General features: G+C 41.7%; 1 protein-coding gene across 3 annotated transcripts; it reads right to left on the bottom strand.

Annotated features, from left to right (window-relative positions):
* Positions 1-51,032: 51,032 nt before the first annotated feature.
* On the bottom strand, positions 51,033-124,386 carry PLOD2 (procollagen-lysine,2-oxoglutarate 5-dioxygenase 2). Of its 3 annotated transcripts, none has more exons than XR_010590630.1 (20): positions 123,655-124,386; positions 100,264-100,355; positions 98,152-98,288; positions 90,364-90,527; positions 87,178-87,290; positions 84,760-84,823; positions 83,623-83,720; positions 81,100-81,201; positions 76,290-76,415; positions 74,293-74,414; positions 64,796-64,900; positions 62,748-62,873; positions 61,346-61,487; positions 60,064-60,126; positions 57,960-58,073; positions 56,706-56,771; positions 53,991-54,095; positions 53,590-53,810; positions 53,082-53,207; positions 51,033-52,275 (listed from the first exon to the last, which is right to left on the bottom strand). XR_010590630.1 is itself a non-coding variant. In XM_005303281.5 (20 exons), the coding sequence occupies exons 1-20, from the start codon at positions 123,767-123,769 to the stop codon at positions 52,120-52,122; spliced, it is 2,283 nt and encodes a 760-aa protein (XP_005303338.2). In that variant the 5' UTR covers positions 123,770-124,386; the 3' UTR covers positions 51,033-52,119. The 3 variants fall into 3 exon arrangements, 2 of the variants coding, with proteins under 2 accessions (XP_005303338.2, XP_005303339.2); XM_005303281.5 differs by having other exon boundaries at positions 53,590-53,736; XM_005303282.5 differs by lacking the exon at positions 60,064-60,126 and having other exon boundaries at positions 53,590-53,736.
* Positions 124,387-144,179: the final 19,793 nt, after the last annotated feature.

Raw genomic sequence — 144,179 nt, 5'->3', positions numbered from 1 at the left:
CCCAGCCTGACTTTCAGATCCCTGGGAGAGCTTATGGGTCTGATCCTTAAAAAACAAGATGCTCCAGGTTTGGAAAATGGGCATATTTTATAAGGAAATCACTGATAGGCAAACACAGACTCTCCACAATGCCATTTTTACAGGGTCACTTTCCAAAGTATAGCCACATTTTAATTAAGTATCCATCTTTTCCTAGCCTCAAAGGAATTTCAGCCAGTCGAGGTCTTATAGCAAAATCATGTATGTATATACAAAAATAAAGAAAAGAATCAAGACATGACTGTGGCACAACTTTTTTTTAAAAATGTCATTTGTTTTAGATAGTTCTATATAAGCATTTACCGAGTGCTTTAACATTACATTTTCCTACCTGATGTAAGAATATGAGAGAGTGTGAAGAGGATCAAGAGTTCAGTAAGATAATTGCATAAATTGTGTCAGTACATACTTGAGGAGGAGAAAAGGCAATGGGCACTTATGAATGTTTAATGATTTTACTCCAGGAGCTGCAAAGTCTTAATCAAAGTGCAATGCATACTTAGCGTGATCAAATAATGCATGAAGATGCAAATATTCTTTCTGAATACTAATTTGGTGTTATGTCTGGACTTTATAAGTAATCAAAAGTTTAAACATGTCAGAAGACAAGAGCATATAAAAGATAAGATTCAGTTAAACATTTTAGATTTCAATTGTTAAACATGGATGTTATCCTAAATCCTGATATTAAAGTGTCTACATACTTTCACCAAATATCCTGAGTCTGCCTGAAGAATCTCATTTGGGAAGTGTACGTTCAGAAAGGTTATATAAATACATTCTACACACAGTCTAAAGTAAAGCATTTTCACACTGCATAAACATAGCCTGCTAGTATGCACATCAAATATGTTTAGGTTTGAGGGAGTCAGAATCTTGAACCCTAATTATCGGTCCTTTATGTCAATGATAAAAGCTGCCATGGTTATCCCACATGAGGACAATGCCAATCCTGAAGATACATTCATAGTGAAAGGCTTTTATTTTATTTATATAATGTGACAGACCCAGACCAGTGGGGTACAGGAGTCTGGTAGAGGGCAAATATACTGGTCACTGGATGAGTAGTTTTCTGTTCCCTGAGTGACCAGAGCAGGGGCTGCACTAGAGTAATCAGGAACGTGCTAGAACCAGTTAAGGCAGGCAGCTAATTAGAACACCTGGAGCCAATTAAGAAGAAGCTGCTAGAATCAATTAAGGCAACTTAATCAGGGCACCTGGGTTTTCAAAGGAGCTCACTTCAGTTTGTGGTGGGAGTGTGAGGAGCTGGGAGCAAGAGGTGTGAGTGAGAGTGTGCTGTGCTGCTGGAGGACTGAGGAGCACAAGTGTTATCAGACACCAGGAGGAAGGTCCTGTGGTGAGAATAAGGAAGGTGTTTGGAGGAGGCCATGGGGAAGTAGCCCAGGGAGTTGTAGCTGTCATGCAGCTGTTACAGGAGGCACTATAGACAGCTGCAGTCCACAGGGCCCTGGGCTGGAACCCGGAGTAGAGGGTGGGCCTGGGTTCCCCCCAAACCTCCCAATTGACCTGGACTGTGGGTTCTTCCAGAGGGGAAGGTCTCTGAGCTGTTCCCTGACCCACATGGTGAATCTCTGAGGCAAGAAAATCTGCCAATAAGAGCAGGACCCACCAAGATAGAGGAGGAACTTTGTTACAATAGATACATCCACACATGCACATACATCCATAAATATATATGTATGGACACAAATAATATAAACATAGATAGTATACATATACACACAAACATATGTAAGCTCATATATATTGATCACAATTCAAAAGCTAATTTGTGACAGCACATCTAGAGTTGGAATATCTATGTCAAGCTTCATAATTTGATGTTCAGCAATTTCTGTATGGCAGTTATTAACAAAAAACATACAGCTAATCCAATTGGTTGCAATTTACATAAGCCTTGCTTTGTTTATATAGAATATAGCCTTTAATGTTAAGGGGACCCAATGTATGGTATAGTAGCCTATATTTGACCATTGAAGGTGCTTAATGCTTTATTGTTGAAGGTACTTTATGAATTAGCCTCATTTGCATATCCATAGGAGGAAGATCAGGAAGTGAGAAATTGGCTATATCCCCAAATGAGTCTTAGGATTCTCCCCTGTTTTAATGAGATGCATATGTAACAGGGTAACAGTTTAAGCGCCCATCTTAGAAATGTGAGGCTCCTCTTTGAGTCATTCCAATCTCAGGTGCTAGAAGTGTGCATGAAGATGAAGATTAATTACCGCTGATTTATACTGGCAAGTGGATCTTGTTAGCTCCAGCTAGGATATAAGAGAGCTTGGAGCATTTTTCTGGGACATAAGAGAGAAGATATATACTGCTGTGTTAGTATGACATTCCGGGGTGCAATCCAGACTTCTGAGGGGCTCTGTCAGTCCTTCCCTATAACCTTGGTTGCCTCACAGTGCTTTGCTGTTGTAGCGTCCAACTTGTGTCGATCACAAACAGACTGCCAACATGCAGGTCACACACTGAGTGTCTGTGTATAGCTACATCACTAGTCAAGCAGCTCTGACCCCAGCTCTAACCTCAGAACACCAGTAACACTCTGGCTTCCACCAGCCTTGATTACCACATGCAGGGTAACCCCAACATACTCCCAGTCCCAGATTGTCTCCCAAAAACATGCATTCTTCACTGTCCAGCCCTCTCCTGGACAGTGCAGATATATTGGGACTGTTGCTCCTCTAAGGGGTCAATATATAACAATTTGCTACTTTAAATGGAACTGCCCACAGGGTTCACAACACTGGATTAGTTTTGATTAAAGAATAAGACAAGTGTATTTACCTACAAAGAGATTTTAAATGTTTACAAGAAATGAGGCATTAAAGTCAGAAATGGTTACAAGAGAAATAAAGATAAAACACTTTCTAAATGTACCAAACCAGACTTAGTTCAAAGTGAAGTCCCTTACCACATGTTTCCAGTAACATTGTTGACCAAAGTCTCAGGCCAGGATCTGTTCCCAAAGTCCAACAGCTGTTTCTCTTGTTGTCTTAGGTGAAATGAGAAGTGGGTAGGGAGACAGAACATGGAGTGGTTTTGGCCCTCATTTTTATAGTTCAGTCATTCTTTGAAAAGCATTTTCCTGAGCCTGACCCCTAGTTAAAGTTCTTTGCATCTGACAGCAAGGAAACATGAACACTGGTGGCAGAAGGAAGCTTCGTGCTGTTTCTTTTCACCAGTATATGCTGAAACGCAGATTTTCTTTGTCGTCTTTCTTCCACCTCTTCCTGTCTGAGGATTCTGTTTACAGATTATATGCAAATTGAGATAAACATACATCTCATTGTTTAGGACTGGGCTACTTGACCAGTTCTAATCAGGACTGGGAGTTTGAACATGTGGTGTTATCATAATCATCATCATACAAGAGGGAATTTCATAACTTGACACATAATCTTGCTCCATACCTTTCAGCAGGATATTATTGACTAGTGAGTTATTAGTCTTCAAATGATACCTCACATGATATATATATTGTACAAAAATTACAACAGTGTGTAGGGTGTGAATACAGGGGTGCATTCAGTCACAACTGACTTTGTAGTGATTCTTATATTGTAAATTTTAACCAATGGCAAGTACACCTCTGGCCCAGATTAGGGCTTTTTATATTATTGTGTTTAAATCCAAATAAAGAATGAAATAATTTTATTTTTTGATATGTGAGGTTACAGGATCAAAATTTTGACTCACTCCCAGCTACACTGCTCAAGCTCCAGTAACATCCCGGTGTGATTGGTACAGTTTTGTACTCTTTTTTTTTTTTTTTTTTTTTTTTTTTTTTATTGTAACTACATCAACGGATATTTTATACACACAAAATGGCTAAAACCAGAAACATGGATCATTATGAAATCTCAGCTAATGAGGACATCACAGGCCCAGGTAGGCACTCAGGGGTAAATAGTCACTACAATTCAGTGCCTGCCAATGAAAAATCCAGAGAGGTAACTAATTCCAAACTGAACAGCTCATCATGTCAAAAGAGGACTTTTAAATACAAGGTGGTTCTTTGATGGTTGAAGAGCACACTCAAATGCTCTTCCCAAAACACAAATCCTTAACGAACCCGTACCAGAATCATTCTACGGGAGCACAGTAGGGAGACACCAAAATACATATTTTTAAGAAAGTAATTGTGGGGGATGCACCTACTTAAGTTGCCTGATGGAAAAAATACCTCTGAATGATGTACACCCTCCATAAAATCTCATTCCATATCTCAATCATTATGTAAAAGACATATGGGAGGGGAAACTTATTATTTCTCCATGGTAAAATAAATAATGAAGTGAGATCATCTATGCAATTATTTTTAATAGAGCAGGACTGTGCTGGTCATTTTTAGTTGTTGATGAGGGTTGGGGAGGAAGCAAGATAAATCACTTAACCCTCTCCCCCCCCCCCCCCCACTATAATGCTCTCTGCTCCCATGGTTTTATTATGGTGAGTCTATCCAAAGCCTATTCTCTGCTAATGACATACAGTATAAATCTATAGGAGACATGGGGGCGGAGGAAGAGGAAACCCACCACTATCATCATTTAATGTACCCAAGACCAACAAAACACAGGGTGAGAGAATTATTAATTCATAAACTTCAGGAAATTAATGTTCCTCCTTTTTTTACTTTACTGCAATATTATGTGTTTACTATTAAAAATAATTTGCCCTTCACTCCAAGTAAGGGAATTATTGCCAGTTTCCTGGCACAATTACTGCAATTAATGTGCAATAGTTTTTACTATCTGGTTCTATTGAAAATGATCCTGTCCTACATGTTATTAGGCACTACAGGATTTTAATTTTTTTTCAAGCTTTGTGTGTAGAACTGGTGGTAATTGTACCAGAAAGATTGCCACTTATTACCCATTTTGTAAGGCCCTTTAAAAAGGTCTCTGAAAGCATTTCATTGTTACAATTGTAAGACTACAGTATTATTATAACAGTCAAAACCCTATGCTTTGAGCATTCTTAAAAAAATTCACTAAAAATATTTTTTAAAAAGTTCTTCCTCCAATCTAGGGCTGGCTTTGAGCCAAAAGTGGTGAAATGGAATTGGTGAACACAGGTTCTCAAATGTTTCAGTAAAGCTCATACATTAATAGAGAGGAAAGTCAGTCATACAAACTATCGAATAACATCCCTGAGGCAGCTACAGCAAACACTGACATGGAAAAGTAATAATGGGAAAGAATTTAACAAATCTTTAGCTCTGTTTTAATGCAGTTTAGCAGCTGGAAACAAAGAGCCAGCAGCCTGGTCTCCATAGGCCATCAGAAAGTACTTGAACTTCTGCCTGAGAAACATTTGCTAAGTGGGAAATGGCTGTTCTTTGTGTGAATAAGCAGATTCACATGCAAACAAGGGTTTTTATTCATGAACATGAGTATGTGCCATTTGATAGTTGTTACTTTCCAGTTTTAAAAGTCTCAACCATCTGTTCAGAAGCAAGAATGATACCATGTAACCAGTCACTAGCTCTGAATAGTCTAAGTCAGCCCTGGGCTGAAAGTTATCCATCCAAATTATTCAGCATATACTTACAAATACCGATCACATTAGCAGAAATCAAGACTGATTTACAAATAGAAGGGGGAGGGGTAAAGAAAGGGCTAAATTCAGGGGGGCAAAATACTCCTCGTGAAAAATTTGACCTACTCTAAACTCTACAGACCTGACTGGGGTTTGAACCAGCAACCTAGAAACAAAAACTTCTGTATATTATAACATTACAAAGCCCCTGAAGCATCCACTCCTCAGGAACACTGGCTAAGAGTTAGCAGTGATCTGGGTTTTGTGTATGTGGTGTTTACTGATACAGTTTCATCAAAAAATCATTAAACTATGACAATTATCAAAATTGACAGCAAATTCTGAAAAAAAAATCACATAAGGCTGGTTACTGAACTACCCTCTCTCTCCTGGATGTCACGGTGCCCAAACAAGGTTAAGCATCATTTCCAGTGCATTGTGCCAAAGTTGGTATTGCTGCTGCCTGTATTAGTTTGCACTGCTGTGGAAATCAGGCAGGTCTATCAGTTTAGGCAATAGTCTTTTAAATAGCAAAAATCTTGCACAACTTTCCTCTAATATCAGAAGTTTTATCATTTAAAGAATTCTTAAGAATAAAGGGTCCAATCTAACTCAAAGTCACAGAAATCCTATTGACTTCAGTAGGTACAGGATCATGTTTAAAGTAAGAGCAACTAGCGCTTAGCACTTTTCTTCAGTAGATTTAAAAGTGCTTTACACAGGAGGTCAATTAGTATCATTATCTTCATTTTATAAATGGGGAAACTGAAGCACAGAATGGTGAAGTGACTTGCCCAAGGTCACCCAGCAGGCCAGTGGGAGTCCCAGTCCAGTTCTCTGTCCACACCCTCTGTCTCCATAGCATTATCAGATAATGGTAGTGCTGTGCTCAGTTATTTAGGATAGATACCCAGCATCTATCTCATGCTCCTTAAGCCATTGGAAGGTGGGAGTTGTCTGCCCAGCAGGGTATAACAGAAGTGGCTCAAATGGATATATAGAGATCCCTTAGAGACAACTTTAGAGTGCTACTGGGTTCCAACATTAGTCCCCAGTGTCCTGACTCAGAGGTTGGCAGCTAAGGTAGATGCTGAACAGAGAATAACTTTGGGGATTAGTCTTTAAAAAAATCTGAAGAGACTGGGATAACCCTCAGAATATTAGGAAATTAACCCACTTACTTTTTCCTCTGCAGAAGATTGAAAACTAGTTAATATGATGTGGATGTCTCCAACCAACCAGGTAAGATATATTGCTATTCATGCTGCTGCTTCCCTATTAGGAGACAATACCTTGTCCTTGCAATCACTGTTTCTTGATGTATTGGCTCCTTAACCCTGATACTCTCAGAAATGAGGGAATTTGTTGGTGCTGAAATGGTGTCAGAAGTGATTCCTCTAGAAATGAAGAAATATATTTCTGCTCAATAAGTGGGGAATAGCCATGAGGAGCTTTTATTATCTGTTCATCTCTACTAAAGCTTTTTGCTTCTGTCACTACACAAATGTTCAATTGTTTATATCTTGAAATGGGAATCAATTATTAACAGATCTAGTCGAGAATGAAAAGAGCTTTTTTCATGACAAATTGCCCCATAAGTTGTGTCCCATAGTCCACTGGGCTACTACTTTGTACTTCAGAGGACAAGGAGAAGGACAGATAATACATCTATTTCAATGCAATTTTGTTGCCTGTTTATGGAAAGCTGTATTTATTCTCTGGGACCAAACTTACTTTACCATCTTTTTAAGACAGAGAACATAATGAAAACATCTGTCTTTGGTCTCTGCTAAGCCTGTAATACTGAATATCAGCAGGATCATTATTCTTCATCCATTCATCAATCATATGGCTGTTCCCTGCATATACATCTGCTCCTCAAACAACTTATTTATGTCACTTACAATGGACAGTACTACTTTTAATCAAATATAGGTCTCATTCTACAGTGGATTTATTTACACAATTTCCATATCCTTTCATTAAGTAATTTTAATGTATGCCATGATCCCTCTTTATAATGCTCTTCATCGGGATGCTTTTAGTTTTTGGTTCCTCAGCTCCATTAAAACCCTGAAAACATTTTTTCTCTTTCCAACATGAAATCTCAAATGTTTGACTCCCTAGAAAAGTGGGACACACATTGGGTTATATCTTCAGTGATTTCAGTGCTTAATTGCAATAGCTGGGGCTCTGACCATTATTTTCTTTTCTTTTTTAAGTGATATTATAAAGAGCTGGCTATTGGAACTGTGTCCTATGCTGTGCCATGAATAAATTTAGAACTACTCAGCTCTGTATAAGATTCATTAACCATATGCTGCCAAAAACAAATGGAGATCGCCTTTTAGCTTAAGTGCTAGGGCTTGTTGTTTTTCAAGTCAATGGATCCGAATTTTAACCTCACAGCCACCATGAAGTTTTTAGTGTTCAGCCTAGTGGTAAGTCAAGTGTGAAGGGCCTTCTCAGAAACTGCAGTTTCACAAAATGTTGATTCATATAGAGTTAATTGTACAAGATACATGGTGCTGCACCCTTGCCTATATCACAGCTGGCACTGGTATTGCTTCCTAGTAGAATGCTAGAAAATATCCTTAATATGATGATCTAGCACATAGTGATGTCCTAACTGAGCTTTTTGAAGTTTATATATACCAACTTCCCCTTATTAGAAAAGCTTTATTAAAATAATAACATAAAATGCTTCCCCCCCCCCCCCACTAGACCATCCTTTCTGCTTTGAACATTAGACATAGGCCCCTTGTAATTCTCCAATTCTGGAACCATGGAATTTGTCATAGAATCCACTCCTTGCTCCAGAAATGCAATCCAAAATCTAAACTTCCATAAATACACACATACATAAAATAAAAATAATTTTAAAAAGAAGCTGTTCTAGCCTTTATGGTTGTGGAGAAAAGCTAACACGAACCAGGTGTAAGCTGAGGAAGTGTTAACTACATGAGTCTATGGAGAACCCGGAGAAAATAGCTCTGAGTGGGGCATAAAGTGTCCTGTTAATCTCCATTGGGTACAAATACTTAAACATAATGCTAACAATGTAGGAACTTTGAGGCCTATGTAACTGGCTACCTGGGAATTCCCCTGGCATAGCTTCCCTGGCTTAGGGGACATGTCAAAGGTGACGCTTAAAGAAAGAGGGCATGCTGGAATGCTGCTGTACTCTTGTAGTCCTGGGTGCATGCATGGCTACTTTCTCTTAGTATGTGATGAGAGTTCATTATAAGTTTTATTTAAACTCTTCATATTCTTGAATATATCCTAACAGGATCTCCAACTACGAGTGTCATTCAAGTCTGAAATCAGCCTATTTATTCATCCCCTTACACACAGGCATGTTCTTTAATTAACCACTACAGAGCTTTGATGCCGCCTAACATTTAGGTTATTTATGTATATGAATCTGCGTAGAATAGTTTGTATTTCTCTTTCCAAAGAGAGAACCAGAATTACTTCCTGACATTTAACTTTGACTCATTCTTCACAACACACATTTCTCATTGGCTACAGATGACAAAGGCAATTTAGAACAATTTACAGATTAACCACAAACACAACCAAACATGAAAGTCAGTCTGCATCCAGACTGACATATTATAGACTACAGATATTTAATAATGTTTAAATTGGATAACTTGTTTCAATTCATTAATTTTTCAATTAATAAATTGTACACCTACTTTAGCAAAGCATATTAGCTTTTAACTGTAGCTCAATGTTGCCCTCCTGTGGGCTGAAAAATGGCAAGGCTGTTGTGTTTATTTAAGGCATTCTAAATAGTACATTCAAACCTCAGATTTACACCTCAAGAACGGAGGTTATTCGTAGCTTTGAAATGTTTGTAATTCTGAACAAACATTATGGTTTTTCTTTCAAAAGTTTACAACTGAACACTGATTTAATACAGATTTGAAACTTTATTACGCAGAAGAAAAATGCTGCTTTTAACTATCTTAATGAAACAAGCACAGAAAGTTTCTTTACCTTGTCAAAAAAAATTTTTTTTTAATTTTTCGCTTTTTTTGTTTTTGGTAGCTTACGTTTAGCACAGTAAGTACTGTATTGGCATTTTTTTTTTCTTTCCTCTCTTCTGCTGCCTGATAGCGTACTTCTGGTTCCAAATGAGGTGTGTGGTTGACCTAGTCAGTTTGTAACTCTGAGGTTCTACTGTAATGTAAACCAGAGAGGTAAACTATCCCTTTCTGTGTAATGGTCACTGTCGATGGTTTCAGTCACTGTAATTCTAATCTTTACCTCATATTAGTTCTTAGTGATTAGACAAATTTTCACTTTTAATTTGATGAAGTCCTTCTGAATATGTTGGAATGGGATTGTCTGGGAAAGGCTCTTTGTTATGTTTATATATAATAACAGTTCCTGTAGCACATTCACAAGTTAAATCAATGAGCTGGGTTGGGTGAATTTGGGGGCAATTTTAATTATGAACCCTGGAAAGAGCTAAATACAGTGATATTTAGTAAAACTTGTAAGCATGTGTGACAGGCCCAGTCTAGTCACTGGCATGCTGGGGATTAATTCCAATCATGCTTCCTTGTTCCCCTCACCCGCTCCCCCTAGTACTTGTGCCCAGTAGTAGGTAAAGAGGCAGGACTTGAGAATACAAGTCAACCAGCTTTCCTAGCAGAATGGCTGCTTTGGAGACAAAGTAGATGACACTTTTGGAATTACGAAGACTCCACAGCCAATCTCTACGCAGCTGAGGCAATAGTCAGAAAACAAGAAGAGGGCATCCAGTCTGGGCTAAATAGGAGCACTTTGTGCTTCTTTGTTGTATATATTGCACACTGAGGAGGAGGAGGAGGAGGATACCAAAAGACTTTTCTCTTGTTATTCAAGATGCTTAATCCCTCTGTAATTGCTAGGGAGGCAGCTCTAGGCCTGGCCATGTTTTGCAGTAGCAGAGATCAGGAGCTGGAGGAACAACTGACTCACACTAGATGCAGCCAAGACCCACAGGATGTTAGTGAAAGGAGGAAATGCAGCAAAAAAAGCCAGGGCACTAAACTACCCTCCTATTTGTCAAAGTGGAACAAAGGCTCAGGGTTCTACTGGGCTCATCAGTACCCAGAATGCCCATGTAGACCACTGCCTTCATCCACTTGCAGCTTTCATCCTGTCCTCTCACATGTGGATCTGGCCACAATGAGCCACATACTTGTCATTGTCAGACTTGATTGCTGTGACTCTCTGTATCTGCAGATGTAGGTGGAGATGACAGAGGCTCCTGCATGTCTAGAATATGGCAGTCCATCTCTCCAGTGGAACTGAGCATGAGTACATCTTTCCAGTGCACAATGCTCCCCGTCTGCAGTTCAAACTTAGCTTTTTCGAATGTGGAAAAGGTAAAACGTAGAATATGCTGTGAAGCTCAATCTGCAAATGTAAGTTACCTGGGCAATGATTGCTCACCATAATGATGAAAAATGCATAGATAGATAGGGAGAGAATGGAAGCTCATCTTCTTTGTCTTTCTGACAATAGAAGTACCCAAATAAATCACTGAGCAAGGTGGTATTATTATATTATAAAATATCTTAGATAGAAAGAATACAGTGAGCACAGGGTCAAGAGGAAACTGTGCATGACAGCAGATGCAGCTAGCTGGGATCACAGAGTAAGTACAGTTGATACAGGAAGGTATTGGTTCAGAAAAAAAATCACTTAGCTTTCTTGCATCCTGGTGGAGGATGCAACCTAGTAGCCTCTCCAGATGGATGGGTGAGTAAGTCAGTAAGAGAACAGGTTTCCACTCTAATTATATTTCACTGCAAATAAGATTCAGAAAACTGCAAACACCAGGCTCTGAATGTGAATATTCGTGACATTCTGTGGAAGTCTACAACACATATATAACAACCAACCCACCCACCTGTTATAAACAAGTACAGTTACATGTTTTGTTCCGGTATGTAGCCCAATCTATAGATTATGTATTAATCATGTAGGTATTTAGGAATTTTCAGTTATCACTCTGAGGTTTGACAGGTTCTTGTCCCAAGATCAGGTCCAGTATTATTAAAATTACTGTTTAGTTGGGAATCCTGCTGCACACAGCTGCAACACTCATACTTAAGGAACCCTTCTATATTAACAATACTTTAATATATTTAGCAAAGCCACAAACACTCTAGTTTAACTCAAAGTAGATAAGGTAATACAGACCGTACATCTGAACATCCATATACTCACACCATCCATTGCAAAACAACCTGAAATGTTAGCCATTATCTTCCTCATCACCATCATCTTCCGCATCATCGCTACCGGCCATCATTCTGGCATCTCCCAAGGACTACATCTCTCTCTCTCTCCCCTCCTACACACAGGCTGGGATACTACTTTTATAATATGTTACACTGATGCCACTATGTTTAATGCATATTCAGTAGAGGTTTCTCCCCTCTTCCTTATTTGTATTTCCTCACCCTACTAATGTTGGGTTACCCTTCTCCTATAGGTTAGTATATTAATTATCTCAATTTATCTCATATGTCAATTCATTGCCATGGCACTCTTGTGGTCAGACATCTTCAGATGTTTTATCCTAAAATGTCCAAAAGCTGGTGTTAGCTCATGTTCCTGTGGTTGGCTAGTGTCGTTATAGACAAACTATTCCCAGTTCCCCAAAACTTAGGGGTGAACATTAGACTCTCTGTGCCATAGATAGCCTTATGCTAACTGCTGAAGCCAATGTCTTACAGGATACTACTGATGAATAAAATAAATGCTAAAGCTAGCTCTATGGGCTACAGGTGGTGTGGTCCGTACGTAGAAACGCCAAGAAGAACATGAGTTAAATTTTTAGGCACTGCTTAGAGATGGGACTAAAGCAAAACAGACCTGAAGAGACCTGAACTTTAGGGAAGTTCATATCTGAATCTAGAAATGAACTTTGGGCCTGACCAATGATGAGCCAAAAAAAACTCCACGTCCAAACCACCTCAAATTTGGGGAAGCTGAGATCTGACATTTGTGGCTTGGGCCCATGTCTAGTTACTATAGAGTCAAAGGCTTTTCTCTGTGGAAAATGGAGTGCTAATAACCAAGGGAAGATCCAAGTACAAACAAGGACTTATGGAGAGAGGTCCAGAAAAAACATCTGGAAGCAGTAGTGAGATGTGGTCAGACATTTTAGTGCCAAAGAGGAAACAATAGTAATGTCAAGGGAGTTCCCCCCCCCCCCCACCCCACCTCTAAATGCAAAGAACATCAGCAGAGGAACTGTGTAGAATGAAAGGTTAGTAATGGAAAGAAAGTGAATGCATGGATAGGGAACATCTGCTTTAAGAAGCCATTTGAAAAGCAATTATGCAATAGCAGGGGAAAAGACAGCAGTTTAGTTTGTAGTAGGTCACGGTCAGGCTGCCCATTAAATGGTAATCATCATATGTATACAGCTGCCTAACTATCCCATAAGAGGACTCTTCATTTCTTAGCAAGTAGCAACTAAATTTTATAAGCCACCCGCTACTCTTAATTGATAAACAGTATTTCACTTGTGGAGCTCTGAAAACTTGAGCATCACAATGAATATGTTAATGAAGCTTCAGGATAACGTAAGAATTTCAAAATTATGAAAGCCATTTGAAGTCAACAGAGATCCATGTTTTACACTAATAGGAAAAATGACACAATCATATTTAAATGAGTTCCAGAGACACCTAAGTTGATTTCTAAAGACAGGAACTGAAAGGTTTGAGGGAAATGGTGAAGCTAAGGCAAGTTTTTAAAGTGACATCCTATACTAGATAGCCCTTGACAGTTCCTAAAAATACAGGTATTGTTTCACTGTATGACATGATCACTAACCAGTCCTTAGTGCAGAGAGCTAAATTCCAGTCTTGTGCAATTTCCTTAATTTCAGCTGAATTGGAGCTGTTTACATCAGCTCTGAATTTAGCTACGAGTCTCCTTCTTGATATGCAATCCAAAATGCTACCAAAATAGGGAGTAAAGAGGTCTGTTGATTCTGCACAGTATACTTTTTAACCTTAGGATTTATCTGAATTTGCTGTACATTTAAATGCAGGTACAGCATATACAGAGAATAGAAAGTAGATTTCCCGGTCCTGAGAAACAAGGACAGAAGTGTAGTGGAGATGCTTCATCTGTTCCAAGATCTAGGGGGAGAAGATTGGGAGGAAAAGGGAGACTCACAGGATTCTCCTCCTCTTAGTTTTTTGCTTCCCTGTTTGTGCACCACAAACCTATGAAGAAAGCCTGATGGCTCACTGTTTCTCCTCTAGATTTAACATTCCAGGCCAGTATCATGTGTTCTATGTCAACAGGGATAATGTTCTTGTCACATTCTGGGGTGCAGCCCAAACCACTGAGGGGTTGTGTCACCACCTGTCCCGTAACCCTGGGTGCCTCACAATGCTTTGCTGCTGTAGCTCCCAACCTGGGCCACTCACAATTAGCCTAAATCTGTGTCTGTAGCTGCAGCCCTGACCCCAGCAGCTTGCCAGAGATATATCAGTCACACTCAGGCTTCTATCAGCCTTGGTTACTACACATATTCAACATACACTCTGTCCTGGATTTCCCCAAAAACCTGTTCTGCCATATCCAGCCCTCTCCTGGACAGTTCAGATCTGTAAAGAGTCAATATTCAACAGCTTAGTTACTAAACATTTCAGTTTAAACACAGCACTGGATTCAAAAATAAAACAAGTTTATTAACAAAACAAGATAGTGTTTTAAGTAAATTCAAGTATAAGAGATAAAGTTAGAAATGGTTGTAAGAAAAAAAAAATGAGAACACACATCTAGAAATCTAAAATTTAATCTAGTAAGTTTTGGTTCAAGGCTTTGTTTCAGATGGCCTTTCTCACCCCCGTCTTCCAGTAAGATAATGACTGACCCTTTCCTTGGTCAGGATCTCTCCCAGAGGCCCAAAGGCTCTGGTGCCATTTTCTTTTTAGATGAAAGAGAGAATTTGGCATCCTCTGTCCCTTTCTTTTATAGCCAGTGAACCTTTGAAGCGGAGTCTTCTGAAGTTACCCTTCAAAGTAAAGTTTAGTCAAGCAGTAAGGAAGGCATTATAGAGTCCAGTGGTGAAGGAAGTTCCATGCTCTTTCTTCCCCCACTGGTGTTTGCTAAAATGGAAATTGTTCTGTTTCCTGCTATCTACTCCCCCTGCTGTTTGGAGGATCTGTTTATTACTTATATGTATATTGAGGTAAACACACATTCCTTTGTTTAGGATAGGCCTGTTTAGCAACTTTTGCCTAAGCAGGGCTGTGTGGTTTTGAACAGGTACTATCATCATCATATAGGGTTCAGAGTAGCAGCCGTGTTAGTCTGTATCCGCAAAAAGAACAGGAGTACTTGTGGCACCTTAGAGACTAACAAATTTATTTGAGCATAAGCTTTCGTGGGCTACAGCCCACTTCTTCGGATGGGGAATTCATAACTTTACATATAATGTTGCTACATTTAACCAAGATATTATTGACCAGCAAGTTATTAGTTTTCAGATGATACTTCACAAGGCATATTTTGTATGAACATTATTGCAGTAGTGTGTAGGGTGTGAATACAAGGGTGCTTTCGGTACTAGTTCTGTACATGCCTTTAATCTGAGGTTCCTTTACAAGGCCTACAAATACAGAACACAGGAGCCAAGTCCACTCAGTCCCCTCGCACAGAAGTTAAAGACTCAATAGAAACCCATTGTCCACACGCGCACACACACACACAAAGTATAGCTAGTACTGCCACTGAAAGTGCCTTTCACTGTCTGTCAAGATGCTTAATGGCACAGAGCACATTTTCTGCCCTTTTGTGACCCTGCTGGAAGTCAATTTGCTAGTTCTGAAGCTTTGCAACATCAGCTCAGCTCCTCAGTTAAAAAGCCATATTTGAAGTGCCTATATCCAAATTACAATTAAAAGAGCATTTAAAATGTGTACATTGATTTATATTTAAGTGCATCCTTCCTTGGTTGATAGATATTTTGCATATGCACATGCATTGGAATTCTGAGCAAAGATGTACTGCAGGGACTTAACTACAAGGCTGGAACTGATGAGTAAGCAGCTGTTTCATTAGCGGATGTACAGCTCTTGATTTAGAGGTTTCATTCACTTGGAGCCGAGGAACATCTATTGTGCCTGACGCTATAAATGTGGGCAATTACTAAAAACTGAAACATGACATTTTCATTGTTGCCTTCTAGTCTTGTCATTCAGCACCAATGGAGTTGAAAGAATGATACGAGACACTGATGCTCTAACAGTGGTGCAGTAGACATTCCCATTCCCTTTCTTTCCTCTTCAGTGAAATAACTAGGTAGTGTCAGGGGTTAGCAGAACATGAAAACAAAATGGGTCACATCTTATTTTGGCTCTACAAGCTCTCTTCCCCCTCCCCCGCCCCAACCTTGATGAAATCCTGACCAATGCAAAACTGGATTATACCCTCTGTGATGAGTCAGACCAGAAGGATATAAGAGAGTGGTCCTATTGAGTACTGGGAAATGGGCGGGCGGAAGCCTGCCCACAACTAAAGGCCCCTTCCCCAGCCTGGGGAGGAGCTACTGAGCCCAGACCTCAACTAAAGCCGTTGGACAACAAAGGAAAAAAATGGCACAGGTGTGGGGGTCAAAGGGCCATAACTAGGGAACTGGAAGGGGACACCGAGCAGAGAACCCTGGACAGCGCCCACTGCTCCTCAAAAGCATCCAAGGAGAAATCGGATGCTGCCCAAAGGAACTCTGCCCGGATGCGTGAATGGATGAAGGAACGAAAACAGGCCCCACAATCACAGCCCCCCCACCCTCTGCCAACCTCTTCTCCCTGGTGTTATAAATGGCCACTTTGGCCATGGCTAGGAGGAGGTTGATGAGATGGTCCCGCGACTTCATGGGGCCACGGATGGGGTGAGCATATAGAAAAAGGTGCGGGGAAAAGTGCAGCCAGAACCTCAACAAGAGGTTCTGGAGGAGACGGAAGAGGGGCCGCAACCTGGCGCACTGTAGATAGACATGTGCCAGGGTCTCCCTCACACCGCAAAAAGGGCAAGTATCGGGAAGAGGGGTGAACCGCGCCAGGTACACGCCCATGCTCACGGCTCCATGAAGGAGCCGCCAACTAATGACCCCAGCGGGCCGTGGAACCAGGATGGAATATAGGCTGGCCCAACGGGGTCCTCCACCCTCTGCAGCTGGTAAAAGGTCCCGCCCCTTAGTATCGGGGCAGGATGTGAGGGTGGGGAAATGAAGAGTGTGGAGCACGAGCATGTAGAGATGGTCCTGTGGCGCGGTTCAGAAGCGAACCGGCTGCAAATCGTGCAGCAGGCTCAGGGTACAGAGGGATGGGGTCTTGAAGGCTCACGGGGCAGGGGCCCAATGAAGAGATCCGTGCACCTACTGAGGTTCCCCCTGGTTGTAGTTCAGGAGGTCTCCGATCCTGGTAGCTTCTGCCAGTACCAACCTCTGGTGCACTGAAGGGGGACTCTGCCACCTGCACACAAAGATCATAGAATCATAGAATATCAGGGTTGGAACGGACCTCAGGAGGTCATCTAGTCCAACCCCCCCCGCTCAAAGCAGGACCAATTCCCAACTAAATCATCCCAGCCAGGGTTTTGTCAAGCCTGACCTTAAAAAACTCTAAGGAAGGAGATTCCACCACCTCCCTAGGTAACCCATTCCAGTGCTTCACCACCCTCCTAGTGAAAAAGTTTTTCCTAATATCCAACCTAAACCTCCCCCATTGCAACTTGAGACCATTACTCACTGTTCTGTCAGATGGGGATGGTGTAGCAAGGGCTCCGCGAGGAGATCTGCCTCCCCCAGTGGCCGCCACAGATCTGGTCACCGAAACCAGCTTCCAGGTCCGGAGGAGGTCCTGGTAGAAGACTGGCAGCTCGGAGAGGTCTCGTGGAAGACCTCTCGGGTGGAAATAAAAGAGCTGCCGATCGTATCGGAGCCCTTGGAGGCGGTGGAGGAAGGCATGCGCCAACATACTCCACGCTGAGTTACTTGCACCATAAAGGAGTCTCTTCAGGGCCCGGAGGTGAAAGACATGGACCTGCATATGCAAGCAGGTCAGGCCCTGTCCTCCCTCCTCCAGAGGAAGATGCAAAACCCCCGCAGAGACTCAGTACAGTCCAGGCCAAAAGAACTCCAGAACTAACTTCTGGAGCCGGGCCAGGAACCCCGGGGCCGGGCACAGGGTGTTGAGCTGGTGCCAGAGCATGGACAGGACTAGCTGATTAAGCACCAGTGCCCTCCCCCGAAGGGAGAAGCACCGGAGCAGTCCTGCCCACCTCCACAGCCGCTCAACCACCCTTCCCTCCAAATCATGCCAGTTCTCCAGTGGAGAAGGATGCACGGCAGAAAGATAAATGCCAAGATAGAGCAGTGGACCTGCACCCCACCCAATGGCCTGAAGTGCGGGTGGGAGGGAGGTCACCTGACACCCAGCCCCGACCATCAGGCCAGAGCTCTTGACCCAGTTGACCTGGGCAGAGGAGGCCACAGAGAACACAGCTTGGCAGGCCTCCACTCGCACTAGGTCGCCCGGGTCCTGGACCACGAGGAGTATGTTGTAGGCATATGCCAACAGGACCAACCGCAGCTCCAGCTCCCAAAGCGCCAACCCCATCAACCTCCAGCGGAGGAGACAGAGGAAGGGCTCAATCACTAGACACACCCTGCGCCCGAAGCTGACCGGTATGGTCAGGGTCCAGTTGAGCCTGACCAGACATGTCGCGGAGGCATACAGCACCTGGAGAAAACCCGCAAACTGGGGCCCGAAGCTGAATACCAGCAGAGTGCCCAGAAGGTACCCATGGTCCACTCTGTCGAACGCATTCTCCTGATCCAGGGACAGAAGGGCAAAAGACAGACCGTCCCTACACCCATGCTCCAAGAGATCCTGGACCGAGTACAGATTATCGAAGATGGTCCGACCCGGGACAGTGTAGGTCTGGTTGAGGTGGACCATGTCCACCAGCACGGACTCCAGCCGCAGCGAAATGGCCTTCGCTATGACCTTATAGTCCGTTCTGAAGAGCGAGACGGGATGCCAATTCCGAAGGTCGCGGGGGTCCCCCTTCTTTGGAAGCAAGGCGAGCACTGCTCGCCTGCACGACAGGAGGAGGACCCTGCTCTCCAAGGACTCAGCCCAGACGGTGACAAGGTCCAGGCTGAGGATGTCCCAGAACACATGGTAGAACTCCACAGTCAGCCCGTCCAGGCCCGTGGATTTGTTTGTGGGCATGCAGCGGAGGGCTTCCAAGAGCTTAGACAGAGTGAGAGGCAGCTCTACCCAGTCCCGATTGCCCATGCTGACCATCAGGAGTCCGGCCCAGAGCACTCTGCAAGTGTCAGGATCGGTAGGATCCATGGAGAAAAGGCTCGCATAGAAGGCCCTGGCCCTCCCAGGCATCTCCTCCGGATCGTGAGGGGGGTGCTGTCCTCTGCCAGAAGACAAGTGATGTGCTTCTTAGCCCCCCTCTTTTTCTCCAGGGCATAGAAGAAGCGGGAGCTCCCCGGACCCGATGGTCTACGAGGGCCCAGAGCTCCTCCTGCTTCTCCTGACACACTCCATAGAGGGATGGATCCTCAGGGCTGGTGGCCAGACACCTATCCAGCTCTAAGACCTTCCGTTCCAACTGCTCTATAGCCACATCCTTCCACTGGCTGGCGCCCTGAGTGTAGTCATGACAGAAGAGCCGGGTGCGCACCTTCCCCACATCCCACTACCGCCACACCGAGGGAAAGGCTCGCTGCTGCCCACACCAGGCCAGCCAAAACTCCCGGAAGGACGCAACAAAGCCCACATCCTCCAGCAAGCTGTTATTAAAATGCCAATAGGCCGCCCCGGCCGCTCCGTGCTGAGAGAGGCTGTCATGGTCACCAGAAGGTGATCCGAGAATGGGGCCAGCCAGACCCTGGAGGAGTGGACCCGTGAAAGGTCACAGCGTGACAAGTAAATGCAATCCAACCAGTAATGGCGTGACCGATGGGCCTCCACTCGGACAAAGGTGAACGCTGAGACGTCGTCCGGATGGTGGTTGCACCAGACATCCACCAGGGAGTGATGGTTGACAATCTCCTGGAGGATGACCGCAGCAGCCGGACACCGCTCAGCCCCTGAGCGGTCCCGTTCATTGAGAGTGGTGTTAAAGTGTCACAGGCCCAAGGACTCCCTCCGTCAGGCGGTCCCAGGGGGAGGCAAATCAGCATTGTATGTTGCTAACACGGTTGAAAGCATTGCAAGGCATTTGGGGGGGGGAGGGTCAAGATGTAAATGTAAAATGGAAGATTCCTTTGCAGGTTGCAAGAGGCCAAAAGGAGGTGGAAGGAAGAGCAGAGAACGGGTTAACTCAACACTTCAGCTAGCTCCGTCTGAAGATAAAATGCCAGCCCCGGTCCAAGGTCAAGAAAAAGTCTGCAGCTGCTCAGGCATAAAAAAAGAAGAACTAAGTGGAGCAGGGCTGCAAAAATAGCAGTAAAAACAGTAAGAGCGAATGAAACGGTAAAGGCCAACGGGGGGAAAACAAAGTCTCTGGAGCCAGTGTGTTTTGGGAAGCCAAGGAGGCCACAGCGAGACGGTTTGGACTGGTACAAAGAGCACCAGGAACAGAAGGCCCTGAATGAAACCACCCCCAAAGGAACCCAGGACTTAAAACCCTCCCAAAAGCCAAAGCAAGCCAGAGATCACAGCGGACCCTGAACGACCCATGCACGGGACAAGAACTCCCGTCCACCCCTCCCCCATCTTCTTCTTACATTATACCCAGGCTTGGCCAGCCTTGTGTCATGCGTGTGTGAGTATGAAAGTGGGTTAGGGCTGGGGTACTAACACTTTCTTGCTTCCTTTGAGTGACATGGGAGCAGTCCCAAACCCAGCACTGCTGTTATTTTATTTTATTTTATTAATAAAGCTTTAAAATTTAGTCACTTGGTGTGCTCCTCCATCTCCTCCCCTAAAGAGCCTGTGGCCTCAGCCTGATCACCTGACACCCTGGGCAGATTGGTAAAATAAATCTGTCACAAAAGTCCATCCCCAGGACCAAGCACTCGCAAGGGTCCAAGGAGCCGAGGAAGGCGAATGCTTGCTGAAAAAATTGCAGCCGCTCCAGGCCCAATGTCGGGGCATAGACATTGATGAGGTTGACCACCAGCCCCTCCATGCGGACCCAGAGGTGCAGTGGATGGCCCAGCACAGCCTCGGTGTAGCGGGGTGGTTACCCCACTCCTGCCCTGAAGAGCTTAAAACAGCCCTGGGGGAAGGTTGTGGCTGGGAGCTGCTAAACTGGGCTGATTGGGAAGCAGCTGCAGCTGGGCCACACCCCAATCAGGCCTCAGCTGGCCCTATATAAAAAGGCTGTGAGCCAGAGGCCAAAGAGTCTCTTTCTGTGTTCAGAGAGAGAAGGGCCTGGCTGCAGGGAGCTAGAGACGGGGTACCTGAGTGGAGCAGGGCTAGGGAAAGGCAGAGGAGCTGGGGAGCTCCAGCCTGGAAAGCCCCAGGCTGTGGCCTAGCATAAGGCCAACAGGTACTGGGGGTTGCAGAGGGCAGCAAGTCCAAATCCTCCTTGCCAGTGATGAGTAGGCTAATACTGCAGTCTGCCCCAGGCATGGGGCTAGATGATGACTGGCAGTAGCCTGATACTGAGGCAATGTAGGGATAGTGGGTGGGGGTTCCCCAGGGAGGGGAGACCCTAGTACTGAGAGGTGTACTGCCAGGGGGTAGCACCCCAGATAAAAGGGCACTGGGGTCCTGGGAGGGATGTGGAGCCAGAGGACAGGCAGATCACCAGCCTGCAGGAGGCGCTCCAACAGCTGGATGAGCTAATTCCCTGGATGACCAGCAGGAGGCGTCACAGGGGTGAGTCCGCTCCTCTACGCTCGGCAACCCCCAGCACCTCAGGCCGTAGACCGGGGAGAACAAGGTAGACATTCCAGCCGTATGAGCTGTGAGGTGGCTGAAATAAACCCTGTCCCCCTACTCCAGCCACCAACTGGCTTTGACGGCTCGATCTGTATGGGTCTCCTGCGGGAAGACCATGGAGTACCCCCAACCCCTGAAGGTAGTAGAGCACCTGGCATCTGCGGAGACCCACCCTACAGCCCCGGGTGTTTAGTGCGGCGAAGGTGGTGGGTGCCAAAGGGAGGGCTGGGGGGGATTCTCGACGGCAGGGATGCTCGCGGCCACCATTGGGTCCCGCAGCAATCCGTGACCAGTCATGGAAGCAGCGGGTCCGCTGGTAGGCCAAAGCGCCCAACCTCCCGGTCCCTCTACCCTCCACCAAAATGGCCCTCACGGCCCGGATGATTTCATGAAAGTCCCCCCAGAGCTGGAGAGCCAGCTGCACCTTGTTCCAGGACCCACAGGCATCCTGGAGAAACTCTCACAGCTTGTCTTGCAGCCTATCGGGGGGCAGGGTTGCTGGCACCTGGTCTTCCTCCGGCGGGGCCTCTGTTGAAGCCCTGTGGCCTACCGAGATGGGCAGGCAGGGAGTGGACCCCTGGCATAGTCCCCAATGTGCCAGCACGATGCAGCCCGCCTCAGACCCCGGCTCAGTGGGGGGTGGTAGAAGGAAAATAGCAGAGCTGAAGGGTTTGGGACAGGGGAACACAAAAGCCGCTCCCTATGGGGTCATCCTCCGGGAAGGGGAAGGAGACGACCCCAGAGGCGGTAATAGCAGCATGGGAGGTGGAGGCAAGGGGAATGGGGTCGGCAGCAGGGCAGGGGTCAGGGAGAGGTGCGGAAGAGGGATTGTGGGCCCCAGCAGCTGAGCTACTGGGGGGGTGGCACCTCTCAGCTGGGCTCAGGGGTCTGTGGAGTGGAAATGGGGCCCTTGGTGATGCCGGGCTCCATGGTGGGTGTTTCAGCCACGGCATCTTCAGATGGCCAGGCAGCTGGGAAGGAGGTGGGCCACCCCGTATCAGCGAAGGATACCCCTGGTAACTCTGGTCCCGGCCGCGTGGCACTGGCTGTCGCCTCAATTCGCTCGGTGGCTGGTAGCGGGGTGCCATCCACGGCCGGGTTGGTGGAAGAGTCCAGAGGGTAGGGAAGGGAACATGGGGAAAGAGGGGCCGGGATGAGGTCGCCCAGATCGAGGCCCACCGGCAGAGAGTCCCCCTCCCCCTGGGTTACTGGGATCAGACCCAAGCCCTCGATCTCCTCAAAAATGGAGGGAAGATCACCACTCACCACCCCGGGGACCTCTTTGCCGGTGCCCGAAGTGACACTCGCCTCAGGGCTCACAGGGGCCTCAAGTGGCAAGGGGGCAGGAGGGGCTCTATCGGAGGCCCCCTCAAGGACGGACTCTGGAGGAGGGGTGGTGCTATCCTCCATTGCTGCCACGTCATCCCCAGCTGGCTCTGGCGGATGGAATTCCCCTGGGGGCAAGGCAGAAGGCTCGGGGTCAGTGGCCCCCTTCCTAGTCTTTCGAGGGGTCTGTGCATCAGGGTGGCTAGAAGGGAGTGGGTAGGGCAGGCAGCAAAGGGAAAGGGGGCAAACAGCTGCAAGGACAAGGCAGAGGGTGAAGCGTGGGAAAGGGAGTCCACCAGCCAAATGCAGCAGGGGAGGGAGAGCAAATCCAAGGGAGGCCACTCCACCAAGTGGAGAACCACCACTATGGCCATGGGGCCCCATCACCCTGGCCAATGCCCACACGAAGGTCTTCATGTGGGGTGAGGTGGGCAATGGACGTCATGCTTCCTGGTCAAGGTGGGGAAGGGGCCCCGGCCGCCAGAGATAGTAGCAGAGGCGGTGGTTGGGAGAGATGACATAGCAGCAGGTGGGGGAGCCGCCACCACCTGGGCGTATGCCCTTGGGGGTGGGAGAGGGACCCCCACAGAGCTGGGGAAGGGAGCAGCGGGGCGGGATGCCGCGGCTGGTGGCAGGGATGCAGCAGAGGGGGCAGCCCCTACCATGGAGGGTTTTGCCATTTTATGGGGGTTCAGTCACCAACACAAAATGGAATTCTGGCTCCCCTAGCTGCACTAGGGGAGGGTGGCTAGAATAACATGGGGGATGCAGTGAGACAGGGGTCAACTAAAACAGGAGGGGCACAAGCGCAAGGGCACAAGGAGCAAGGGGCTAATCAGGGCAGGGGGACCTCGGTGGGGCGGGGGAGAGAGGACAGGGAAACCAAGGGGCTAACTGCAGGGGCTGGGGTGGGGCAAACAAACAAGCAAAACTGCAGAGGGAAAAGGGCGGGGCAGGCAAACAAACTAAAGCCTGAAGCTGCTGAGAGGCTCGGGCAGAAGGGGGAGCAAAGGGCTGGAAGGGGGAGGTAGTAAAGGGGAAAGCTGAGGGACTGCTGCAGGGAAGTGGGGGGTGTCAGTCCAAGTGGGGGGCACATGTGCCCACGTGCACTTGCAAAGAGTCTTTGTTTGGGCTGGCTGCTGCTCTAGGCCCAAATGGTAGTAAAAGGGCGTCGCAAGTGAGGCAAGCAACTGAGTCCCAGAGGCAGGAGCTGAGGCAGATGGTAAGTGGCCAGTGGTGGTGGTAGGAGGGGGGGACACACAGATGGACCAGGGGGCAGGCTCCACGCCACACCCCCAGTGTCCCCACAAACAGTCAAGACCCCCACCACAAGAGCACAGTTGGAAAGTTACTCAGTCTAAGAGGCCCCCTCCATGGTGGTCTGCAGAGGTTCTACCCCGTGTTCCCCCCGGCAATAAACAATCCTCTTCTTCTCCACCGCGAGGCTCCAGTAGCTCCCAGGCAGCAAGCACACCAGCAGTGGCTCCAGCAGGCAGTCCAGTGGCCAGGCAAGAACGACCCTTTTCAGGTGGTGGTGGTGATGATGGTGTCCACAGCAGCAGCAATTGCTGGGGCAGGGGTCCCTCACTCCCCTCTTCTGGGGAGCAGGCCAGCACCCACCCCCCCAAGGGGCTGCAGCAGGAGCAAGGGTCGGGGGGGGGGGGTCTTCCACCAGCCAGGATCAATCTCTTTTTTGAAAATGTACCAGGGTTTTAGATGGATTATTCCCGGTATCTTTCAGGACATGATATACCTGCTTGGCTTCTCCCTCCATCCGGAGTGGGAACACCACACACACACCAAAAAACAAATCCTTCCCGCCCCCCCGATTTGAAAGCATCTTCTTTTCTCATTGGTCCTTCTGGTCAGGTGCCAACTAGGTTATTTGAACTGCTTAACCCTTTACAGGTAAGGCAATCCAGTACAGCTGCCAAGCATACATAAAATTTGCTACCTTTTCCCCTATATTCGTGACAAGTGCCCTAACCTCCAGGCTGTTGGCTCTTCTGGGGTGGGTTTTTGCTCTCTTCCCACCCCCCCCCCCCACATCCCCTTTTCAGGGGTGCATGGGTCTCTCACATTTTGCACAAAAACATTTGAAAGGTCTCAGTTTCATCTTAATGAAGAACAGGAAAATTTTGGAAGTCTGAAAATTTTGCAGAATGGGAAAACCTTCCCAGCTCTATTTGATTACAATGACTGCACATTATAAAACAAACAGAGCATAATGTTGGTGTAAGACAAGTGTAGAAAATTGTGGTATTTGTGCAATAGAGTGGTGATATGCCACACACAAAAGCAGCCCGCAGACCTTGTTAGCTCTCTCCAGTGCCTGGTTGCCCTCTTAGAGGAACTTTTCTCCCAGCATGCCTTCTGGGAGCTCACTCTTTATATTTGCCTGAGCCAAACAGATACAGCCCTATTGTAATAAGTTTGTAAATTGTTGCTGCATCTTTCATGCTTGTGTAAGTGGGGGAATGGTCCCGCTATTGTGGGGAACTTTCCTGGCTTCTGCACTACCCCGGTGAAGTGGGCTAGCGAAAGGATCCGAGTCCTCGCTCCCACTTCCTTTACCCAGAGGCCTCCCTGCCCTTGAGAACTCCCCTTCCACTCTCCTGTCTGGCAGTGTCCTCGTAAACCCCGACAAGGCTGGGCCCAGGATTCCTGAGGGGCTCGACCCCCAACCCTGCTGTGGTCACCCAGGACAGGGGCTAGGGTGTCCCCACTCCGGGGTACTCTCTCTGCACTGGGCACCTCCCTGACCCACTGATCATTTCATACAATTTAAAGCAAATACAAGTTGTTTAATTAACAATTAATTTTAAAAAAGAATAAGGAAAAATGGGAAAGGTTAAAGGAAAACACATCACCCTGCTCTGTGGCAGGGAACATTACAAACAGTGTCTCTGGAACGTCAGGGCAGTTCAGTCTGTTCCTTGTAGGTCCCAGGCCTCCTTCTCAGGCCCAGGCTGTGCTGCAGAGACGCTGCGGGTCGGACACTTGCTCTGGTGGTGGCCACACGCTCTCAGGCTCTAGGTGGCAGGACCCTTCTTCCCAGCGTCGCCCCCACCCGGTCGGGGTTATGATCCCCCTGCAAGTCTGGCCTGCAAGGCCTCTTGGCTGAGGCGTCTCCCTGTGCTGGGCCCACTGCCCAGGGTCCCCCTCACTCTCCCCAGCTGCTCACCGCACTCGGACTGCACACGGCTCCGGAGTGCCCCAGCCCCAGCTCCGGACTGCTCCAGCCTCGGCTCCAGCTCCACTGTGCCTCAGCACGGCTGCTGCTGCTGCTCTGCCTTCAGCTCCCTGGGCTGCTTCTCTGGCCTCTCTGGCTCTGGTTGCTGCAGCTCTGCCCCCAGCACAGCTCTGCTCTGCAGGCTGCTTCTGTGACTCTGCTCCCAGCTCTGACCTGCTCCCTGGCTGCTTGTCTGGCCCCTCTGGCTCTGGTTGCTACAGCTCTGCTCCCAAGGCAGGTCTGCTCTCTCTGGGCTGTGCTCTGGCTTTGGGGCTGCAGCTCTGCTCCCAGCAGCTCGGCTCGGGCCCCTGCTCTCTCCTTAGCTCGGCCCCACTCTGTCTGACTCAGGCCATTCCAGTTCACACGGAGGATGGGACACCCCCCCCCCCCCCGGCCTCCTGACTCTCTGATTAGCCTGCCCGCCCTGTCAATCAGGCTGATCTGGAGCATTGGCCTCTCCCCATTGTTCCTGGGGACTGTCAGTCTCAGGCTCCTGATTTGCCATCGACCCCTCCCCTTTTAGTGCTGGGAGGTAGCCAACCAAAACACCCCCCCTGAGTGTTAGTAAGGGGGCAACAGTCCCCTTACACTTGCATCTGAGGATAATTCTTCATCCCAGTCTGTTAGCTTTCCTTGAGGAGATGGCATTTTTTTTCAATGTAAAATCAAATATATTTAGCCTAGTGATTTCTGGTGCACTAACTCTTCAGAACAGGGGTGGGCAAACTTTTTGGCCTGAGGGCCACATCGGGTTTTGTAAATTGTATGGAAGGCTGGTTAGGGGAGGGGGTCGTACCCCTCCCCGAGACTCCTGCCCCATCCAACCCCCCCTGTTCCCTGATGACCCCTATGGGACCCCTGCCCTGAACCCCCGCCACCCCATCCAACCCCTCCTCTCATTCCTGATGGCCCCCTGGGACCGCTGCCCCATCCAACCACCCCTTCTCCCTGTCCCCTGATTGCCCCCAGAACCCCTGCCCCCATTCAACCCCCTGTTCCCCCCGACCTCTATTCACACCCCCGCCCCCTGACCATCACCCTGAACTCCCCTGCCCTGTATCCAACCCTCCCTGCCTGCTTACTGTGCTGCCTGGAGCACCGGTGGCTGGCGGCATTACAGCTGCGCCGCCCGCCAGGTGCCAGGCCATGCTGCCGCTACCGCGCAACACAGAGACCGAGTCAGGCCAGGCTCTGCATCTGCGCTGCCCTAGGAGCTCACAGCCCCGCCACCCAGAGCATTGCACCGGTGGCGGAGCGAGCGAGCTGAGGCTGCGGGGGAGGAGGGACAGCAGGGGAAGGGCCAGGGGCGAGCCTCCCATGCCAGGAGCTCAGGGGCCAGGCAGGACGGTCCCGTGGGCTGGATGTAGCCTGCAGGCCGTAGTTTGCCCACCCCTGCTTCAGAAGAAGCAGAAACTTAGCTAGCAAGCAAACAATAGAAGTTAGACTTCTCCTATGTACATTTTTTCCAGGCTTCTTTAGGAATGTCTTTGTATTCCAGTTGGTAATAGGAAGAATGCCACTCAAAAACCACAGCAGCTCATCGATGCTGTAGCACAGCTCACCATGATCAAATTATCCCATTGGTCTATTCTCTGAACTGGCTCAGCATCAAACTCAAAATCCAAAGGACAGGGAATGGCCCCTTCGAACTGCAAGAGTGCCTCTCTTCCCTGATAACGCCCTTCCTCAACAACAAGGTTCCACTGGGACAACTGAAAAAGGATTTTTGAGCTCCAGCGACAGAGGGTGAAATCCTGGCCATTACAGTCAATGGCACAACTCTCATTAACTTCAACTGGCCGAGGATTTCACCCAGAACACTTGTGGGAGCCAGATGTAGTCTAGAAAAACATACACAAGAGAGAGATAAGGATAGCCACAAACGTCAGTGTTCAGATTAAAATGTAAAACCCACTTTTTGAACTTCGCTTTCCGTCAGTAGTTCTAAGCCACCCACTGAAGTGCTACAGGAGTCTCTACTACATGTGAAAGGGGTTTTTTTTTTATTTGATTAAAGGGATTTTTTTATTTCATTGGCAGAGCTTTTAGCACATGAAAATCATTCCTGTCAGAACATGGGGGTTTTGTCTAAATCAAAATTTTCTACAAGAAAATGTTGATTTCAATTAAAATGTTTAATGTTTTGATTGGTAAAATCAAAATGAAAAAATATCCTCTTGATATGGTGAGCTGTTTTGCGTGAAAATACTGAACTTTTCCGTTTTGATATTTCCAGTTCAAAGCTTTTTTGTGAATATTTTTGATAGTTCACCTTTTTGCTCCAATTTGGAACAGAATCATTTCAAAATATTAGGATTACCCACAAGAGGGAAGTTCCATTTTTTAAAAAACATCTCTATACCCAGGACAAACTTTTGACATAGACATTAAATATCTGATGCTACTTTGTTGGTCCAGTTCTCTCCAGTTTTTCTGGAGAATGAGTTAACAGAAATCTTCTTAGTAATTAGGGGTTTAATAGACACTACAGATGCTTTTCATATTTCAGTTATACCCAGTTTGTACACATCAGAACTTGTTTTCATTCTTTGAGTCCCAATGTAATAAAAGCTTGAATGGGGGAAAAACCCTTATGCACAAAAATGTTTCAGAGAGGGAAAATATGCCACATATAGTTATCTAGGAAAAAAAGGAGGGTCTGAAATCTGAAAGACTAAACAGCTGCCTACACCAGTGAGAGGGAGAAAATGCAGTGTTAAAAGAAGGGACTGGAGCTCCTAGCAGGGATGGCTCTATGTTTTTTGCCGCCCCAAGCACGGCAGTCAGGCGGCCTTCAGCGGCTTCGCGGGTGATCTGCCGGAAGTACCCACCGCCGAATTGCTGCCGAAGCCGTAGGACCGGCAGACCTCCCGCAGGCATGCTGCTGAAGACTGCCTGTCTGCCACCCTCACAGTGACTGGCAGGCCACCCCCCTCTAGACATGGAGACATTCATCAAGGGCAGTGTCATTAACCACAGAGGTCTGTAGCTCAAAAATGAGTCCCAAAACAAAAAAACACTAGCAACTGGACAAGAGAAAGATCTCTATTCTCAAAACTCATTTATAAGAAAAAAAAAGAGGTTTTTCAATATTTGTGACCAGTTCTCTTACTACAGTTTTTCTATTATGAAAGATTGCTGCATACCTTCTCTGCAAGTATAAATTAATATTAAGTACCTCTGACAGCTGTATACAGCTTTACTTTCAACAGCACAATGGTTTCTAATCATGAGTGTTTTTATTATAGTAGCACACTGGGCCCCATTGTGGTAGGTGCTGTACAAAAAATAGTGGCCAAGAACAGGAAAAGAAGTAGGTGTAGTGCATAGAGCACTGGACTGGGCTTCAGGAGAGCTGAGTTCTATTCCTGGCTCTGCCACTGACCAGCTTGGACATGTGACTTCATGTCTCAAGCTCCCATTTATTAAAAAAATGCAAATAATGATACTTACCTGCTTTGAGAAGCACTTTAAGTTTTACAGATGAAAAGTGTTGTATGAGAGGGAAGTATTATTATTGTCAAAGCCTTTATTCAGCTCCACAGAGGGATAAGTATTCCTTTACTCTCCTGCTCAAAGTGTGACTTCAGCCATGGTGGAGAAATCAGGGGCTACTTATCTGTTCAAGTAGGTAGGGAAAGGTGTGATGGTTCCCAAGGTTCTCAGGACTGAGTCACCTTGTCTCCCTGCCCCCAGTGAGAGGAAGACTTGTTCATGCTTAACTGGATGTAAGCTCCCTGACAGCTTCAGTATGTTAGCCACCCAAACAATCTCTTCTGGGCTATGCCAGCCCTCACTTTGCCTTGCAGGTTAACAATAGGTGCACTTCAGTCCTGAGCTCCTTTGAAGCATTTGCCTGTAGTATTCAGCCCCTTATCCTGCTGGACACTCATCCAGGTTTGCTCTCCACAAGGGGACACACCAGCTTGAATTATTCTACTTAAGATCAGCTCCCATCATAATACTATAGCACTGAATGAGATTTATAGTGAAAACAGCCATAAGTTTATTCTCCTAGGTTAAGATTTAAAAGATAGTGAGTAAGGATAATGGAAAGAGAGACTACATATTAAAACAAAATCATAACATGATTCCTAAAGAATAAACTTAACTTTAACCAGACTAACTATCTGTCTAAAAAAAGAACAGGAGTACTTGTGGCACCTTAGAGACTAACAAATTTATTAGAGCATAAGCTTTCGTGGACTACAGCCCACTTCTTCGGATGCATATAGAGTGAAACATATATTGAGGAGATATATATACACACATACAGAGAGCATGAACAGGTAGGAGTACAAGTACTCCTGTTCTTTTTGCGGATACAGACTAACACGGCTGCTACTCTGAAATCTGATATCTGTCTAAAGAAGCTTCTCTCACCCCAGATGTCTTTTGCAGCATTTCAACCTAGCCTGCTTGAGATCCTGTTTTCATTAATGTAAACATGCTGTCCATTTATTTCCACAGATACAGGTTAAGGGAGTATCTTTTCCCCTTCCCACTATATCCCCAAAGTTTATTGTATTTGCATATGGCCAAGCTAACCCTCGTGGCTTGTTTTTTCCTGTGTGCTCCTTTCCTGTGGCTTTCATTGTGTTGGCTTGCAATGCTTAATTTACATTTGACAGAGAGAGACACAACTCACCTCCTGTCTGGAAGAAACTTGTTTCTTTGGTTGGTGACAGACTTTAAAACATATTTTCAATACATACACACAACTCCTTAATCATCATCCATCTGACAACAGTACTCATAACCAGTGTGGCACTGGCTTTTATTTAAGACTTCCATGATATCCTTTATGGAGAAATACCATGCAAGTGGTATGCTAGGTGTCAGGTCTGTTAGGAGCTGCTGTTACACAACAGTGAACCCTTTCTCAGTTGACATTGAGGGGCTGTCAGGGTCACAAGAGGGCAAAGAGGAAATGGGAGCAGCTGGCTGGGCACATGGGGAAGCACTGAAACCTACCAGAGAAGACACCAGGATGAATCTTTGCTTAGAAAAATTGCTGCCTGTTCTTCTGCACTAACCCCTGACTTGTGTGATCACTCATATTTTCTGCTTCCATGTCATTGAACCCTGCTCTGAGTGGGAATTTTCTCCCACTTTACAGCTGCTATGCACTGCCTGAGTGGTGTGAAGGGGTCTTAGGGCACAGGAAAATCAGAATGTGTTAGATAATTACTAGAATAGAGAAACACACGAGTTCATATTCAGTAGGTGGATCTAGTTTGCCGCAGAACCGGGGACATAACATACTGAGGGAGAGGCTGGATAATACACATCCATCCTCTTCCCAGAATATGAGCCTGATCCTCTGACCTCCCAAGTGAGTCCCCAACCACCACGCTAGAGTCATTCCCTCCACCCATACATGTACACACCATTTCATCCGAGTAGTCAAGTATTTTATACAAAAATGAAACCCTATAGCCTGGTGGTTAAGCCACTCAGCAAGGAGGTGGAGGCCTAAATTCAAGTCCCTGCTGCCATGACATTTCAAGTATTTTATATAAAGTGATTCAAGACTTGGGGAACGAAGTACTTCAAGGTTCACAGGGCAGGACAATGAGTGAATTATGGTTTTGAATAACTTCAACTGTGGCCTAATGTCTTAAATCCAAAGTCAGCCAAATCCAATACTTATATATTTTACAACCAACCAGAATCATCAGGAAAATGCAAGCATCATTTTCTGTAATATTTACCACTTCTATTAACTGGGATAATACAATTAAAACACTAGTGAACCTGTAAATCCAGTACTTTCAGTGACCCTTATATTTGAAATGGAAACGTTGTGAGATCGTAGGGGAAAAGAGAGGTACACTGTGGATAAATTACTTAGTTATTGTGAGATCATTAGTGGAAGCCTGCCAGGAACAGAAGATGCTAACAAATATTGTTCCAAGGTTTCTTAGAAATGTTTACATAGATGTCAAAAAAAATATCTTTCAAACAAATATTCATAGTAAAGTTTACATAGTGACAGATTCTTCCTGACAATATAACGAAAAATTAGGAGCATAACGTCGCTAAAGGAAGATGCTTACATTCCTTGACAATTTCTAAATTTAATATTTGTTAAGTACTTATAAGTTGAGGCCATTTTCTTCTGTAAAAAGATCTTGAATGAAAGATTTCCCCCACGGAGATATTATTACTATTGTTGTCCTTCACTTCCTATCCTAAGTTGCTGCTGGAACCATTGTGTGTTCTATTTGTGATGTCTGCATTTTTAGGAGCAGATCCTGCAAATGCTTACACACCAGAATAATTTTACCCATGTGAACAGTCCCATCAAACTGACCTTCAAGACTATAAGCTCTTAGAGGGAAGCACCAGGTTATCCTTGGTCTAAGTACTGTATAATTATAGAGTAAGTGTTGACAGCCCACCTGTCAGAGCAGGAGACACTAATGGTGCATCTCCTCTTAGAAAAACTGGACCTGTTGTGTGCTGTTGGTGTTTTTTATACCCCTCCACCCCCATCAACGCTGCCAATAACTGGCTAGTGCCTCCATGTCACTTAACCCCGCTCTGCATGGGAATTTACTCTCTCTTTACAGCCCCTTTGCACTGTCAGAGTGGTGTAAAGGAGCCTTAGACGAACCTGAGAATCAGGACATGTTAAATAAATTACTGAAAAACCGATAAATCTTACGAGTTCACATGCAGCCTGTGGGTATGGGTGGAGGTGGTGACCAAGCATGTTGATGGAGGGATAGAAGGGCTGGGTAAAGGATATCATCCACTTGCCCACTTAGTGGAGATTCAGTAGCACTGTGCAACAGTAACTTTTCAGTAGTATCCCCCTGTGGTTGGATCCCCTTTAAGAGTAGTCGCCAAGGTGCAGAACCCATTAATAGGTTCCCTAGTAGCAAGGCTCTATAGCAAAAATGGAAAGCAGGCTACAGACATGTTTGGGGACTGCCCAGACGTAGCAAGATACTGGCAAGAGAAACGTCAAAAGTCTTCCTAAGAAGCTAGATAACCAGATACATCTTCACCGTGGACACCCAGAGAATCCCAAAATTTCTCACTGGGTAGAGGAAGACGAGAGGTGATAATGCTTCTAGTCATACATGTACAGTAACACTCAGCCTCTGGAAAGAAAAGAATTCACTTAGCTACCCAGAACAGCTAAAATCAAACAAGATCAACATACAACTCTCCCTGCAGGACAAAAGAGGGAAAATGTAAGGAAATTTGGGTGCCCTTTGAAGACTATATATCCTTTTTAACTGGGATTATTAAACTCATCTAGCTAAGCATCTGATTTACAGCAATACATTTTGGATTGTAAATAACGCAAAGACTCAGCAAGACAACTTTCAACTCACAGTGCCCCATATACTAATGGATTTTCTGTGTATTACTAATTCCTCTGCTTAAACATGTCTGGCCTTAAATTGTTTCATTAGAATACCAAACAGTTGCATAACTACCCAAGGGTATATTCTAGGAATAAACTTCTGAGATCTGAGCCAGGAGAGGAGGTGGGGGTTTCCCACTGTGAGAACCAGAGATGCAGGGAAGGTGGGGGTGGCGTTTCAGTGCCTGCTGTTGGTTATTACATAGATTAAGGTGATAGTAAGTAGTGCTGGAGCCTGTAATTTCAGGGGGAAGAGAGCCTTAAAAAGATGCAGGACGAGTCAGGGAGGGGCTCACAATATTTCCCTATTTTTTCTTTCTTTCCAGGAGTAGCCTGTGTGGGTGTCGCATGAATTACCCCACTCTCAAACCCTTTAATCCCACACCACTTGGCTGTCAATGTGTTTAATTTTACAGACCACAAGGAAGGGATCTAGGGATCACTATTGGTCTGATGAGCTCAGTTCGAGAACCACTTGTCCAGTGGTTAAAGCAAAAGACTGCAGGGCAAGCCTCCTGTTCTGAGCACTGCTGTCGGGTGACACTGACCTTTCCCAGTTTGTAAACTGGTGAGGATTACCTTCTTCATTGTGAGAAATTATGCTCGCAAGCTACTTTGAATATCTATAGAAATATTGCTGTATTAACTGGAATTGTATCACCCTCTGTCAAACAAGGCTGTATTACTACCACCTCGAGAGAGGTGTACATATATGTAAGAGCTACAAAAGTGCTACAAATACACACGCGCGCACACCCACACACACTTGAAAATGAATCCTGAATAATCAGGATCTATTATTTGTAGAGCTAAATATTTATAGAGAAAATATCCTCCATAAGGGAATTAGCCTATTTGCAACACTAACACATCCCTTCAAATTGAATGTGCCAGTTTATACATTTCTAGTTTGACCACAGGATGGCAGAAGTATAGAATCAAAGCATTATTTTTAACTCCACTTGTTCCTTATCCGATGAAAGGTGTATATAGCAATGCCTGTTTACTTACCCTGCCTCACTCTTCTCTTGCTCAGTAAACTAGGCTAAATACGTCAACCTCCGCAGCCACTTAAGAGAGTTGCACTACAAAGTTTTTAATCCTTACTCTAGAATTTAGTCAAGAAATGTCATTTCCAAGAGGTAATAGAAGTCAGATGCTGTACAGCTCAGTAATTTACAGGCATGACGGAACAACTGAGACGACTATTTTATTTTCCATATAAAGTATTGTTTTCATTGTGGATAAACTGGAATTACCATGGTTTATTTTGTATTTAACAGATCTTTGTAACACTGCTTGTTAGTAATTTTAACTAACCACTGAATGAATAAAATTAAGACTTTGTCGTCGTGGCATGTTTGCTGAACACATATGTAGCTTGCATCTGAGCTAACAGGATGAATAACCAGAGCAGAACATCAGCCAGAGAGGATGCCATGGAAATATCCCAAAATGTAGTCTCAAATTATACCCCAACTTTAATGGGTTGATTCTTGGGTCAACTTTAGCAAATTCATGAGACTTTTGATGGCATCCTGCCCTGAATTTTTAAAAAAAAAAAAGAATACTAAGCACCAATGACGTAATTCAGAGAACATTGCTTGGGTTTCATGTGTCCTTCTGAACTCACTGCATCACAATGTACTTAAATTTGCAGACAGTAACAGTTTAATTCGAACAATTGTAATGATCCCTTAAAATAGGGATTATCTGAGTGATGAAGTGCAAACAACATTTTGCAAATCAGTAAGCTTTGTGTATCTGTTTCCATTTTGAAAAGCAAAGGAAAGTGTTTTTTAGTTTATATTTGGTCTGAAGGAAGATGGTACTGCAGTGAAGAGGGGACAGTAGGGAGAGATAAACAAGAGAGGAGTGGAAGAGTACAGCTATTTCTTATTAAACTAAGGAATTCTCCATGTTCATTAAGTACTTACTGAGTTGTACTCTCAATTATGCCAGCTATGCCTCTGAGTGTTTTTCCTCTGCTGCAACACCTACCATAAAGAAAAACTGTCCTAATTCAAAAGCTGAGAGGTTGGGAAACTAGCTGGAAAGGATGAATATTCTCTGTATCAAGTTGTGCAAAGCAAGGGCTACCAGTGATTTCCACTAAATCTACAGGTGTCAATGAAAAGAAGAAATGGTTTATCTTCAACTGGCTTCCAGGAGTTTAAAATAAGTAAACCATTTAAGAAAGAGGTAAGGAAGGACTGCAGTTAATCTCTTTACCCGTGGACAACAGACATTTTAGAAAAAGCTGGGTTAAAGTGAGAAACTGGCACAAGGTATGGAAAAATGCCTTTCATCAGCAGAGTGGTATTTGAGAGAGGGAGGGTCTTAATATTCCACTTGTAGTTTCCATGGAATGTACACATAGCAATTAGCAGCAGCAGGATGTAAGTATAACAGGCTTTGTTAATCTCTGAAGACCTGTATTTCTTTGTTCACCAGAGATTAGCAACTGGATTGTCAAGGCTGTCGCTGTACTTAATTATCACTATTCACGGTTTCATGATCAGGTCAAGTTGTGTAGAATTACTCATGGTCTTAAACCATCCCTTTCACTCCCATAAAAAAGCTCTTTAGATGTTCTGCAATATCTATGCATTAGAGCAGTGGTCTCTAAAGTGTGGGGTGCGCAAGAGGATCCTTCAGGGTGCGCAGCAGGAGCTTGGGGCGGCAAAAATGGTAGTCGTCGTCCCTGTGGCGCGGCAGGCGGTGTGTGCTCAAAAAAATTTTTACTGATAGGGGTGCGCGATCAAAAAAGTTTGGAGACCACTGCACTAGAGTGAGAGTTAAGATTATTACTGCTTCATCAATGGAATTTCCCTTATTTTATATGTTAGTGTACATTGGGTTTAGCCACAAAACCAGATATCCCTGAGAGAAGGAAAGCAGGCAAAAATGAGTTTCTTTTGAAAAAACAGGCCTGAATAGTTCTTTTGCATCATCTGTAAGCTTCATTACTTGCGGAAGAAACACCCCTGTTATTAGCAATAAACTCTCTTACCTCTTCCCACAGAGAACAAATAGATAAAAATCCAGTAAAGCAATGTCTTCATGAAATGAAACCTTTTGACAGGTCAAAGTTCTGTGGAAGATATTCAATCCAAGTAAGCTTTTTAGGTTTCACTCTTTACAGTACAGAAGCAGCATTACATACCCCACTGCATATGAAATCATCAGCTTGAAGTTAAACACTTTAAAAAGAGACAACTATTTATATACAGAGAAGATAAAAACCAATTTGCATTTATACGAGATACATTAATTCATACACAAATAATTCCTTATCTTTTCTTCACAGACCAGTCTGCCTGTATTGAATCCTAAGGGCAAAATCTTAGCACAACTGTAGTTAATGGCAAGACATCCACATCCAAGATTTCACCCTAGGTCTTTTGCATCTAAGTTCTATTAGGTCATCTAGCCTATCTACTTGCCAGTGCATGGTTTGTATGGACCATATATGGTTTCGTTCTGGGCAGGGATGAAAGAAACCCAGATCCAGGATCACTCCAGCCTGTGCTTATCCACTGCCCAGAACATCACGCCTTAAAGCTTCTGACTGGGAGGGAGAAACAGATACCCACACAGGTGCAATTTTTATGTACAATATTTGTAAAATATGCTGTTATCCAGGAGGAATAAAGATACCTGACCAAGTGGCCCTGGATACAGTCCTTGGCACTCCATCTTAAGATTTACTTGCTAAATATTGGGCTGCTTAAGGATGCATAAGACAAGATTTTACTCTCCCCCCCTCCCCCCCAAAGAAACAGGTTTTAAAATAGCTGAAAACAATGTACAGGAGCTGGCAGAGTTTTCAGAAAAAGCCTTGGACAATATTCATCATAATGGAATAACTAAAACACCCTGATTATTATTCTAGTAAAATGTCTTAGCTTATGCTACCTATGAACTTTATGATATTTCCACCAGTAACACTGGTTTCTGCAAGGTTTTCCAATATGCAGGAGCAGTTTCACTGAACTGTTGTCACTATTATGAAACCAATCCTGCAAACCTTTACTCATGGAGTCCTTACTCTGTGTATTACACAAGTAGGCCAAATCAATCTGTAGAGTTCTTTTCAAAACAAGACAAGCTTCCCCACCACAGACTTTCTTTCTCAATCATTTCCTAAGGGTCTCAGAGGAATTTAAATTAATTTACAGTTCATCCTCAAACAAGGACTACACCCAGTTTTGGGACAAAGTGTGGCTCCTTCTAGAGGGGTTGCCTTCCCGTTATTTCTTCAACTAAAAATTCCAGTGTATAAAAAATGAGCCCATAAAATGATAAAAACCCAAACAGGCAACAGAGGGGATTCTTAGCTCTTCCAGCTCCCTCCAACTCTCTCTCTTTCAAGATTACAGAGTTTCTTATATACTGTGCCCTACCCAGCAAGCCTTACAGGAACCCTGAACTACAGCTCCAGCTGCTCTGAGAAATAAAACTCCCAACCTGCTCTGCTCTTGCAGTCTGGTGGGTGGACTGGTCGGAAACAAACAGTCTCAACTCGTACTGAGGGGAAAGGCAATTTCAGTTTCCCAGGTTCAATTTGGGTTCTCAACAGGGATAGCAGCCTCTCAGCACCCACATTCCCTCTCCTAAAGATATTTCTTCCAGGACACTATAGAACAGTGTAGTTTTCCGCATTAGACTTAAAGGAGTCAATATATTACCAATAGAACAGACTGTGGGGCGTGGGGTTGGAGAGAAGTTAATCTAAACATTTTTTCAATTGCAACAAAAAACAACTTTGGGGCAGAGGGAGTGTCAATTTTGAAAACCCAGAAATTTAAATATTAAATTTTAATAAAAATTCTCAGGTTTTCAGATTTTGAAAACCAAAACAATTTGTTTAAATTAAAAACTGTTTTCCCCCTCTGGTTTTTGAAAAATAAACCAAAATAATCTCATGCAAAACTTACAATTTTTTTAAAACTTCATGGAAAAATAATTGTCTAATTACAATTGCATTTTCAGATCACATTTTGAGTTATCAGGTTTCTGAAAAGAAACTGAAGTAGCATCATGTTCAGTTCATAGCTGATATGAACAAATCCATCGTCCAACAGACCTTGATCAAATCACTTTATTCTGTACATAGGCTGTTTTGCTCTATTGACTCTGACAAAGACCTCTGGTTTTCCTATGTGGGCTGATTCTGCATGCTGTTGAGCGTCCAATTACTATGGAAGTTGATGGGACTTAGTAGCTGGTCAGTTAGCGATTGATCCTGCTTTCATGGGAGTTTTTTCATTGGACTTGAATAGGAGCAGGACCAAGCCCCCAGTGATGAAAGGAACACATTTAAAAGTAGGTTTTGTACAAAATGTGATAATTATAGTTATTGCACAGCAACGTTAAGAGACAATTCTGAATGTTATGGGAAGTTTACATGTATGTACATTTTCATAGCTCATGCTCCCTTTAAACTTCAGGGTTTCCAGAGTGTTAATCTTAAAACCAAATATTGCTACAAATTCCAGTGTTTCTGCCATTTCACACAAAATGCCCAAACTTTTTTGTAGCTCAAATTTCATCCACTGTGTCCAAGCAAATGATTTGTCTTATTTGCTATTGCCAGAAATCCTCTCAAATCTATAGGAATTTCACTAAATCTTCATTCAATTTGTAAGGAAGTCCTTCAAAAGAAATTATTATACTGAGACATATAAATAAGCCTTCCGGGTTTTTCTGTCTATCGATTTATGGAAGTTTAATAACGTGAACAGCCACACCAGAGAGAGAGAATATTCAATAGGACAGTTTATGTATTATTTGACGGCTTTACTGTTTTCTTTGTACTCAGACCAGGACAAATAGTATTGGAGATCAAATGGTTCATCTGGAAACCTGTGTAGCAGATTTCCTCATTGCAGCACAAACACCAATTTCTGAGCAGGTCCTCAAGGAATCAATTATGAAACATTTAGAGGAGAGGAAAGTGATCAGGAACAGTCAGCATGGATTCACGAAGGGGAAGTCGTGCCTGACTAACCTAATTGCCTTCTATGATGAGATAACTGGCTCTGTGGATGAGGGGAAAGCAGTGGATGTGTTATTCCTTGACTTTAGCAAAGCTTTTGATACGGTCTCCCACAGTATTCTTGCCGCCAAGTTAAAGAAGTATGGGCTGGATGAATGGACTGTAAGGTGGATAGAAAGCTGGCTAGATAGTCGGGCTCAACGGTTAGTGATCAATGGCTCCATGTCTAGTTGGCAGCCGGTTTCAAGCGGAGTGCCCCAAGGGTCGGTCCTGGGGCCGGTTTTGTTTAATATCTTTATTAATGATCTGGAGGATGGTGTGGACTGCACTCTCAGCAAGTTTGCAGATGACACTAAACTAGGAGGCGTGGTAGCTACACTAGAGGGTAGGGATCGGATACAGAGGGACCTAGACAAATTAGAGGATTGGGCTAAAAAAAACCTGATGAGGTTCAACAAGGACAAGTGCAGAGTCCTGCACTTAGGACGGAAGAATCCCATGCACTGCTACAGACTAGGGACCGAATGGCTAGGTAGAGTTCTGCAGAAAAGTACCTAGGGTTCACAGTGGACGAGAAGCTGGATATGAGTCAACAGTGTTCTCTTGTTGCCAAGAAGGCTAACGGCATTTTGGGCTGTATAAGTAGAGGCATTGCCAGCAGATCGAGGAACGTGATCGTTCCCCTTTATTCGACATTGGTGAGGCCTCATCTGGAATACTGTGTCCAGTTTTGGGCCCCACACTACAAGAAGGATGTGGAAAAATTGGAAAGAGTCCAATGGAGGGCAACAAAAATGATTAGGGGTCTGGAGCACATGACTTATGAGGAGAGACTGAGGGAACTGGGATTGTTTAGTCTCCAGAAGAGAAGAATGAGGAGGGATTTGATAGTAGCCTTCAACTACCTGAAGGAGGGTTCCAAAGAGGATGGAGCTCGGCTGTTCTCAGTGATGGCAGATGACAGAACAAGGAGCAATGGTCTCAAGTTGCAGTGGAGGTCGTCCAGGTTGGATATTAGGAAAAACTATTTCACTAGGAGGGTGGTGAAACACTGGAATGCGTTACCTAGGGAGGTGGTGGAGTCTCCTTCCTTGGAGGTTTTTAAGGCCCGGCTTGACAAAGCCCTGGCTGGGATGATTTAGTTGGGAATTGGTCCTGCTTTGAGCAGGGGGTTGGACTAGATGACCTCTTGAGGTCCCTTCCAACCCTGATATTCTCTGATTCTATGAAAGGGTGATCAGTGTTTTAACGGAAAAATTTATGGCTAATATAAAGTTAGAGAAAATCCTGAATTTCTAACTCTGAAAAGTTCTAACTTTCCTAAATTGTAAAGCAAGAACAACAATACAGCATCCTAGATTTTCTTTTAAGATTCTAAACTTTCTTGTAAAATCTTAGGAAATCTTTGGAGTTCTATAAAGTGGCATCATTAACCCTAAAGCAAGTAAATGCACTCACTGTGGAAATGGACAGTGCACAGCATTAAGATGGACTTTTTCTAAGCACTTGGGAACCACAATCCACTGAGCAGTTCATAGGATCTAGGGATTGATCCTACAGCAACTGAAGTTAATGGACAAACATATTAATTTCAGTGGGAGAAGAAGCAGACCCTTACTTAGCAAATACTTTAATCTGCTCAAAACAGCTGTCCTAGCATGCACCAATATGTTTTTTAAACTAGGTTAACTTGTTTACCATACAGTTGTATGTGTATGTTAGTAATTAGACCTATAAGCAGTACATCAACTCAGTGAGAGATTTTCTTTCATAGGAGAAAAGCTAAAAGACTATGGGATTTGGCCCCCATATTTGTGAATGATAATATATATGCTCACCCAAAGACAGATTTCCTGGAAGTACACACTTCTAACCAAAAATGTAAAAAAAACATTAGGAGTCCTGGCCATTCAATTTTTAAGATTATTTTTCTGGAAAGATAAACTTTGTCAAAACCAAACCAGCTATTTATGCTGTGGTTATTTGATGACTCTGGTACTGCACCTCTTCTGGGTTTTTAGTAGTTCAGTGTTCCATTTAGGCCTGTGCAACGTGTCAATGCTTTAATGGCAGAGGTTACCTCTGCTCTGCAATAAAATTCCTGTATTCCAACCATAGTTTCAATAAAAATAGAATTTGATTCCCAGCATTTCAACAGTGCTAAATAATCAGATTGTCAAAAGTATTTCTACAATGTGTTTCTCTTCCTTTTAGACTGAAAACAATTAAGGACACCCATTGCCAAAAAGCAACTAAATGTATTTGCCAAGACAAAATTTCAAGAGCATCTGTGTGTATCTGAATTTTGAAACATGTTTCTCAGTCTTTAGCCCTGTATTTTACATACAATATTAAACAATGAATTAGACCCAAGCCCCCATCAGCTGTACATAACCCCACTGGGGTTCAGAGAGCAAAGCCCCTTTAAAATTTTGTCCTGAGATAGAGACAGTGCTGGTTGTTCCAGGAAAGTGAAATGCTGGTTGTTCCAGGAAGGGAGGGGGTCGAGAGTGATAGAGGCGGGTGAGTGTGTGTCTGTAGCTTCAGAGGAGAGGGCCTATAGTGAGCAGGCCCCTATCTAGCAATGACTGAAGTCCAGGAGGGACAGAGTGGCTGACCAGGGGATGCCCCAGAATCGGGCCCAGCAGGAGCACCATGCCAGGAAGGAATCACCTGAAAAGAACAAACTGGAGCTGAACCCAGTATCACCATCCTCAGAACTGTGCAGGGCTGTGAGCATTGGGGCTTATGACTCCGCATTGGCAATAAGGAGGGTGGTTGTAGCTAGTTGAGTGGGGAGGTTGTCACTCTGTGTGGGTTTGCAGAGCGCGGTAGAAGGTGGTGGCACCAGAAGGGCTCATTGGGGAAAGTTCACTGATGCCAAAGGCCAGGACTCACTCCCAGATTGGAACTCTGCCCAGGATTCCTGAACTCTGATGCTAGATGCTGTGCTTGGCAACTATCATAGAATATCAGGGTTGGAAGGGACCTTGGGAGGTCATCTAGTCCAACCCCTGCTCAAAGCAGGACCAATCCCCAGACAATTTTTACCCAAGTTCCCCTAAATGGCCCCCTCAAGCATTGAACTCACAACCCTGGGTTTAGCAGGCCAATGCTCAAACCACTGAGCTATCCCCCCCTTTTATACTGTGGTACCACTAGGCCTAGGTAACCCTGTTTGACCACTCCCTCTATCTTCTCCCCATTCTTTTTCTTCATTCATCCCTCTGTAAATAAATATTTCCCTTTCTTACATTTGTTTTACTGTTCCAGTGTGTGTTTACTCTGGAGGGTTTGGAACAGATGCTCCTGGGGTGGAAGGCAAGTTCCCTGCTTCATTCACCTTTGCTTGGATGGAGCCACCCCGCAAAGTGGACTCCATCTTGGCCACAAGGGGACTTCAGTCACATGTATCTGTTACCAACTTTTCTCTCTTATTCTACCTGGGGATGGAAATTCCTTGGATTGCATAAAAATCATAGTCCTTCCTTTTAAAACTGAAGAGGATCTTGTCCTATCATATGGATCGCTTGGAAACAAAAAGATTTTAAGACCGTTATCCAGCTGGTCTACAGAAAAATTCCCAATGCCTGCCACTGCTTTTTAATGATAGTTAAGTCATGCCAGCTTATTCCACTTGTATGCTGACTTGGTTTAGCCTTAATTTTAAGAATGACCAAAAAAAGGTTCCAGTACAGAATGGGGAAAATAAAGGTGGCCTTAAAATAAGGCATTTGCTTATTGACAAGCAGAAAGCACGTATGAGGGGCACATAGCCAGGTGGCCACTGATCAGATGTGTAGAAAGTGGGAGTTGGGGGGAAATCTTTGTTGCAAACTGCAGAGCTTCCATGAAGCCATTTTGATGAGGCTGCACTAGTCCAATGGCTGATATTACATCTACAGGCTTCTATGTGGCTCCTTACAAGGGGGGGTAGGATCAGAAAAGCAAAGAATCTTCCAGTTCCACCCTGTCCCCTCCAACCTCCTATACTGTAGCAAACAAAGCTTATGAGAAGCTGAACTCCATTCCATGTAGGCGTGCATGCTACCTATGCAGCCTCCCAGTCCTATTCTTTATCAACTGGAAATACAGTTCTGTTGCCAAGAGGCTCTTCATGGCCACAGAGGAGGGAATTAGATTTTGCATTTAAAATAAAATAAATAACAGATGCCTTGCATTTGTCTCCCTTGCTCCTCACTTTCTTGTCCAGTTACATGATACTTTGGATAAGAATGTAAGCCTGGAGTGGCACAATATGGTTATATCTCCATTGGAAAGTTGACATCTGGTAAACAGATGACAGGTGAAAGGAATAGCGGCTTTAGGTAGTGCGATGTGCAAACATGCAGGGGGAAGGTACGGATGGTCCATGATGTCTGTTATTTATTAATATTGTTCTAATTGGTATTCTAGCTGTATATTGTAAAACAATTAAGTAAAATAGCAGATACATGTAATCATTCATCACACACTGATAATGCTTTTATGTTCATTAAGGCATTTGATTAATCAATAGGTTTTGCAGAGTGCACAGTCTGTGTAGGTGTATGGGCACTAAGTGTCTTTGTGTTTTTCTTATTGCAGTGGTGCTGTGTAAGCTTTCTATCCTGCAGTAATGGCATGGTGTATTCTTTAAGAACATAAGAACAGTTGAATCGGGTCAGACCAAAGGTCCACCTAGCCCAGTATCCTGGCTTCCGACAGTGGCCCCGGAGGGAACGAACAGATCAGGTAATCACCAAGTGATCTATTCCCTGTCACCCATTCCCAGCTTCTGGCAAAACAAGGCTAGGGCCACCATCCCTGCCCCTCCTGTCTAGTAGCCATTGATGGACCTATCCTCCATGAACTTATCTAGTTCTTTTCAGCAAAGCAATGGCTTAGAGGAGGAAATAGTGATATTTTTATACAGAATAGGATACCTCAGATTAAAACTATGGTGTCCGAGTGCACAAGTTTCAGGAGACTGTGTGAAAAATGAGTTTGTTTTATACTTAATTTTTTTTAGTTTATTTAAATTTTATCTATAAGTGAATTCTCCAAAGAAAACTTTAAAAGCCCCATGGAAGTTTCTCTCTAAACTCAATGGGTCTTGAACATTTGGGGTAAATGTATCATTTTATTAGACTATGACCTTGGATGTACAAACCTGTGTTTCTTGCCTCCCATTCATTTGCACGTGTTCAGAACCACAAGGCTGTTCTGAAATAAATCCACAAGAATGACATTGGGAACTGCTCAGCCTCTGTTGTGAATCACAGTGTGAGCAAACATAGGTTGTACCACAGGCCTATCATTAATTTAAGAGGATGAAATTTAGGGCCTCAGCCCCCAAGATCTTAGACTGGGATTTAGGCAACATGCTATTTACTTACCAATACGTCCTTAGTACTGGTGCATGTATCACTAGTTGAGACCAACTGCTTTACGTAACGATTCTTATAGCCTTTCTGCATGCCTATTGCTAAGGGGTGTCTGTCACCTAAAGGAACTACAGTATCATTCCCTTAAGTTACTGATCTATGTTGGGGTGCACCACTCCAGCTAGAGCTCTGGACATTATGCTTTTGGGAGGCAATACCTCTCAACTCACTGGCACATAGGAGAAGCGTAGCCGCTGCTAAATGGCTCTTCAGGTTGCAGCCAGCTGCTGTGCAAAGACAGTATCCAGGAGCAGGGTTTGCCTTCAGGGGAGCACCAAGACTGCAGTTTGCCTAGATATTCTGTAATGCTATACTAACCCACAGTTCTGCAAACAGCACTGCACAGAGAGCATGGGGGAGTAGTCTACTTGTACTTCCTCATTCTCACTCCCATCTCACATGCACATCCTGTTCAGGATCAGGGAACAAGCTGCCCCAAAGTAAATTAGTATTTGACCAGCTCCTACGCACAGCTGGATAAATGTCTTCGAAATAGCAGGAATGCTGGTTTCAGGCCAAATAAACAGTTTCTGTATAAACTTGCTCTTGAGTGACATACTTTTATGCCCTACTCCAGAGACAGTAAATCATCTAAAAATAATCAGAGGAATTCCAAGACAGTGGATGTATGAAGACAGCAGATATATAGGGAATAAGACTCGTGTTTTGGACCATGTGAAGGCTTGCTTGTTTTTTGTTTTAAATAAACTAGCATCATAGCAGGCACCACATTGCTCTTGAGCATCAGTACTGGTGTTAATAATATAGGGCCAGAATGTCAGCTGGCGATTTCAATGGAGCTACACCAATTTACACCACCAGAGGATGTAGCCAACAGATTGCAACCACTGTGGATTGAAATTCTGGGCTGCAGCTGTCTTTGGGGTGTTGCCATCTCCTATTAAAACAGTGAACTACCTTCCGCTAAATATGCTTTGTCTGCACATTTTATGCCACACAAGTTTCTTGCATAAAACCATCCCTTAGAGCAGTGGTCTCCAAAAATTTTTTACTGATAGGGGTACGCAATCAAAAAAGTTTTGAGCACGCACCCCCTGCCGCGCCAAAGCAAAAAAAATAAAGCCGCTCGGACTCCCGCCTGACGAAGCAAACAAACAAACAAACAAAAAAGGGCTCCTCCTGCCGCGCACCCCCAAGGATCATGCACACACCCCACTTTGGAGACCACTGCCTTAGAGTATCATTGTAAACACGGCCAACGTACAGCTCTTTGCAGAACAAAAAACATTAGAAGTTTCATCAAGAACAAATTGTCAAAAAATATTATGAGATAAATAAGACAACCTTCTCTTTCCCATCATGTTTACAGACCTGGGCATCATCTCAGGAGGACTACCCCACACCATCTGCCTCGAGTTTGAGGGAGAGGTGGCCACAGGAGCAGTCCAGTGTCTCAGAATATTCATGAATGACATTTAGGCCTATTCCCTGTCCCCTTTACTTTGAGGGAAGCAACTCTGAGGTGAACTTTGAGGTTTCCTGAACACTGACACTCCTGTCTCGAATCCCCGATCTCTTTCATAAATAAGTACACATGCTCATGGCTCTTTCTGCTGCGTGTGTGTTGTAGGCAGTTAAATGCACACAGAGCAGTCCATGATCCTCTGCTTTTAAAGCTATATGTTAACTGTAATAAACTAGTCACTTCTCCCCTGAGAGGAAAGGAATCTCCCTGCTTCAGGACTCTTCCCTGCTCTAGCCATATCCTAGATTTGCCTTGCAACAGGTAAGATTTTGATTAAAATTTAATATTACAGAGCATGACCTGCTGCATAAGATAAAGTGAGTTTCCAGGAAGCCAGGATATAGTGCCATTGGACTGGATCTGCACTCTAACTCAACTTTATGATACAGTGAAGATTCTGTAGTATGGAATCCCTGGAGTCCCAGCAGAGCTCTTGCCTGACAGAGCTCCACCAGGAACAAAAAAAAATACTTTGGGCTGTAGTAGGAAGAGAGCCTGAAACATAAGACTATGTAGCAGAGGCCTGAGCTAAAGTAGTGGCCAAAAATTGCTGCCATAAAGCAAGGTTAAGTTGTGAGCAAGAGGGAGGCTGTGCTCACAGAATCTGGCAGAAACAGGGCTGATATTGCAGAAACACAATCTTAAGAGGTACTAGGCACAAAAGCATACATGTAAACACATTCCAGGACGGTGCCAGAAGACCCCGATACCAGCACATTCTTCAAAAGTAACAAACACACTGACCAATCCTAAAGATAAGGTCAGGATGACAGCATGATGGTTAGAGATGTTTTGATCGAACCAACAGGGACAAGGTAATGGGTGGTGGTTAGCCATGTCAGAGGAGTAATACGTAACTTGTTTGTATCTGTGTATAAAGATATATCTCAGAGGCAATGTCTTTGTCTGGCCGAGTGGAGAATGGAAAGTCCCGCCATTCACTGAAACGGTCCATTGTCACGGGCATACATGCATTTGTGTACCTGTAACCATTGAGCCGGGGCATTAGCACCGTGCTCGTCGGCAATAAACGTGACCAGATTCTTTCGCTGAAAACCAAGTCTGTGGATTTATTGGGAGGTTCACTCGAGGTCTGCCATGCCAGCTGTCTACATAGAGCTGGGACAGCACACATGGAGAACATACACATGCAGCCAAACATCTGACCACATGGGCTTCTTAAGGCTAATGAATGGATCAGTCAACAGAAGAGTTGCAGTCATAGACAATGGGCCAGGAACCTGATGTAAGAGTTATACTTCCATTAAAGTCAGAGCAGCTACAATAATTTACACCACCTGAGTCTCAGACTCAAGATGTCCTTAACTAAGGCAAAGGATAACTGCTGACAGCCTGAAAATGATTATTTCAGAACTAGTGGGATTACTAATGCTGCAGTCTGGAGCTCTGCTACATCAACAGAAAAACCTTCAAGTCATTCAGCTGATATCTTAACCATTCACAGGGCTCCGGAGAGGAGTGAATCCATTCATGCCATTTATAAGGCTAACAATATCTTCATTAACGACTTAGATATTGGCATAGAAAGTATGCTTATTAAGTTTGCGGATGATACCAAACTGGGAGGGATTGCAACTGCTTTGAAGATCAGGGTCATAATTCAAAATGATCTGGACAAATTGGAGAAACAGTCTGAGATAAACAGGATGAAGTTTAACAAAGACAAATGCAAAGTGTTCCACTTAGGAAGGAAAAATCAGTTTCACACATACAGAATGGGAAGAGACTGTCTAGGAAGGAGTACAGCAGAAAGGGATCTAGGGATTATAGTGGACCACAAGCTAAATGAGAGTCAACAGTGTGATGCTGTTGCAAAAAAAGCAAACGTGATTCTGGGATGTATTAACAGGTGTGTTGTGAGCAAGACACGAGAAGTCATTTCTTCCACTCTACTCTGCTCTGGTTAGGCCTCAGCTGGAGTATTGTGTGCAGTTCTGGGCACCGCATTTCAAGAAAGATGTGGCGAAATTGGAGAGGGTCCAGAGAAGAGCAACGAGAATGATTTAAGTTCTTGAGAACATGACCTATGAAGGAAGGCTGAAAGAATTGGGTTTGTTCAGTTTGGAAAAGAGAAGACTGAGAGGGGACATGATAGCAGTTTTCAGGTATCTAAAAGGGTGTCATAAGGAGGAGGGAGAAAACTTGTTCACCTTAGCCTCTAAGGATAGAACAAGAAGCAATGGGCTTAAACTGCAGCAAGGGAGGTCTAGGTTGGACATTAGGAAAAAGTTCCTAACTGTCAGGGTGGTTAAACACTGGAATAAATTGCCTAGGGAGATTATGGAATCTCCATCTCTGGAGATATTTAAGAGTAAGTTAGATAAATGTCTATCAGGGATGGTCTAGACAATATTTGGTCCTGCCATGCGGGCAGGGAACTGGACTCTATGACCTCTCGAGGTCCCTTCCAGTCCTAGAATCTATGAATCTAAAAAACAAGCCGTCTACTACTTTCATCCCAGAAAGACATAACTGAGTGCTCCACCCACTGCTTTCTCAGCATCTGGATACAGGCTGGAGCATATCAGAGATAAAGATAAAAGAATAAAATAAGTATGTTGCTCTGGCTGAAAAGAATTCATACAAACTTTACTTGCACAGATGAAAATAAATTTCCAGCTGAATGTGGTTTTGGAGGGGGTTTGGCAGAGTCCTTCCCAAACTTCTGCATCCTTTTCATTTCTTTGCCTCTTTATTTTATTTATTTCTACAAGACTGCTTTTGATTAACATATATTCCATCTATAAAATAAAACAGGGGGGAGCTAAAAATTCACACTTGAGAGGAGGTCAGCACTTCCACATTATTGAAAATCCATCATTTCCCTTTGTGTTTAGCTCTTATTCTTGTCAAGTCATGGCAGCAACAGAAGAAAATGAAGTGAGTGACAAGCCTATGCTACAATAGCTTGTGGCTTTAATGAGGGCTACATGTGTTTTTTGTTTTGTTACAAAAGTCAATTGATACACTGAGTGTTATCCAGTACTTGGTCCACAAGTAGTGCTGGAGGGTCACAGTGGCCCCCACACCTGTGAAATAGATGAAACATACTCAGACTTGTCATTTTGTTAAAAAATAAATAATTACAAATTGCCCTCTCTCCCATCACTCCTACCACTGAATCTAGAATTCATGTCTGGTTTATTAGTGAAGAACTAGGCTTGAACGTAAGCAACACCAATCAGATAATCTGCAAATGTCTCATCTACTGCAGTTAAAGAGTCCACCTTTATGTCCTTGTACTCCTAGTGTCTTATGAATACTGCCAGAGGTTAGGCTGCATTTTCTCCAAGTTACTTATCTTGTGTCTCAGTTCTGTAGTCTGGTATTAGGAGGGTCAGACATCTCTCTCAAGGTTTGCTTTACAGTATTACTGGTGAAAATTCAATTCAAATGAGCTAGTTTACTAACAATACATTAAAGCTAACAAAACATATCTAAATTCATTGTTAAGACCAAATATTTGTGCATTTTAGATTTAAATACCCATTGGAATTTGCCTATTCTTCCAATATTTGGTCAATGCAGAGAAGTGAATGAGTGCTCTGTCTCAACATTGTAACATTCCTATGAGCCTGAAAGAGATTTAGTAACCCCTATGGTTGGTTAATAAGGTAAGGACTCTAGTAATGTTAGTCTGAATGAAGTAAATGTGTCTAGCTCGTTGAAAGAGCTCACAGCTGAAAGAGTAAATGAATGAAAATCTAGAAGTTTAATAATCCAAGTCTTGAAACAAATAAGAATCAAAACAGAGAAAATCAGTGAAACAAAATCTAGACTGTAGAAGCAAAAATTATGCAGAATGATCTCCAAAAATCTCATCCCTTGTCCTGTTTTCAAGTATCTCTTTATAAAGAAAGCTTTATTACACTGACCTATGTTAAACTGACCCAGTCTGTTTTCCATGCCATCCTAACAGACCATAGGCAAACACAGAAAAAAGGTGGTTAACAAAGGCAGCTTTCATGCCGTAGAGTCCTGAAGATTTTCTGAATTTTATCATTTGCCTAAGTGCAGTCTACACCCAGTCAAAGCAGCTTACTCAGGCAAAGGTATCTGCAAAATTGGAATTTATTCATGTCAGGAAACTCAGTGTGCTGGTGCATTTCTGTAATCTGTAAGCATCTGCTTGAAATGGAGAAAAATTAAGAATATAAATATGGGAAATGACAACTCAGAAAAAAATAAACTCTTCTTAAAACCACTCAGACCGACATACAGTACTGGTTGTGAATTCTCTTCAACACAGCATCAGTCAGTATAGTGGGGAAAAGGTTGCTGCTTCGATCACCACAATACTCTGCTTGCCAAAAAGAATTATTAGAACAGGCAGCAAACACACACACTGCTGCTGAAGCTCTTAAAACTTTGCCCACCTTGATAATGATTGAGACGCCAATTAATGACAGACATTATTCAATAGCAACAGGTAGCTAGCGGTGACTATTCAGAATATTTAAAAAAAAAATTGCCAACATAAATTTGATCATGCTCACCATGATACACAATTGTTCCTTTTAAAATTGTTAAATACACCACATTTTAAAGATAACAGTTTGGGATATATTGCCATCTTCCCTAAGACAAACAATAAAAACTGTTACATTAATTTTAAATTACCTTTTATTTTTCACAAGTTTTTAAACACGTTCATTCTGGCACCTTAGGTTCCTTGGTTTAGCGTTTGCTTCAAGTTTCTTTAAATTACAAACAGTAGATACAGTAGGAATATTTAAAACTGATTCCTTTAAAATAAATGGTAAGTCAAACCTCTTCGGTTTAAAAGAAAAACTTCACCAATTTCATTTTCCTGATACAAAATTCAAGTAATTTTAAATAACAGAAAATTGTGTTTACAAAACATCCTGATATTAAAATTTACCAGTGTTCTGAAAATAGGATTTAATTTCCAGTATCAACCTGGTGCAACAATACATTACAAAAATAGCTCATTTTAATTGAAGAACACTTGGTAAAGAAAAGTAACCTTAATGGGACAAGTTCTTCTTTAAAACACATACTTGTAGTTCTTGATAAAACCTTTTTTTTTTTTTTTAAATCTAACTTATTCAATCTATTCCTCAAACTCTGCAATGCATATTTTCTTTATGAGGATATAGATGTTGATATTTAATATAAATTAAACCTTTTAAAAAAGTTTTACTGGGGTGTTGCTGAAGTGCACATCAGCACACAAAATATGCTTTTGCTTAAAGCCAAAATTTGTGTGCAATTCTGCAAGGCTATGGGATTCACTTGATGCTAATTCTAGGTGTGGTTCTTCTATTGGTAGTTATAAAATATGCACAACACACAACTTTATCTGCATAATTTTACTGAATAAAAACCACAAGATTTGGAGATAATTTTGTATCTAGGAATTTTTCATAACAGAAAAAAAATGATTCATTTAAAAATGCATTTCTATTTTCCCTCCCCACCCCACCCTTCAAGACAGCAGAGTACAAAAATCAGAACATTTTTTTACTTTGACTTAAGGCTCAGAGCAGACATTTGGAAGTGTCCAACATTTTTTAAAGTTGTTTTTTCAATCTCTTAGCTCAAAGTAAAGCTGCTGTCTAGAGGAAGTAATTTAAAGTTTCTTTTATCACCATCTTCTAGGAGGAAAACTATAAATAAGAGTTTATGTCAAAGAACCAACCACTGGTTTTGAAGAAGCAGGAAAATAAAGTTAGGGATCGATAAACGATACTGCAATGTATCTTGTTCCATTTAAAATGGGAAGTCCTTCATGTAAATGAGTGAGTCTTCCTGGATGCATGAAGCTCCATCCTTTCCTGGGTGACTCAATGGAACAGTTGTACCTAATAAATTTACATCCACCTCCCTGTTGCAAAAATCAGAAGACAGATGTCTTAGTTTGGGTTATAACTGCATTTACAAACAAGAGCTTTTCCTTTTGTCCAGCAATCAGAGTGTTTTATTGTTAAAAACAGATACTTAACATCAGAAGAAGTTCTCTATCCATACTAGTAAGGCGTACTTCTTAAGTAATGTTTCCTTTGCAGCAGTACATGTGGCAACACCACATGGTAGTAGGGATTTCAGTCCCTTTTATTTTGGTAAACACTGCAGAGCAGCTCCTTTGAACAGTCTTAGTGGTATATTTGTTTCCCACCAATCAGCCATTCAGTAACATTATTGCAGATGAAAGACTAGCTAATCATCTTTTCTAGGCTTTGATTCAGGACAGCTGCTCTCTTTAGGACAGCATGTTAGCCCATGATCAAGTGCTTTCCTTTATCGGGGTCTAGACCCGAAGCATCATTCCCCAAGGTAGCAGTTTTGAAAATAATCTAAATAATTTAGTATAGGAATGGAGAATACACTGCATGGTGGGCAGTGCACAGGTGGGCAAAACAGAACAAGTTGTTCTACTTGTGGATGAGTTAATATGATCGAGGGCAGAGTCTACCACCATTAAGTTGATTACCACCATCCTCCATGGGTTGTTCCATTGACATCAATTAATAGGGCAGCAGCAAACGGTTTATCTCAGCAACACACTGCTATGTGTGCTGAATGTCTTTTCCTCTTACACAGGGTCCTAACCATGTCTATTTGGACCCAAGCATGGAAATGATTTAGATAAATTGAAGAGCAGCAATATTTAGTGAAATGACTATTGCGTACCTGAAAATCTTTTCCTACTTTGTTGAGAGCAATGTTGATGGTAAACGTAGAGGAGTCATGATGAGGTCTGAGGGAACGCTGTCTGTCTGTAGTATATTTTACGACAAAATTCAGCATGGCATGTCCCTGAAATAAATGTGTAGTAATCCAAAGGATTTCTCATCAGTGTGCGAATTTCGAAATCAAATATGTGCTTATTCACGGGAGCTGAATTTTAAAAACTACTCACTAGCAAATGTTTGTGCTTCAAGTCCGAAACAGTTACAACAACATAGGATTTATCTTACCCATCACAACTGAAGCAACACAGCTCAAGTCTGGAATACTTTCAATCAACGCACAAAGTAAGACATTTTAAAAAAATATATAATAAATAAAACGGAGAAAAGTGTAGCCTCCTCTAAAATATTCCATGAGCAAGAAGATTCTGGGATTAATCTAATAAATCATTCCCTGCAAATTAACCACTCAGCTCAACTATTCACCAATAACAATTTTAAAAGTTTACCTTTGTATAATAGCCAGCAAAGACTTTTAGTGTTACTGGTGCAATGAACTCTCTAATGAAATGTAGCCATTCACCATCCAGCCCGATTTGCTTCATGTGAATATCATCAGTTGGGACATTTTCATAACCTCCAGATATACGACTATCCTAAAAACCAGAAGGGCCTCAAAATGTGGGTTTTTTCAGTACTTCTATAATACAGGTTTTAATTTATTTGAAAGCTGCAGACACACAGAATTAAAACAAAGGCAATAAAAGTATCATTTTTAACTAAGTTTTCAGTAGTTGCAGACTACGCCTTCCAGTGCACTTTCTAATGAGGCATTTATTTAAAACATTCAAGTACATGAAGGCCTGCTAGAAAACAAGTATCAGTTTTGTTTACAAGAGATGACACTTACACGATGTTTTCCTCCAGACCATTGTCCATAATGTTCCATTTCCTCTACCAGTTCATCACAGGCAGTCTCCGAAAATATGGGAAACCAATACACATCGGGGCATGGCTATAAAAGAACATAAGAATGGTCATACTGGGTCAGATGAAAGGTCCATCCAGCCCAGTATCCTGTCTACTGACAGTGGCCAATGCCAGGTGCCCCAGAGGGAGTGAACCTAACAGGTAATGATCAAGTGATCTCTCTCCTGCCATCCATCTCCACCCTCTGACAAACAGAGGCTAGGGACACCATTCCTTACCCTTCCTGGCTAATATACTTCTTGTGTCTTGCCTACAACACTCCTGATTATACATCCCACAATGATGTTTGCAAAAACAAACAAACAAAAACGCAACAGTGTTACACTGTTGACTCATTTAGCCTGTGATCCACTATAACCCCCTAGATCCTTTTCTGCAGTACTCCTTTCTAGGCAGTCATTTCCTGTTTTATGTGTATGGAATTGATTGTTCCTTCCTAAGTGGAGCTACTTTGCATTTGCCCTTATTGAATTTCATCCTATTTACTTCAGTTTGTCCAGATCATTTTGAAGTTTAATCCTGTCCTCCAAAGCACTTGCAACCCCCAACCCCACCCCCCACTTGGTATCATATGAAAAACTTTATAAGTGTACTCTCTATGCCATTATCTAAATCACTGATAAAGATATTGAACTGAACCAGACCTAGAACTGAACCCTGTGGGACCCCACTTGATATGCCTTTCCACCTTGACTGTGCACCACGGATAACTACTCTCTGAGAACGGTTTTCCAATCAGTTATGCACCCACCTTATAACTCCATCCAAGTTGTATTTACCTAGTTTGTTTAGGAGAAGGTCATGCAAGACCATACCAAAAGCCTTACTAAAGTCAAGATATACCACATCTACTGCTTCCCTCTATTCAGAAGGCTTGTTACCCTGTCAAAGAAAGCTATTAGGTTAGTTTGACAGGATTTGTTCTTGACAAATCCATGTGGACTGTAATTTACCAGCTTATTATCTTCTGGGTGTTTGCAAATTGATTGCTTAATTATTTGCTCCATTATCTTTCCAGGTACTAAAGTTAAGCTGACTGGTCTGTATTTCCCCGGGTTGTCCTTATTTCTCTTTTATAGACTGGCACTGTATTTGCCCCTTTTCCAGTCCTCTGGAATCTCTTATCTTCAAAAAGTCATGGAAGATGGGAGTGCTAATGGCTCAGATATCTTCTCAATTATATTGAGTATTCTAGGATGTATTTCATCAGGCCCTAGTGACCTGAAGCCATTTAACTTGTCTAAGTAATTTTTAATTTGTTCTTTCTCTATTTCAGCCTCTGATCAGGGGAGCAGAGCAGGCTGGGGCCGGGTCACTCCACTTCCCACAGGTAGTGGCCAGCCCCCCATGCGGAGACCTGGGGCCCCCACAGGGGGGCTGCGTAGGGCACCAAAATAGCTAGGCATGGTACTGCTAGCTCTTTACAATTTGCAAGTGTATATTGAGGGTGGACTTGTCGAAAGCACTCAGTACTAACTCCCACTGACTTCAATTAGTCTAGAGCTAGGCCAATGCTGAGCACTTTTGAAAAGCCTGCCCTATCTATCCATGCACTCATAAAAACCCTCTGACACAGTCATTAAATAGAACTCCATGTGCCAAACATCTGCAATGCAGAACATCAACCCAAACATTGCGCATTATCAACTTCTATGGTAAAATCCTGGCCTCACTGAAATTAATGGGAGTTTTTCTATTGACATCAATAGGGCCAAGATTTCATCTCCAGCACCAACCTACTGATTAGTGTCAACGTCTCAGGGAATAAAAGACAAAGTGTACATCATAATCAGTTCTGCCACCATAGAAGCTACTTGGACATTTTCACTGTTGTCTGGTAAAGTAATCTTTATTTTAAAAATAATTTGTATAAGGTCACTACAAGTGCATGTGAAACAACTTGACATTTATACAGCCCTAAGAAATCTACAGGGTTTCTGTTTTGTTTTTTTAAGCAGACTAAATACAAGGATCAAACAATTCTGAGATGCAAATGCTAAGCATTTGGCACTAAAATCACTGCACAGTGGGATCTATTTGTTACAAAAAAAGGAATAAAAAATACATTTTCCAATTGAAACAACTGGGGGAATTTAAATAAAGGGGTGGAACAGAAAGTGAACTTTCATCAGAACATTGGGATTGACACTCTTCCTCTTGCAGAAAGTTCCATGGGAATCTCTCTTGATCTCAAGTGCTCTTCACATCAGTTGTAAGTCTCACTCAGAAAACAGTCCTTCCAACAGCACTTAGCATCATGTGGGTACTGACTCAGTAGCCACTCAGAGGAAGGAATGCCTCCTACCTAATGAATTCTGACCACTACTTGATGCACCTCAGTTTTCCTTGGACATCTCCCATCCAACTATTGAAAAGGATGAACCTTCTCAAACTTAGCAGTAGAGAAAGTTCCACAATGCAAAATTCAGTTCTGTGGCCATTCCTCAAAATCTGTAATTTTGTGAGGTGCTCACTTCCATTTTGTTTTAGGTGCATATAAACGCGGAGATCTAACATGATCACAGCTCAATGTGACATGACAGTTGAAGCATTTATTCTATGTGAGCTCATTGAAGCAAAAACTTAAATAAACATTTGTTTTTGTCTCTCTCATTTTAATAGTATTAATACTAACCTGTTCCACTAGATTTTCAGTGAAGATCTTTGAGTAGTTGGGATTTATATAGGTTTCCTTCCAGTCCTGAAAAGAATGATTTGAACAGATTAAACAGCTCAAATTTCATTTTTTAAAATATACAACCAAAAATATAGAAATTAAAAATGAATTTTACTACTCTGCAAATTCCTTGAATTTCTTTCATTCAAATCATTAGAAACAATTAAATATGTTATGCTCTCTGTAAATTAACTCTTGATTCTATTATCTCAGGAAACATTTTGGGATTTATAGGCCCATTTTTGACTCAGGCATGCATTTCTTTTTCCAGATTATGAGTCATATTTTATATAAAATGCTGACACTGAATTTATTATGATTCATAGATTCATAGATTCTAGGACTGGAAGGGACCTCGAGAGGTCATCGAGTCCAGTCCCCTGCCCGCATGGCAGGACCAAATACTGTCTAGACCATCCCTGATAGATATTTATCTAACCTACTCTTAAATATCTCCAGAGATGGAGATTCCACAACCTCCCGAGGCAATTTATTCCAGTGTTTAACCACCCTGACAGTTAGGAACTTTTTCCTAATGTCCAACCTAGACCTCCCTTGCGGCAGTTTAAACCCATTGCTTCTTGTTCTATCCTTAGAGGCTAAGGTGAACAAGTTTTCTCCCTCCTCCTTATGACACCCTTTTAAATACCTGAAAACTGCTATCATGTCCCCTCTCAGTCTTCTCTTTTCCAAACTGAACAAACCCAATTCTTTCAGCCTTCCTTCATAGGTCATGTTCTCAAGACCTTTAATCATTCTTGTTGCTCTTCTCTGGACCTGCTCCAATTTCTCCACATCTTTTTTAAAATGCGGTGCCCAGAACTGGACACAATACTCCAGCTGAGGCCTAACCAGAGCAGAGTAGAGCAGAAGAATGACTTCTCGTGTCTTGCTCACAACACACCTGTTAATACATCCCAGAATCATGTTTGCTTTTTTTGCAACAGCATCACACTGTTGACTCATATTTAGCTTGTGGTCCACTATAACCCCTAGATCCCTTTCTGCCGTACTCCTTCCTAGACAGTCTCTTCCCATTCTGTATGTGTGAAACTGATTTTTTCTTCCTAGGTGGAGGAATGATGTGTGTGCCTCTTAGTATATTTTAATATTTTCCAATATATATTAACCATAACAAGTTAGAAATCATTATATGACCATATGGAAAATGATAAAACCTGTTAACAGTTTCATGCATAATGTGATATATACCACAGGATTTTCAAAAATCTGCCAGAGATCATTGTTGTAATGGGAGGTATTGTAGTTGGCAGTTGAAATAAGTCTCCCAAAGTCATGTCTGTTGGTAATGTACATAAAGACACCCTGTATCAAACAAAGAAGAAAAATTATGTTAGCAACACTGACTAACAGTAAGGACGATATTCGGCTTTTAAAATTTTATATAGCTACGTATATTTCAGCTACGTGTCTGTTTTGTGTCTGTGTATGTATATATCCCAAAACACAGACACGTAGCTAAAATATGGTGTATATATAAAATTTATATTTTATCTATATATTTATCTCACACACACACGTTTTAACTACCTCTGGATTTGTTTTTTAAGGAAATCTTTAAACTTTCACGGGACTGTTTCTGATCACAGCCTGTATTACTGATTCCTAAACATGTATTTTTACTATGAGCCACATTAAAAATGACACATTTGGTATCATTTGTTTTCTAATCAAATTAAGGCAACAAATGTTTTGTAATGGTGCAAACATTCAGTTGGAAAAGAAAAACAAATTTAATATGTTTTTTTTTTCTTCAGTAAGCCTAGAAAGACCATATATTAAAATGTTCAACCCTCTTGAAATACCTGTTTTCAAACAGAACTCTCTCATACAAATTAAACTGACAAAGTCTGGGGCTGGGGATTCTATCTGAAATAAATGAACCATTAGAAAAAAGGTTTAAGTACTGTCAGAACACCAAACATGTAAGTTCTGCACTGCTTCAGAACATTTACTATTAAGTAATCCTTTTGGTGAATTGACCTGAAATAAAAATATATCTGAAAATACAATGAATGTTAGAATTATGAGGAGGAATAAGGAATATCTCCGTGAGATAAAGACCAAAATTCAATGTGCTGCTATATTGCTATGGAATATTAACAGGGCTCCCTTGATCAGAATTAGTAGCAGAAAATATTTTTGTTTAAAAGAAATTGGGTTTTCTTTTAGTTTAACTGTTTTTCAGACCGAACCCACATTTTACAAAGTTTTTCCCATTTGAGATTTGCACAACACAGACATTCCCACTTGTTTGCTTGTATCTGGACCTCAGTTTTAGGTCTGAAAAAGTGTTAAATTGCCAGCATGGTTAAACGTGCTAAACATGTGCTCAGTTCTTGGCTCGTAAACTAAATAGCTGCAGCAGGGAAAATAAGGAGGGTCTGGCAAAAGTGGCTAACCAATGCTTATCACAACACTTTCCTACAATATACCCTGGGCCTGATTCACCATGTTGTTGCTCCAGTTTTATTCGGTGTAACTCTAATTTCAATAGAGTTACATCAGCATAAATATGGAGAAACACAAATGTCAATCAAGCCCTTTGAGGAGGTAAACAAGTTTATTCTGGCTTTAGAATGATTCTGTATTTTTGAAATTAGGAAATACTGCTAGTATCTCTAGAACCAGAAGGAACTTTTTAAGTGCGTCCACCACCCATGTGATTGTAACACACATGTGCTTGCTTCCTTTTCCTGAAACATGACCTTGATGTAATGGACAGGTTGAGACCAGTTCTGCAGCCCTTCTCATAGGTCGGGCTAGCAATAGAATATTCATGGGAGTAAGCACTGCAGCATTTTGCCCAATGACCGCACAAACACAAGCTATAGCAAAACTGAACAAAGACTTTACAAATAAGACAGGCTAGACAGGCCAGAGAAGCTTTGCACTTTATCTTTTTTTGTGATTTTGAGTAGTATTCAGAGAGATTTTGAATTGTTTAACCAATTTTATTGCACTAATAATGCCAATAATTAAGCTGTAATGGCCTAAATCCTCAAAAAATGACTAGTGATATTGGTTGTCTTGATTTTTGGGTGCCCAAATTCAGACATCTTCAAAGGTACCTGATTTTCAGAGCATTAAGAGCCCTCACTGTGAAAAATCAAGGCTCCTTAAGATGTCTTGATTGGGCACCCAACATTAGCAGTTGCTTTTGAAAATGTAACTTAAGACTAAAGAGAAAGGTATAGCAACATTTTACAAGGTAAGTGGAGAGAGGGGAAGGATTTTCCTGTGATAGAATGATACTGCATAATAGTAACAACTAATGAATAAAAAAAAGCAACACCTTTGGGGGTCTGAGCATATGGAATGTTTCCGAAGAAGGGGAGCCTTTTTCCCTTTGTAAACTCTAAAATGAAGGAGAAGCATCACATCAGTTGACTGATACATGGTCTCTCTCTCTGTCAGAGATGTATTAGGTTTTAGGTTTCCACAGTTACATTAGGTAAATAACAGCCTTCAGTCAAAAGCTGATATTCCAAAATAGCTTTTACGGGCAGCATGCATCTCCAAGCAAAGCTCTTATGTACATGTTAAAGCTGTATCCACCAGCCCCTTCTTATCTGCTGCAATACAAAAACAAGCACGTACCAGACGGTCTCATAGCACAAGTTGAGAAAAAGAGAAAGAGAGAAGGCAATTCTCTGATGAGCCACAGAGTCAGATTAGTTTAACACGAGCACATGGTAAGCACAGACTACAATAACTGCTGCTTAGAAGGTTGAAAACAAGAGTATGTTGATTGGGCTGTTCTGTAGAATGAGTACAAACAAATGAAATCATGCCTTGTTATGGAGGGAATAAAAAAAAAATTATACTTGCCAACTTTTCTTGTTCAATTCAGCAAGTTTTTTTTCAATGCTATACTGTCTGGAAATAGCTGTAGTTTACCTCTTATTTGTTTCTGTTCTGAAACTAGTGTAAATATCAGTACAAATATGGTTTTGCATATTTATACTCCTAATATAAATCAGTCTTCATATTACAAATAGCACTAAATAGTATAACACCCTTTAATAAGAGTATCACCATTCTGAAAACGGCTTTAAATAAGATTTGTATATTGACAGCTTCAATCATCAACTTTAAGTATTCTCATTTAAATACAAAACAAAGTGTTCCACCTAACTTGTTATAAGTTTCCCAATTGTGTAGATTAATTAAAGACATTTCAAGACAAATGGAGATACTCAATGATAGCGGATATATTAACAAGGCGGCCACTGAGTCCTCCTTCATGTTAAACAATTGTGGCAACAAGCAAGATAATTTGCAGTACCTATGAATTTTAACTGTATTTAAAAAGAAAGCAATGTGCTGTCCAGTCCACTGGTCTTGAGCAAAGCTGAATGCTTCCACTGTATTCTTTTCAATTATTTAAAAAAAAAAAAAAAAACACATACACACCACATTGCAAAAAATGCCAGTATCCCACAAAAAAATTGGCTAGTACTTTTAATTAGAAAGAAGTGAACAATTCAATTTTACATACATACACGTGTAGCAAGCATGTTAAAAAAAACCTGCATGTGCTATTTAAAAGCAAGCCATCCATCCATCCACCTTACCATTTCCCTGGCATTCCTGCAGAGTGCCATATCAGGATCCAACTTATCACGAACAAAATAGTTTCTCTCTCTCATCTCTGATCTGAGAGTCTGTCCTTTAATTAAGTATATATTAGCCATATAAGGGATATTCCAGACTCCTCTGTAAAAGAAGTCCAGGGGGAAAGATTTAAGACTATGAAAACTGGAATGCGTTGCATATTTTACAATTTAAACATGAGTTTATTATTTACTGAAAAGACCAGGCAAAGTTCAAGGCAATGATGTAAGGTTCCCAAGATAGCTGAAAAACTACAGCTGGACTTGAAGGGAGTATAAGCAGTAATAGAAATTTTATGAGCTTTTCTCATGAAGAAAGTAATTCCACCAAATTCTCTAAAGTGGGTTTTAAATATATAAACACGTCCTTTTTCAGACTAGGTCAAGGCTATCAACGAAATTCCTTTATATTATAGCATTAAGCTACTCAGTGAGATGGGGAAAACTATTAAACAGATTTTATGTTTAAACTAACACCCAACCGTAGCTTCTCATAGACCAACTGACCTATTTACACTGATACCAGTGAACGCAACAGGCCACAAGTTTAATTCAGTTGAGCCAATATCAACAAATAGGCCTCTCCATAAGACAATGCACTACTCTCTACGTTTTCTGTTTCCCAGAGGCAGAACTATAAAATCAGTACATAAGCGTAAAGGAGTATCAGGCCAATAAGACCTTTTTGAATTGTCAGGGCCAAGTAAAGGGGCATTGGCACACATGAAACTCAGGCCTCAAGTAGTTTAAAGTACATTCATTTTGGGGAAAAGTTACTGTATGTGAAATGAAAGTATTTCTCATCTGCTTGGACTTAAGTCTAACATTTCTGGGCTGTTCTAAGGATGGAAAGCAGACAGCATATAATGGAACAAATATTGCTATAACAAAAATGGTTATTAATCTTAATTTCAGCTGCTGATTAAATACTATGCTTGTCCAGAAGAGATGGGAAAACACTTTACTTGTTACACATTTGATGAAGTGTCACTAGATTATTTTTTGGCATAAATTCACAGTGGCAGATTAACAGTATAACTCCTTCAGTTTTTGCAATTAGCTACAGTTCATTTTCATAGCATAATCATATTCAGTACGGATGACCATCACTTATTAAATGTGTGTGCTGGGATAGTACCTAGGACCTCATTGTGCTGGGCACTGTGCCTTTCTATTCCAGGTTGCAGAAACAGAAAGTAATCCCAGATTATTGAAGATATTCATCAACGTAACCGACATTAACGGTTCAGAAATTCTCTCTCTTTTCATGGAAAATATAGGTATTTGCTGGGCAAGGAAAGAATATGTCACTAACTACTGTACAATGACATCTGGTGTTCGTGATTATCTTAAGGTAACTTACACTCTGTTCCCTTGGACAATATCCACATAATCTTCAGAGCGTGCATAATAGCCATCAGGGCTCAAAGCACCCCAAAAGTTGGACCATAGCTTCCCATGGCGAGTTACAAGTGGGGCAATTATCTTTCTGTAAAAACAAAATATTGAGTAAGAAAATAAACATGAACTTTGATTCTGCTAGCATTAAAACAGTTGTAAGGCTGCATGTGAACGTCTGCTGAGTATCGATGGCGCCTCTCACTTCTGCACTTTGACAGAGCATCAGAATTGAAGGACGATAAAATCATCAAATCTAGAAGAAGTCGTTCTACACTTGAGCTGACGGGAAATATTTTCCATTAACTGCCAGTTTCCAAAACTCCACCCACCCAAAGGTGAGAGCAACAGACAGGAATTCAGCTGCCATGCCCAGGATCCCTATAAATCATGGAGGTTTTCAGGCAGAGGAAAATACTCTCTTGTCCTCTTTCTGCAGGCAGAAGTAGCACAAATGGTCGCCCTTTAACTAAACTTAGCTAAGGATTTGTAGCAGAGGCAACAACAATAAAAAAGTCGAGGACTTTGATTATGGAAATTATTCCAAATGGAAAAATAACTCAGCAGACATTGAAAACAGAGGTGAGAAGGGAAATGTGAGGTGGCTAGAAATGGTAGCAAAATAAATGGAACTTCTTTTATAAGTGCTGTCCCAAGTAGGCCTGTTTTGTGAAACTTATGCTACTTCTGTCTGCAGTATACTGGGTCCTAAACTTCTCTTTTACAAAAACAAGTGATTTCAGCAAAGAAATAATATAATCAAAATGACATGCCAGCTAGGCCTTTATCTACAACTCAGTCCTTGTCATTAGGTAAATACAAGTTTCTAACATATGCTGATGAAATTAATACTCTGCCTCTTTGTCTGACCCACCTGAAAAGCCTGGCATGACCACTCAGGGCCAAATCCTGCCTACTTTACTCACATGGGAATTCATGGATTTTCATAAGTAAAGCAAGAGTTGGCTCTAAAGTAGGAAAAAAACCAATATGAGCCGCGAATAGTAGTCAATATTGGATCTTTTCTGGAAATTGTGAAAAGCTAACAAGTTTTATTTCTATTAGTATCAGATGTCAAAGTTTAGTTTGTCTTGTTTGTTGAGAAATTATTTAACAATGAGAAACAGCTCATAAGAGCAAAAACAATGATTTTCTATCATCTCCAAGAATAAATCTCTTTTTAAAAACTCCAAATACTAAGACTGAAACAAGTGGGCTTTTTTTTAAATGCCTGAATCATACAATTTCTGATTAATCAGTCTTGGAAATCCTGCTTCCTGTAACAGAAAGCAAGGACACCACACAGCTGTCTTCAGAATGATTTAGATTCTTGGATGTTCAGATTGGGAATTGCTGTTTGTGCATATTCTTCTATGCAAAACATTTTGCGAACGATTAGCTGCCATGCTTAGTATAAAGAATGATAAGTTGCTGCTGACACTTGTAGGTGCCAAAACTTGCTTGACACCTACATTTTTTGTAGTAAAAGTTGCCTAGGTGCCCATGTTTCTGCCTCTGTACATGCACACTGCATCCTCACTCTGGGCATGCAGACCCCTAAGCCCCAGAGTGATTCCTCCACCTAATTGGCCTGCAGGGCCCAATCCAGTGAGCATGCTCAGTTCATCTACCTTTTTCACTTCAACATTTTCAAGTGAGAAAGCATTTCCATTAACCAAATAATTAGGTCTGATTATTTCCCCCCCCCCAGAACTCAGCATTCCTTTAAAGCGGGCTTTTTACAAACAAGCAGCCAAGATTAATTACAGAGTTAAAAATGTTTGCCATTGGAATGGCTTAGTAGTCTATTGGCAGCACAGTTTGCAGTAACATTATCACCTGATGCTTCCTCAAGTAGAGTGGAATGCTGATAAGCTCCAGAGGGAATTGTGCCAAACTTCTCTTACAATAATGCAATGCCATAGAAGGGACAAGTAAAAGGGGATCCTGGAGAGTACTTCCAGACTAGAAAAAATGAAGATCCTCAGTCTGTAGGACAAAGATATACTGAACCTGTTTTGCTCTATCAGAAGTCTTAAAGTCTTCGGGTTTGTCAGCACAACATCCGCATCTATGCTGAAGTAATAGTCACATGCTTTATTCTGGCGACAAAGGTCCCTGCAAAGAGAGGAAGCAGCTCTTAGCACAATCAGTACATCCTTGTGTGATGTTAAAAATAAGTTTATTAAATGTGCTTGAGTTTTTCACATAAATACTTGATAAAACTTTTCCAACTTCGGTGCCTAAAATCATGTACTTAAATCCACATTTGGATTCTTAAATAAAAGGGGCTAATTTTTTAAGGTGCTGAGCAATCTCCAGCTTCTGTTGTCTTCAGTGGGAATTGCCAGCGCTCAACATCTCTGAAAATCTCCAGTTTTCATTGAGGTGACTAAATATGGATTTAGGTACTGAAGTTTGGGTAGCCAAGTTTGCAAGTGTTGGGTTCTGTATTAACGATCGTTTAACTGGGTGTCTAATATATTCTCAACCCATGAGCTTTGCTTGAACAAAGGAGCTACAGATGTGATCTGCTGATTTGAATGGTGATAGAACTCCCTTCCAGAAAGCTGTTAACTGAAACCATTAGCAACATGGGGAGGGGAGGGGGAAAAATCAGCTGAACTTTTTATACCCAGTTGATTAAGCAAAACTTTTTATCTAAAAGAATAAGAATGTAATTGGTGTATATAGTATTTTAACAAAATCCCAACTGAGGTGACCACTGATCAGTGTAAAAAAGGGAACTCATGTCTACACTGCTGTGCAGTTTGGACTACAGGTTACGAACTGCAGTGAGTACAAAAGGGATGCGCTGTAACGCCCCTGAATGGATGTTTCAGGTGCAAACTTAAAAGTCACTAGTTCACACTAAGGTAGTCCTGTCTGAGAGTTTACGTTCATGTCTGCAGCTTCCACGCAGGGAAGTTACAGTGCAGCACTTTGGTGCATGCTGCAATTCAGACCCCTGTAGTCCAAACTGCAGGGCAGCATAGACGTGCCCATAGATTGCTTCATAGACTACATCCTATCACCTATGTTTCGGATACCAGAAAAGGAGGAAATAGTAATTTCTGAATGTCCCTGTTCTCAAGAGAAGTTTCACTGAAAGGAGGAGGTATATTGTATTATCCTTTAATATAAATGTGACAAATTATAAGTGCAGAAGAATTTTCTTTTTGTAGCCTGAACTCAAGGCCAAGTTCAGGTATCAGTGAACACAGCTCTATTGAAATCAGTGGAACTGCAACAATTTACATCACCAATGAATTTGGCCCTAATGTCTCTATGGGAATATATTATTTTAAACGATGGAATATCACTCTGAGGCAATATCTTCCCTATATACCTTACATTTATTGTGCTGGCTTGTACGGTCTCACTACAGATTCCATTTTACCTGCATACATTTTATTTCACCTATTCTACTTTCTGTAAAAATTCTAATAAATGCTACTTTTGTTTAATCTAAATTGAATTGAGTTTTGATTGGTATTGGGGGAAATTAATGGTGGTTTTTCATAAAGCCAACAGATCTCACAAGAAGAGTCACTGAAAAGTGAATGTAACAGACTACAAACAAGTCAAAGTATGGAGAACACTGCGGGTCTTTTTTTCAGTGCAGAACCACAAGACTATATCCTGTTCGGTTTACCACGGAATTCAGCCTGCAGTATTTCTCCTGCAAGCGTACTTTATCAAGGACTGTAACTCTTGATTATCAGGTCCTTGTGCTCAAACTGGTACCTCAAGATCCGTTTGTGGAACTTGCACTGGAAGGTAAAGGACATCCTTCTCCATTCCATTGACTTAAAATCAAGCTATTCACTCAGTCACAGATGCAATAATCATTTGAGCTGAATTCCTAAAATAATACTGAGTTAACAGGAAGGATAGTCAATACAATGAAGAATTAATTGAAGAAGAGGTTTTTATGCATGGGTTCATGGTTAACAGCCTCGGGTGAAAGTACAGGCTATTACTTAACCAACACGTCCTTCATAGCCAATTTTCATACACGTTTGGATCAGGTTGTGAACTATGATTCCTGAATTTCCAGTAATTCTTTACACTCAATACTTCCATTTGACACTGGCAGAGTTTATTTCAGTCTATTAATTTTCTCTGACCAAAGCTTTGTAACTGCCATAAAATTCATTTGGTTTTATTATTAGAAAATAAAGCCTCAGCTAAATAGCATAGGGATTTTTCTTTTAACCAATATTTGAAAATAATGCATATAGATTGTTTTTAATTATATGCTACATAAAATAAAACCAAAAGTAGCAGCTTTAGATTCATTTTTGAGCAGACATAATTGGAAAAATTAATTAAGTCTCGGCAAATAAAATTTTGCAGGCAATTTGTGGGACTTCAAATTTTTTATTTTTACAAAATAAATTGCCAGAGTATTCTGTTAAAACTGGCTCTGTGTGTCTAGATTTAAGAATCCTTCTTACTGTATTCAAATATATTCATCTAAATGACAAGCTATTAGACGTTTGAAAAGCTTCCAAGTTAACATATACCCAAGGTACTAGTGATCTATTTGGAAGCCTTCAGAAATATTATATTACCTTAAATATACGGGAATTCATTTGTAATAAACAAAGTTATAGGAATATTTTTAACCAACAAAAAACCCCACAAGAATTTTCAAAATTAAGGCAGCAGTTTGGATTTCCTGACCTTAGTCTGAATCCTTTCATTTTGTAATTCCTTCCTTTCATTCTCACTAGAATACAACAGGCTGTATCATTAGGGTAGAGCTTCTCTTTTAATTAAGAGTTGCCTGCATTTCTGGATTTGTTTGTAGGAAACATGGTTCTTACCTATGCTCTTGCAAACACCACTAAGAAAACTTCTAGGGAATTTTATAGCTTTGGATTATACATAACATGGAGTTATACAATTTCTCAATACTAATAAAGGAAACCTGCTCATAATAATGAAATTCAGATTTACTTTTCTGATACTTTCATCGCAGCCTAGTAGCTTTCCCTAGGAAATACAAATAATCTTTGAGTGTCTTTCTGCTTCAGAATATTTTGATAATAGCTTAGTCTTTAAGAACACAGATATGCTACGATAACACATAACCTTACTCCTTAATTCAAGTAGGAGATTGGGATAGTGACAACTGGGCCGCTTGCTTTTCAGAGGTGCTTAATACCTCTAAAATCAAGTCATATGCTTTTTAGCTTAAACTCCTCAGGGAGAACTTTATTTCCCTGGCCTCAGTACATTTGCTTAGATTTATCTTAGTAGTATAAACGTGAAAGTTGAAAAGATTTTTTTTTTTTTTGCACACAAGTTCAAGCAGCTGTTTTAAAGCAGTGATAAGAAGTGGTCAGTAGGAGAAGACAAATATTTTAAGAGAGGATTAAACTACTGTTTAACTCTGCTTGTGAAGCACTGGCTTGTCTTAGAAAAAGGAAAAATGTCACTGTTCTTTTGTGAACAAAACCTTCCACTGAGACCATGTGATCTTGAAATATGCTAGTCCTAACCCACAGTAACTTGTTGGGAAGAGACATAATCCGTTCAATTTCCTCTAGCAAACAGCCATTTAAAATGTCTAGAAGCATAATTTGTATTTGAAATTGAGGCAGTCTATCATTTTCTGTCCTTCATAGTTTGGTAAGAGAATTGCAATCCTGGAACAGAGGACAGAACACCGTAGGACATATTCAGACTTCTCTTTATGAATACTGCAGTTTGGGAAACACCTTAAAAATGGTGCCTAGTGATATAATAAGATGACAACATTCACCTCTCTGTGCGACTTATGAAGGACAAAAACTAACCATCAGTACTACTGGCCACTTGGTGAATGTGAGTTAGCCAATGCATTATATAATTTAGTAATTCCTGCTCAGTTGGAGGTGAATTGAATGCATGGGGTGACTTTTCGATAAGATATTAATAGCATATAGTTCCGATCATGCCATAGTTGTGTCACCTAGAACTACACTTGGCAATTTCTGAATATCCTTAGTGAAATCTTTTGACTCCTTCAGAATAGTATATACACAACTCTTCTGTCCCAGTAGAGATAAACATATCTAACCACACAATGGATAAAGGGCTAACTTTTATTTATGAAATTAAGCCTGAGGAGCAGAACTACTATAGTAGCTGTACTACATCCTGAAAAGCTACTAATGCCTGTAAAAATTCCCTGAAATGGAGAGGGGGAAAGTGGGGGATTATCCAATAACAAGATTCTAGGGACTGATAATTATAATCTTATAAGGAACTGAAACAAATTACTTCTTACATTTGTTATAGCCTGAACATATTCATCGTAATCTCTAGAGTTTTCTGTTATACCAAAAATCTACAACAGCTGGTTAAATCTTGTCTCCAAATTGCACGGGTGGCTACATCCAAGTTCACAGTTGAACTGGAAAGCAGAAAAAAATGACAGTAAAATATCACATGTTCCTTGAAGACAAGGTTTTTTTAAAAACGAAGAACAGAAATTCCAAGAGATGTGCATACATAGGCAGAGTGCTCAGATGACTTTACATCTTCCTTCCTTCTGCTCTCATTTTGCTTCTACAACTGGTGCAAAGAATGTTATTTTGTGTTCCCGATACAGATTACATTCTGGAATTATACCAAAAACCACTGCCATCAATGCACCGACCATACACAGCTTTAGGTCTTTTCAAGGACAGCCAACACTGCCACCCAGTTGTCACAATATCCGAGAGGTAAGTATACAGATGGAAAGCAACTCAAACTTATCCCAAATAAGACATAAGTAGTAATGGGGGGGGGGGGGGAAGAGAACAATCCTTTTAGGGATCTAACTAGGAAATTAACCTCAACGACTGTTGAGGCGATCTGGCCTCCAGCCTCCATGGTTTTGGGTGTCCTACTAGACTCATTGATCCAGAACATTCAGATTGCAACATCTTCCACCTTTTCCGGCTAAGTAACTGTGTTCCGTGATTATATCAACTCCATGTTAAATTTCTGCAATTGACTGTACCTAGTGATGAAAATGGAAGCCAAATGGACACTACAGATAGACTATCACACGGAGGACTGCCCCTTAAATGTCATTAAGAAAAAAATGACAGTGATGTCCGGGCTCTGGCTCTTCATATGAAACTAGATGAAACTCTAGCTCTTGGTTCTGATATCGGTCACAATGGAAAGCAGTGGGGGAAGGGAGAGGAATGTAAACCAAATGAGTGAGGTTGGTTAAACTAAGGAGAAGAAGAGAGTAATGTTCCTGGAGGAACTGTTATGTAATTCTTAATTTTGTACAGGGGTCAAATAATGGGCACACTAGAAGGACATGGATAGAAAAATGAAAATCTATCCCATTTAATGAATGTGCTGTGCCAAAAGATTGCCAAAAGTAAAAACAGGAAAGTCACAGGACTCTGCCATAAGTTTTATATCTTAGAATGGCTGGTAGGACTCCTGCATACCCTCTCTCAGGATATTCTTCATAGTGATAAAAGACAAGTAGACGGTAATATGCTACATAATGGATTTGTTATATCCCAAGAGTCTATGGATAAAGTGAAGGACATTGGGTCTATTTCTCAAAAAGCTTGGATATAGAAGTAAGAGTAGTCCATTTGTATGGAATTCTGGCATGTGCACACAACCAATGTTTACAGCTGATAAGGGAAAATAAAGTACCTAAACAGAAAATAGACGGACTAGAAAATAAATCCAAAATTAAGAGGTCAGGAACTGAAAATAGCCATTCAGCGGTCAAGAATTTTGTGGAATGTTGATTGGTGGATTATTTCTATTTGTTCAAACACATATTCCACACAAGAAATCTGTTTAAGACAATGGGCCAAATTCAGAGGTGAGTCTAAGAGATCTAAGAGAAGCAAAGCAGTAAAAGCAACTTACAAGAGGAGGTGTGTAAGTATCAATTGACATTACAGATACTGAGGTGTCCAGAAGATGTGTTTATACCACTTTAAATCACTTTTGAATTTGGCCCCAAAACCCTCAGGTTTTTAACAACTGTCTGAGCATTGCTTGAGCTATACAATCAAAACTTGAAAAAAGTCAGATCTCTGAAGAATCGCTCTTTTCAATGCATTCACATTGGAATACTAAAGGGAATGGAATAAAATTATTCTGAATTCCAGATGAAAAGAAATATCTGCTGCTTGCTCTCAGCCCTAACCCACAGGGAATTTGTGTCACAAATCTAACCCAAAGGTTTAGTTAGATTTATCAGAGAAAAGCAAACATATATTTTTCAGATGTCCCAGGGAATCAGATTCATTTCAGAAGGGAGTGGAAACAGACCTTGAGGATAGAAGAATATATAGTTGAACCTGAAATAGACTTAGAATTGATTTTAGGTTAAATTAAGGTGCTCTGTCAATTTATATTTGAATTACTCACTTTAAAATTCCTACTTTTAATAGCTATCATTTGAGCACAATGCTGTTTTCTGTGTTGGCTTATATATAATTATTTACACTTTCCCTTTATGCTACACATCCCCTGCAGGACAGAGGAGAAACAACATGGGCCATATTATATTTGTATTGTGGTGGAAATAAGTATCCAGTGTGATGTATCACAGTGTGATTATACTCTTATCTTACAAAGGGGAGTTTGATAGAATGCTATGCAACCCTGACAAACAGGTAGTTTTGTGGGGCTCTTTGCGGGTTTTTAATATTCTGGTGAATGGCTAGTTTATAACCACCACTCCTACCATCCATTTAAATTATTTATAATCTGCTGGATTGCAAAGAGTCTTAGGGGCTTTTGTATGTAGTTCTGCTTTCTGTTACATTATGCTACTGTAAGCTTCATGAGAGGAGTCAGGGATCTCTAAGATCTGCAACTGAGATCTGGAGCTTAGTGTTATAATAGGATACAAGCTTATTACTGAAGACAGCACTTCCCTTTCACACTTGTACAATAATATAAATGGGGGAGGGTGGAAGATCCTCTAGAGCTGCAGATACAATAAACCAGTTTACAAGTTTTCAAGTGCAGTATGTAATTGTGGAGAAAAAGCAGACTCTGTTTTATTTCTTTTTTCAAACTTGCAAATCTTGAAAGAGCAGCACAGAGTAGACTTCATGAGCCTCTCTCTACCTCATAAGGGTAGGGTCAACCCTAAAGATGGATGAAGGAATAAATCTACTGGAAATCAAAACTAAGGTTCCAGAGATTACAGGTATTTCCTAAGTGATATTTAGACCATTAATTCAAAAGAACTTAAATGGGGATAGAGGAAGATAGTTAATGTAGAGCATCGTTGAGCTAACAATAGCTTGGAGCCCTGTATGATGCAGTACACATTTTTACATGACCATATATTACACACACAAATTTAACCTCTTACATCGGGGATACATATGTTTAGAGGTAAGGGGGTGGCAATGAAATATTTTTTAAACATCTCTTGGTATAACTACCTAGGCATGCAGAGAAAAGGCAAGGAATATACAGTGGCTGTCAGAAAAAGATGCAGGACAAATATGTAAATACACAAAGGCCAAAGTCAACCTTGACATTGGGCATGCAACTCCTCTTCATGCCTAACCAAGCAGCACTGGGGATGCATTTGGCCTATAGATGCAATAAAAGACACTACTGGTATGTTCAGTTATATCTAACAGGCTCTAATAAGCCAAAGAGGGGAATGTGATCCATTAGCCATCACCACTAGTGAGGGTGGGGAGGTTGCCAGCAGACAGGAAGTGTTTATATATTAACAATTTAGGGGTTGATTCTTACTTCTAAACTCCGATTGTTTAACCTGTGGTTTAGCTGTGCTTCTGGAGTTGTGTTATTCTATTCTGAAACTTTTATTTGGTTTTATACTAAGGGTCCTTTTCTTAATTACTACTGTGCCTCCAAGGTAATAAAAGACCTCAAGGAATACGCAGCAGCAATTAAGATTGCCAGAAACACATCGGTAATATGGAAGTGCCCTTTTGTCGACGGACAATACCTATAACCCCTTAAGTGATGTTTAGACCATTAAGCCAAAAGAACTTAAACATGGATAAAGATAACATCCACTGGAAGTTTTAAATCAACAATTCTCAATATGAAACAAACAACAGGTAGGAGCCCTGTATGATTCAGTTCCTCTCCCCTAAGCATTCTTTTGCAATGTCCTGAGAATAATCACGATTGCATTTTCTCATCAGAAGTACCTTGAAATACAGTTTTAGAGGCCATTAAAGACATGGAAGCAGACAAAGTTGGAAGTAGTTGCATATACATTTAGAACAAAACATGGGAAAAGGCCAAGAAATCTGTTAACCGTTAGCATCTGATGTAATTCTACACAACCCAGAAAAATAATAGCACTAAGGCCTTCCCTAATACAAATAAATAAATAATTTAAAATAATGAAAGAAAATGTATTTTACAGCATAAAATGAAAGTAATTGTAAACCCACTGAGTAAGAAGGTATATATTTGGTATTAGGGAAATAAAATGGATTATTGAGCAGTTTGATCTGGCATTTAACATGGTCTCTCTAGAGACTCTCACTGTTACTTAGAGAGAATAGACCAAAACCATAAAATACAGATCAAAGCTCAGGTTCCAAACTACACCCACATATAAAGTTTGGGGGACGTTCAGAATGGATCTGAACTAATGAAATACAAATTAATGAAATAGGAGACACATGCAAAATCTGGATCTGGGTTCAATTTCTGAACCCCACCCTACTCCATACATGCAGAAAGAGAAAATGATGGTGTGTTCATATCCAGATCTCCTTCTAGTTCTACATTAAGTTTAATTTAATTTTACTATAACAAACAAGATCAAAGATGTCGAGTACAAGAATGCATAGAGTTGATGCATCTTTGAATGCAAGCTGTATTTTTCCCCCTTGACACATCAGTCTATACTAACTTTGTTTTAGGTCTTGATCATATGTGCATCCCTGAAAATAGTAGCCGAAATGTTAATTTCTGAAAAAAGTATTTTATCTATTTAAACTTGAAATAACATCCACGCGTCTTGTAGTGTAATGTAGTATAAAGATTAACTAGTATTTTATGTTGTATCATTTACTTTTTTGGCATAGCATGCTTCTTTTTAAAAACACATTTCTATTTGGACAGATTTCATTGCTCATCATATATGCTTAGAAATATGTTCATGTTCCTGCCAGATATACTTCATGAATAACCCACAACATCTGTTCCACTCCTACATAATCTATTATTCCCTATATTCTTAAAGCCTTCATCTGAAGTCCAAATGATAGATCATTTAAACAAAGTTAAATCCAAGCCAACAAGAAATGCCTACACAAATGAACAACAGCTTTTTATATTAAAAACAAATAATGGTATACATAATGAGGACACCTCATAAAACATTCAATATAACAGTGTGTGTGTCTAAATAGAGTTTGTTATTCCATGGAAATCTTTGCTTAAGTGTCTATTTATCCTCTATTGAAAATGTATAATCTAACTTAACATTAGTATACAATTTAAAAAAAAGGACTTAGAAAAACAGAATTTACATTCCCATGTTCCTGGCTTCTGCTTGACTCAGGTTCTCCTCAGGTCCAACAATTTTTATACTTCTGATAGCCTTCTTGGCTTTCTCCCAAAATTTCTTGATGTGCTTTTCATGATAAACCTCCTGTAATCATGTTAACATAATTCAAAATTAATGTAAAATACCAATTGCTGTGCTGTAAGACACAAATAATAAAACATTTAGTATCCAAGTGCAAATTGTACTATCACGGGAAGAAAGAAGAGGTGATTACAATTTTTGCAGATGGCTTCAGAATATTTTCAAGTATTAAAACAAGCTCTTGTTGAAGAACTTAGGAAAACCACTGTGGTGCAACAATGGAATTTGTATTTCTATTATGGTTCTAGTATTGGGGGAGTCACAAACGGTTTATATGATAATTTTGCTGGATGCGTATTTTGCAATCTATGGCCCAAACCCACACTAAAATCTGCATAGATGAACCCTTATGCCCACACAAACGTCTATGGACTTCAGTGGGCTCTGTAGAGATGTAGGGGTCTGCCCACACATACCCAGTTGCAGGATGTGGGCTTAGAGCTTTATAAAATGCATGTAGGGATCAGTGTTTGGATCTTGGGTTCAGTCTCTCACTTTCAGGTTAAGAATGCTATAGAGATAGTACTTCTCACTGCTCTCCAACAATCCTGGTTGGCCAGTAGGAGGAGAGTCACAAAACTTACTCTGGCTAGAGCCACGTCCATCCTTCTGTGAAGTTAGGCAGTTTGTTATGACATGAGGCCTTTTAAATGGACAGAGGTGGGGAAACGGTTTGGACACACTGACTGAAAGAATGGAGTGTTTGTGGGGAGGAAGCAAGGTGGAAGTTGTGCAGAGCATCTTCACCCAAGTTGGTAAAACCAACATTTCTGTGTATATTCATAGAGGTGCTGAATATTGAATAATTCTCTCAGAAATTACTATTTCTCTTGATTGCTAATTTCCTTAGCCTTACAGTTCTCTACAGCATGCAATAGTTCTAAGCCAACTCTCAAATAACATGGCTGGCTTTAGAATAATTAAAAAAAACCCCAAATCGTCACCAATTTCCCCCCTCTTTATATTAAAAAGGATAGCCAACTTCTTTTGATCATTCCAGAGGCTATTTAACTTCTGATTGGCACAATGAGGCACTTGTTTTGCACAATGATAAAAGCCCATAGTTATTACTGGTATATAATCTGCATATCTTTTTACTATTCCCCCCCCCCACAAAAATATTCATAAAGCTTGAGGGCATGCTATGCCACTGATGTCAATGGACTACATGCCCGTGTAAAGAGAGAAAAATACAGGGATCAATCCTGCTATCACATCCTGCAAAGACTTGTGCACTTCAGTAACTACTCATATGATTAATGCTACTGAAGTCAATAGGGCCTAAATCTTGCAGGACTGAGCCCCTAGATAAGTGGTTCTCAACCTATTTACTATTGTGGGCCACGTATGTGGCCCACAATGTGTTATGTGGGCTGCATCCAATACTACCTGTATGGCCCTGAAGATGTCACATGGACCGCAGCTCTGTGCTGACTGGGCTGCAAGCGGACCGTGGCCACAGGTTGAGAACCACTGCCTTAGATGATTAGCAAGGAGCACTCAAAGTAAAAGTCAGCCCAACTGTTCTCTCCTGTGTATGTTTTGGAGACTCATATCTTTCATTTTAAGGCTGGGAGCCTCACGTAATATAAACGTTATGACAAACATCAGGAACCCGAATTGTAACAAAATAACATTGAGGTCTTGGCCACAGAAAGCAGAAAAAAACCTAATATAATTGAATTAAAGGCTCCAGAAAGTGCCTCTTGAATTTAATCAAATAAACTCTGAGAAAAAAGCTATTGCTGCTATTTACCAACATTATATTACCACATATTTTCCATTGCTGCTTACCATATTACGAAAAATCTCAATTACATTTTAGCAATTGCACCTGAATAAAAGTAAAACTGCTCCAGATAGTTCCCCAGTACTTACATTATTATGAATGAAGATACTAAGTAGTTCCTTTGGGTAATCCAGAGTCAACAGTCTGTCTAAAAATTTAGGTAGGAAAGGAGTTGGTTGTTCAATGAAAACACCAATTGTAACCCTTGGATGTTCCTAAAAGAAATAATATGTTGACACAAAATACAACCAGGAACATTTCCCTCCTCTCTAAGACTACAACAGCACGAGCTCAGTCCTGTTTTTAGTACAGTTGATCTAAACTACATATCTAAAAAATCATGCTTCTGTGTGCATTCACTATCTGATTTTACAAGAGGCTAACATAGATGTCCAGTAAACCAAAAGGATTTAGTTTTATTAGGATCTGGGAAACTTTTGGGAAATGAGGAGCCTATACAGGAAGGATGGGCCCCACCTAAACCAAAATGGAACCAGATTACTGGCATGTAAAATTAAAAAGGTCATACAGGAGTCTTTAAACTGAGGGCTGTGGGAAAGTCAGAAGGTGTGGAGTTCTGACAGACACATTCCTTTTGGGAAGGATTTATGAATAGGGATAGAAGTTAATAAAAGTACAGATAAGATCTGAAGAGCAACAGGAAAACAAAAAAGAGTCCCATTTAATTATATCACATGAAGGCAGACAAATAGACACATTTTATAAGTGCTTGTATACAAATGCAAGAAGTCTAAATACTAAAGATGAGAGAACTTGAGTGCCTGATAGTAAAATGAGGCTATTGATATAATAGGCATCACAGAAACTTGGTGGAATGAAAATAATCAATGGGGCATGGCAATACCAGGGTAGAAAATATATAGAAATGACAGAATGGGTTGCACTGGTGGAGGCGGGGAGGGATGGCACTATGTGTGAAAGAAAGCAGAGTCAAATTCAGTAAAAATCTTAAATGAATCAAATAGTTCCATAGAATCTCTATAGATAGAAATGCCATGCTTGAATAATAAGCATATAACAATAGGAATACACTACTGACCACCTGACCAAGATGGTGACTGCGACTGTGAAATGCTCAGGCAGATTAGAAAAGCTACAAAAACAGAAAACCCAATAAAAGAATGGGGGATTTCAACAATCCCGTATTGACTGGGAGCATGTCACCTGAGGTTGGGATGCAAAAATAAAATTTCTAGATACCATTAATGTCTTGGAACAGCTAGTCATAGAACCCACAAGAGGAGAGGAAATTCTTGATTTAGTCCTAAACTGCTCAATAATAACCACCATAATATAACTAAATTTAACATCCTTGGAGGGAGGAAAATAAGCCACACAGGAGCATTGAACTTCAAAAGGGGGAACTACACAAAAATGAGGCTAAGTAAATGAAAATTAAAGGGAACAGTCACAAGAGTTAAATGCCTGCAAGCTGCATGGAAGCAGTTTTAAAACACCATTATAGAGGGTCAAACCCCCCCCCCCACACACACACACCCCAAAAAATAAGAGGACCCCTCCACCCCAATGCCATAATGGCTAAATGGAGTAAAAGAGGCTGTTAGAGATTTAAAACAGTATCTGTTAAAAATGGGAAGTCATATCCTACTCAGGAAAATAGAAAGGAGAATAAACTCTGGCAAGTCAAGAGTCAAAGTATAATTAGGCAGTTGTTCCCCCAAAATGAATTTGAGGAACAACTAGCAAAAGACACAAACACTAACTGCATTTTTTTTTTTTTAAAGAACATAAGAAGCAGCACACATCACAAACAATCAGCGGGGTCACTGGACCATCAAGATGCTAAAGGAGCACGTAAGGAAGACAAGGCAGTTATGAAGAAGCTAAAATGAATTCTCTGAAACAGTCTTCACTGCAGAAGATGTGAGGGAGATTCCCACACCCCGAGCCATTCTTTTTAGGTGACATATCTGAGGAACTCAGATTGAGGCAACAGCAGAGGTTGTTTTGGAACAAACTGATCAATGAAACAGCAATAAGTCACCAGGACCAGATGGTATTCAGCCAAGAATTCTGAAGAAACTCAAATATGAAATTGCAGAACTGCTACTAGATGGACCATTGGTCTGACCAAATATACCATTCTTATGTACTTAACTAAATTCTCTACAAGTTATTTTCATTCTCAGTGTAGATACTGAATATTGCAAGTCAAGGTTTTAAATTACTGGCCTATGAAAGAAATGCATATAAACATTAGAAAAACAATATTTCACAAAATAATTTTAAAATAGTATGCAAAATCTATAAAGTTAATGTTTTAGCTAGAGAAAATACATTTTAGTTGTCTAAAGGAAAACAGACTGATTTTAAAAATAAATTACAAAACTGAATTTATGCCACAAAATATTTTACTAATCCATATTATAAGAGTTCATTAATGCATGGAAAGCAGCCAAAGACAGGAAAGGCATAACCTTATAAACAAGCCATGCTCTACTTCCCTATTAAGGAACTCGAGGAACTATTGATGGGTCAGCTATAGGAGATATACATTGTAGATTCATTTTACTGTAGATTAAAATAAAAATTTTGTAATCATGCAAATAGATTACTATAACTTGCTCGTTAGCATTAAGCAAAATTTATTTTTCTATTTGCAATTTATGGTAACAAGAATAATGAAATAATTCATTAAAAATAGAAGAGAAGTGTTGCAAAGCCAAGCAAAGGCTTTCAAACCATTTAGATGCTAAAATTATTTTGGACTTTCGGTTTAGAACAGTAATATTAAATTACAGCAATGTTATATAAAAAGATCATCTGAAAAAACTAGGTAACTTTTTATCTAGTACAGGTTTGTAAGTTATTTGAGATAGACATCTAAGCTTTTAGTAATGTACTCCTACACACAAAAATTTATCATTACAAATATTTTTCTCTCTCTAAACCAGACAATTAATATAAACATTTTTAAAACTCTCTGCAATGGACGTCAGACAGAAACCAAATATGGGTATAAAAATCTTCAAGTTAGTTCTCTTTAAGAGAGTCTACATTCACTTACAGTGTGTCTGCATAAGATATCAGGATGTGTTGAAATTTCAATGTCATAGTCCAGATGTGAGAGACAAGGTGGGTGAGGTAATGTCTTTTATTGGACCAATTTCAGTTTGGTGAGAAAGACAAGCTTTCAAGCTACACAGAGCTCTTCTTCAGGTCTGGGAAAGGTACTCTAAGTTTCACAGCTAAATACACAAATAGTGTAGCATAAGTGGCGCATATTCTAAGGAACCATTTAAGGTGAAGTAGCCTGTTAACACCCCTGTAATCATGAGGACAAAAAGGGGGATTAGCAAGTTCAAATGGTTGTAATAAGCCATAAATCCAGTCTTTATTATCATAACTTTGCTAGACACTAAAAATCATGATCTTAATAAAAAGAAAGCTAGTCTCTCTCACCAAACAGAAGTAGGCCCAATAAAAGATACTACCTCACCCACCTTGTTTCTCTAATAACCTGGGACGGACATGGCTACAACAACACTGCATACAGCACTGTCCATATGTGAAATCCAGAAACATGTTGGCATGTTTTCCTGAAAGCAAACATTATGTTTGTTCTTCATACCCAGGTTTATATGGACTGCATAGCATTCATAGGGAAAACCAGCTTGACTTACAAATATAATTGCTTGTTTCCTTTTCAACTTGTATTCCAATTTGCATCATTTCAAACAAGAGATGATTAAGTGGTACACAGGCATGTCTTAAAAAAAAATAATTGAAATTTCCAATCTACTGTCATTCTGGCAGGAACTGCTCTACTGAGACTAGTGTCATGGTAACTTATATTGTTGAATTCAAGCAAATGTTAACCACTCTATGAAGAAGATTTATCAGTAAAGTGGCATATGCTGTACTAAAATGCATCACTAAGCAGGGCATATATAATTGCTACCAATAATAGAAAGCACACACAAGCAAGACAAGTAATACAATGGATTTTTAATATTTTTCAAATTCCGTGGGATTATTCTGGGGGTGTGGCCCTTCAAGATAGCCCCCACATTCTCCAGGAAGAAATGCAGAAGCAGCAGCCACACCATCAGCACCAGGCCCAGAGGTAGGTAGCTGAGTCTCTCCACCCCCCAATGCAAATGGAAGACGTGGTCCCATAAGCCCTTTTAAGGAAGCAGCACCTTTACAGCCTCATTATTTCTTATCATGGTCCATCCACCCTCCCTACACCTTACTCAATTGTTGCATTTTGCCTTTAATTAAACTGTAAGCTCTTCAAGGACAAGAATCTCCTCTCTTGTGTGTTTGAACAGCACCACACACACACACACACACACACACACACACACACACACACAGTCCCTCCCATCTTTGCACAGACTTGTAGCTGGTTGAGGGGGACAATCTGCAATCACATACACTTATGCAAGTAGGGTTGCCAACTTTCTAATCGCACAAAACTAAACATCCCGGCCCTTCCCCCTCTCTGAGGCTCCGTCCTCGCTTGTTCCATCCCCCCTCCGTTCATCGCTCACTCTTCCGCACCCTCACTCACTTTCACCAGGCTGGGGCAGGGGGTTGGAGTGCAGAGGGGGTGAGGGCTCGGGGGCGGGGCTGGGGATGAGGGGGGGGAAATGGTTTCTGGGCTGGGGGAGGTGCCAAATTATAACCAAGACGAAAATATTGACATTTGCCACTTAAAATAGTACTGAGAAGTTTATAACTCATTAATCTGTTTCCATTATTATTTTGCAAAATATCTAACATATGAAAACAGCCTCAAGTGTGCTTGAAATGTAACATTATGTACTGCAGCTTTTTTGTCTCAGAAAAATCACTATAAGGGCACTGAAATTCACGTATCAAAGTGTTCAGTTATACATGAGATATACTTACTGTAACCGTTGATAGGTCTATTAAATCTAAATCACAAACACCACATCCAGTTTCACGTGTCCAAGCATTAGGGATATAATTTCCCAAGTAACTGAGGTAAATCTAGTAAGCAAAAGAACAATTCACATTTACTATAGTAAATGCAACCCATCTCCATATCTTAACACAGAGATTAACACATCAGTGTTAATCCTCAAAATAGGTTTAATTTCTGTATAGGTATGCTTTTCTTCCTAAAAAAAATTTTAAAAAAGGGCCGGAATTTGTGGTCACAGCTTCAAGAAGCTGAACAATTGTGGTGGGCATAGTAAAACACATACTGCATTTCACCTGTCTTTGAAAAATGCCATGCCAAAAAAATATGATCAAAACCAAGTTAGTACCCTTCCTGTAACTGATGGTCACTGATATTTATGGGAAAATAGAGATGGGCAAAGGGCAAAACTTCCGGGGAAGGGATTATATAATATTTAGAAGATACAGGTGCACAGATGTCGAATGAACTGGACTGAAGCTTTTTCCCTTTTAAAGCGGCTATTTCAGGACCCAGAAAACAAACAGTGAAACATATTTAACTGATGCACCTGGCTCTCTGACAGGTTCTCTGGCAGTTGTGTTGTCAGCTCTGGAATTGGCTCCAAATCAGTTATATAATTATTCTAAGGTTAGGCTGTCCTGAGTGCCAAATGTTCCTGGATGCCATATTTTATCCATGGCCACATTAGCAAATAAGGTCCCTTCCAAATTCATATTACCATTCTCACGGGTTAAAGGACTTCTTCCATACCATCAGAAACCTGTTTTAGAATTTGCCTACTCATTTGCCCTACAACCACTCCTATTATACTTAATGAGTAGGCAGCACATAATTTCCCATGTGAAAACTGCTCCATGATAAACTAAAATTATTACAGTTTGCTTGTACTTGCCCTGATATGTTTATTTCCCTTTTCTTTATCGTATGTAGTAAGTGGAAAATATTTATCGAAGTCAGACAAAAAATAAAGCGTTACCGGACTTTCAGATACCTAAAAATAAATCTGTAAGAGTGCTTAGCCAAATAAAATATGACACCAATACAAAGATAACTACACTAAGGAACAGTGTAAAGAACACTTTACATTATTGCTATAATTTTGCTCCTACCTTTTAGATAAAAAAGTAATCCACTAAACCTAATGAGTTCAACAGAACATGTATAAAAGAGAAGTTTCTTGCAAATACTAAGTATTTTAGTTTTGGAGATTATTTCAATTCATGGCCATTCCCCAGCTGGTGAATGTTTAAATGTTTTTCTAACCTGTTCATCACATTCATGTATCTCTGCTTAAGCTCTATTGCCACAGAAGGGCACAATCAGACTATTGCAAAATGGTTCAGAGAAACTCATAGTAGGATTTTTTTTCCTGCTTCAGTAGGTTTTTAGACTAAAATCCTTAAAATGCTTTTGCACTGTGACAGAAGTGGGTTAAACTGCTGCGTGACTATAAACAGGAAAGAAGTTTTGTTTAATATAGAGTATTTTGGGAATTAGGCTTCACCCGATTCACACATATGAGAATACAATTGTATCCGAGTGTTGACGGCTAAGTAGAGGTACTAATTAGTGCCAAATAGAATCAAGCAAATATTAGGCCAAGTAAGGAAAACTTATCTACTAAAACCATTCCCAGAACCCACAAAAAAATGTTAGCAAATGAGGCCTCAAATATATTCTAGATGACATTGCAGCCTATAACTCCTACAGCTGAACTTTTCAAATGTTTTCAATTACTAGCTTTTAAATGGTCTGTAGGTTAAAATTCATGAAAAAATTAATAGTACAATTTACATGTAATGCATATGACTGGAAGGACACATGCAAACATTAACCCTTGTAAATGGAAGCCATATGGAAGAAATATCAGCCATCTAGTATGAATTTTAGAATTATAAGTCAACCATAGTTTACAGCATCTAATACAGGAGATATTAATTTTAAATGATGAAATGCTAGGGCGGAAAAAAAAAAAAAAACTAACAGTCAGTAGTGGCTGGGATTTTAAAATGAGAAGTGTTGACAGGACGGCAGTTGGAGCCTTGAGGCGTTATACTCCACTTCTGTGCCCTGCCTGGGACTTCTCTTCCTCTCATAGCCTCTACATACTTCATTTGCAAAAAGCCCCACTATGCATAAATCACCTACTATGATTACGAATAAAATCAAAGTTCTCCACTTGCTGTTCAGCAATGATAGCTCAATGAAAGCATCAGCTTCTGAAATCCAGAGCTGCAATCAAGTTTGCTAAGCAAAGAGTGAGCAGTTGCTATAACTTGTTATCAATATAGTGGCAATGGAATAACAGGCTGAGGAGTAAGTGATCAGCACAATATATGAAACTTTGGCCATGTGACTCTTATTAACTTTAATTGGGAAGTGAGCACCTCATTTCCTGGTGCTATGCTGAAAGTTTATTTCAGTTTCTTTTGTTGTCTTATTAAAACTGGTCCTTGATAAAAGCTGAAAAAGTGACTGTCACTTACTTTAGTGGGGCCATTTCCATGCAGAGTGATGGGCAGCGTCTCATACACTGAATTCCTAGCTCTTACTCTTCCTTCTTCAAATTTCAGAAGAACTTCATCTGCACATTAACCAGCATGTTAACAATACGAATGAAAATAGTTAATTGGAGGATGCTCAAGTGATTGGTGCTGTGTCACAATTAACAGACTTTAAATTTATTCTGGTATTGTAAGTAGTCTGGCCCTAGTCCCGGGCCCCATGTTCAATTCTTGGCTCTGCCACTATTTTGCAGGGTGAGTGAGGGCAAGTGCCTTTCTGCCTTATGCCTCAGTTTCCCATCTGTAAAACAGAGATGATACAGACCTCCTTGGTAAATGCTTTGAGGTCTATGGATGAAAAATGGCATAAGAGCTAAGTATTAATTTATTTACACTACTTATCTTATGGGCTTTCTTATTATCTTAGTCTTTAAGCACTGCACAGGTAAATTAGATGTGGAGGATAAGGTCCATAGGGAACTTCAGAGGTTTTTATGCTCTACATACTTCACATGGTTTAAGAAGCTTTGCCTAGAGCTTAACTTTAACTTTCCATTTACGAAGGAATTCAATTGAGATGTTCCACAGTTGAAGGTCAAAGGTGAAGGTAAGGAAGGAAGGAAGTTCGTGCATACATAAAAAAAGGATTTCCAACTAAAATTATGACAATCCAGTCAATGTAAGGAAATTAAAAATTAAAGCTAGCCTATTCCATTATATGCCTTGCTACTAGAGTGATCTCAAATGAATATGTGATTTTACATACCATATGTATTTTGCAAGCCCTAATTAAATTTAGTTAGGGAAGGATGGAAAGGTCAGTCAACTTCACTGTCACTGTTAGACAAACCTAGTTTTAGACATATCAAAACTATCTAAAATTAATATTTTTGCTAGTGATACAGAAAAATCAATTGATATTGTACATATCAGATCTGAGAGACAGGATAATCTTACTAATGTGTTCATCATGGAGTAATCTCTTGCATACATGTATAATTTATTTATTTATTTAAAATAAGGGAGAACTATTTTCACTTTAAAAAGCAAACAAAAAAAGAATGTTAATGGCAGACATATGCAGTACAGGCCAATCAATATATGTGCTAATACACATACCAACAGCTCCATTCAGGGTCTGGAAAATTCTGCACTTGTGGTCCAAAGTAATGTTAATACGTGCCTAAAAATTAAAAACAGCAAAGACACTGAGGTGTTATAAAAGTTAGCACAGCACACGTTTAAATGTATTGACAGATGTTAACCAGTTAAAAGTTACAGTTTTCTGTTTCATCTGTTTTGGGGAATCTAATTGCAAGTTTTTAAATCTTTCAATACTCTTCTTTTTCAAAGTCTCATTTAGCTTTACAGCTGACAGTTACTTGCACACGTATTCCCTCCAGAACATCTGATTCATCAGAAAATTGTTTAAATTGATCTAGTACATAAGTAGGGCCCTTCTAAATTCACAGTCCATTTTGGTCAATTTCACAGTCATAGGATTTAAAAATAGTAAATTTCATGATTTCAGGTATTTAAATTTGAAGTTTCATGGTTTTGTAATTGTAGGGGTCCTGACCCAAAAAGGAGTTGTGGGGGTGAAAAGGACTCACGAAGTTATTGTAGGGGGGGGTGCGGTACTGCTACCCTTACTTCTGTGCTGAAGCTTATGGGAGTGCTGCCTTCAGAGCTGGGCAGCTGGAGAGCAGCAGCTGCTGCCCAGGAGCCCAGCTCTGAAGGCAGAACCGCTGTCAGCAGAAGTAAGGATGGTATGGTATGGTATTACCACCCTTACTTCTGTGCTGCTACCTGCAGAGCTGGGCCCTCAGTCAGCAGCCGCCACTCTCTGGTATTGCCACCCTTACTTCTGCGCTGCTGCTGGTGGGGCATTGCCTTCAGAGCTGGGTGCCTGGCCAACAGCTGCCTCTCTCTGGCCGCCCAGCTCTGAAGGCAGCGCAGAAGTAAGGGCGGCAATACCGCAACCTCCCTAAAATAGCCTTCCGACCCCCTGCAATTCCCTTTGGGTCAAGACCCCCAGTTTGAAAAATGCTGGTCTCCCCCAGGAAATCTGTATAGTATAGGGTAAAAGTACACAAAAGACCAGATTTCACTGGGGAAGGCTAGATTTCACGGTCTGGGATGCATTTATCATGGCTGTGAATTTGGTAGGGCACTATACATAAGCAATGAGTTTGCTTTAAATTATGTAAACTCAGCAAATGGAGGTCATGACTTTCCAAAGGAATCAGTTTGTCAGTATAAGCTAGAGAGAAGTCTCCCCCTGTGTCCTCTCTCTAAAAAAAGACTAAAGAAGTCATAGCCAAACAGGATTAACCTTTTTAAAAACACACAACATAAAGCATATTTCTTCAAATATAAAAGTTAAAACTACGCTTCTTGATATAATACAGTATCAGTGGCTCTAATACACACAGCTCTACTAGAACTGAAGTTTCTACCCTGCTTCTAGAAAATAATTAGGGCTTGTTTGTATATTCATTGAATACCCCAAACTCTCTTTAGCTTCAGTGGAGTTTAGGGTGCACAAAGAATTCCGTATCAGGCCTAAAAGGTGACCTGCAAATATTTTTGAAGTATTTCATTGCAATGAAAACATCTTTTAGCAAGGATCAAATAGGAATTCTGTGCTGCAGCTCTGATTAACTATACCTCTGAAACTCAGGGTATGAGTTATATTTCTAATTACAGATTTAGGTGCCTGGCTGTAGGAACCCAAAATTAAAAATGTTGATCCAGGCATATACACTTCAAACAAAAAAGGTTTATATTCAGTTTTGAATTACAGTACTTCCTTCGGGCTCTCCAGATTTCCTTACATATTTTGTGACTTGGTTTCACAAACTACTGTTTGATTTTATATACATTTCCAAGGACTTCAACTCTCAGTAAGCCATTCCCTTTATCTCATGTTAAATGGGTCAATATAGAACTCAACATTACTTCTGAAGCATGACCTTCTGAAACTTCGGCATGTCATTCTGGTTCCCAGACTCTTCCACGCTGGGACTTCTTTTGCCATACCAGGACCACCCTGTGATCTCATCATTTGCTGGGACTTAATTGGAACTCCCATTGAGCAATATGGGATGGATGGGGGATTGTGCCCCCACATTGAGAATCCAGGCTGTAATCCAATTAATTCTCCCTTTGGGTGGAAAGTTGGAGAGCAAGAGGTACCTGCAGAGTCCACAGGGTCTTTATTGAGATTAATGGGGCTGATCACATCTCTCAGAGTTATTATTTTAGGCAATACAGTGATGCCTGCCAGGATCTGCAGACAGCCTGAAACAATACTCTGAATCATGATCCTCCTGAAGTCTATTCATGACCCTCTAGGCAGACAACCCCGGCAGTACAGCAACCATCTTTGCACTATGGCATTCACAGCTAATCACAGGAAACTTTTTTTTCCCATTCTTAGCAAGTTTGTAGCAGCTTTCTGACACTATAATTGAGGCAGCAAGTTATTTCAAGTGGCAAGAACTACTATTGAGGAGAAAACGAGTCACTACATACCCTCTGCAGTGGGTCAATATAGATTTTGGTATAAAACAGCTGGTCATCATCATTATCCTGCAGGTTCCATTGCTGTACCATTTGGTTTATATAGGGAGCATAACCAATAAATCCTGCAATATCACACAAGAGAATTTATTTCTACTTGAAAACTATCTTTCTGATCATTCCATTGCATGTCAGACAGCAGTGTAACCGTTCTCTGCCAGCAGGAGGAGACAAAAGAAATTCATCAATTTCCAGCCAAAATTCATCTCCAAAGATCTGTCTTCATGATACACATTTTGAATAGCTTTCACCTGTTTAATTAGATTCCCTTATAATGGCATTTTAAGAAACATGGAGGATTCTGCAATCTGTTTTAGATAGCTAGAAGAAAAGCTCAGACAGTTCCAAAGTGTGGGTCTGAGGCTACGACTGTTGCTAAGAAAGAAGTGATCCAGCTGTGGAATACGGCATGAAGCTAAGCCTTAGTGTAGTCAGCCTCTCCTTGCCGGCAGGAAAGTATAAATCCAATATACCACAACAGTACAGGAAATTCAGCTGAAGCTTGTTACACATCACATTTATTTCAAAGACCAAAAAAAAGAAAAAGCAGGGGCTAGGTTGTGTGGGGGAATATGGCATTAACTCTCAAAAGCTGTGCCCACGAAGCTCCACCCCCTCATGCGTCCAAGAGGAGCCCAAGATGAGATGCCATGCACAACAGATTGTGCAGATTTTCATAGCCCAGAGCAACATAGCGACATTAGTCGATCTAATTTTAAAGTGTAGACCAGGCCTCAGTTACACTTGGTTTACATTTTGTAGGTCATCTTTGCAAAAACAAGTCTAAAGACTTGATTGCGCAGGTGGGTGGGGGGGGGGGGGAAGAAAGAGGGTTTGGTTGGTTGGTTGTTTTTTAAATAAATCATAGAATCTCTAGCACAAACATGGCAGCCATCCAGGAAAAGTCTCCAAGAAGAAACCCTATTCTGGCAGCTCCAGAGCCTGAGTTTATGCAAGCAATGTTTTTGCTAAATAAATATTTTAGCTTTCTCAATCCACTAACCCTCCTTCCCACCTCACAAATTAGCACACATCTTCATACACATTCCTTCAAAAGAAAACAGAGAATACTATTACAAATTTCCCAGTGCTGTAGCAACCTCAGAGACCAGGGTGCTACTAATAGTGCCCTGTCACAATACCTCTCTGCTAGATTGAAGATCCTATTATTTAATATTTGCTCTCCATGCAGATACTTATAGACTGGAATCAAATTACCTCTTAGCCTTCTCTTTGTTACGTTAGATTCAAAGAGCTCAATCTATTTATCACTATAAGGCAGGTTTTCTAATCTTTTAATCATTCTCGTGGCTCTTCTCTGCATCCTCTCCAATTTAACCACACCCTTTTTGAATTGTGAATTTCACAAGAACTGGACATGCTATTCCAGCAGTACAAATAAAGAAGTAACAGAACTTCTCTACACCTGCTTAAGAGTCCTCTGTTTATGCATCCCAGGATTACAATAGCTCTTTTGGCCACAGCATCACATAGGGAGTTCATGATCAGCTTATTATCCACCAGGACACCCAAATCCTTTTCAGAGTCACTGCTTCCCAAGACAGTTCCCCACCCTGCAAGTATGCCCTATATTCTTTGTTCCTAGATGTATACATGTACATTTAACTATGTTAAAATGCATATTGTTTGCTTGCACCCAGTTTACCAAATGATCCAGATCACTCTGAATCAGTGACTTGTCCTCTTCATTATTTCCCCAAGTTTTGTGTCATCTGAAAACTTTATCAGTGATGATTTTATTTTTTTCTTCCAGGTCATTGATAAAAATGTTAAAATAACTTAGGGTCAAGAACCGATCCCTTTGGGACACCACTGTAAACATACCCACTGAATGATGATCCCCTGTTTACAGTTACATTTTGAGACCTATCAGTCAACCAGTTTTTAATCCATTTAATGTGTGCCATGTTAATTTTATATCATTCTAGTTTTTTAATCAAAACGTTGAGTGTACCAAGTGAAATGCCTTACAGAAATCTAAGTATATTAAATCAACCCCCGTGTTGGCCACAACAATTTTTGAGTTAGGAAATGGTCATCTATAATGTTTAGAAATTCAGTATTGGCAGCACAAGACCTCCACATGTATTTTAAAGTCTGTGTCAAGGTATTAGTTACAAGCAAAGATGAAAAACAGGTTTTCCTCCAGCCAGGAGGTAAGAAATGTATATCCCTCTTTCAGTATGTAAATTAAGAAGAAGTATAAGCTAACACAATGGATGCTCACTTATATACAAAGTCAAAGTCAACATAGAAGCAGCACGCAAGGAAAATAAAAAAAAAAAAAGAAGAAGAAGAAGCAGCAGCAAGCCTCAGGTGGTACCCGGTCTATGAGCAAAGACAATGAACTTTGAGGGTATAACAAGAAAGCAATCACAAACCCACCTCCCCGCCCATCCTACACTCAGGAAGTAAATGGACAGTGTTTACATTCATGAAAATGGGATCTCAGTAAGCCTTGGTTGAAAACACTGCAAAGGACTTTCGGTGAGAAAAACCTTATTTAGACAAGTAGTTAACCTGTTAGTTAAGTTTAGACTCTAGAAAGCATGTTATGATTGTGTTTTATAGGTAACCATTTGTTTCCAAAATTTTACTCTATCACTTGAATCCTTTATAATATATTTATAGTGAAAACAAGAATAAGTTTATTGAAGTGCTGTGATGTTAAGCAAAGTGCTGATCCTGAGCTGAATCTTACAAGCTGATGAGTTCTGATTCTTTGGGAACAGCGGAAATGGTAGTTCTGTAAGTAGCCCATATGAGGGGACCACTTCAAAAGGGACTTGGGGATTGGGCTGCACCTGTTAAACTGCAAGGTAAAGTGAGAGCTGGCATAGCCCAGAGGAGAGTTCTTGAGTTGCTACAGGCTGGGTGGTGTTAGGAGGCTGACACTCAGCTAAGTATAAAGAAAGTCTCCTTTATGCTGGAAGCAGAGAGGAACAAGGTGATTCTCAAGAGTTAACAATTTTTTTTTCCTCTAATGGTGATTTAGGTGCCCAAACATGAATTTAGGAAACTAGCACTTTAGGTGAGGTGCCCAGCACACACACCCTATGAGAACAACGGAACAGCTAACTTTAATTAACCTTTAATATGTACAACAATCATACCTACCTCCTGAATTAAGGAATCGTTTTCCACTCCGGACAATGGGATACTTGTCTGCTAATCTTTTATCGGGCCATATTAGTCCATCTGCTGCAAATACTACTTTATGGTTAGCTTGCTGGAACTTCTTTAGCATCTCTTCAGGGCCACCCGCAAAGATAACATCATAGCTAAAGTAATGGAAAGATACCTGTTAGCTCTAATTTTAAAGAAGAAAATTCAAACCAGAAAAGTTTTGGCTTATTCAGACTTAAAACCATGCAGAGTTAAATAAACCAAAGAGTGGTCTCTTAATTTTGATGCAACTGTTTCATTCAGAAACATGGCATATTATGCCAGACTTTAAGTTAACACCATCTACAGATCCTGCTTCTTACCAAGATATGACCAATCAGTATCTTAACCACTCTACATATATGTATCCCTTCCCTGTTCACTCACACAGAAAATTTTCTGAATATTTTACTTTTTTGGCTGAAATTTTTAAGGCTTTGCCTCTAACTTCGGGGGGAAGGGGTTGTTTGGTGGTTGTTTTTTAGTTTGAGTTCTAATTAAGAGAAGAATAAGAAAATACTTTTTCCATTGTAAAACAACTTAAAAAAAATTATTGTGTAGGGGCTCAACAACTGAAATAGATTGGGGTTGGAATCTGGCATAAAATGGCCCTTGCTGTAAAGCAGTGAGTGGTCTCGTTCCACAAGGGAACTGGTTAAGATTTGATGGGGTTATTATCTTTAAAAAGTCACATACTAAGCATGTGCAGTAACCCTACAGTTTTAAACATAGAGAAACCCATGAATGCATACACCCTAACTTAGCTATGCACTTTTCAAAGGTTTCAGGAAAATAGAGGATCCGATAAATGGGATCCTCTTCTTGTTGAATTCCCTACCAATACAGCCCCTTATCTTAGATGATAACAGACAAAGCTTGGAGTCCAGATGTCCTGAGTTCTAGACGTACCTCTTCTACCCACTGGCCTTCACAGTTCTCTAATTTCACATCCTTATTCAAAGCCTTGCAGTATAAACCTCCCAGAGTGAGAGTTAAATATAACTCATACACCGCTACCTTGATATAACATGACTCGATATAACAGGAATTCGGATACAACGCGGTAAAGCAGTGCTCTGGGGGGGCGGGGCTGCGCACTCCGGTGGATCAAAGCAAGTTCAATATAGCACAGTTTCACCTATAATGCAGTAAGATTTTTTGGCTCCCGAGGACAGCATTATATTGAGGTAGAGGTATTTCAGGTGGGAATAACAGACAAAAAGGTTGAGGGCCTAGATTTCAAGAACCTACCTCTTTGTACATATTTGGTAGCCTCATAGCCTCCTCACCAGAAAATTGAGATATTCGTTCTTACAGCATCTTTCTATACCTCGCTGGAGGACTTTGAGAATTAATTGGGCATTATCAGTTCTTGGGGGGGAGGGCAGCAGGGGGCGAGACACTGAGCTATAAGAATGCAGAATAGAACCCCCCCTGCCTGCTCTTCACTGTGGAAATCTATACATCCTTCACACTTCCAGGAATAAGATGGAGAATAAATCATTGTGATTACTTATATCAGGTAACATTACAACAGGAATGCAGCAAATGAAACATACCTTTGTCAAGTATTTGTGGGCCCTAATCCATTTAATCCTAATCCACCTTCGCTCTAATATAAATGTAGACAGTATTTCATTAATGACTAGCTCCCTTGTTTATGCATACTTTAGGTGTTATTCCAGTCAGTAAGTGGGAGGCTAGGAAGCCTGCCTTCCTTAGTGACAATTATAGAGGTTTGAATTTAAAGCAGTTACATATGGAATTCATACCATGAATATGTTACATAGCACAGTTATATGCCCTGTGGTCTATGAGTCTTGATCTATGAGTTTTCTACTATGCAATCTAGTTGCTTACTTCAAAAAAAGAAACCAAATTAATAGGAGCACAGGAAATAAAAACTGCCGGTTGGATTAAATCAGTAGTCCATCTTGTCCAGCAGCCTGTCTCCTAGTATGGCCACACTAGATGTTTGAGGAAGGGGAAAGAAACCCTTCAACAGGCCAGTTTGAACTACTTGCCCACAGGAGAAGTTTCTTCCTAAATTCTGTCAGTTACTGGATGGCTATGAAAGAGAAAAAAAGTCTTTTATTCCTTGTAATCCCCCCCTCCCACAGCCACTGTCTAACCTTACTGTGGATGTTCTCTTTACCCATGAGAACATCCAGTCCTTGAATCCTGCTAACCTCTTGGTCTCAGTGATATCTTGTAGCAGTGAGTGTCACAAGTTTATTGTACATTGGAGGGCCGAGCGGGGAGAGGGGAAACAAACTTCTCAGTTTGAAGATTGTTGCCTTTCAATTTCATTATGTTCTTGTACTACAAAAACTAGTAAACAGAAGCTCTGCATTTAACTTCTCTATCTCATTCATCATTTGGTATTATGCAAACATATGCCTTCTTCTCCATCACCTCTAAACTAAACAGCTCCAATGTTTCATTCCATCCTCATAATGAAATCTTTCTACTTCTAGTAATATTAATCTCTCAACTCTGAGCACCATTTTCCTGCTATAACTTTTTGGAGGTTGGTTGAGCAGAACTAAACTGTATTCCAGGTGAAAAAAGACATACCATTGGGAGCATTATAATATTTTCTATCCCATTCTTTATACATCTTAATATTTTGTTTTGACTGCTATTGCTTATTGAGCAGAAGTTTTCACTGAGCTGACGACAATGCTGTCCAGGTCTCTTTCCCAAAAGGTTATAGTTAATTTTACAATAAGCAATGTTTATGTGTCATTCAAATTATTCAAATTATTCCTGCCAACGTGCATTTCTAAATTACATATCCCTGTCACCTGACAAGGCTCTAATTCCTCTGAGGCCTCCTCTAATCGGGTATAGCAGTCAGTGACCATGGGGTATCTGTACCATTACCAATACTGAGCATAGCCAGCAAGACAAAAATAAGATACTCTTTGAAGTGGCGCTGATTGCACTTGTTTGCTTTCCCCTTTTACACTAGGGATTTGTACCAATGAAGCTACACCAGTGGCTGAAGTCCCCAAGACCTGACTTAGTGCTGTTGTTACACCTGCACCCAACCCATACCACACAACGCAATTAGCTTCCCCACCTAACTTTGACTTTCCTGTGGACCTGGGCATTGAAGGGCATGATATCTGCCCACATTCCTGTTTTCCCCAGATTAAATCTTAGCATGCATGCACCCTGAAAATTAGTGGCATTTACCTGATTTAATCTAGAGGAAAATACTGTTTAAGTAATAAAACAGGTGTTGAAAGAGGCATTTATGAGAAATGGGTTTTCAAAGCATCCTCTATAAAGAGAAGAGCAAACCACTGGCAAAAGCTACTTGTTACGAACCGTAACAGAAGCAGCAGAGTCAGAGTTTAGTCCCTTGGCCAAAAAGATGCCTTGTTCCAAAACGGAGAGACTTGGCATAGCTGCATCCTTTCCAGCTTATTTCCTATGGGGGAAGAGGGGAATGAAGAGAGACTTCAAAAACAATCTCAATCTATCTGCCAGGATGAGGACACAGTAATCGCAAGAATACCGTTTTTTGGAGTCAAGGGGAAAAAATCCTGCCTCATAAATTACTCTGAAGACAAATGAGTAATTTGGAAGGAAACTCATATTTCTGAAAGTGGTATCTTTGGTGTCCCTTTCTTGCTGCACTCAACTCCAAAAGGCATAAGCATACACACTAGGGGAGCAGGCATGCCAGAGTGCACTGCACAAGAGCTTTTCTTTGCTTCCCAGCAACCATGGGACGCAGAGTGTCAGAGCAGCCAGGAAGTCATTCTAATTTACATGGGTTGGGGCAGACAGCAGAGGCTGAGTAGGCCCCTGCAAAAGATATCAATGACTCAGACTTTAACACCAGACGGGACCATCAGGATCATCTAGTCTAACTTCCTGCACAAAGCAGGCCACAGAACCTCACCCACCCACTCCTGTAAGAGACTTCTAACCTCTGGCTACGTTACTGAATTCCTCAAATCATAATTTAAAGCCTTCATGTTACCGAGAATCCACCATTTACTCTAGTTCAAACCAGCAAGCGATCCATGCCCCATACTGTAAAAGAAGGTGACCACCCTCTTCTCTCCCCCCCGCCCCTTCAGGTCTCTGCCTGAAAGCTTCTTCCCTCCCTCAAATGCAGGAACAAACTAAAGGAGAATCTATCCACTGAGTACTACTCTAAGAGTAGTCCTTTGAAGTGAAGGGGACCTACTTCCAGAGTAAGGTACTGCTCAATAGGAATAAGGGTGCTGCTTTACAGACTTTTCTAAAAGGATTTAAATTTATGATGCTAAAATAAAGTGCTTTGAATCCAAGTATCTTTACATTTCACAGAACTTAACACTCATTCCAGTTTTCCAATTGTCTAAAAAGCCTTAAAAAAAAAAAAAAGTAATCATATCCATTTGGCTTGGCAGACCTGACCAACCCAGCCACCACTAGTTTGGAAGCAGAAAGAGGAGGAGGGCTTTGCAGCACAAAGCAGAGTAACTGGTAAATAGGCACCCCAAGGAAAGGAAGTGTGTTACATACCATATATAAAAATAAGTAGTTTTATGAAAACTGGTTTGCCCTCCTGTAGGTTTGGCACAAGGTTTAATTCAAAGAAATAAGTATCCTTGGAATCTCCCCAGCCTTACAGACATTATCTGCCTTTGTTCAGATACATCCTTCCCTCCTCTTCCCATTCTGACTCAGAGCTAGGATACAGCAAGACAGAGGGGATAGGCTGATGGGGAGAAGAAAAATGGGGGTTGGTCAAAGGCTTTAGCCCAGTAGTTTTATGGCAGGCTGCACTTTTCCATTTCCAAATGGATCTACTGCAGCATCTTCCAGCTGAGGACAGGAACCAGATGCATCTCCAGAGCACTGCTTCCTAAGCAAGTTTACTTCTGCAATAACAGGTTTATCAAAGGTGGCTCCATTCCTCCCTCATCCCCAGAAGATTAGTGCAGGGCATTACACTAACTATTTGTGAAATGGATACGCTGGCCAGGACTCGGCAAGTGAAAGAATAACCCACACAGGTGTGTAGGGCTTTAAAAAACAAGCTGAAGCTTTATTAGTCAGTGTGATTGAACTTTATTAACAGTGAGCTTTAATTTAAACACCACCACCACAGCTGTTACTCAGCAACACCAATCCATTGTGGAGCTCCAATTTCCACTAACTGAGATAGCTCTCTTATCCTACAAGGTAGCTTCACTTCTGATCCAAACAAATGCCAGTATTCGGGATTAACCATCCTTCTAATGCTCCTCTTTCATGGAGAGAAGTGCAAAAAATACTGATAACGGATGAGTGAAAATGTGCACAGTTTAGATGCCCAATACCCCATCTGAGTCCTCATTGGCTCCTGGCCCATTGCTCAGGGTTGGAGTAAGCAAAAATGACCCTACTTTCCTGCAACATTTGGACATTAATGTAACTAAATCTTGTCATTGACTGTATCATTCATTACATGCCAGGCCTGCCTGTTACTTCAAGGATAGCAAAAAAGAAAAAGCATCTTGCAGCATGGGAAAAATTCTTTCCCAATTCTACACAGGTGGTGAGCCACAGCTTAGATGAACACCACAGCCCATTTCTATGCTAGAAAAATGAACCTGCTCCTATGTGAAATGATGTGACTGCACCAATAGTTCAGTGTATCTAACTGACCCTGTATGAGCAACAGTGGGATTTGAACCTGGGACTCAGAGAATTAGCAGTATGAGACTTTACTACTCAAATTATAGGACTAAGACCTTGTGACTTTTACACCCACTTAGGGAGAGGGCAAAAGCAAAAGGACAGAATTTAACTCAAGAAATATAAAACGTTGGAGTGGGGTGGGGACGGGAGATCCCTCTACAATCAGTATAAAAATTTGAAAGAGATTTCACACACAAGTTCTAAGTAAAGATATCTTCAAAATTAAAAAATTTAAAATAAGTTCACTAGTACTTGGCCAATAGGGCAGACTAAATTACTCATTTTATCAAACCCAAATAAGGTTAACTCCTTTTAAAGAATTAAACAAACAACTGCTCTCACGATGCATTCCATTTATCAAAATGCAGTAAATTGGTAATAAGGTTAAATATGAAAGAAAGTGTCTAAGTAGCAATTTAATATCTGAATGGGTAGCTTATCCTACCAATCGTACATCACTCTAAATGCAAATTAAATGTAGGAGAGTGAAAATATTTAGTCCCCCTATGTCATTTCTGTTACAAATGTTATTCATAAAGTGGGTAAACTGATTTGTGCTTTCCATTTCTAACTATTTCTTGTATATCACAAAGAAAAAATGAGAGAATGTAAGTCAAGTCATAAAACATGACTGTAATGTTGAGAATCCAGTTGAACAGCTGTCCTAACTCATAAGGTAGATAGAAAAGCATGGGAAATTTTGAATAATTAAGATAATGCAGGGAGATCACTCTCTCACATATGAACTTTGCTAACCTAGCCCCTCCATATCTGTTTAACTTGCAAAAACACTCCTAAACTTTGAAGGAAATCCAAAATTGCACAGAAGTTATACTAAATCAAAAGAGAAATTAACCTGGTGTAAGCCCAAGAGGCCATTGCATTGTGGTCTTGTTTAGAATGGCAGTATGTGTAAATGACAGATTGAGTGGTTTTAAAGATGAAAAGGAAAAAAAAAAGAATTATAGTATGTCTGCCAAAACTTTTATTCCAAACTGACAAAAGCCTGCATCAGTTGCTAGGACATCACGGTCAATAATAAAAGCAGCAGATGTTACTCAGCTCACACAACTTCTCAGGGTGCGCAAACTGAAGCATTTCCGCAAGTCCCTACTTTGTGATTCACTCTCCTTGCATCCACCAAGGCAACTGCTTTAAAGGTTTGACCTGGCTCTGATTGAAATTGACAGGGAAGCTTCTGTAGACTTCCATGGACCAGATTCTCAGTTACACCAATCCTGTCCTTAGGGAAGGAGCAGGAGGGATGGGGGGAGGGGAGGGGAGGAGAGAGGAGAGGGAAAGATGGCTTCAAGTCACCTTTGTGCTCCTGATATTCTGGTCTGAGAGGGACCTACTTGGCCCTCAGGTAGGCTGCTCTAACTTATAGTTTGCTATGGACCCTGGGAAGCAGAAAACAGCTGTAGTTAAATGTGCTGCAGCATGCTACATCCCTGCTCTGGGGCTGTCCTCTCCTCATAGGCAGTAGAATCATGGCTGGTGAGGGAGCCCTTACTGCAGCTCTACAGCAGGTGGGGAGACCCTCACACAGGAGATATTTTCAGGGAGCACTTCCAGCCTATTTAAGACCTCTTTAAACTGCCAGACCAACATAAAGGGGCTTTAGTGTTTCTGAGAATTACGTCCCAGCTGTCTACTGGCCAACACTTCAGTTTGAAGCTGCTTTTACCACTTCCTCACACACCATTTCCATCTCACAGTCACTTAAGAGCAACAAGACAGTTGCTTTTTCATGGGAAAAGGTAAACTAATAACCAAATGTCTAGTGAGTCAATGAGTTTCACAGCTTGTTCGTGTAAGAACATTGTTCATAGTACAGCAGAGCCATGGCTCCGAAACAATTTTTACATCTGTAAATCTGACAAAAAAACCCAACATCTGCTCCAATTGCGTAATATTTTTATGAATGGAAAACTAGAAGCTAACTTTCTCAGATAAAAACTAAAGCAGGAGAAAATATCAGCATGCCACAAGAGCTTTTATTAGCATCCTATAAAGGGTAGGGCATGAAAGCAACAAGCAGAATTTGCTTACCATTCAACAAACATTACAACCAAGTCCTCTTGATCAGCATAGCTTTCTATTCCTTCTTTCAGCAATCGCACTTTCTGTCCTCCTCCAATAGAGTTCATTAACTTTCCACCTTTCCACTCTTCACCTTTACCAAGAACCTGGAAACAGGGAGAAAGTACATTTTTTCGCTTGTACCCACAGGGTAATTTTTTTAATATAACCTCGTTAAAAAATGGATGTCAAAGAAAAGGCAAGCAAGCAAACACTTTAACTAGTGGATATTATAGCATTGTAAAGTGCAGTGAGTCAGCATTTCAAGCAGTTTTCCATGTCAAGTAGAACCTAGCACAATGACATCATTTCAGAAATAGGAGAGACACATTTCCTAACCAAACAACAACCGAAAGATTACTTTCCACTACATCTCATATCTAGGGTGACCAGACAGAAAATGTGAAAAATCGGGACAGGGGGTGGGAGGGTAATCAGTGCCTATATAAGAAAAAGCCCCAAATATCAGGACTGTCCCAATAAAATCAGGATATCTGGTCACCCTACTCATATCTGTCTCACTTAGGAAGAGAAGATATGTGGATGGTAATATTCCTCTAAATTGTGTATTAAAACAATCGTTCACTACATGACCTTTAAACATTGCTACAGTATTTGGAGGGAAAGAGGGGTGAAAGAGCATAGAAGAGATATGACAATGGAAACTATAAATGTTTCGTTGTTTTTAATGCCTCAGGCCACTTTCTCACACTAGAAGTTTAGGATGGATTCCTCAATGTATGATAGGCAATTAAATCAACTAAACAGAATTCCATCCTTACCAAGTATTGTAGGGAATCATATCAGCAATAAACACCTAAATCTTTTGTAAGCCTTGAAAGTTTAACACAAGATTATTATTTTTCCTTGAACTACTAAATATCAGAGGGATTACAGCAATATAGGTGCTATAGAACAATCAGCAAAATTACAAGCAAACTCTCCAAAGGTCAATTTCCTAGGATTTTTAATATATTATTTTTAAGTTAGGAAAGCTGATCTTTCCTCCTGTACTTTTTCAGGACTTGATGGTTGAAGTAAACAGACTGCAGCATTTCAACTTATTTCTAAAAGAGAAACCAATGGGCCAACAGTCATTAATTGGTCTCTTTTGATTTACAGTTTCAATAGTGTGATAAGCATAATGTTTTACCACTGATTCATTTCAATCCCTTGGTTTTGTCTTGAGGGACTGATTTATGGAGAAAAGTTTAAAAAACGGGGGGCGGGGGGGGGGGGGGTGTCATGCTCCTGTGAGATTTGCAGCTTCAGGATACAGATTCCTTCGTTCTGCATTGAAATAGTAGGACAGAGTAGGACAGCAAGAGGATTGGGCGATCAAAAGTGGTGAAAGAGTGATAAGGGAGGATTGAGAAGCTTTGTATTGTCCTCTCACCAGCTCTACAGAGATTCCCTGGTAAATGTAACACAGCTAATGGATTTATTAGGTTTCCATGCCTCCCCACCCCCAATAGTAGGACCCATTTAAGAGGTATGGGGCCCTGAAGGCATCTTCAGCTGCATGAGCTCTGTCAGCACAGCTCCCATGGGTTTTGCTGCAGGAGGGATGATGAGGTAGTGAAATAAATATAGCTTTGCTAAGCAACGACTAAGGTGTGACATGATAATCTACAAACACTTGAAGGGTGCGAATGCTGAGGGAGGAGTGGCATGCTTAGAATAAAAAGGTGCAACAGCAAAATAGCTAGGAATAACAACAAATGTGGTAGTAACAGAATGAAATTAAGAAAGAAAACTTAGACTTTCAGAAAGGTCTTCCCAACTGTGAAATCTATGAATCTGTGGAATAATTTCTCAAGGTCAGTGGAAGAAACCCCATTTCCTGGCACATTTAGAAACAGACTAGACAAAACACTAGCAAATGTGTCATGGGAAACCTATCCTGCAAGGATACGGAACAGATGACCTAATGGGTTGTCTCCATTGCTAGGTCCCATAACTGTTTTACCTTACTGCAGCATAATCATGACACATTGTTTCTGTGTTAAGACTATTTCATTTCTGAGCTGAGGCTATAAAACTATGTCCAATATTCAGCATGAGTGACAGAGCATACAGTACCTTCACTGTATAGTTGAAGTGCTTTGCAGTTTGCATGAAGCGGTGAAAGCCATCTGTTTCTTTAGTTGCTATAGTTAGAACTAATAGTTTATCTGGTGGGGGCAAAAAAAAGAGATAAGATCAACAACTTTATATCATAAAGCCACAGTTTATGACAAAGAGATGGACCATCAGATCTGAATGCATATTAGCTTTCATAGTCCACACTGAGCAACATTGTGGAGTTACTAAAGTATTTGTGCCCCTGTGTGTCTGATTTAGAAACAAAAAAAATGGAGAGGATGTCACATTACAGGATTATAACTTCAAATGAGGAACCAATGACTTCAGATGAACAAATAGCCTGTGTTCTTCCATATGCCGCAATGAAAAAAGCAGAATATATCTAAGACGCAAACAAATGGAATCTAAACAAAAACAAGCTAATATAATTACGAAACAGGAAGGGCTCTTTAAAGAAAATCGATGCAATACATTTCTAGTCTGAATTGAACTAATCCTATGTCTGATTACCACACGGCGGCAATGCACTACAGAATTTTGCACCAGATCCAGCTTACCAAATTCTTTAAATGCTGTTGGCAGGCACAAAGGCTTGGAGACTCCGTTTATAGGTTAACATTTTTACAGTTCTAGAAATACACTGCTGGGAGTAGAGTCCCCTGGAAGCCTGCACTCCTGTGACGGATTAAATTTTTTTGCCTTTAAAACATTGTGTCAAAGAGAAAAGCTGTTCATTCTTATTCCAAGTCTGAGGTCTGTATGCCACCTTGTTGCCTACTCTGTACTTTCAGTGGCATGCCAGCAAATGACAGTAAACTAACTTTCTTGTCATCGCCTTTGCTTTTGACTGAAGTTGCTATCTTGAAGGGTTCAGATGAAACTGTGAAGCTCCAGAAGAGCTTGGCATTGCCCTGACTCAACTATTGAGCAGTGCTCTGTACCATGGCCTCAGTACCATGGCTATGCAATAAAGGTCCACACTCAGTTATGGATACCTAATCATGCAGGAACCCTATCCAACTTTAACTTTCTAGCCAGACTGGTCAGTGCGCCAGTGAGTATTTCAGTTCTCTGGTTTGGTTCAAGCCACAGCTGTTTCCTAAACAGAGCTTGTGAGCCCACTGCCACTCAGGGGTTCCATCCACCAGCTCCTGCCAGCCGGGATCCCGGCTGCCGGACCCACTCAGCCCGTTGCCAATCTGGGGTCCCAGCCCTGCCCATATACAGTGGGTACCTACCTTCTCCCTGGTTCTGGCCCATTCTCTTCCTCTCTCTGCACTGAGCTGAGGGTGGGAGTGCACTGAGCACAGGGCTGGGGGGTGAAGGGTCTGGCCAGGAGCTAGAATGAGGGAGGGGGCTCAGGGTTAGGGCAGAAGATTAGGGTGCGGGGGGATGAGGGCTGGGGCTCTGGCTGGGGATGAGGGGTTCATGATGCAGGAGGGGGTTCAGGGCTGGGGCAGAGGATTAAGGTGCAGGGGATGAGGGCTCTGGCTGGGGAGGAGGATGAGGGGTTCATGATGCAGGAGGGGGTTCAGGGCTAGTGCAGAGGATTAGGGTGCAGGGGGATGAGGGCTGGGGTTGGGGGCATTGGAGAGGCTCAGGGCTAGGGCGGAAGGGCAGGGTAAGGGCAGCCTGCCCTGCCATAGTGTTTCGGGGGGCACTAGGACCCTGGGGCAGCAGACAGCAGTTGTTGCTGGGAGCCACTCCGCGTAGGAATGTGCTACACCGGCAGAACAAGCAGGCAAGGGAGAGGTGCGCTCCACTTTCTTCCAGGCAGGGACGCGGAAGGGCTGGGGGGAGACCCGCAGGTTGGGGCTGGGGGAGAGATCCAGCTCCAAATATTGGTGGAGCAGAGCCCCCAGCCCTGAATATTCCTGGAGCATGGCTCCAGGGGAGGGGGGGAAGGTGGGAGAGAGGCTGGCGGCTTGCCGCGCCGGGAGAGTAAAGCCATTTGCCCACCCTTGCATTAGGGTGTGCCTGGGCACACCCGGCACACCTATGTCCCTGCCTCCGTGGCAGGGGGGCAGAGAAGAGCGGGCCGGGCAGGATTTTTAATGGCACCCTGCTGCCTGCCAGGACTCCGGCAGGCAACAGCGTGTCATTAAAAATCGGCTCGCGTGCCGTCTTTGGCACGCATGCCATAGGTTGCCGACCCCTGCCCTAAACACACAGGTCTTCAACATTTGTGTATTTTATTGGTCACCTTCCAGTTGGCATTTTGTTTTGTTTGCAAACAACAGAATAAATAAACCATGATGTAGTAAACATACTGCTTATCCATTTCCGTCACTTGCCTTGTGGGATGCATATCACTAGTTACTGTTCCCTGGGATCAGTGAGCTTCAGCAAACCAACTGAGGTATCACTATTTCATTGCTCCTTCACCTACTCCTTTGATTACTGGGTGAGAGCTAGCAAAAACAGCAAAAGGAGACCTAGGAACAGAACAACAGGGCCCAAGAAAATAACATGATTCTCTAACCACATTGAAGGAAAAGTGGAGTTTTAACCTAGAGTGTTCATGAAGGAAAGTGTTTCCTTTTAATTCAACCCCACCAGACTACAGAGACTGGCTTCAAGATCCATAGAAATAGGGAATCAAAATTACACCTCTGCCTCCCATTGTGCAGTGCCTAGCTGCTGCCTTCCCTCTTTGTGTGGCTTTATTTCAGTGATGCAGTGGTGTCAATAGTTTTAATTTAAAGTATTTGGAAATTCTTTTGGATCAAAGAGCCTACAGAAAAATGCTATTCTAAGCAAACAGTAGCAGTTAATAGAGATTGGTGAAGTTGTACAGAAAAACTAAGAACTGAGTAGACAAAAACTTCTGGAGGCTAGAAAAAGATAATTATTTCCTACTCCTCTGGTCCTTGAACATTTTCATTTCCTGGATCAAAAGTACCAAAATTGTGCAGGACAGGTGGCTCTGATATCCCCAGCCAAAGTGGAAACTGGAAATACTTGAAGTGTGACAAGAAAAAAAAAATCTATTTGAGATTTACAGCCTAAGTTTGAATACTAGATAAACATCCAAGCTTTAGGGTGCTTATCCAAATATTTTTAAATTTCTCAAGTGTTTCGACTTAAAAATATTTCAGCAGCCTTTTGTAAAAATACAGTGCCCATGTTTTAAAATGTATGGGTTAATCTCACAATAGGACTTCAATGCAAAGTGTCCACGGAGGTACTGACCTACAACCAGACACAAAATGTGAAATAATACTTCTATATGACTAAAAAACTTTTTGTTTTAAAGGACATCCAATCTAAAGTGGTTATACAGGAGTCAATATAGAATGAATAAAAGTAAATCCTGGACCACGACTAAACCAAAACTGAAGAGAAAAGGGTAGGTTTTTTTTCCTGTGAAATGAGAGTAAATTATATATTAATTTAAAAATATAGCACTTAAAAGAAATAAAATGCACTGGAAAATGTGATCATACTAGACTGTGTTACAAGGCCAAGTTAATCCTACATGACCCCTAAAGAATTGGCTACAGATTTACAAGACTTGGCAGAATTTCATTTGCGGCAGACATATTTTACATCTACCCTTTTCTGCGGAATGTTAACGTCAAGGATTTCAATATCTGTACTAGACAAGATGATGTAAGTGCCAAGTCTTGGCTAGATCAGATTTTTTTAATATACAATTCAACTTAATGACTCAGAAAAAAATTCAAACCAACATATGTTCTGACAAGCACAAGTTATCTAGCATAGCTAATTGGGGGGGAGGGGTTGTTTTTTGGTATAATGGAAGTTTGTATAAAGCCATCAGCATTTTGTGCAAAGACATTTGGGGCATGCAGTCCAATCTGCACTGTGTTCATTTAGCCCAACATTCATTATACAACACCATAATGGTCCAATACATTTTTCTAGACTCATTCAAGATGGGGGAAATAAGCAAGCATGCTGGCGTGTAAATAATCACAACCTGGGACTGTATAAAATGGAGAAATGTAGGCAGCCAAATTGAGGAACAGTTGACACTGATTTTCAAGAGGACCTACAAGATTATTTGTATTAATTGAAACCACAAACTGATTACATTATTTAGTGTCTCAAACTGTGTCATACCAAACTCAGGCAACAAGTAATATCTGCAATAAGAATATTTTGTCTTTTGGTATATTTGTCCTGGTTTGAACACGCATTTTTTATACTACAGCTAATAAGTTGTTACATACTCTCATTCAGCAGCTCTAATCCATTGATCACACGAGGGTACATGTTGTTAGGTGTATGTGATTCTTAAAGTGTTCTTTTGCAAACACAGTAGCAACTGCAGCTACTGTGCTTCGACTTGGACTCTGTTTACGCAATAGTTATCCTTTGAGGTTTTGTTTTTTTTTTAAATTGGGCTCCGTCTGAAGAAAGCAGACAGAATGTGCCGTCATCCTGTCTATTGTGTCCGGAGAGGCACTGCAAAAATTTATTCAGATTACGGTTATATGGGCACACAACTGAAAAAGCAGCTCCCTTTTCTTTCAAACCAACAAGTTACTGAAAAAAATAATCATGTAATTCATATAACTTCATAGGCCTTATTCTGATCTCATGAACTGGCATAGCTCCACTGACTTCCTTGGAGATGCTGCTCACTTATTCCTATGTAAGTGAGGGCAGGTCTAAACTACAGCCTAAGTGAATATACCTTACTTCGCTCAACAGTGTGAAAAAGCCCCCCCGAGCGATGCAAGTTTCGGGCTGTCCACACCAGCACTATGTCGGCAGGAGACACTCTCCCGTCGACATAGTTTCTACTTCGCGCCAAGATGGAGTAATTATGCCGACAACAGAGCGCTCTCCCATCAGCATGGCAGAATTAAAATTTACGTGCCAGACGTGTTGCAGCTGCACTGATGTAACGCTGTAGTGTAGACTTGCCCTGAGAGAAGAATCAGATCTCTCTGTAAAAGAAAAAGACTTAAAAAAATTATATTCACACATCGCATTTAATTCCTTATCAACTCATCTTTAATGCCAAGGTCTTCGACAATTCTACTTCTCATTAGTTATATTTCTGAGCAATTTTAAAAAGAAACAAAGCCTGGTGGCTTTAACACATTAGTCCTGCAAAACAGCTACCATCTAATGTCAATTCCAATTAAAAATTCCTTGAAATCTACTATGAAAATATAAGAGGTAAAATTAAGTCTTATTTAAAAGGGACCTGAATTCACTAATTTAGTCATTCAGATACAGCAAGTCCTTAAAGGCAATGGGCCATATTCTGATCTTTTACTGGAATAAACCCGAGGTAACTCTACTGAAATCATGTTGAAGTCATAAAACTAGTGTATGTGATAAACAGAAACAGGACAGGTAAGTTTAATCAAGGTGTCTTTTTATTCCAAGATGTGATGCCTCTGAAACCTCAAATTAACAAATAAAAGACCACATAATGCAATAGCATCAGTACATTTCCTAGCAGATTTCTATACATCACAAAATCTGTCATATCTCATGCCCTGATGGAAGACTAAGCCATAGATCAAGGATTGAATGCTGCACTTAGCATCTGGCCCCCAAGGTGAGCCCTCTAAATAAGGGCATTGATGAAGCAATGTTGGGAAGATTCCTCCATCACTGTACTTGATATAAATTTTCCTGGGCCAATACCTAGCCTCCTTACTCACATGAGTAGTCTCCTTTACTCCAAGAGGGCTACTCACGGACACCAAGCAGGACTTGGCCCTGTGGATTAAAGCAGGACTTATTATATTAAAGTCTGTCAATTCAGTACCTTTAACAAACTATCATTTCACTTAAGCAGGAGAGGGAAGGGAAAATGAAGAAACAGTGCTAAAAAATGCTCATGTTAAAACTTGGCATTTAATCTCCATAAGACTAAATAATGTGCTTGTAACTCAGGGTCACCCAGCGTGGCTCTATCCTGCTCTAATAGCTGAATGCTAGAGTTCGTACAGCCTTTGTGCTAACAGAGCGGGATCTTTTAGCTTAGCAGTAGAGACTTATGCTTTTAGATCTAGAGGGCCTGGGTTTGAACACTGCTATTGACAGGACACCCATGGCATAGTGTTACAAATTGGTGAAATTAAAATGGATCTTATCTTGTTTCTGGAAACTTTCAATACCATACACAATTTACATGCACAATAATATTTCTGACAACAAACATGACCGTGTCCATATATGTAGGAAACCAAGGTAGCTACAGGAGACCAGTGATATCCATGCAGGGGACAAAGGGACTCCCCAGGAACATTCCTTATCCACCTACTCTTTGGCAGTATGCCTCCATTGACATACAAGCTGTCATTTGCACCTTGTCTGTCACCAGAGGGGAGTATCAGGCCCAGTGTTTCTTTATACAACAGACTTAAGCAGCATTTGAACATATGTAAACAGGAAGAATGCGATCCCATAGCCCAATGCAATACCAAAGTATAAAAGGAAGTATGAAGACTGGAACTTCAATCCAGCTGAGTGTGTTAAACTTAGCAGAGTGTTACTATAGAGGACATTCTGACAATTACATAAATAAAACAGACCTGCTTTCCAGAGACAACCGCTGAGACACACAGCATTTGGCTGACACAGTATCTCCAGAGGCAAATGTGCTCATTTTTAAATGCAAACTATAACTTTACCAATAAGGAAACACTTTGCTAGTCATGTCAAGAAAGCCAAGGTTGCATACAAAGATCTTTGTAACCTATTAGGAGTCCTAATGAACATTTTACATCAGCATCTAATTTCCCTTGCATAACTGATTTTTGGGCTGCTACAATCAAGGATCTGACAACACTCCCATCATAAATATTTGTTTTCAGGAGTCAGAACTATAATTCAGAATGTTTGCTTTGGGCTGAAGTTTAGCCAACAAGGTCTAAGCCAGGAACAGTTCTGCCAAGTTTAAGTAACAATGTCCTCCACCCAAGCCCCCTGCCAAACAATGTGTGACTAGCCAGACTTTTGCCAATCTTTGACCCACATGGTTTTTACTGAATGAAGACTCACAGATTACTAGTTAATTTGCACCAGTGCTTGTGTACACTTTCAGAATTGTTTTAGGAGCAGCCAAGACTCGGAATACTGTTCGCTACCATATGATGACTGAGGTTTAGTTATTAGATCCAGACCTTGTAGACCTATTGACACAGAGGTGCTTGTACTCTACCCAAGTAGAAAAGGGATAATGGATCTCTGAGCCACATACTGCATAGAGTTTTAAAGATTTACAATTACAGAAATATAGTTCCACCTTGGGGGTTCTAGAGACCATGTAAAACCAAAATAGAATTACTGCCGTATAACTGGTAATTTGTTTAGATCTAGATCCTCTGTTTTTGGGTGCAGAGGAAATCAAAGAGCACAAATACCTGCCAAAAGTGGCTACTAAGCAAGAGACAGAGTGGGGAAAGAAGAGTGCCTAAAACTCCAGGGAGAGAAGGCACTGCAATTAGATACCCACAGCTGGCCCATGACAGCTAACTTGGGCTTGCAGGGCTCAAGTTAATGGGTTATTTAATTACAAAGTGGGAGGATCCTGGAGCTTGGGCTAGTGTTGCCAAATTTCTAATTGCACAAAACCAAACACCCTTGCCCTGCCCAGAGGCTCCCCCCACAGCTCATTTCCCCCCCCCCCCCCCCATCATTCACTCTCACTCACTTTCACCGGGCTGGGGTGCAGGAGGGGGTGAGAGCTCTGGGGTGCGCCAGAAATATGGGGTTCAAGGTGCAGGAGGGGGGCTCCGGGCTAGGGCAGGGGGTTGGGGTGCAGGAGGGCCTGAGGATTCTGGCTGGGGGTGTGGCTCTGGGGCAGAGCCGAGGGTTCTGGAATATGGGAGGGGGCTCAGGACTGGGCAGGGTGTTGGTGTGCGGAAGAGGGTGCGGTGTAGGAGCAGGATTTTATCATTGTACTATGAGAATTAATGTATGATTTGATTTTATCCTGTCAGCCACTCTTTTTGAATAGCAGAAAGGAATGACAGACCAGAACAATCCTTATGACTGATTATGGTCACCCTTTTGTTTTAGGATAAGTTATAATGTCTACTATGGTTTCCTATATGTATTACAAATTAGGCACTCTAGTTAAATATACATTTCTTTGTTTTAAGGTTTTAGTAAGTAAGAGACAGGATCTTGTATTGTATCCATGTTAAGGAGATTAGAGGAATGTTGAGGGCCTGAAGACCCAATGTGAATGGTTTTAGTTATAAGATTTAGCAAGCCTTGATTTACAATGTATTCTGCTGAATATAAAATACTGCTGTCTGTATACCTTTGAAGGTTTCTGTAAGAGATTGTTTGTGTGAATGAGGAATGCATGCATCAGGAAAAGATAAGGTGTGAAGGCCATTGTTATAGCCAAATGGTCAAGAAAGAAGGAGTGAAGAGACTTAACTTGACACCATCAGTGCGCATCCATAATGAAGAGAGGGCAGATGGATGACCCTGAGGTGAAGGCTGGTACCCCTAAGGACAATTGATTAAATCTAAACCAGGACAGGATGACCCTCTCAAGAGGTGTATTGGAATATTAACATCAAAAGATACACCAATTAAGAAGTAACCTGGTCACAAACTGACACAGCAAAATCCATAGACTTCAACAGAGAAAAAAAAGTCTATAAGAACAGGGTGCTCTGCCATGGGGCTTTGAGTTTGTCTCCAGGAGCATCGGATCGCGACCAACAAGAGCCCAGTTCCTCACTCGTGCTCAATCTAACTGGCCATTAGATTGACTCGAGCTACAACAGACTGGTAACTATAAACATCAACTGGCAGGGCAGGGCAGGGCAGAGAAGAGAGAGAGAGAGTGTGTGAGAGAGAGAAACTGAAAAGCATATGCTAACTGTTGTATTTTCACTAAATGTGGCGCATTTGCCTTTTCCTCTATAAAAGATCCCATGTGCTTTGTATATCATAACAGCGGGGTCTGGGAGGGCGTTAAAGTGTGTTGGGGAGTTTGGGGTGTGGACTCCAGCCGAGCGCTTACCTTAGTCAGCTCCCAGAATCGGATGGCATGTACAGCTCTTAGGCAGAGGGGCCGGGGAGCCCTGCTCGCTGCCAATGCCCGCAGCCGCCATCCTCGCAGCTCCCAGCCCATGGGAGCTGTGGAGCCGGTGCTCAGGGCAGCCGCTCACTACCCAAGCCTAAGAGCTGGACATGCTGTCCATTTCTGGGAGTCAGGTGGAGCCAGGGCAGGCAGGAAGCCTGCCTTAGCCCCGCTGCACCTCCAACTGGATTTATTCAAGTTTGTCAGGGGAGACAGGCTGAGGCCTGGGCAGGTGGGCTTGACTGCATGGCACCAAACAGAAGATGGAAACCATGCAAGTTGGACGGAGAGACCAGCCATCTATATAGATGCCCTGACCCACTACAGTGTTCCCTGAGTAATAAGGCATACGTCACTCTCCAAACTGTAGGATGAGTCAAAGAGGATGTAAGTGAAGACTCAGATCCCTGAAATGGGAAAGTAAGATTTAGCTAGCCCTGCATATAAAGTATTACAGTAGAACCTCAGAATTATGAACACCAGAGTTGCAAACTGACTGGTCAACCACACATCTCATTTGGAACCAGAAGTATGGAATCAGGCAGCAGCAGAGACCAAAAAAAAGCAAATACAGTACAGTACTGTATTAAATGTAAACTACTAAAAAAATAAAGGGATAATTTAAAGAAGGATTTGACAAGGTAAGGAAACTTTCTGTGCTTGTTTCATTTAAATTAAGATGGTTAAAAGCAGCATTTTTCTTCTCCATAGTAAAGTTTCAAAGCTGTATTAAGTCAATGTTCAATTGTAAACTTTTGAAAGAACAACCATAACATTTGTTCAGTTATGAACATTTCAGAGTTATGAACAACTCCATTCCCAAAGTGTTCATAACTCTGAGGTTCTACTGCAGTTGCTAGCCCATCTTCTCCCCCACTGGATGATTACAGACAAATAGATAGGTTCCCCTCCCCCTTCTTTTAAATATTGTAAATTACTATTTTGAAATCTGGTATGGAGTACTCTAAAGTCACAACCAATAGCTTAAAGTGGCTAAGAGTTCCTGCAGCTGCCTTTCTGATCCAATTTCCATAGAAAATGAAAACAGAGGGATTAAAAAAAAAAAAAAAAAGTTTCTCTAAACCCTTGTTCGGTCCCTAGTTGGATGCTCATTTCCATGGATATGGAAGCAGGAAACAGCTGAAATTATTCAGAGTCGTGACTCGGTTATTCTACTTTTGTTCCTTCCAACTTTTGCATCCACTGGAGTTGGAACAGAAAGGCAGCCAATAACCCGTAAAAAAGGAACCCCGGCCACTTTTAGATGTTGGCCATTCTCATCAAGTGGCAGTCTACAAGTAAAATAAATAAATAAAAATTGCCTTCAGAATTCAGGTGCCTGCACTCCCAGAATTTTTAGTACTTTGAATTTAGAAAAAGCTGCTGGTGAACTTTCCCTACCTCTCACCATCTCCTGGGCCTTGAACAGAGGTGTGTTTGTTTTTTTTAATTTGGAATGGATAATTGGTTAGTAAGTCCATAACTGTGCTTATAACCAAGATATCTGCACAGCCAGCACCTTCTCCTGACAGATTCCTTCAAGCATGACACAGTAGACCAGGGGTTCTCAAACTGGGGATCAGGACCCTTCAGGGGATCGTGAGGTTATTACCTGGGCGGTTGCGAGCTGTCAGCCTCCACCCCCAAACCTCTTTGCCTCCAGCATTTATAATGATGTTAAATATATAAAAAAGTGTTTTTAATTTATGGGACGGGGGTGTCACACTCAGGCTTGCTGTGTAAAAGGGGTCACCAGTACAAGAGTTTGAGAAAAGTTTTATTTTTGTTGCACTCATAAATGTGCTGTCTCAAACACACCAGTAAATATAAAGGGTAATGGAAACTACTGAATGTACTATTAAATCCAAACCAATTTGGCAAAGAGAAGTGATTCTTGGGTTTTGGAACTACTGAGTAGAATTCAAAACTCAAAATTACCCAGAACTTTATGATGAGACTAGTAAAGGTTGATAAAGAAAACTCTTAATCGCTTCTTTGTGATACAATCTGTGTATATGAGAGTTACTTGATTTGTAACACAGATTACAAAATGTATTTTTTCTGGAGCATATCCTGGAAAATGTAAGGAACTCTACAACATTTTCTGTATAAGGCAAGGTAATTAACTTGCTAGCATAGGGCTGATTTAAAACATACTGGATAGTACCTTATTTTCAGCCTAATTTTTTTCCTCCTTTGAAACCACACACAAAGTACTCCTTGCCCATTTGGATAAGTATAACTCACAGCTAACTCAGAACTCACATGTGTACTTTTAAAGGAGCAGCTAGTAGGCAATTTAATTTTATTACAGTACAAAGGAATCCAAGAAAAGACAAGCCTTCCTAGACACACAGCAACATTGTATGTTGTCACTGTTTTAAGAAAAGGAGAGCCCTTCATGAGAAAAGGTCTAACCCTGAATTTGTTTACTCCGGCTAGGCCTAAAACAATTCTATTTTTCTTCCACCAGAGCCCTACATGACTATAAAGGTCCTGTAGCGATGAGACTTGCTCCCCTACTCTTTCCTTCCGGACACTGATCACAATACCACAAATTGCTATCTGGATGGGAAGTGAAAGACCCTGGAAAGTACTCCTCCATTCCAGATCTTTAGTGTGACATTAGTTTGCACTGCCTATTGCTCATAGGAGCGGTCTTGGCCTTCGCAATAGGAAAATTAAATGTGTTAATTCAAGAGCTGGAATGCTCCAATTATAATTCTGCCAATAAACATGAAAATGAGTGATTTATGACCATTGTAAATCTGATTTTAAAGCTGTATAATTTAAAACGTGCAAAGACCAGATTCTCTGGAAAAAAAGAGAAGTATAGCAGCTGGACAGCATAAAAAGGGGTGATTAAGGGGAGCCATTAGTATCTGTCATAAAAATTGTTATAAGTTTGACTATGTTGATGTATACAGATCTATGTAAGCCAGCAACAGGTACTAAGATCTGGAGTGCACATGCAATACTTAACACACATTTCAGTATTGAGAGTGAGGGAATCAGCCTTTATTATGAGACATTTACATTGTCAAAGAAAGCAGTAAACCAACAAAAGAATTTCTTGTTAAAATATTCAGCATATTTCAGGAAAAAGAATGGAAGCATTTGACTGAGACTTTTTCCAGGATTGATAACAGCAGAACATGCTGACATAGCAAACACATTGTTTTGTAAGAAGTAAGAATCATATATTAAATACTTCAAATTAATTAACTTGAGAGACAGATAGCGGTGAGCTGAGTGTATTACTGCTTAGTTAGATCAGCTTACGTACATTTCCAAGACCTTGCTGTCCCCTTCTGCTGATTCTGCAAGTTCCTGAGTTCTCCTGAGAAATGCAGACTATCTTCAAGTCTCATTAACTTTAGCATACAATACCTTGCAGGATTGGGCCCTGGGTGGTTTTATTAGCATTGGAGGGTGGTTACTCATAAGAACATAAGAATGGCCATACTAGGTCAGACCAAAGGTCCATCTAGCCCAGTATCCTGTCTACTGACAGTGGCCAATGCCAGGTGCCCCAGAGGGAGTGAACCCAACAGGCAATGATCAAGTGATCTCTCTCCTGCCACCCATCTCTACCCTCTGACAAACAGAGATAGGGACACCCTTCCTTACCCATCCTGGCTAATAGCCATTAATGGACTTAACCTCCATGAATTTATCCAGTTTTCCTTTAAACGCTGTTCTAGTCCTAGCCTTCACAACCTCCTCAGGCAAGGAGTTCCACAAGTTGACTGTGCGCCGTGTGAAGAAAAACTTCCTTTTATTTGTTTTAAACCTGCTGCCCATTAATTTCATTTGGTGGCTCCTAGTTCTTGTATTATGGGAACAAGTAAATAACTTTTCCTTATTTACTTCTCTACATCACTCATGATTTTATATACCTCTATCATATCCCCCCTTAGTCTCCTCTTTTCCAAGCTGAAAAGTCCTAGCCTCTTTAATCTCTCCTCATATGGGACCTGTTCCAAACCCCTAATCATTTTAGTTGCGCTTCTCTGAACCTTTTCTAATGCCAGTATATCTTTTTTGAGATGAGGAGACCACATCTGTATGCAGTATTCAAGATGTGGGCGTACCATGAATTTATATAAGGGCAATAAGATACTCTCCTTTGTCTTTAAAAATACACCGGGGGGAAGGGGAGAAGAGATCATAAACATTTTAAACAGAGTTGTTAAAAATAATAAAAGCACTAAGCTGTAAAGTTAAAATTATGTTCTGAACTCTAAAGCAGTTTGACTAGCATTTCATGCACCAATACATACTTACATGCCAGACAGTTAATATTTGAAAAATCTATCCTTCAAAGAGCACAGTTCCCTATGTGCTAAAATGTATTGAAAATCTGGCCATAAGTATTAAAATGGGAACTACTGAGAGGGTTAAGCTCTTTTGAAATCTTTGTTTTTATCTGCATCACAAACTTAACAATAATCACTCTTTTGTGATGTGTATGCTAAGTGTGTGCCTCACTACAAAATAGTCAGAACTGGCTAAAATATTTATGCAGCAACCTAAAGAGTATCAGATGTGTCTTTGCTTACCAAGACCAGTCATGTACTTTTACCACTTCAAAAAAAGTAACCCCCTCACAAGATCACTTAAATGTATGTAAGAAAGTAAATAAGCCAGAACTGTTCTCCCAACAACAATTTATAAGCAGTGTAAGTTGCACTGCAGGTAGCACTGAGCATACCCACCCTACAGGAAACTAAAAACTTATATGCAGTGTTTGTATGTTTATTAGTCTTTCCACAAGCTTTTTGCCTCCAGGAATCAACTATGAGACAAACATAAAATTAAGAAAGTAAAATAAAAATCAAGGCCTGGTCTTTTGATGCTATTTCCACCATCCAGGGACTCAAATGTTATAGAATCATAGGACTGGAAGGGACCTTGAGAGGTCATCTAGTCCAGTCCCTTGCACTCATAGCAGGACTAAGTATTAGACCATCCCTGACAGGTGTTTGTCTAAGCTGCTCTTAAAAATCTTCAATGATGAAGATTCCACAACCTCCCTAGGCAATTTATTCCAGTGCTTAACCACCCTGACAGTCAGGAAGTTTATGACAGGTCCAGGCTCATACTCTCTTTTGACTGAGCCATTCTTGGTCAAGGACCAAGGCAGCTGATTGACACCTTTGTAGCCTCCTGATCCTGGGGGAGGGGGGGCTGGTTCAACTTCCAGCAAAGCCCCCAAAGTTAGTAACCCCCATTGATCTAAATGGGAGTTAGTAAGGATAGGAACTCTTTAGAATATTTCCCTATTGTGGTCCTTCAGACAGAAATTAGAACATATTGTTCCTGAAGTATGGGTCACTTCCCAGATGCAGAAACCGGCTGATAGCTAGTATTGCTGCAAATGCCTTAATAACTGGGCCATAAGTGCTGCCTGAATGTAGTCTGGTATTTTGTTCCCTGCATCCCACTGCTTCTTTTTAAATAAAAACAGAGTTGGGATAATACAAATAAAATGCTTACTTTACTAAAAGGCGCTCTGAATTTGCCATATAGTAAAGCGTTAATTTCATACACAGTATATACTAACAGACTCACAAAATGGGACTCAAAGCTTCACTTTAATTTTCTTCATCTTATTGCTTGTTATGTTAATTGAGTCCAACCTGAGTGCTTTCTCAGACTATATGTAAACAGCCACGGACTTGGATATCAATGATATAATTGTTCCACGTCAATCACAATAAAACTACATTTTTAAAAAGGGAATGGAGCAGAGTTCTTAGGAACTGTACAGCTAAGAGGGGGGAAAAAAACAAAAGAATATTGACTTAACTTGGCTTTGGATCAGACCCTATCAACTCAATGAAGTGTTTGTTTCAAGCAAGCATTGGACTGGTCTCAATTACTAAACTAAGAAATAAAACAAAGTTTATTTGGTATGTTATGTCATTAGAATGTATGAACCAGCTGCTCCCTAAACAACCGTGCTGAATTTGTTGTAATTTGTCAACAGGACTGCTTTTCAGTGGATAACATGAAATTGACATGAGCTGCACAAGTGAGCAAGTTTATTCAGCTCCTGCCTTTTTGACTGTTTACTATATCAATAAAAAAATTCTTGTCCTGAGGCTATTTCTTTATGAGGCCACCTGTTTAAACAAGATCAAACAGAAAAGTGAGAATTCTTACAAAAGACCTTCTTCCAACTCCCTACAGCTAATTTATCAATGAAGTCAAGGACTGAGATTTGCAGTAATGACCCATCCTGAGGTCAGTATTTACCTGAGAAAAGAGGAACTGGAGCTGTAGCAGAGCAGCGGACACACAATGCTGCCTCCCTACAGTCATTATAGTTCCCATTTTCAAAAGAGCTCAGCACCCACAATATAGGCCAGATTTTCAGAATTGTTCCACTCCCAATTAAGCACCAAATAATTGGTAAAATTCTGAGCTCTTTTGAAACTTCTGGCCAGATTTTTCACACTGGGAGCTACTGGGCTCTTAACAGTGTAAAACATCTGGTCCCAGTTGTAGGTGCTAAGCAACTGAAATTCTGGCCCTGGGCTCTTTAGAAAGTCTGGCTTTAACTATTTAAACAGTTAGGCTGCAAGAAGTTCATCTTCATAACAGAAGTGTTTCTTTCTGAAGAGCTCCTTTATTCTGCACAAATGGATAGCTCACAACCCCAACTTGCCAAGGAAAGCGATTATTACTTATCAAGGGAAAATGATGTTTCAAGTCCTCATATCGCATTGGTGAGAAACTGCTCCCATTCCACTCCTGGAGCTAACACTCACCAGCACTCTTGTAATGGAAGTCAGCACAGAAAAGCAGTAGGATACCTAGTCCACCTCTAAGACTTTGTATATTAGTCACTAGCGTAAGGGTGGGTGAGATGCTTTTTAGTAAGTCCATGTGCCTGATTCTGATCTCACTTACACGATTATAAATTAGGATTAACTATTAAAATTACTGTTCACTGATGTAAAACAGGTATAAGGCCAGAATCCAACTCAGTAACTAAACACCTTGTTGTAATAAGAAGAGTTCTAAATTAACACAACCTATGGAACAAAGACTAGTTAGTTTTTGCATTTCATTGAATGGCACCTGCTGGAACTGCTTTCATTAGTGGAATCTGATTTTCCCTACATGTGGGCAGAAGTTGGCTTTCACTGAAATCCATGGAAGCAGGATGGGCCTATGGAATCTGATCCTATACCACCTGGAAGTCAATAGAAACATTCCTATTGACTTTGAATGGCTGCTGAACTTAGCCCATAATGAGCAACTATGCCCTGGTCTACACTGGGGGGGGGGGGAAGAGGGAGAACAATCTAAGATATGCAACTTCAGCTACGAGAATACCATAGTTGAAGTCGACATATCTTAGATCAACTTACTGTGCGTTCTCACGGCATGGGGTCGACTGCCGCCGCTCCCCTGTCGACTCCGCTTCCACCTCTTGGCAGTGGTGGAGTTCCGGGGTCAACGGCAGAGCGATCGGGGATCGATTTATCGCGTCTACACTAGACGCGATAAATCGATCCCCGATAGATCAATCACTACCTGCCGATCCGGCGGGTAGTGATGACCTACCCTAACTTTGTCCAGCACTTCTCTCTTGTTCAATCTTACATCTCAAGTTTAGAGGCTAATGGTACTTTTTCTGCTTTAATCCACACATGAATTACAAATATAGGAACACATACTAGATTTTAAATACAACAGTGATGTCAAAAGAATGAAATTAGCATTGCTGCCAAATAAAAATATTATACTTTCCATGCTTTAACTCTCATTTCCCAATAAGATCCTTCAGGTCATTAAACTATGATCTTTCAAATCCCATATTACACTTGTAAGAAAAATCCGCACTAGAAGTCCTCCAAGTTGCTTCCACAGCAAAAAAAAATTCAAATTGTGTTAAAGATATCCTAATGGATCAAAAGAAGAAATAAGTTGATTTTGTTTATGGTTCCCATATAAAATTCCAGTTTAAGGTCCCTAACCAAAGCAGAGTTGTATTTTGTTGCTTTAAACTATTTCGGAAATCAGCCTGAAATTACTCTGTGCTTCATCACAAAGATGATCATAACTTACAATAAATTATACAGCACTACATAGTACACCTTTAATTTTGGTTTGCATAGAAAAGGATGAAATCGCCAAATATTTTCAGTATAAGGTTTTTGAACATTTATCAGCGTATAAGAGAGTCTACAGTCACAATACTGAATTAAAACCAACAAAAACAACAATATAAAGGAATGTATATACATGTAACCATATTGGAGTGTAAAGAAGTCAAGATGTTTTGAGAAGAGCCAAATGTAAAATATTGTTGTGTGTCTGAAACAGTGTACTGTAAAGTAACTACTGAAAATTGTGGGTGTAGTTATTTATTGGTGGAAAGTGACCAATTAAGTGATTAATTATGTGATTAATTATGCTTTTTAGATACTTCACTACTGTCCTATCAATATGGGCCAGATTATGATACCTGTGCTCACCTTGAGTAGTATCGTACTCTAGGAATAGTCAGACTACTCATCTACTCATTGAATAGGGTGCTCCTGAATGTGAGCAAGGCTATTAGAATCTGTCCCTTAATGATTAAATATATCCCCTCCAATGAAACTAATATCTAAATATCTCCTACACAGTTACAATACACTCCCATTAGAGAAATGTCACCAAACAAGATATTTTTATGCTGCAGAAAAGTAAAGTCACTGTTTAAATTGAAAAGGGAATTATTCCTCTGTCATATCTTCAGTTTATGACCCTCTCTGAAACACAATTCTGAGGAGCACTTGATTTTTGCATTTTAAAATAAAAAAATCATCTTAAATAAAAAGCTAGAGGCCCTTACAATGCCCACACCTATCCTTCATGCAAATGAATCAATTCAAGCACTGGGTAAACTAGACTTTAAAACAGTAACCAACAGTTCCATAAGAAATAGATGAGATTTACATTTATTAACATACTTTAACAGTGCAATTCACTGCATAAACTGAATAGTCCCTCCATGCCAACAGTCCAGTAACTTTTTTGTTTTTAAATGAGCAATTAAATTTGGCAGAGAGAAGAAATCAAAACACTTAAGACATGCTCTAGTCATGATATTTTCAAATATTGTTATTAGTGCAAATAAATACTTCATATGAGACACATGCAGCCAGTTTGGACTCTAATCCTGCAAGCTGCTTGCACGGAGCCCCATTGACTTAAAATGAGTAGCAAGCCGGCCAAGGTACCTGTGCATTGCAGCTTGCAGGATCAGGGCCTCGATGATATATAGGCCGATTCTGCCACCTTTACTCATGTGGAGTAGAAACTTGCTCAGTGAGTAGCTCCACTGAAGTCTGCTTTGGTATTAGTGTGTTTGGGGCAGATTTTTGCTACACTTATTCACCTTACACTTGCAAATTGCACAATGAAATCAATGGAACTAGCTGCTCACTAAGTTATTACTCAACATAAAGAAGGGTGGCAAAATCTTGTCTTAGTCTATAAATCTAAGATAATTTGAAATTTCCAGCACTAACTAGCATCCATCAAAGCACTTACTAGGCATGTTAACACACTCCACCCTCATTATGTCATGCATCCTGAATGCTATGAAGGGCTTGCAAAATGTGTCAAAATTATTTTGCCAGGGAAGCCTTTCAAAGTCAATCCAATAATATTTAGAGTAAAAAAGTAACTAGAAATGTGACATAAAAGCAACTCTTCTGATCAGCACGCCAAGAGAAGCCATGTTTATTTATTTACGGTTATCTTCAGACACACACAAACACACACTTCCCTGCTGCACACCCACAGTAGTTAGTTGCCATTCTGCATGTTTTAATCTAATTCAGGGCCAGATCTTGCAAACACGTCTGCAAATAATCATTACACATGGGAGCAGCCCACATTGACTTCAGTGGCTTTACTCACATAAATAGGGATTTTTCACACAAGTAATTTTTGCTGGGAAATCCAGTGGTTTAGGGCAGCAGCCTGACATTCAGGAGGCCCAAATACAATTCCTTGCTCTGCCAGATTTCCAGTGTGATTTTGGGCAAGTCATCTGTGGATCAGGACTCAAAAAACTACAAGGTACCTGGGTGCCGAAACACCAGATTTAGCAACCTAAACCTAGATTTAGTAACCTAAATCTGTTTTAGACTCCACTGCAATCCATAAAATTCCTGCTGAACCCTGTAGGGGTCTTAACTTACTTGGGTGGGTTACATTAGATGACAAGAGATAGATATTTACTAAGTTTGACACAACAAGAAATGTCTCGACATCTAAAACTGTGGCTTCATCATCCACAGAGTGGACTGAGTTACATACTGATTTGAACTTTGCTAAGTATTATGTACCCAATTTGGACAATAAATGGTCTTTATGTACTTTTTTTTAAGATGTAAAAAATAGCTGACTTTTCGGGGGGGGGGGGGGAGTTTTTGTTTTGTTTAACTAGAATTAACTCCTAGTGTGGTTCTTGTAACTTTAGTTACAACTGTTTAGTTGCAACCTTATTGCAACTAAACAGCTCAACTCTGGTCTGTTAACGATCTGTCTTTTTGTTACTCTTCATGAACATTTGTAATTCTGTATTAATGAAACACTGGCCTTTTTGATCAAGACTATGTACGTAGTTTGATTTGAAAATAGAGCAAGATAGTATTTGGCAGCCACTTTTCCTCACGACTCTTACAAATGATTTCCAATGTAAGATATATTGATGTTTTGAAAATTTAACATGCCAACTGTGTTGGTTATACACTGAAAATTACATACTGTTCCACAAAATACCAGCAACCTAGAAATTAAGCTCAAGACTGATATAACACAAAAGAGAGATGTGTCAAGTTCTATTTCTCACTGAGTAGCAAAACATACTTAATAGAAGGCAATAAAATGTGCACAGAATAACTCAGGAAAATCACTAACTGTTAGAACTGGCATCTGCAGCTAACAAACAAACAAACTTGCTATGTGTCTGGGATCAAGAATCTCAAGGAGCAGCTTCCAAGTCAGCAGTCTGTTATACTTCAGTACAGATTATATTTCAGTACAGATTTTCTTAATATTCATGTTAGCCAGAATCCACTTTAAAAAAGTGACAGCCTCCATAATACAAATAACTGTTTTCTATTAGTATTGTTCAAAATTAATAGATCAATCCTACTTCACAGAGATATCACCAGGATTAGTTAATGTAACCCCCACACAGACCATATTAGTTAAGTATTCTGTTGATCATAGTACAACAGTCTAGTAGCTATCCGTTAAATCTTGAGATCCTACCTCTAACACCCACCCTGAAACACTTATTTCTCTCAGTTAATAAAATAGACATACTACAGTTTGAAAAGCTGCTTTTATGGGATGTGTACTCAGGGCTGGCTCCAGGGTTTTGGCTGCCCCAAGCAGACAAAAAAAAAAAAAAAAAAAAAAAAAAAAGCCGCGATCACGATCTGCAGCGGCAATTCGGCGGAAGGTCCTTCGCTCCAAGCAGGAGTGAGGGACCGTCCGCCGAATTGCCGGACCTGCCATCCCTCTCCCGAGTGGCCGCCCCAAGCACTTGCTTGCCAGGCTGGTGCCTGGAGCCGGCCCTGTATGTACTTGAAATGGAATGAAATGCAAGCAATTTGCTGTAAGTTGACACACTGTGCTGACTAATATAAAAACAGCAGCACCACACACACACACGCTCTGACAGACTGCAATAAATTGTGCACAGAGCAGTTTTGTAGGAAATCACTAACGGGACTAAAGCCAGAATCGCAAGCTAACAAGGCCAGCACTGTCCGTATAAGGAAGCTACAGATGAGCAGGTTCACACGTCTACAGAATCTGGTATACGTCAACACAGGATTTTGTTACATCAAGCTCCCAACACCCTTAACCCGATACTGTCTAATCAAACGGGGTGAGATTTACAAGAGTCACTCCCCCCAAAAGTTTTCTTCTGCACACTGAGAGAATTAAACCAGACATTAAAATAACCTTATTATCGCTTTGAACTTGTCAAGACTAGTCTACGCTATTTTTATCACCATGTGAAATCCATCTAGCAGGATAGGATACCTTTCCCATGCAAGATCCAGTTAGAGCTGTGCATTAGGTTCAAAATTACAGGTCTGTCGCATCTTATGCGCATTTAACATATTACGCGCGATTTCAGCTTTATGCAGTCGGCCAAAACAAAACAAAAAAAGAGAAAAATAACAATTTTAATACTACATGGCAGAGGGGCCAGCAATGCCCCTCTGCCATGTACATTGGCCAAACCGGACAGTCTCTACGCAAAAGAATTAATGGACACAAATCTGACATCAGGAATCAAAATACTTAAAAACCAGTGGGAGAACACTTTAACCTGTCTGGTCATTCAGTGACAGACCTGCGGGTGGCTATATTACAACAGAAAAACTTCAAAAACAGACTCCAAAGAGAGACTGCTGAGCTAGAATTGATATGCAAACTAGACACAATCAACTCCGGTTTGAATAAGGACTGGGAATGGCTGAGCCATTACAAACATTGAATCTATCTCCCCTTGTAAGTACTCTCACACTTCTTAACTGTCTGTACTGGGCTAGCTTGATTATCACTTCAAAAGTTTTTTTCTCTTAATTAATTGGCCTCTCAGAGTTGGTAAGACAACTCCCACCTGTTTATGCTCTCTGTATGTGTGTATATATATCTCCTCAATATATGTTCCATTCTATATGCATCCGAAGAAGTGGGCTGTAGTCCACGAAAGCTTATGCTCTAATAAATTTGTTAGTCTCTAAGGTGCCACAAGTACTCCTGTTCTTCTTTTTGCGGATACAGACTAACACGGCTGCTACTCTGAAATTTTAATACTGTACCTGTAGTGCGGGTGATTCTGCCCGCCATTACACTCAATGTAATTTTGACTATACATGATTTTCGTTTTACACGCTGACTGCGGAATGTAACCCCAGCGTAAGATGCAACAGACCTGTACAGCAAAACTGTGACAAGTGGCTCCCTGGAAGCAAAGGCAGTACTTTGACAAACATGTCTGACCACTTTTTCAACTGGTTTGGGGCATAAGTTCTTTTGTTATTGTTTTACACACTAAGGATTGAATTTCTTGCTGCAGTCTAGCCTCTTGGAACATTACAAGATTCAAACAGCAGAAGGTGAACAAGCTTTGGAATAGTATCAGAGGGGTAGCCGTGTTAGTCTGAATCTGTAAAAAGCAACAGAGGGTCCTGTGGCACCTTTAAGACTAACAGAAGTATTGGGAGCATAAGCTTTTGTGGGTAAGAACCTCACTTCTTCAGATCCAAGTAGCTTTGGAATGAAAGGGAGGGGAAACTCAGTTCTCCAATGCCTTCAACTAGGAGGAAATTCTTATGTAGAAACTAAGTAGCAAAGCTTCACTGGAAGTAAGTTGGGTCATCAGTGAGTGGCACCATCTGCTCTTCCAGGAGCTAGGAAATATGTGGCCCATCAACACCTTGTCATGCATCTCAGGCTATTCATGGGGGAGAGGGAGGAGGACTAATTACTTAACAGGCAAGGGTGAAGACAGGGGCAAATCTCTTCCCCAATAAGGGGAAAGATCCTGGCTTTGAACATTAGCTTTTCAGCCAGTGTAGGTCTATATTTGTGTGGTTTGCCTTACTGTTTGCTAAATACATTATGAGCCTCTACTTATCTGCTTCCTAGTCAACAATTTGAAGATCTTTGACTAGTTCCTCCCCAGCAGGAATTTCACGATCAGTAGATATTCATACACCATGAAGAAAGCACTACTCCCTCCTCTTCTCCCAACCCCCTCCAAATAAAACTGTTTCAGAAGACACACACACAAAAAACATTCCCTGTTTCAGCAGAAAGCGGTCACGCAGGGCAAGTCACCCAAGAGCCTAGAGTTTTATCTTTCAGATGGACGTTGCACAGTAGGCAAAACACACGTGCAACCAATTCCGCTGAAACTCACAAGCCCAAAGCCAGAGCTGGCGATGCTCTTGGAGAGCCTCCCAACAACGGGGCTTAGCAGCGCCAAGCTGGGAGAACTATCGGAGAGTTTTAAACATCTCCTCAAACCACAGCTACAAATCATCATCATCAAGCCACCGGGGGGGGACGGGCCGCTAACTTTCCAAAATTTCTCCCAACTTCCAGTTCGCCTCTCGCTGCAACACCCCCCAGCGCAGAGAATCCACCGCGAGCCGGAGGGGACCTGGCGAGTCTGGGGCAGCCCAGCCGGGCGGGCAGTTTCCCCGCGTCTCTTGTAGCGGGTCCGGTCACGAATGAATGAGCCCGAGCCCTCCTGGAGCGCAGGAAGAGGGGCCCGGCTGGAGCTGCCCCCCCCCCCCACTCCTCACCTGCGGGGATGGGGGGCAGCGCGGTGTCCGCTGCCCGGCTTGGCGGCGCGAGCGGGAGAGCCAGAGCCAGCAGGAAGAGGAGGATGGGGGGCTGCCTGCTGCCGTCCAGCGCCATCTTCACCCCTCCAGTGGGACGCGCAGCCAGCAGCTCCCGTTTGCCCCGCTGGAGTTGGTCACGCCTCCCCCGCACCACTGGAGGCGCCGGGCTCCGCGGAGAAGGGGGCGCTGCTGGGAAGGAGCTGAGCGGGGGGAGGGGGAAGCGAAGCCTCCCCTCGTAAGCTCTCCGCCTCCACCCGCCGCAGCAATGGGCTGCCTGGGGACGCCTGACTCCTCCTCCGCTCGGGGCAATAGGCAAAGGGCCGCTCCAGGGCAGGCGGGGGCTTTATGAGCTTAGCGGCAGTGGGAGGGTCCCGGGCAGCCGGCAGACACCCCTTCCCCCTCCGGGGGGATGGGAGCCGCGGCTGCTCCTCCTGCAGCATCCCCGCTATTGGCTGCGGGAGCGGGACTGGTTCAGGCAGGTGGTGGGATGGGGGCTGCAGTTCGGCCTGGCCCGTGCTGGGGGGACCGAGCCGCGCAGAGCCGGCTCCGGAGCCCGGGGAACAGCAGAAGCGGCCCAGCCTCCAGCCAGCGTGTGGGAAACTTCGCACAAAGCTAACTTCGTTAGCAAAGCGAGGCCGCTGCCCCTGTAGTGCCCCGCGCGGGGGAGCGGGAGAGCCCAGTGGAGTCAGGCGGAGCTCAGTGGCTGAGCAGGTCGATCATGGGAAAGGGGATGGGAAGGGGAGACACTAGGCCAAAACCTCCCCGGGTGCACGGGAGCCTAGCACCGTGGGTCTGGTTCGGGGGCGGCATTATCCCGCTACGTTGCTGCTGCTAAGTCTAGTGTCCTAGCTGTGGCTGGCTCACCTTGTAGGATTGGCTGCCGGGGGTGCAAGTTGCCGTGCATTGCACTCTGCTACAGGCAGTGATTTTTGCTATTTCAGCTCCCTCTTAAGTGTCATGTGAAGAAGTCGTGTAATATGTTGTCTTATCATCGAGCTGCACTTAACTCTTAGAGCAGTGGTTCTTAACCTTTACTGCAGCCTGAACTTCTTTGGTTCTCAAAATATGTTCTCGTACCCCTTATCGAAAATCGTTGAAGTAGGTCAGTTCTTTAAACCTAGAAACATTTTTATTTGTATATTACAGTAATAGTTAAAATGTATAATATTAATAAATATATAGGTTTGATGAAACAAAGTAGCTGTACTTATGTGCCTGTCAAGTATCAGAGGGGTAGCCGTGTTAGTCTGAATCTGTAAAAAGCAACAGAGGGTCCTGTGGCACCTTTGAGACTAACAGAAGTACTGGGAGCATAAGCTTTCGTGGGTAAGAACCTCACTTCTTGCATCTGAAGAAGTGAGGTTCTTACCCACAAAAACTTATGCTCCCAGTACTTCTGTTAGTCTCAAAGGTGCCACAGGACCCTCTGTTGCTTTTTATGTGCCTGTGTTTAATTTGTGTTTTCGATGATTTACCTTCTAAAAACTCGTATGTCTCGCACCCCCGGAAAGGGCATCTCGCACCCCAGGTTAAGAACAGTATGTGCTTCGAAGTGGGTGCCTGTATAACGCCAATATTCTATTTAATTAATATAAAACTATTTACTGGCTTGCAGATTTGGGTTTTATCTTGTTTCTACAAAGCAGTGCTGTCCTTCTAGGGCAGGGGTTCTCAAACTGGGGGTCGGGACCCCTCACAGGGTCCAGAGGTTATTACATGGGGGGTCACGAGCCGTCAACCTCCACCCCAAACCCCACTTTTCCTCCAGCATTTATAATGGTGTTAAATATACAAAAAATTGTTTATCATTTATAAGGGGGGGTCACACTCAGAGGCTTACTATGTGAAAGGGGTCACCCATACAAAAGTTTAAGAACCACTGTTCTAGGGGATAGGCAGTGTGATATACACTGTGTTCAACTCCCTTTTATTATATATTTCTTTGAAGAAGACAGAATGCTGATGCAATCATCCCTCTAGGAATTTTTTTCCTGATACAGATAGATTATATATAAAAATGAAAAGCGGTGCTGTAATCACAAAGGGTTGTTATCTGACAAGCATCATTTTACAGCTGCTATTTAGAATAATCTACCATGTCCATCTTTTCTGACAGAATGAACATGCATTGATGGACTGATATTTGGTAGTAAAGCCTGAATAGAATCTTCCTCTTGCTTTCAGCTGCCCTCTGGAGTACTGTTAGCACAGGGGTCACCAGGGGACCTTAGGCACTTAACTGCCAATTCTCTGGGGCAGAGGAAATGGAACTTGGGTCTCCTATCTCCTAGCAAAGTGTCCTACTCCTTGAGCTATAGCCTCATATTCACTTGCTCTGGCCCCCTGAATATTTAATTGTTTGTACACAGTGGAACAGGAGAGACCTGTCCCAAAATATATCAGAGCTAGGGCCCTCCTAGGGCCCTACAAATCCCTTCTCCACATCAGTCAGGGGGAAATTGATTTCAGGTTTCCCACATCCTGGGTGAGTGCCCTAACTGCTGGGCTAAAAGCTAAAAGAGAGAGAATGGTGGAGGAGGAAGTGGTGCCACCATTCATTAACAAGGACTGATTGGTTTAGGTGCCCATGGCCAGAAGGTTCATGGTGGTAAAACTAGAGTGCAGATAGGCCACACCCTTTCCTACTATCTAATTTGGCTCTCAACTCAGCATGCTGCCTTTTATGAATCCATTCTTGTACACCTAACTCTCCCCCTGCATTGTATAGGGGGCTGACACATCACTGAGGGTTGTGAATTCTTCTAGGCAGGAGGGGACCTAAAAGTTAGGTGCTGCGATACTGAGCATTGCAGCACTTAAGGGTGGGATTTAAAAAGGGACTTAAGACTCATTTTTTTCTGTTTGAACTAAGGGTACGTCTATACCCAGCCGCTAGTTCGGCGGCTGGCAATCGAACTTCTGGGTTCGACTTATCGCGTCTTGTCTGGACGCGATAAGTCGAACCCGGAAGTGCTCGCCGTCGACTGCGGTACTCCAGCTCGGCGAGAGGAGTCGACGGGGGAGCCTGCCTGCCGCGTGTGGACCGAGGTAAGATCGAACTAAGGTACTTCGAACTTCAGCTACATTATTCACGTAGCTGAAGTTGCGTACCTTAGTTCGATTTGGGGGGTTAGTGTAGACCAAGCCTTAGGTGGATTTGATTTAAATCAAATTTCTTTATGGATTTCTACATAAAAGTGCATTCTTGTTGGTTGTTATAACCTTAATACATATTCTTCACAACTCAGAGATAGATGTAGGTTTCATTTTTAGAAGGTACACACTATACATTTTTAAAGTGATTTATTTTGAAAACTTCCAGATTAGTTTTACAGCTATATCAGAAAATGAATAATTGTTTGGTTATTTCATTTACCAAAGGTAATTGAAGCAGATATTTATGAAGTCATTGGGAGGTGAACTATCTCCAATTCAACAGGTTAATCTTTAATATTTGGAGGATTTTCTTGCCATGCTGTATTACAGGGGTCAGCAACCTTTCAGAAGTGGTGTGCCGAGTCTTCATTTATTCACTCTAATTTAAGATTTTGCGTGCCAGTAATACATTTTAACGTTTTTAGAAGATCTCTTTCTATAAGTCTATAATATATAACTAAACTATTGTTGTTTGTAAAGTAAATAAGGTTTTTAAAATGTTTAAGAAACTTCATTTAAAATTAAATTAAAATGCAGAACCCTCTGGACCAGTGGCCAGGACCCGGGCAGTGTGAGTGTCACTGAAAATCGGCTCACGTGCCGCAGGTTACCTACCCCTGCTGTATTAGGAGGAAACATCACCAGACAGACATTTAAATTGTTTTATTTAACTAAAAAAAACAACGTTGTGTATTCTGGATTTTTTTCTTCAACAGCAAACATATTATATTTTAAACAAAATAAGCATTTGAATTTAGTTAAACATTCAAGTTTTTTTTAAATCGGTTGTTTTTGTTAATTGTTTTTTAACTAAAACAGTTAAATATTTAAAAAAAATTAAATCAACTATGTCAGCCAAGTCAACATGAGAAACTTAAAATATTGGCTTCTGCAGCTAACTCAGTCATCTTCACCTTCATTTTCCTGTTTGTTCATAATCTGGAAAAGGAAAAACAAGCTTTCCTGCTTTTTCAGGTCCCAAACAATTTCTCAATTTGGAATGAATTTGTCCAAAAAGAAGAAAATATTCTTTCTACACCAGCAAAAGAAGCTACTGCTGTTAAAAGTGAGATTATCACTTCAACAGTCTCTGAATCCAAGTGCTTAAGTGACTTCCACCAGTTCACTGGTGTGACTTTCTTTAAAACATCATCAGCAAACCTATATTTCTTGAATGGTTCATCCTTAGCTCTGAAGTTTATTATAGTTGGCATTATGGAGGGATCATTGCCGGATGTCCATGTCATAGCCAACTCCTCTTCTTCAGCAGTTAAGGTTTGACCCTGGTACCAAGTATTGAGAATATTTTCAAGAAAATAAGCTGGCGATAGTGCTTGTCCCATTCGTTTTTTGTTTGGTTGGTTGGTTGGTTTTGTTTTTTAATGCTTGTAATTTAACTCTGTCATTGCATATTTCTCTTTTTAAGACTTCACTCAGTTCCTTCTAAATTTCAACAGCGTCAGCAATAAAACAGCTATTTCCCTGCATTTTGTTCAAGGCTACAGAAATAGGCTTCAAGATACTCAGCATGTGTTCAACATTTCTCTTAAGCCCAATGTTGAGAACTTTGGCTGTGACAGTGCCATCTATTTTTTCACAATTTTGTTCACAAACTGTCATCAGATTAGACCAGTTCTTGATATAGTGCTCAAAGCAGTCCACTACTGAGTTCCATCGCACGTCTTGTGGGAGAGTTAGCTTGGTTCCTCCCACTTTTTTTTAGAGCAGCTGCTGTAAAGGGGGGAGGGATAACGCAGTGGTTTGCGCATTGGCCTGCTAAACCCAGGCTTGTGAGCTCAATCCTTGAGGGGGCCACTTAGGGATCTGGGGCAAAAATCAGTATTTGGTCCTGCTAGTGAAGGCAGCAGGCTGGACTCAATGATCTTCCAGGGTCCCTTCCAGTTCTATGAGATAGGTATATCTCCATATATTATATTTATTATTAAAAGTGGTTGTTACAGAAGTATTTTGCAATTTCAACATTAGCCTTTATATCTGGAACAGTGAGAGAATGGTATGGTAGATCTCAAATCAATGAAGGCTACACTCAGAAAGACAAAGACTTCTGGAATATGCTGCTCAAACAGTTTCACTTTTGTTTCTACTGCCTGTCCCTCCCTTCTCACATTTATCACCAGACTTCTCCTTGTCCAGATCCCAACAATCTTCTATTCATAGAACTTTTTGAAACTTTGCACTTTTAGAGAGGTAAGGGATTGAGTCTGTGTACACAAATTTGCACAGGGACAATAGGGTTGAGGTCTGTAATTTTTTTCACTTCTATATATTATTTATTTATTAAAAACATTTTTGCTGTTAACAAGCATGTTATCTGTGGAGACACAAATCCACAGTTTGAGAACTGCAAAACTAAGCATGTCTGATGGTATCCTCTAGACTGAGCACTGAGTCCCATTGGGTAGATAGAAAGATTAACCTAAATAATCTATACAGAAGCCCCTGGACACCAATAAGATTAGGTCCTTAAGCCATGAACTATTGGAACTCAGTTACAAAACTTTTCTTAAACATTACATGAATATATTGTCTCATACTATAGAATTAGAATTTATAATCCCTATTCCATGAGGAGATATCTTTGATCTATAACAGTGGTTCGCAAATGTTTGTACTGGTGACCCTTTCACATAGCAAGCCTCTGAGTGCGACCCCCTCTTATAAATGAAAAATACTTTTAAATATATTTAACACCATTATAAATGCCGGATGCAAGGCGGGGGTTGGGGTGGAGGCTGACAGCTTGCAACCCCCCCTGTAATAACCTCACGACCCCCTGAAGGGTCCTGACCCCCAGTTTGAGAACCCCTGAGCTATAATGTATCTTAATTAAAACTATCTTTAGACAGGTTTTTTCTCAAAAAGCATTTTATCCAAAAAATCCAATTAAAAAAAAATCATTGATTTTTATCCACCCTGGTTTGAACATTTTTGATAATATTAAATGGATACTTTGAAACAACATACATCCAATACAATAATAAACAAATGAAGAGTCTAACCTAACTCCTTGTTCAAAATTGTCAATCCTTTTCCTTACATCCTGGGCTATTATATAGTGCTGTTAATCCATAGAACTCGAAGATCTTAACTATTGACTTAGCATATGGAATATCTTGCTGAAAGATGAATTTCTTTGCAAGCTGCAACAAATCAATCCATCACCATCAAGCCTGCTATTCAAGATATTGGATCAGATCCTCAGAATATCTACTTTGATGACTATTTAAGTTCAAAGATTCTTATAGGAATACGTTTAAAAGACTATTTTGAGAACTGAAAACTTTTATATTGACACAAGGATGTTTAAACTTATTGGAAACAGAATTTCAATTCAAATTAAATCCTGATGGAACTGAAGGAATCTCTTAGAAAATTGCCTAAGTAGAAGAAAGAGTTAAAACACTAACTGTAAAGATGTTCTAAGAATTTCCCACTCCAGAGAACAGAGACAATAAGAATTGTTTGTGCTGCATATGCAGTAAACAAACATATTCTTGACTTGATTATGTTACTAAGGCCAACCCAGGAAGGCATTAAGCCAACGAAAGGATGACAGAGGCAAAGCGTGAGTCTAGCCACATCCCTAGGCCCGGGAAACAAGCACAGACTGGTGGGATCACGTAGTGTTGCAGGTCTGGGATAATTCCCAGTGGCTGCGAAACTTTTGCATGCGTAAGGGCACTTGCATGGAACTTTGTGACTTGCTTTCCCCTGCCCTGAAGCGCAAGAGTACCAAGATGAGAGGAGCCCTCACAGTTCACAAGCAAGTGGTGATAGCCCTCTGGAAGTGTGCAACACCAGACAGCTACCAGTCAGTTGGGAATCAATTTGGAGTGGGCAAATCTACTGTGGTGGCTGCTGTGATCCAAGTAGCCAACGCGATCACTGAGCTGCTGCTATCAAGGGTAGTGACTCTGGGAAATGTGCAGGTCATAGTGGATGGCTTTGCTGCAATGGGATTCCCTAACTGGTGGGGCAATAGACGGAACGCATATCCCTATTTTGGGACCAGACTACCAAGGTAGCCAGTACATAAACCGCAAGGGGTACTTTTCAATGGTGCTGCAAGCACTGGTGGATCACAAGGGACGTTTCACCAGCATCAACATGGGATGGCTGGGAAAGGTACATGACGATCACATCTTTAGGAACTCTGGTCTGTGTGAACGGCTGCAGCAAGGGACTTACTTTCCAGACCAGAAAATAACTGTTGGGGATGTTGAAATGCCTATAGTTATCCTTGGGGACCCAGCCTACCCCTTAATGCCATGGCTCATGAAGCTGTACACAGGCACCCTGGACAGTAGTCAGGAGCTGTTCAACTATAGGCTAAGCAAGTGCAGAATGGTGGTAGAATGTGCAGTTAGACATTTAAAAGCACGCTGGTGCAGTTTGCTGACTCGGTTAGACCTCAGAGAAACCAATATTCCCATCGTTATTACTGCTTGCTGTTTGCTCCACAATATCTGTGAGAGTAAGGGGGAGATGTTTATGGCGGGGTGGGAGGTTGAGGCAAATCACATGGCCGCTGATTACGTGCAGCCAGACACCAGGGCGGTTAGAAGAGCACAGCAGGGTGCGCTGCGCATCAGAGAAGCTTTGAAAACCAGTTTCATTACTGGCCAGACTAGGGTGTGAAAGTTCTGTTTGTTTCTCCTTGATGAAAACCCGCCCCCTTGGTTCACTCTACCAGTGGCGTAGCCAGGTTCTAAGTGCAGGGGGAGCAAACATAAAAAAGGTGCCCCCCCTTGGCTCCTCCTCTGGCCACGCCCCCCTTGGCTCCTCCTCCGGCCTCTCCGCGCCCTCCCCACCTTGGCTGGCTCCTCCAGCCACGCCGCGCTGTGCCCCCTCCCCCTCGGCTCCTCCGGCCATGCTGCGGCCATGCTGCACCCCCCCTCGGAGGGGCTCGGGCCGGGGAAGGGGTGGCGGGTGGGCGCTGCTCACTTCTCCTGGGGGTTGGGGGGAGTGGAGCAGTGGGGTGGGCAGCAGCTGGCGAGATCCCCTCTCCCTGGCAGCTTCCTGCTTCCCTCGGCCCGGGCAGCCCAGCATTTTTTTCAAAAGTGGCGCCTGCCGGGCCGGCGCTGGGCTCCTGCAGGCAAGGGGGGGGCGGGCAGCACTGCCGGACTCTGGAGGAGCCATTGGGGGGGACGACGGGCGCGGCCAGAGGAGCAAAGGGGCCGGCTCCTTGGCCATCGCGCCCCACACTCAGCGCGTCCCCAACATCGCCGCGGCCGCCTCCTGCGGCGGCTCAGGACCTCGCCCCTTGCTAATGCTGGGCTGCCCAGGCCAAGGGAAGCAGGAAGCTGCTGGGGAGAGGGGTTCTGCCCGTCAGCTGCGGAGCGCTCAGCTGCCGAGCCCTGAGCCGCCGCAGGAGGCGGCCGTGGTGATGTTGGGGCTGCGCTGAGCGTGGGGCGCGATGGCCGAGAAGCCGGCCCCTTAGCTGCTCCGGCCGCGCCCACCGCCCCCCCCCCCCCATGGCTCCTCCGGAGTCCGGCCGTGCTGCCCGCCCACCCCCCCCCCCCCCGCCCGACTTGCCTGCAGGAGCCCAGCGCCGGCCCGGCAGGCGCCGCTTTTGAAAAATGTGCTGAGGGGAAGCCGCTGCTTCCCCTGAACCCCCCTAGCTATGCTCCTGCACTCTACTTCTCTGTATGCCGACCGCCCCCCATCCCTCCTTTAATCTCCGCTTGCAGAGGCAATAAAGTCATTGTTGTTTCAAATTCATGGATTCTTTATTAATTCATCACACAAAAGGAGGGATAACTGCCAAGGTAGCCTGGGAGGGGTGGGGGAGGAGGGAAGCACCGGGTGGGATGGCGGAGGAGGGAAGGACAAGGCCACACTGCACTTCAAAACTTATTGAATGCCAGCTTTCTGTTGCTTGGGCAGTCCTCTGGGGTGGAGTGGTGGGGTGGCCGGGTGAGGAGGCTATGGAACTTGGGGAGGAGGGCGGTTGGTTACACAGGGGCTGCAGTGGCAGTCTGTGCTCCTGCTGCCTTCCTGCACCTCAACAATACGCCGGAGAATATCAGTTTGATCCTCCAGTAGCCTAAGCATTGCTTCCTGCCTCCTCTCATCACGCTGACACGACTGATCATCTTGATCCTGCCATCTCTCCTCTTGCTCCCGCCACCTGTCCTCACGTTCATTTTGTGCTTTCCTGCACTCTGACAGTGTCTGCCTCCAGGCATTCTGCTGGGCTCTTTCAGTGTGGGAGGACTGCATGAGCTCAGAGAACATTTAATCACGAGTGCGGTTTTTTCGCTTTCCAATCTTCGCTACCCTCTGGGACGGAGATGATACAGGGAGCGTTGAAACATTTGCAGCCGCGGGAGGAAAAAAAGGGAGAGTAGTATTTAAAGAGACACATTTTAGAGAACAATGGGTAGACTCTTTCACGGTGAACCAAGCTGTTAACATTACATAGCACGTGTGCTTTCTTTACAAGGTCGCATTTTGCCTCTTATATTGAGGGCCTGCCGGTTTGGTGTGAGAGATCACACACACAGGGCCGGTGGGCAACAGAATTCGGCTTGCAGGCAAACATGGTAAGCCACAGTCTTTTGGCTTCTTTAACCTTCATAACACGTGGGGATGGTTTCAAACAGCAGTACCCTCATTTCCCATACCAAGCACCCGTTGGGTTGGCCATTTAAAATGGGTTGGCCATTTAAAAGGAGGGGCTGCAGTTTTCGGGTTAATGTGCAGCACAAACCCAACTAACCCCTCTCCCCACACACACACACACACACACACAATTCTCTGGGATGATCGCTTCACCCCTCCCCCCACTGCGTGGCGCACAGTGGAGATGATTTCTGTTCAGCCACAGGCAAACAGCCCAGCAGGAACAGTCACCTCTGAATGTCCTCTTAATAAAATTCCCCTATTTCAACCAGGTGACCCTAGGAGTACATCCAGGAGAGTTTCACTGAGATGTCCCTGGAGGATTTCGCTTATGGACACAACTTATAAACAAATACTCCTGTGCACTAGAGTAGATGGGCCTGTCATCACAACCAAAGAGAAGGTGGAGAATGTCTTGGCCTGAGGAGTAGGCCTTTTAAACTACAACAGGCTCAGTAATGCTTTAATTATAAGCACTAGTCTGCACTGGGAGCAGCGGGAGTTCCAGAAATAATTCTGCCTTGCCTATGTAAATCTGAGGTAGGCAGAATTTAATGTTTTCCTTTAAATATATTTTAGAAACAATTCAATTGTATGTTAAAGTCCATGAAGAGAAGCTAGATAATTGGGAGAACAAGGCTAGTGAATCTTTAGTGAGGTTGTGACACATGGCCAGAAAGAGTTAAGCATCCTGCAGAATACATTATCTAACAATATGTTCCTCATGGCTGAATTTGGGTAATGTTTGTGTGTTTACATATATGTTGTTAGAGGTTAACAATGTAACCAAAGTGTTTCTATATATACTGTATTCTGTTAATTCAGAGATCAAAAGAAAATCTTAACATTTAAATGACCTGTAAATATACTGATATCACTGTATTAATCTCTCTTTGAAATGTATAGCAAATCACCTGTGAATGGTGGAAAACAGGCAATTGCCTTATGTTAATCCATATAGCTAATTACAAGTGATGCTTAGGAAATAGGTCTACTTCAAATTCTCACTGATTGCATATTGGACTCCAGGATGCCTAAGGACTCCAGGATGCCAAGAAAAGCCCTGGAACTATATACAGTCTTCTTGGGTCCTGATCCTTTTTGTCTCAGATTTGCTTGATGCTTCATGCAAGGGAAGCTTGAACTGTAAGATCGAGCTCTCCAGTTCCACCTGGATCACCCTGAAGATGAACATAGGTTATAGTCCAATGGACAAATTCTGAAAACTCTTTGCAACTACAAAGCTCACCATCTTTATTATAAAACTTATCTCAAAATGGTACTCATGTCTGTATGTATACTGATCTTTTAATCAATACTCTTATTTTTTAATAAATTTTAGTTTAGTTAATAAGAATTGGTTGTAAGCATGTATTTGGGTAAGATCTGAAATATTCATTAACCTGGGAGGTAATGTGTCCAATCCTTTGGGAGTGGTAGAACTTTCTTCTATGATGAATAAGATTTTCAGTAATCCTCATAATATTTGACTTGGGTGTCTAGGTGGAGGTCTAAGGGTGGTTTGCTCTAAGGGAACTGTGTTCTTGACTTCTGGGTAACCAGTAAGGTATTCGAGTAGCTGTTTTGTGCTGGCTTGGTAAATTTACCTATTGGAATATCTACCTTCTTTGGGATTTGCCCTAATTGAGTAACCTTAGTGTGGCTACCCTGTGACTCTGGTTACAGAGGTATGTAAAGTGAGTTACTGTTCCTTTACCCACTTTTTCCCCCTTTGACTTTTTTTTTTTTAAAGGATATGCTGCAGGCCAAACTAGAGAGTCATACCCAAGGAGTTGTTTTTTTTTTACAAATCCCCAAAGCCTTTCCTTGGTATTTCTGATAAGCACACCCCCTCCCCCGAGAGGGCTGCTGCAAAGCCTCTCTTTTCAATTCATGTTCTGTAGTTAGCATGGTCCTCCCCCTCATACTCACTCAGAGATCTCTGTCTCATTCCTTTCCTACAGGGAAAGGAAATAGATAACAGTGTGTGTGTGGGGAGGTGTCTTGCTCCTTGTTGCAGGAGAGGCTTCTCAGTTCCTACAGCTTCCCTCTACCTCTTTGGGAGGGGTAAAAGAATTTATACAGTCCCTTCTGCCAGAATGCCTTGCCAATCTTAGGACGGCACCTGGCTGCCAGGGCACTGCTGTTACCAGCAACTCCATCACACTGAGGGAAGTGGGTGGGAATTCCAGCTCATCTTACATGTGATTGAAGTCTACAGGTCCCTAACCATCAGCTTGCATGTCTCCTGCAAATCTTCAGTTACCACCTCAAAAACCTCTTGTACTAACAAAGCCCACATCCCACAGATACAGCTTTTCAGAAACCCCTGAAATGGGATAGTGCTGGCCCCACAGGCTTCCCTCACTAGACATAAAGGGTTAATGCACCCCTTTACACAGTAATAAAGCACAAGAGGAGGAGGAAATATGTCTGTGGAAAACAGAGTTATAAAGAAGTGTCACCAGTTCTCCAACAGCAGTGTCCAAAGAACAGAAAACATCTCATGATGACAAGCTACTTTAATACCTACACATCACCCAAGTGCTAGGCAGATTCTTCTAGCAGATGGCAAATTTGTTATGTTTGGTAGAAGGCAATAGGTCTGTTTTGTCTGCTGGTATGTGACTCATTCTTCATGCACCTTCAGCAGCAATCATCATGACTTTATAGATGACAGAAATCATTCTTCTCCCCTTCCATCCCACCACACCCCTTCAGTTTCTTCTCCACATAAAGGGAAGAAAAACATTTTGAAATTGTTATTAGTATTATGGTCCTGTGATATCATTGTCTGGCTCCCAGTCATTGAAAGTCTAAAATTATGGCTGAATTTTGTCCACAGCCAGTTACCTAGTTGATCTAGTTTATTACAGAACTGTTACAACTTAGTATGCATTTATTTTTGGATATTTGATTAGTAATGCTACTTGGAATTAAAGTCATGTCTGTTATCCCAGTTTACAAATCGCTTCCCCTGTATGATACCTGAAAATAAACAAGCTCGTTTTAAATTTATGTATTAATTGATACGTATTAAGACTTAGATGGGCCAGAAGAATGGCAGTAAGAGCTGAAACTACCACCAATTATGTTTTTTAATAACAAGGCAAATAAAGAGTAATAATCAGATATAATGGAAAGTTTAAAAAAAATCCTTCTTCAGTCCAAAAGGAAAAATAAATGTTTTTCAAAAAATATTTCATTCAGGTGCTGACATTTTTAGCCAATTTCTCCATAAGCCTGCAAAACACATTATGACCTGTATTAAAGAAACGGAAAGCATTTATTTTGCAATAAAACTAAAAATAGTACTAATATAATTTCAAAGGCACAGCAAACAGAACACAGCATTAGAAGACATTATATTTGCATGCCTCAGTAATTGAGTATTAGAAGCTCAACAGTACATATTAAATACTTATTTGATATTTCAGTCCTAATAGTAAATTATCTGCTAGACATCTCACTTTAAAGGAGTCCCTTTAACCATTGCCATAATTGTACTCTGGTTTCCGAATATAGTTTCTTTGGTTACCTCCCTTCAATTTTATCTTTAACCTCAATCAGAATTTTTCTTAATTGTTGCCAGACACATAATCCTGCCAGGTGCTGAGCATCCTCATCCGCTACTGAAGTCAAGTCTCATTGAAGGTGGAGGTCCATGGGACTTCACAGGATCTGGATCTTAGTGTACTTCTTGGACTACATTTATAGTTTCTTTGCAAACCTCCTTATAAGTATTGACTTTGTTTCTCATTTTTATTTAGAATCATAGTTATAACAACCAGTCTTTAGGAACAAAAGATTAATGGTGTTGGCAAGCAGTGCCAGGGTATAATCAGCTATATTACCCATAATTACTCAAAAGAATAACTTCCAAAATTACAAGGAGAGAGATTTTCCTTTTCTCCACAGGCTCCAGAACTGAGTAAGACATTGGTGGCTGTAAGAGTAATGTTAGGTTTTCCTTGATGGTCCTCCCCTGGGTAAGAAACACATGGCATCTCTCATCTATAGCCCCGCACCTGCAACATTCAAGTTATATGAAAGTTTTGCCAGCAACTTTAAAAAGAGTGAAGGATCAAGCCTGAAAAGGACCAATTCTATTGACCACAGTGCTGATTTGGCCTGAAGCCAGAACCCCTGACCTCTTTCATAAGATTATTTGGATCTGGATTTAGCTTTCTTACCTACATCTATTCAACACAGAAGCCTGAGCACCTTGTTTCGTACCCATAAGAAACATTAATGCTATTGGGATTTACATGTGTGTATAGAGCTGATAATTAAACTGGGGGGCCTGCTCTGGGAAAGTGCTGAACACCGTCAACTTCACTGCGCTGTAGGAGGCTTTGAGATCCTCAAATGCAAGGTGTTAAAGCAAATTCTAAGCTTTTCCTCTGCATAGCTTAGGATGGCAGAAAGGAGTATAGTGGAAAATGAATAGATTCAGAGAAGTGGAGAGTAGCTGAAGTAGATTAAAACCCCAGGTCTCCTGGACTCTTACTGGGGAATTAATAGGAGCTTGTGGGCAAAGCTGTTTACCTAGCAGTCTGAAACTAGGAGTCTATTTGGTTTTGTATATCTGTCAATAAGCCATCCTAACAAAAGTGTTCCTCTGAAGTAAGTGCATGTTACTAAGCAGACAGATGTCACATCTATTTAACCAATGGAGAGGAGTGGGTAAGTGTGATTTTACAGCTGTTCAAGCTCAAGCAAGAGATAACACCTACTTCTTAGTCATCCCAGAAAGCTGGCAGAGTCAGAGGAATACCACTGAGAATTGGGAATCTTCCTCCCAAAGGCCTTGCCCTAGGACAAGGCATCCTCTTTCACATTCTCCAGTCTTGGAATGTCGTGGGCTCCCAGACTGAATTTCTTTCCCTGCCCCAGCTCTAAAATTTTTATGGTCAGATTGCTCATCCATGCTGACCTCATTCCCTCCAGTTTATTTAGACAAAACACATCCAGGCTGCTGTCTCACAACTAGGGAATGTGTTAGCTTCTCATGCTCTAGCAAGAACCAGCTATAACTTGTTCACAGTGAGAGGGAGCTCACACCAGTCCCACCGCCTATTTACCCTGTTACCTAAAGGGGCACCCAGTTCATCTTTGAACCATCTGTTTCCAGCATTAATGGAGCAAGTAAACCTAGACAAAAGTGAGGCACTGTAAGAAGGTTTCTGTTCTACCACACGAAGTCCAGCAAGGCAATTTGAATACACTTTTCTCCAGGCCTCCAGCAAGCATTTTGGGTCTCTGTAATAAAAGATGACCATGGGAAAAGTGAGTAATAGAGGGGAGGGATAGCTCAATGGTTTGAGTATTGGCCTACTAAACCTAGGGTTGTGAGTTCAATCCTTACAGGGGCCATTTAGGAATCTGGGGCAAAAATCTGTCTGGGGATTGGTCCTGCTTTGAGCAGGGGATTGGACTAGATGACCTCCTGAGATCCCTCCCAACCCTGACATTCTAGAGATAAGAGCCACTAGTAGTCTAGTTTGATGCCTGTGTAACAGGGCTGGGTCCTTCCCCTGCCTTTCTAGGTTACAAACAGCTCAGAGGCTATTTTCTGGTAAGCACCTCCTGTGGTTTATTTCACAATGTCCTTCCCCACCACCTTTACAAACTTGTGCAATGCCTTGTTTACATTAGCATGAATGCTTGTGTAGGAGGAACTCTTTGAGTTGTTTTCTTAAATACCTTCCTGCTGTTTCACATCTGATACTCCTTGATGAAACATAGGAAGCTTGTCTTATAACAGGCTTATTCAAAGTGATACAAGCTACGATAGTGAGATCTTGGAAGAGTGTTGACATTTTCATAATGTAATAAAAATACTGTAATGATAAATAATAATTAATAATAAATAGTGTGTAATAAGCATGTCATAAAAACAAATTGTGTATTTCCAAGATCACTGCTTTTATAATTTATACTCAGGTAAAGGAGAAAATCCCTGGAAGTATTCATTTTTAGGAGGGGGTTCGCGAGACTTGACATTTACATGAAAGGGGTTCACAGGTTGTTAAAGTTTGGGAACCACTGCTCTAAGGCTAGGCTCTGAGCCTTTGCATTTCTTTCCTGTTTTCTCTACCTTCTGCCTGATGGGCTAATTAGCCTCTTAGCTCTCCTCAGCCCATCCCACTCTATCAGTTAGGCACAGCTCTTCTTAAGGAGGTCTACTCTAATTAAAGTTGCAGTGACAAGAGTGCTGGATCAGCTACTGTTGCTCAGCACTGTCACAGCCTCTGACCCAGGGGGCCAATATTACATCCTGACCTGCCTGTTTTTCCACAAGGAAGTGTTTACAGTGAGGGATTTGGCACCCAAAGCAAATCATGGGGAGTCTAAACTAGGGAGGGAAATGGAGTTAAAATAGATTTTTAAATAGGTTTACTAAGATTCATATTGCCTTGAGCAAAGTGGATCATGACTGAGACTCAGTCAGCATTTTTTATGACTGAATCAGTAAGAGAACATTTTTCACCCTTCGGGACTTTAGGAGTTGAACTGCTCATTTTGTTACCATGGTAAAAAACCATGCACAAAGCAAATACCACTAGGTTACTATCATAGGGAGAGAGAACTTTAAAAAGGTATTATTTTTCATTTGGGCATATGGGAATGTACTCGGAACTGTACTCGGATCCATTTTAGGTAGGAAGTCTCCTTTGCAAACCATGGGCCTCAATTCTCAGACCTCTTATACCATGTAAATCAGTAGTACAGGAGCTGAAAAGGTGCAAGTGGAGAAACTTCAGTGTAGGAGCGGGATGAGAGCAGAATCAAGCCTCATAACTTTTACATCTTTGATACCAACCATGTGATATGGCTGGGACAGGGAGTTCTAAACCACTGTAATGGTTTTAGATTTCAGCTATGGCAATAGCTTCAGCACATCTGGAGACCATGCAAGTGGAGTTTGTTAAGATATCCTGATTTTTTTTCAGTCCTACTTCTAAAGCTGGTGAATACAAAAATATGAAAAATATTTCCTCCTTCAGGAACAGGTAGGTAGAATCATAGAATATCAGGGTTGGAAGGGACCTCAGGAGGTCATCTAGTCCAAGCCCCTGTTCAAAGCAGGACCAATCCCCAACTAAATCATCCCAGTCAGGGCTTTGTCAAGCCTGACCTTAAAAACCTCTAAGGATGGAGATTCCACCACCTCTCTAGGTAACCCATTCCAGTGCTTCACCACCCTCCTAGTGAAAAAGTTTTTTCTAATATCCAACCTAAACTTCCCGCACCGCAACTTGAGACCATTACTCCTTGTTCTGCCATCTGGTACCACTGAGAACAGGTAGCTCGTACTCTGCTTATTTGGGAAGAGGTACAGATGGTGCAGGGTTTGAACAGAAACCTAGTTCCAATCATGCTGATGCCCACCTCAGTCAGGACAGAAAGGGAGTGTTTTAGTGCTTCCCAGACAGTGACTGAGCCTGCCAGCTGCTGCAGTGAGTGAGAGGGAAGACTGAGAACTGCAACTAATGCCTGCAGAGTGGCTGCTTTCAGAGGGTTGGAAAAGTTGGAGTTTAAAAAAAAATAATAATAAAAAAACCCACCCAGAATCAAAGTGCGCTTTACCTTTGCCAGGACCCACAGGGAAGTAGGCAAGATGAGAGCGATAACTATGCAGACAGTTGGAATTCACTTTTCAGCTTGAAATTGACCGTCTCAGCCACAGACTTCAGTAATCTGCTCCCTCTTTCACATCACCTTTTCAGGAAGGAGAAGTCTCCAGGGTAGATAACTCTGATGGGCTTGTCCAGCTCTGCCAACCAAAATGCCTAGGCCAGTTTAGCAGCATGTCCACGAGTGGTGACCTTTCAGCTCACCTTCCAAAGCCCTTTTGTCTAGATGTCAGAAGGAGAGTTCGAAACAATAATTGCCTGGTGCTATTCCAGACAGCCCAACACTGACAAAAGTAAGCCAAAGTTGTCAGACACTGGAAAGCATTTGTAATTCTGTTACATTGTCCAGACTTGAAGTCAACCTCTTCCTTTAGATTTCTTCTTATACCAAATTCTACAAAAATGTCTTCCGGATTGGAGGTATGTAGGCAGGGGTCCTCGCTACCCCCCTGAGATCTCTCTCATGATGCTTTATTTTAAGATTGTGAAGCATAGGAAACAGGAATTTAAGACCGAGCTAGCACCCTTCCCATTATATTATATTGGCTCATAGCAGAAAGCTTTGTGCTCACATTCAGAGCCTATCAAATATAGATATGCAATTTCCTTGGGTTTCTTGTTAAATAAGTGAGAAGATTAAATAAAGGGGTTGGGGAAAGGGCTGGTTTCTGTGAACTTTATCAGGTACCTGTCATGGCTTATTTCAGCCCTAAGCCTCATTCAGTGGGATAAGTCATCATGAGTATTGCCAGTCTCATGAGATTGTTTCAATGAATCTATTAAGCTTTTAAAATCAATCCATTTAAAAATATGTATCGGTCCCAAGCTCCCTGGGTCTGACTTTTGATTTTAGAACTCTGAGCAGAAGTGTTTGCTGACTCCCACTCACGTATGTGAGCATTTCAGGTTGAAAATTCATCCTGAAACAAGACAGACAGCTATATCCATCTCCTAACCCTGTTTGTGATAGCCTTTCCTCATCCTCTCCAGTGGTCTCTTGCTCCCCTTTTCCCTAGCACTGTAAAATCCTCTTATTTTCTAAGAAGAAGCCCTTGTGCTTTCACCCACATTCAGACAGGTGTTAGCTTTTAAGTCACATTCCATTCCTCTTCTCCCCCCAACAACAGGCTCGACCCTGCTCCCAGTCCTCCCACCAAGCAATCTTCTGCAGCTGGATGGGGGAGGAGGTATATCTTTCCCTTGCTCCCTTATTTCCTAAGGTCCTCCATGGATAGCCTTTCTTCTCACACTCTCCTCCTTTCAGGGGAATTGAAATCATTGCTGCCAGGATCTGTAGGGGATGGGAGCGGCTCCTTGGCATCCTCCCTCCATGGTGCTTTTTCCAAGACTTTCCCAAGCTGCAATTACTGGTGGCTCACAGGAACTGCAGGGCAGCAATCAGCTCCAGTAGGGAGAAGAGCAGATCATAGTGGAATTGCAGCCAATCCATCCAGAATTCCCAAGCAAGTACTTGTGAGATCAAAAGCAGAGTGAAGTACATGACCAAAATTATGACATTCATGGTACTCCAGTGTTGGTAAACTTGGGTCACAGGGTGGAAGTTGCATGGTATTTCTCCTGTTCCCCTGATTTTCTCAGTTTCTTATGTGGTCAAGAGGATATACTCAGGATGGGGATACTCAACGTCATTTACATTTAGTTTCTCAAAAGAAAAAAGTGTATGCCTAGTGACCACTTTATGCCAAGGAGACTGGCACAAAAGGGTCCTCACATAAGTATCCCTGGAGAATACCTCTAGAGTAAAGGGCCTCTACTATTGGTCAATTGAAGCAGAGGAAAAAATTTATTAGGGGCAGAAGGCATTACCTGGGCAATTTTGTGCCTCAGTAGTGGGCAAATTAAGGTAGTCCTCTTGCCTGTGCATAACTGGTAGCCAAGGAATAAAAACACAATCTACCTACCTCTGTACCTGAACCAACATAAGGATGAATCTTGCCCTGAATAGTGTTATGACTTGGTTAAACCTCATTAAAAATGGTGGGTGTAACAATTGCCCTTCACACAAGATAATTATTTACATTTAAGTTCCTTTATGGAACCAGGTAGCTGGTAGCAGCTTCACCCAAAACACGGGTATGTGTCGCTGTCCAAAAAGAGGCACATGAGAGACAGCTCAGGAATCTGAACTTATTCACCGGTGAAAACCCTCTGCCTGAAGACTGATGAAGCTGTGTGTCTGTTGGGTGTCAGAAGCAGCAGAAACACCACAGAAGAACACAGCCAGAACAAGCACGAGGAACATGACCCTGAGATAAAAGCCTACAGAGGGAGCTTTTAGGCTAAGTACTGGCTGGAAGGGGGCTTGGAAGTCAAAACTCTGAGCAAAGAAATTTTCTTCTGTTTGGTTTCTGGTGTTTTCAGGGAAAGAACTTTGTACATTCTTTGTAAATAAACTGGACTGTGTCAAAGAAATACCTGAACTCCAATATCAGTTGCTCCTCCTAACCAAAACAATCTTCTAGACACTTAAATCTCGCCAAAAAGGGGTAATACTACACCAGCATTACATTTTAATGGAGTTCTCCAATATACATGGAAATAAAGTAGGGCAAAAATTCTTCTAGCTCTTATCTGACTGTGGCATGCAGTGGTTTAGTATATTATCACTTCTGGAAATCCCCCAATTATGGGAAAGTCTCTTTATTACATTGGTTCACAGAAAGAAGTTATATCCTAATTTTAAAAGGACAGTATCCCTGAAATCAGAATGCTCTTGTTGGATTTGAAAGTGTATTCCTTTATATATTCATGGCAACAACAAATATGGTGGTTCTGTCATTCTTCCCCATTTAGAAGGAAATAGTTGTTTTTGCTATAATTTTGGCTCCCAAAGTGGTAGTTACATATCTCAGTTTAAGAAAAAAAGGTTCCCAGAGACCAGAGCAAGGATAAATATGTATGTTGTATACTTGTCCTGTACTAGTTCTTAGAAAGGTTTCTTAGTCCTTAAAACATTTCCTCTAAAGCATTTCTAGCCCTGATGGGTCATGGGACAGCCAAGCTTAAAAACAAAAAGACAAATCA

The sequence above is a fragment of the Chrysemys picta genome, chromosome 9 (genome assembly GCF_011386835.1).
Source record: "Chrysemys picta bellii isolate R12L10 chromosome 9, ASM1138683v2, whole genome shotgun sequence".
Taxonomy (NCBI): Eukaryota; Metazoa; Chordata; order Testudines; family Emydidae; genus Chrysemys; species Chrysemys picta.
The sequence above is the reverse complement of the archived record's forward strand: the minus strand, read 5'-3'. Positions and strand labels throughout refer to the sequence as shown.

Coding starts and splice junctions, on each gene's coding strand:
- PLOD2 (XM_005303281.5), bottom strand. CDS start 123,769: ATGGCGCTGGACGGCAGCAGGCAGCCCCCCATCCTCCTCTTCCTGCTG. Junction 87,291..90,363: donor ACGATTCCTTAATTCAGGAG/GTAGGTATGATT, acceptor GTGATATTGCAG/GATTTATTGGTTATGCTCCC. Junction 54,096..56,705: donor CTGAAAATCTAGTGGAACAG/GTTAGTATTAAT, acceptor GTTCTTTTATAG/CCATGCCCCGATGTGTATTG.